General features: G+C 39.4%; 3 protein-coding genes across 6 annotated transcripts; all 3 read right to left on the bottom strand.

Moving 5' to 3' along the window:
- Positions 1 to 10960: 10960 nt before the first annotated feature.
- On the bottom strand, positions 10961 to 13836 carry neurod6b (neuronal differentiation 6b). Its single transcript, XM_039814766.1, has 2 exons — positions 13679 to 13836; positions 10961 to 13299 (listed from the first exon to the last, which is right to left on the bottom strand). Exon 2 carries the CDS (start codon positions 13292 to 13294, stop codon positions 12293 to 12295), a length of 1002 nt encoding a protein of 333 aa, XP_039670700.1. The 5' UTR covers positions 13295 to 13299; positions 13679 to 13836; the 3' UTR covers positions 10961 to 12292.
- A 17655-nt stretch (positions 13837 to 31491) lies between these two features.
- Positions 31492 to 134706, bottom strand: pde1cb (phosphodiesterase 1C, calmodulin-dependent b). Of its 4 annotated transcripts, none has more exons than XM_039816539.1 (18): positions 134166 to 134706; positions 114755 to 114805; positions 113900 to 114065; positions 55323 to 55436; positions 53350 to 53532; positions 51345 to 51411; positions 51016 to 51132; positions 50318 to 50458; positions 47539 to 47639; positions 46732 to 46860; positions 46122 to 46223; positions 42610 to 42730; positions 41213 to 41294; positions 39286 to 39406; positions 37392 to 37561; positions 35748 to 35972; positions 35198 to 35257; positions 31492 to 33154 (listed from the first exon to the last, which is right to left on the bottom strand). In XM_039816539.1, exons 1-18 carry the CDS (start codon positions 134419 to 134421, stop codon positions 33135 to 33137), a joined length of 2226 nt encoding a protein of 741 aa, XP_039672473.1. In that variant the 5' UTR covers positions 134422 to 134706; the 3' UTR covers positions 31492 to 33134. The 4 variants fall into 4 exon arrangements, with proteins under 4 accessions (XP_039672473.1, XP_039672474.1, XP_039672475.1 ...); XM_039816540.1 differs by having other exon boundaries at positions 31492 to 33151; positions 134166 to 134705; XM_039816541.1 differs by lacking the exon at positions 134166 to 134706 and adding an exon at positions 124121 to 124217.
- A 1894-nt stretch (positions 134707 to 136600) lies between these two features.
- LOC120568742 (vimentin A2-like) lies at positions 136601 to 143617 on the bottom strand. Its single transcript, XM_039816422.1, has 9 exons — positions 143020 to 143617; positions 142587 to 142647; positions 140521 to 140616; positions 140049 to 140213; positions 138070 to 138195; positions 137579 to 137799; positions 137423 to 137466; positions 137241 to 137326; positions 136601 to 137133 (listed from the first exon to the last, which is right to left on the bottom strand). The coding sequence occupies exons 1-9, from the start codon at positions 143532 to 143534 to the stop codon at positions 137092 to 137094; spliced, it is 1356 nt and encodes a 451-aa protein (XP_039672356.1). The 5' UTR covers positions 143535 to 143617; the 3' UTR covers positions 136601 to 137091.
- Positions 143618 to 143990: the final 373 nt, after the last annotated feature.

The following is a 143990-nucleotide window of genomic DNA, read 5'->3' as shown; positions in this document are numbered from 1 at the left end:
ATGTATCATCACATAACAGAACGTTTTAGTCCAAGTACTATGAATGAAAACATTTTTAAGCTTGGATGGTCCCGATGAGAACTGGACTTCCAGACCTGGCACTGACTCTTCAATGCTCTACCCACTGAGCTAATATCCTAACAGACCATGCGTTTTGGCTTACCCATCCTTATCCTCAGGCTGCACCAGCTGCTGTCTACCTCCGCACACACTCCACGCCCCTGATATGGTGTCCTCTACCTGCTTCGTCCCTCCTCCTCCTCATTTGTAGGTGTTCTATCCCCCTTTTTGGCCGCAACTTTCCAAAAGGTGAACAGAAGTGATTTTCAATAGCACCGTGCATGACTAATGGTGGAAACATGTTAAAATCATCGCAGAAATGTCCTTGGGAAGACAAATGAATTTTCAGCAGAATAATTAACTTAATTAACAAATTTGCATGCATATTCATCAGGGCCATTGAAGTCTTTCCAGCTCAGCTTGATGAACGTTGCTGTGTAATAACCAGCTCATTTACATTCTGCCATCCACTGCCATTTGTGTGGATTACTGAGAAAAGGCAAAGTGTGTGTGTGTGTGTGTGTGTGTGTGTGTGTGTGTGTGTGTGTGTGTGTGATGCTAGGGCTACATTGTATCTTCACACACTTTTCTCTGTCCCCTAACATGTCACAGAGAAAGCTTGATGAATTGATTTGAGATACTGTTTTGTTGAATATAAACCCCATTATTGGACCCAGCTGCCTCTTCTTACACGCACACACTGATATAGAGGAAGCATTCATATATGCACATATTCATGGACACATACCTTGCGAGTGTGTGCTTTACACCCATATCTCCTTGCATCCTCCTCCCCCCCTCTCTCCCCTCATCCCCCTTCTCTCTGGTGGGCAGTTCTTGGCACAGATCCTGAGTCGTAAACCCTCCTGGGTTGCCAGACTGTGCGTTGTTAAAAACGTGAGGCCCTCCGTACCCCCTCCCCGTCTCTGCAGGGCAATCTTTAAAGGCAGCAAGGTGTGACGGCACAGACTGGCAGCTTGGCAACTATGCCCGAGGACACCAACGCTCCGTCAGCCGTGAACGGGCACCATCACATGGGCTCGCCTAACTAATACGCTCGCCATACATGTGCCTTTCTCATGCCTCATCTGTGCCAGTGACAGACAAAGGAATTCATTAAGAAATTTCACGTGGTGTTGTTTTGTGATTTTGCCGTGATATAGTTAATTGGGAATTTCACACAAGCTAAGGTAACTGAGGGAGAGATTATCCAAATGAGTTTGGAAAAAGTTAATTACACTCATTTGACTGTATGTGCCCTTGATCTGGTTGGGCAGGGAACAACAGGAAAACTAGAAAAAGATTTTGTTTCTCATTTTCATCATAGAGTTTTCCTCCAATTTAGGTGACACTCAACAGCGTTAGAAAGAAACACTTCCCAGAAGGTTACTTACCAGCCTGTCATAAAACTGCTGCACCAGTAACATTATCATACGAGCATATAAAAAAGAAGGCATAGCAAATGCTTTTGCATCTTTAACATAACCAATATGGTGCACTGCCCTGAGATTTTGCAGGAGTAATTATCACATCTTTTCAAGAAGAAAAATACAGGCATTTAAAAATTAAAAATAAAAACAGCATAACCTGACACATAAAAACTTGTCATATTCAGCATACTTTCTTCCCTTTGCCTCTGTGATACTTTCTCCTACGCTTTTTCTGCAGACATATGTTTGACACTTGAAGCTGTTATCATAGCTGGAAGTGTGAAAGAGAATTGTTGCAGTAATATGCCGCTCTTCTTGAGTGTTGTGACAGAAAAATGCTTTTCCGATACAGAATTGGCATTTTCAAGTCTTGTCTGACGCAACAGTGTTTGTCTTCCATACTGATAACAGTGAAGCCAAGTTTGCAAATTAATTTCTCCAGCAATGCTTTGATAGATTATTTGGATAAGTTCTGCGATAAAATAGTTTCCACACTTATTGGAAGACTTATTACATTTTTTAATGACATGTTTTACTCATATAAAAATATCTCATTTATTGCGTTGTCTGACCCTGTTTGTTTTGAAGCTTCCACTGAAGCAAGACGAATACAAAACACAAATGGACCATTAAACTGACCTTCAAACTGGGCCCTATGAAAATCAAATGGCTGTCACCACACTGATGGGTAAATTCACAGAACTACAGCCTGTTTCCCTCCAGTGACAAATATGAAAAATACACATCAGATGCTCGTTTTCATGAACCTCCTTTTTGAAGTAACAACAACGCTCACAGCTCGAGTGAATAAATATGAAAGCTTCGATGACAGAACATGAAAGGAGGGTTTACATGGATGGAAACAGCCTCTCCCCTGCAGACTTGCTTTGTTGGCCCACTGATCTGATTGTTGCTTTTCTGTAATAGCTGTAGTACATTTTAACTGATCCCCTACTGAGCCACACACACACAAACACAGACAGCCCTGTTTTACTAGAAACATGTATGAAGATAAAACGACACCTGCGTTTGCCACGACAGGTTGAGGATCGTGCCTACGAGGTGGATCTTCTGTCTGTCAGTTCCACAAACATGAACAGAAAAGTGTATTTTCGACATTAGCTGCAGAATTTGGCCAAGTCTTGTAACTTCTTTGTATCCCTTCTTTTGATGTGTGTGTGTGTGTGTGTGTGTGTGTGGGGGGGGGTGTATTTGACGATGGTACTGTTTGATGGTGCAATTGATGAGAAAGTTCTGAAGAAAGTCCCAAAGCCTCAGAGGAATTTGATTACCTCCATCCATTATCTGCACAGTGAGCAATCGCGAGGCTTACCATCTGTCATCCGTTTCATTTGCATCGTCAACACCTGCCCTGCCTGTTTATGCCTTCACATTTTTTATAAGCTGTCTTTCATAGCAGGAACACATTTTGACTTTTCCTTCTAAATACATTAATTCCACAAGTTCAAAGAACATATTGAATGCAAACAATTTGGTTTATATCTGATAGAATATGGGAACTGTCCTTTTTTATTGCTGCAGATTAAAAAAACCATTCAAGCTGCTTTCACAGCTTGGTGAACAATAAAGTGTTTCATTTCACTGATAAATTTATAATGATAGATAGATAGATAGATAGACAGATAGATAGATAGATAGTTTAGATAGATAGATAGATAGATAGATAGATGGATAGATAGATAGATAGATAGATAGATAGATAGATAGATAGATAGATAGATAGATAGATAGATAGATAGATAGATCAATTTCCACATCATACATACACACACAACATCCTCCTGTTTGTTACGAACACATTGTGCTGCATACACTCCATTTTCTCTCCCCCTCTCCCTCCCTCCGTCCTCAATCCTCCCCCATCCATCCATCCCGTCTCCCATATCCCCAGGTGGTGCCGACGGCTGCGGGGCCCATTAGCGACAGAATTCCTGCCTCCAGCAGGCCATGCGTGTCCCGAGTGACACATTTTTGGACCGGCACCAAGAATCCAACCCTCCGCAGACAGCTCACTTCCCTATGCAGTCACCACAGTATGTGCATGTGTGTGTGTGTGTGTGTGTGTGTGTGAGGGGGAGAGAAAGAGAGAGATAGAGAGAGAGAGAGAGAGAGAGAGAGAGAGAGAGAGAGAGAGAGAGAGAGGCCTTGCAAACACAGCATGAGTCCCACAGGAAATGCTTGAAAGGCAGTATGGGACAGATTGGTGATGGCGCAGAATGGACTAGAATACTAAAAAGAAACGCAAAGATATTCAGAGGGATCATACACCGATAAGATGACTCTTCTGCCAAGTTGGGGCATTTGTTACAGTTGTAACCTCCACAATAATGTGCATCTGCATGTCTTACAATGTAAACTGCATAGAAGTACGTTCTTCTGTAAAAAAAAAAAAAAAAAAAAAAAAACTTTAATTGGATTTTGCTGATGCACGTTGTTGTTTGTTGATGTTCTTTGCCAGCTGATGCTTGCGTACCAAATTTTATTTGACAAACAAATCCTGCTCAGGGAAGAGAACTACTTCAAATGAGATTTTTTATTAAACTTTGCATTCATTGCATATAGTGAAAGGTAACACTGCAGTGGTTGCCTCATCTGAATCGAGTGATATTTGATGGTCGATCAAGATTCTTATTAATCATAAGGAGGAGTGATTATGAAACAATACGTTATGAGTTAAGAAAGAGCAGTAAGTCCTATTAGTATAGATATTATGAATGGATTCTTTCTCCATACTAATAGATAGTTAATTATGTACCTAATGACTCCTCACAAAGCGCTATATAATTAGTCTCGATGAGCCAAGAAAGTTCCTACTTGTTCTTACATGTTTAATGTTGGTGATTTCTCATTTCCAAATGGGAATATGGGTGATGGTGGTATAATATTAGTGTCAGTGGAGCTTCAGAAATGTCTCTGTCTGTCTGTCTGTCTGTCCATCCATCTCCAACACCCAATATGCAGAAAAGTATTGAAGTTGTAATCCTCCTCTTTGCCACAGACTTGGACTTGTAGATTTGATAAATATGAATATGAAAATATTTATAAAGCAATTTAAAGACAAAAAAGTAGGCTATGGTATCCTACAAAGTGACGTTACTCATGTTTGGGCACAGTTAGACCCCAGAGAGGTACAACTAGTTTAACCTCTTATGAACAAGCTTTGTATGTATCCATATTTTACAAGCTGGGGGGACCTTGTTGTTGTTTATAAGCAATTCTTATAAAATGAGTCATGGTCATGAAGTATCAATGTGATAAATCTGCATTCTATCTAATTTCCAGCAAAGGGTGACTCCACTGGTTGCAAAAAGAATAGAAGTCTACGTTTCAATTGGAGTCTATTGGATAACGACCCTACTTCTCACTTGATTTATTGCCTCAGTAAACATTTTCTTAACGCATTTATGGCCTTCTTCAATACAGCATGATGTTCATTTAGTAAATTATGGTCCCATTTATTTAAAAAAGAATATAAAGCTGATGTTTAGGGAGTGGTTACACACCGAGCTGTCAATCAGGACAGAGGGTAAGCAATGCATAGCTACCACTAGTTAAATGGTAACTTAAGGGAAAGTTTGCAAATTTTCTGTGTACTGCCATATATGCAGATGAATGGCGCCAATACCTGGAAGTCCGCGTTTTCCTGCTGGTAAATCTTCACTGGATGACTCGCTTCAAGGTGAGAAAATCTAGAGTTTTCCCTCTTTAGCGTTTCGCTTAGCGCAACGTCATTGTAACCATGAGCAACACTGGCTTGGCCGTGTCCTCCTATCCCAGCTCCACCCTCTCACCAAAAATCGCCACGTCCGGTTTCAAAAAACCAAGATGGCGACAGCCAAATTGCCAAACTCAAGGCTTCAAAACGGCTGTCCACAAACCAATGGGTGACGCCACTTCTGCTACGTTCACCATCTTACAGTTTATGACTATAAACCAAGTTATGTTCTTACAACTTGTGAAATAACAGTAAGAACTTGACATAAAAATTACACTGTTTGTCTCTCTAGCTTAGCTCCATCTATCTTGCATCAACTTATCTATAAAATGTATCTTTTATTGCTCAATCCTTTAATGTATGTAAGGAAATATAAGGAAATATAAGGAAATATAAGGAAATATAAGGAAATATAAGGAAAAGTCTATCTATCTATCTATCTATCTATCTATCTATCTATCTATCTATCTATGTGTTGTACTTTCTGGCACTGTATTAAACTGGTTTGAATCCTACTTAAAGAACAGGGACTAATTTGTGTCTATAGGTAATTACACATCTGAGCGGACAAATATGACATGCAGAGTTCTCCAAGGCTCCATTCTGGGGCCTCTTCTTTTTAACATCTACATACTTCCACTGGCTCAGATTATACAACAACATTCGTTACCATAATTATGCAGAGGACACAAATTTACATAACCTTATCAGCACGGGACTATCGTCCAATACAAACAGTGAGTAAGTGCATTGCACAAATCAACAATTAGATGTGCCAGAACCTTCTTCAGTTAAACAAAGACAAAACTGAGATATTTGTTTTTGGTGCTTATAAATGGGTACCGAAACTAAACGGTAGTAACGAGACCAAATAAGAACGAAAATTTCGGTGCCTGACTGCACGGGACGCTACGTTACCGTTAGCTAGTAGCTGGATTAAACACAATGGTTAAAATGCTGAAATAAGTCATTGTTATAAGTTATTGTTATTACATTATTAATCATTATAATAACTAAATAATCATTTAATTTTTGTCATATGGCCATAGCAATAAGCCGTTCTTTAATGTCGCAAACTGCCATTTGGTGCTCCTTTTTTATACTTTATATTGTATACATTATAAATATATTATATATATTTCGGTTCAGGCACCGTTTCAGGCACTGTATAGGCACCGGCACCATTTTAAAAGTATCGTTTTAGCACCGGTATCGACAAAAAACAAAAACGATACCCAACCCTACTTATAAAGCACTGAAAGGTTTAGGGCAAAAATATATGTCTGATCTGCTGCTACATTATGTACCATCCAGACCTCTCAGGGCATCTGGGACAGGTCTGCTTTCTGTCCGCAGAGTCAGAACTAAACATGGAGAAGCATGCGTTCAGTTTTTATGCACCACATAACTGGAACAAACTCCAGGAAAACTGCAGGTCCGCTGCAGCTCTCATTTCTTTTAAATTACGGATGCAGATCTTTCTTTTTGATGCTGCCTTTTTTAAATCAAATAATTGTTTATTTCTTCACACTGCACTGTAACTTTTATTCTTGTATTCTGTATGAATGTTTTTAATGTTTAATGTTAAGCACTTTGAACTGCCTTGTTATTGAAATATGCTATATAAATAAAGCTGCCTTGCCTTTGTCTATCTATCCATCTATCTATCTGTTATATAGTCATGATTACAACACGCTCATGTTCACAGTCGAGGGAATCGATAACACTTCACCCAGCAGCACCCTCAGTGTGCCCTGAAATAGGGTGTTGCTGGGGTGTCAAAGGATCACACTCCTGTATGCTTCCCACTTGCTCCAAAACCCACCCTATAGCCTACTCTCTCATATTGTAGACACACACACTTTCTCAGACACATGCATGCATACACCCAGTCAGAGTACCCCTAGACAAAGACCACAAAGCACAAAGGTGATGCAGTGACAGATGCTCCTGTCACATACTTAGCATATCTCCACCTCCAAAATAGTGCAACTGCACGAGCTGGTCTGACTCTCTCACTCCACGGAAATCAGCACTCCTATTCATAACTCATTAATTTCACTGAAAAGCAGCTCTTAAACCACAATCCTTCACCCAATATTTATCTAATCTGACCAAATATTATAATTAATGCCCCTGTCTCTTCTCTCTACTTCAGGCCAATATATTCCCCTCATCTTCCTCCCTCCCACCCTCTCTAACCTCTCGGTGCCAAGTTCACAGATAGAGAGAAAGTACTTCCTGTGAGAGGCCGGGCCGGCTGCCAGAGAGACTGATCCACCAATCTGACACGTTAATGAGCTCCTGGCCCATAGAACTGGGGTGTCAGGCCTCCTCTGCTGCAGCATCAGCCCTGCCATGACCTGCAACACACACACACACACACACACACACACACACACACACACACACACACACACACACACACACACACACACACACACACACACACACACACACACACACTTTACTCATATGTGTAATCTTTTCACACATGCACCCACACACACAAAAATATAAGAATACATGTATCTGAGTACTACTTTCCACACACACACACACACACACACACACACAAACGCGCACGTGCTCACACACGCATACACACACACACACACACACACACACACACACACACACACACACACACACACACACACACACTTTGAGAGGGGGGTTCAGCTCCTTAAATCTGTCTAATTAAAACACCAAATCCCTCTACTCCCCTCACCCACCAACCCAATCCTCACTTCCCAGCCACACACACTCACACCCCACCCTCCTCCATCCCCACTGCCACCACCCCCGATTCCACAGGAGAAATGATTATTAGGAATTTAATGGGGGAACGTTTCCCATCCCACACCATCTGGGGCTTGGGAATGGCACAAAATTTGAGGATGCTTGCCGACGTGGCGGGGAACATTATTTTCATTTTGTTTTTGACTGGTGCTCAGATTTTCAGACATTGCAGGAAAAAGGCTCCTGATTACAATAAATTACCATAATATATTACAAAAGAAATACATATAAAGAAGCATTTGTGTTTATTTTTCTGTTAAAGGTGATTGCACAAAACTTTTCTCAACTTTTCTCAACTTATTGTTGTCTTTCTGCAATGCATTCCTATAGAAACACAATGTTTCTTTTGCACTAATTATGACACCACATCTCAGATTGCGAATTCACCTCTATACAATATATCCCCCAGTCCTGTCCTTAACCTCCCACACAGAGCCGGGCCATATGCTCCCTCTCTCTCACTATACTTCCTTCTCCCCCTCTCTCCCTCACTCTCTCTTTGCAGCTTAATGAGCTGCATGAGTGTAGGGGTACGTGTACACGTTTGACCCTGTGCTAAACTGCTGTACGGCGCCTCGTGGACCCTGTGGGCGTGAAACACCCCCCATCCACCCCCACCCGCCCCCTCCCTCAACTCCTCCTCACCTTCTTCAGCCTCTCTGCGAGGCCCCAAGAGGGATTTGAATCCCCTCCGACAAACACACACCTGCATACATATATTCACATGCACACTGACACACACAAACACACACAAACACACACTACTGACACGGGGAAGGCTAAAGAGGTGATTTTAGGGCCCTATAGGGACCTTCAGTAGCCCGGTCTTCCAGTTTTATGGTGATACAGAGGGAAAGAAGGATGAGCGAGGGAATGAAGACGGTATTTCTAAATCAACAGGATACATTCTAACACAATTTGAAATTTTCTGCAGTTGCATCCACAGAACAGGAAAATGATATGTGGTGAAATGTACGTGGTATTCTAGTTTGTGATCTCTAAATCTGATTCATTCATTCATTAGGGTTACTTTGTGTTTCCTGATTTTCATTTTGTTGTTGCTCTTTTAACTCTCCACAATTAAATTAGTTCAAATGTTTGCAAAGCTTTTATATTAATGTTGTGTTCACCTATAAAAGCAAATGTGATTATGTGATTTAACATTAGATACCAGTAGGCTATGGCCCTTCAATTTCACTCTACAAAAAAGTAAAGAGAACAAGGATATCATGATGATTTGCAATGATGTGCTGTCTCATTAGTTCAACTTCGACAGAATAGAACACATGCTGAAATAGGTTCACTGCTCTTAATGCATGCATGCTTAGTACACAAGTTTCTTCTTCTTCATAAGTGGCTTGACAGCAACTGAAAAAAAAACCAATATGTGTGTCAATGGTAAATAGTGTCATAGGCGTCATTTGTTTGTATCTCTCCTCTCTCTAAAGTAAATACAGTCAAATATGCATGCCTCTTCTCAAACTCAGTTATCTGGTTTCCCTAGATCACACATATATCATCTCCTTGAAAGTCACAGTTATCCAAATACAAAAAAGACAGTCATTTAATCATTTAATTAATGACAGGTTCTATAAGATTTGTTTTTTATGTCCTTAGAGGTTTTTTGCTGCTGTTAACTTTAATTTCATTTTCATACAAGTGGTTATATCAACTGTCAGAATTTCAGTAACAGCTTAAGCCTGTTTCTTTAAGCATTGCTTCACATAAAAATGAGCTTTGCTGCTGCTGTGTTGTTTTAGAATTAATTAATTAATTAGGGATAAATTAGACTTGGATACAAGTTTGGTACCTAAGCCAAATGTTTAACAGCGTTTTTCCCATGTGTCGCCGCAGTGAACAAGGTGAGCTTTGCGCACTTAGGCCTCAACGTTTTCAATGATCGGGACTCTGGATCAAAGATCATTTAGTGGTTTTCACCAGGTTTTAATGATGATACATGTAGAAGAAATTCATGTTTTTAAAAGTGAAAGAGAAACACAATGAAATCAGTGAAAGTATAAACCAGTTCATTCAGCCGGTGATTATAAACACCGATATAAACAGAAACTAATTACTTTATCCACATAATTTCATTAACGTCGGCTTGATCCTTTCTTCCACTGATTATATGAAATTATAGTCCTGTATAATAACGGTTTGTAAAACCGCGAGTAAAATTAATAAAATATAGGTGCGTACAACTGGCTGACATCCAACACGTTGTGGGCATATTTGTCACAAATCAGTAATCTGATCGACTGGAATTTAAATAAGCCTCTCATATAAAGAATTTCAAAACTCTTTTTGCGTTAGATTTGCGTAACTTCACAGATTTATATTTTAACTTTAACTGTTTAATTAAAACCCTCCAATTTAAGGGAAGTTAAAACATTTGTATCGTTATAGAAAATAATTGATTCAAAGCATTCTTACGGTTTGAAACTTAACATATTGTAAAAATAAAAATGATATACGCATCTATGTTGCTATTATACAAAAGGCCTTACTGTGTCATCAAAAACTCATGAGGGTATGCAAGATGAGAAAAAAAATAGGCTAAATAAAATTACGCTTGGAGCGTTTTTATTTCAATTTATTAATCAAACAGTTTTTTTTTTATTCGCCGTTCCTGCCTTCCTGCTGTCGATCATTTTCACAGAAAGCTGAAAAGCTTCAAAAGCCTCTCACAGCCTCTTCATTTTATTGGGACGAACACATCACAAAACATTAACACATTACTTCACGAATATTTCGATCCATAACGAGTTTCCAGTGTGTGTGTGTGTGTGTGTGTGTGTGTGTGTGTGTGTGTGTGTGTGTGTGTGTGTTTATGTGTGTTGTTTTTTTTTTTTTTTTTTTTTTGTGTGTGTGTTTTTAGAGAGAGATAGAGATAAAAATGAAGAACACCATCCAATAATCATTCATCATTCGGTTAAAGTTACAAAAGCAACAGAATTTATGAGTACAGTCACCAACATTGTGCAGAAATACATGAAGTGCATTACAGCTGCTCTTCAGCAGGAACAAGGAAGTGTAAAAAGTTCACATCAAACTATCCAAAACTGTCATTTCGTTGCATATTGATGGTCATCATCTCTTTTTTAAGGCATGTTCGCATTTATATAATTTTGAAACATTGTGTTCACCTCACACAAAATGATTTTCCTTTCAGCTGCAGTGAAATATACAACAATGCAACATAAACAAACTGTTAATGTATGGGAATTCACATAAAAAGGTAACACCATTGATTTTTACAATATTTCTTAATGATATATTATCCACATTAAAATTGACGGAATTATAATAAATAAGCTTAAATAAATAAATACAATAATAATTTATATTCACCTCGTTACCACACTATTTACTCCAACTACAAATGCATTTAGTTTCCCCAAAACTTCCTGTATGACATCATCATCATCAGGCTCCTAAACACGTGCACAATTCCAAACTGGCTTTTTTCTTTAACCAATTTTGTGTAATTGTCATCATTTTAATTAGATATTAGATTATGAGAAACGCCTTGTGGGAGGAAATAGACACGTTTTTTTATAAGCAAAGATTGCATTTGGCTGCCTTGCATAGCTCAATTGACCTTTATTGCTAACAGACTGAATCTCTGAACTCCAATCATAGCTCAGCAAACTTCCCTGATGAGGTGAAATGCTTTAGATTCTTCTTCCCCGGTTGTTTCATTTAGCTGATTTTATTTCGACAGGTAAATCATTTTACTGACTACTGTGATCTAATTAAATAAGCAGAAAATTCAATCATATTAATATCAGCTTTAAATAACCCATATCACGACCGACATCTGCAGTACAGCCATTAACAAACAAATATCATATCATATATGTCATTTACTCGAACCCTGCATCTTTATCGAATTAGGCCTACTCTACATTTGTGGTTTTCCAATGGAAACAAATATGTGGCAGTAAGCCATTCAATCTTAGTTTTCTTTAAATGAATCAGAGAATCTGCCTTCAGATTGAAATCATTTCAAAGCAAAAGCGTTCTTGTGTCTTTTTTCTGCCTTATATCGACACAAGACTTGAGATCAAGTGAAATCCTCATATCTCATTTGCAGACTTTTACCATGTTTCAAAGAAAAACAAGACTGAACATTCAACAGATAATGCTGAAATTGGCATTTTTGCTTTGCATCAGCGTGTCTGGAGTACATTTCGTTCCACTCTCGACATCTGCGGGGGAAATTGCATTGCTTCTGAAACTTGAACTTTGTCCAGCTGATTGATTAATTGTGGAAAGAGCCATTAACTTCCCCTTGTGCTTGGAAGGACTGGCTGCGGACGTGCAGATCGTAGGGGAAACGGCCCTCTGGGGAGACCCGGTACATGGAATTGTGCGCAAGAGCCGTGCGCCCTGGCGCACTGCAGTAGCGCATGCCATAGTGGCTGCTTTTGCCGTAGTCTGGCGGATCGTCGTGTTTTAGAGAGAAAATCCCGTTGAAGTTCATCGGGGGGCTCAGCTGGCCGTCGAAATGCGGACTCCCGCCCTCTGGGGACGGGTTCTCGTAGTAGGGCTCATACGCGCCGCTGTAGCTGTAGTGTCTGAACGGCTTGGCGCTGCTGTCCAGGTTGCTCCCGCTGTGACCTGGGGGCGTGTTCATGTCTGTGCCGGGGTACGAGTACATGGCATCGTAGGGCGATCTGCCAGAGAACATGACCTCCCCGTTGTGGTCTGTAAGGAAATTTCTCGCGTTCAGCTGCAAACAACCGGCCACCAAGTTGGTTGTTGGCTGAGATAATCCTTTGCACAAAGTCTGTACGAAAGCGAGGAGGTCCGGTCTCTTCCCAGCGCTCAGAGTCTCTGACAGGGCCCAGATGTAATTTTTAGCCAGTCTAAGGGTCTCAATCTTGGACAGTTTTTGTGTTTTTGAGTAGCACGGCACAACTTTGCGCAGGCTCTCCAACGCGTCGTTCAAGCTGTGCATCCGGGTGCGCTCTCGGGCGTTGGCTTCATGGCGCCGTACTTTGGACCGGTCCATCTCCTTACCGGGCCTCTTTTTTCGCGGGCCGCGCTTTTTAGGAAGCCCGTTGTCATCGTGATCGCCCTCCCTTTCGTCCTCATCTCTGTCGGAGATGTCGTCCTCGGCCTCCCTCATGTCTGAATTGGACCTGTCTGGATCGTGTTGTCGCTCCTTCTCCAGGCTCTCAGGTAAGTTTTCACGGGGATAATTGGCACCAAACCGCGGCTCACACATCATATGAGGTTCCTCAAATGGCAGTGTCAACATATTTCCTGGAAAATCAAAGCCAAACTATGAGGACAGAATACAACACTGAAGTCTTTTGAAGGTTGTCAGTTAATTACCTTGTGATTGGGCCCCCCAAAGAGGAAGAGGAACAAATTGGCAACCAAGGCCAATGTCACAGCTGGCTACCTTTTCAAAGACACTCAACTTCATTGTCTTTGGACTTGTGGAAAAATAACCTTAATTGTTTCAAGCCTTTTATAACTTGATATTTGCTGATAATAGGCTACACGTGATAAAAGCCTATTGTGTTTTTTTTAGCCAAAGCGCAGCACAAAACATAACAAAAACAAACATTTAAAATCAATAATCGCAAACTCTCAAAGTCAAAACATTAATAAGTCATATAATACTAATAATACTAACCTCTGATCAGCGTGCACCTTGCATGTTCCCAAATAGCTCTTCTGAATCTGCGCTGCAGCTTCTTCTCTTGCAAACCACAAATTAAAGGAAAAAGCTTAAACCGTGCACACTCTTTTCTCTGCCTTGCTGTGTTGTGCTCTTCCTCCTTTCTCCTCCTCTCTCTCTCTCTCTCTCTCTCTCTCTTCCCCCTCCCTCTCTCTTTGAGGAATGACACTCATGCCAACAGCGGGTACCCATGCCATCTGCCGCTGACGTCTTGTGGCAGCCGAGACCACGTGTTCAGTGTCCCATGGGACCTCCATTCCTACCGATCATCTGGCAGCTCCGGTAATGGGCACCGGGAGGCCCGCGTTTACCGTCAAAAACACAGACCGGAGAGGGATAACAATATAATATCTGCATCTCCCCTTGTAAGAAAGATGAATTAATGTCTTTTTATGTGGAAAATAACGAGGAACGTGCGAGTTTGCAGGCATCCTCAACAGGTGAGATAGATAGATAGATAGATAGATAGATAGATAGATAGATAGATAGATAGATAGATAGATAGATAGATAGATAGATAGATAGATAGATAGATGGATTAAACAGGAGAATAGAAATGTCAGTTTTAAACAATCCCAGATTTATTCAATTTAGTGAAAGGCAATGGGAAACAGGGAAGTTAAAACCCTTAATTAAAAAAAAAAACATGAGAGATGGAGCAAACCTCAAGTTTTTTTGTGGAATTAGCTACTGCTATAAAAACGGAATGCTGCTTTGTTCAGTTTTGACTCTGTTTGTATTTTGGTCCTAAACCATGGTCCTGAATTGTATTTATTCAAGAATTTGCACATACATACAAATCTAGGAATGTAGAAGTGTAAGACATACGCAGTTAAACACACACACACAGTATAAAACCTGTGAAGGTCTTGTACAAAGACCTGCCCTAAAGCTCAAAGCATGATAATTTAATTACATTTAATGAAACCAATTATAAATGCATTTCTGACCGGAAGCTGCAAATAAGAAAAAAAACGGTGTGACCAACACTATTTAAATTATACAGCTGTACTATATATAGATCGTCTGTCTGTTAACTCTAATGTTCTGATTTGGTTCCTCTTAAACAGCTCAAAAAACACACCTAACACTATTTAATCATCTGGAAACCTTTATGAGAATTTCTCAAAAACATGATTTTTTTAATTGACACATTTCTTTCAGTTTGAGGTCATTGTAGCATCTATTCCCTCAGTCCCCTTTCCCCCCCCCCAGTCCGACGCCCCTGGATGCCACCAGAAAATCCGTCGGATGTCACTCATTTAGGCTAGATATCCATTGCCTTAGGCTTCCTTCGTGTTGGCATTTTAAACTCCGGTCAATGAGTTAACGACTATGGTTAACCTTTTCTCAGATCTCTGCAGGGTAAATCCAGACAGCTAGCTAGACTATCTGTCAAATCTGAGTTTTCTGTTGCACGACTAAAACAACTTTTAAACGTACACATGTTCAACCAAAACAAGTTCCTTCAGAGCCTATTCTGTAGCGGCACTGCAGCTTTTCTCCTGTGCTTAGCACCGCCCAAGATGATTGTGATTGGTTTAAAGAAATGCCAATAAACTAGAGCACGTTTTTCCTCCCATCCCCGAATGCTATGTGGAGTAGCCAGACTCTCTTCCAGCGCGCTTTGGAGGAGGGTCTGGCAATGCGACACTATGCTGCACCAACCTCTCACCAAATTCCAAATTAGTAAATTAGTTTGTTCATAAGAGGTCAAACAGGGAGTTAAACCTCTCTGGGCTGCAGCTGTCTAAAAAAAATGTTCTAACCTTAACTAAGTAGGCTACTTGTTTTAACCCAAACCATGATATTTCCCAAACCCTAACTAAGTCTTAGTGGTGCTTAACCTCAACCAAACTTTAAACATAGGGTTGTCACATCATAAAGCTGGGTTCATTTTCAACAATGATTTGTTACCTTTTGAAAGGCACAAAGAAGATTGTCAGATCAGAAAACATTTCTATGTGTCGTTCTGGAGGCGGTTACAAACAACATATTTTGTTATTTAATTTGAAGGACTGTGGTTTATTGAGGTCAGAAGAAAAGTTTTTTTTTTTAAATGGTTGATTTAGCAATAATTATTATACAGCTGTTGGATTTGTGGGACCTCAAACTAATGATTCAATTTATTATTGATTAATCTGCAGACAAATTTCTCGATCAATCGTTTCGTCTATAAAATGTCAGAATATAGTGAAAAATGCCCGTCACATTTTCCCAAACTTCTGTTGACGTCATTAAATGTCAAAACATTCCATTTAAAAGAGAGGAAATCCGCTTCTTCACATTGGAAAAGCTACAACTAGAGAACTTTCGGCATTTATGCGCAAAAAGCTGATACAAATGATTAATCGATTATCGAAATAGTTGCATACAAATTTTCTAACCGATCGTCTAATCGACTAATCGTTGCAGCACTATATTAAAAATTCCAGCAGGCACCTCACATGCAGAGGATGGTGTGATACCAGGGGGGCGTGCACAATGTTGGTACCTCAGGACTGTAGACATTAAGTACACCCCGTGGAAAAGGCCCAGTGGCACGCTGCCAAATCCATACTGGGGCACAGCTGGCACTCGATATGGGTACATGCACTCCTCAGTTATGTGAAACACACACACAAGCGCACACAAATGTATCCCTGTGAATGACCTTGCTGCAAGGAGAATCAATTAAAGTGAAATATCAATCTCTCTGTATTGGACATTATAAGACATTGATCAGCAGTAAGGGCCCGGCAGCAGAGTGCTACAGCATGTTTACAACGCCTGACGGTGTGAGCTCAGAGCATGAAAAATGAACGGCAAAGGTAAAGATTGCAGGTGACAACGATAGCATCATCTCACACACTGGTGACTGTGCATACACTTAACCCTAATGTGTGTGAGACAGAGCACCAAACGTGTTCACACAAATACAGGCAAGTGTGTGTAAGCGTGCATGTGGACGAATACATACTGTACATGAGCACACCCCCCCCCCCCAAAAAAAGAGAATCAAAAAAAAAAAACAGTCCCCTCATCACTGCCTTCCCCCTAAAATGCCTCAGCTGGTCTGCTGATCGTTCTGGTCCAGCACACACACACACAAGCATCTGATGAGTCAAACTCCCCATCTCAGACTAATCAGTTGACTGCACTAATTGCAAATGCAAATATGCAAATTTATATTAATTAATTACTCCACTAATTAGTTCTCTTGTCTTTTCAGGTAATAAATCATGGTGTGGTTGAGAGGGAAAGAGAGAGACATGGCAGTGATCTTTTGTCTGCTAGAAATCCTCCTTTCAGGCCTGAATCTAATCTTGTTCTGATGTTTTAAGGCCGGTTTTCATTTAAAACTGTTAGACTTAAGCAGACCTTACCTAGTTCATTATTTCAATTGATATTTTAAGTGTCATACTTCAAAGGTGGAAGCATTGTAATTTGAGAGGTATAACAAATAGCAGAGGTTGGTATAGCAGGGTGTCTCGCTGACAGTTCTTGCCTGTCAGCTCTTTTAATTATCACATTATCAGCTTTTATAGGCACGGTGCGTGGTGTTGAGCTGCAAATGAAGGCGCCACTGATCGCACGCTGAGTTGCAAGCGTTTCTCAATTGATGTCAGCAGTTAAAGCGAGTTCGTGTCTGGATGATGAGTGCGAGGTGAAGTGGTTGAGCATACGGACTTCAGACATAACACAGGCAACTGTCAACTTCTAGTAGTTCTCTGATGATACAGCCATCATTAGATGTGCATCAGAAGGGAACAAACTGGAATACAGGAAGGTCATCAAGGACTTCAACCACCTTCACCTAAATGCCAAAGACAAAGGAGATGGTCATAGACTTTCGCAAGACGACACCCCAGACTTCACCGGTGAACATCCAGGGATGGTATATAGAGACAGTGGGAGCGCACCAATACCTGGGTGTTCACCTCAACAATAAACTGGACTGGTCAGACAACACTGATGTCCTGTATGAAAAGGGCTGAGGTCCCACAGAGGTCTTTTGGAGGTTGCAGGACACTGTTAAGAACATTTTAGGACACTGAGAGGTGGCATGTGGCATCTGCAATCGTCTATGCAGTGGTCTACTGGGGAGGTGGAAGCACGGAGAGGGACGGAAAAAAGACTCAAAGTGGTTAAGAGGGCTAGCTCTGTTTTGATCTGACTTCCCTCTTGATTCCATAGAGGTGGTGGGTGAGAGGAGAATGTCAGCCAAGCTGACGTCAATCATGGACAACACCACTCGCATGGGACTGCGTGGGCCTTGAGCAGCTCCTTCAGTAACAGACTGCGACACCCACAGTATAAGAAGGAGCGCTACCGCAGGTCCTCCGTTCCGACAGCAGTTAGACTTTTTAGCACGAGCATAACGTAACACTGTTGTTGTCTGTCACCATCACCCACCACTTACAACATGACAGACTATCCTGTGCAATTTCCTGCTTGTATCCTGTACAATTATATTTATACTGTAGATATTGTTTTATTTTCTAGTATAATGCTATGTACAACGCCATGTGTGTATTACAATGGGAAATTATCTTGTGCAATTATCCATTATGTACATATCTATAATAGTTAAAGGTGTATATAGATTTTATATTATTTGATTTCATTTGTATTTTTGTCTTGTTTTTTTCTCATTTCATTTTTGATCATCACTCAATCACTTTGCTTTTTGACTCCTGAGCTGCAGTAACAAATACATTTCGTGGGATCAGAAAAGTTCTCTTTATTCTTTAGTGAAGATGTGGTGATACAACGTGTTACTGTCCAAAATCAAATTCCTTGCATTTTTCTTTATAGTTAATTTCTTTAGTTCAACCCTGTGAGGCAGAATAACGCTCCCCCAAATTAACTTCAAATGCAAAGCATGTATTTTTTTAATCCTGACACTGACTCCGTAATGAGCCTGCTGTGAATTTTCAGTTCCTCAACAATCTAACAACTCTCACTATTTATTTTGCATTGCTTTACGCTGAGGTGCATGTACAAATAACTAAAGCTAAATAAGGAAGTGCTTAAGCAGTCCCAAATACAAGTGCAAGTCATTTATTTTGAGCACCTAATACACAGATGAATACCTTGGTTGTTGCTATTAAATCATTCATTCATATTGTTTCAGATTTTTGTTCTCACACCGAAAACCTTATGTCGGCAGATTTATGTCTTTATTTATTAGAAAATGTTTCCAAACCTGACATTTTGCTCTTTTGTAACACTAGTTTATTTAAGTTTAAATGTATTTGTTCCTTTCTTTTCTCCCCCTTCTTTTCTTTAACCAGGTTGAAGTCTCATTTCAAGAGAGTTCTGGTTTAAAAGGGCAGATTAAACTGTGTTACAATAATAAAGCACACAATATTACCTGTCTCCTCGAAATGACATATACTGCTAATTTGTTTGTTTTTTCAAACAAAACATGACTGCTGCCTGGATTATGTTCAAGTACACGCTGTGTTGTTGTACTGTGCAGGACTCCCAGTCGGTCGGGGTGGATTTTGGACATAAAAACTGAAGGACTTCGTGGCCGGGTTAGCTCAGTTGGTAGAGCAGGCGCACATTTATAGAGGTGTATGCCTCGACGCAGAAGGTCCAGCGTTAGAGTCCGACCTGTGATGATTTCCTGCATGTCATCCTCCTCTCTCTCCCTTTTCATATCTAGCTGTTCCCCAAAACATATATTAAAAAAATATAAAACTAAAGGACTTTTACACTGGATGCCTCACCTCCTGAGTTACACATTCTGTCAACAAAAGACTTGGTTTAGGTGGAGCAAGTGGGGTTTGGTTTGGTTAAATGTTAATAAACTGAACATGTGCTTTAAGTCTTAACTACCTAAACTCTTCAACCTTAGTCATTTGAATGTCTAAACATGAAAAATAAAAAGCAGTATCACCAAACCTTTAGTTGCTAAAAGTAGATATTGTATTGCTGTGAGCAAATATAGTAATGTATTTAGTAATAAAAGGGACATCGTGACACGCTCCACAGTGACACTCTTTACAAAATGTGTACAGAATCATTCAGCATAATTAAGACAAATTGCATTACACATTACATTTCAGTCATTCTGCAAATGATTTTGTCCAAAGCAACTTGCAATAAGTGCATTCAAACCCAAAAGGAACGAGCACTAAATGTCCAAAATTGGATGTTCAGGCTGACAAGTCACGATTTAAAAACAACCTTGATTCAAAAGGGAAAACATGTTGTTAAACACTCTTAGTGGACAAGTTTCATCTTGGTTTCAGCAGTGGAACACATTCAATAAATCCCACCCACCCACCCATGGCGCACATGAAGCACAGTGGATGTGTAGAGGAGGGCTGAGGATTGTGGGACTGATTACCAGAGGCCAGGTCCTGGACTGGTGTCCTCCAGCTGTGCTGTTCTACCCAATTAGAAACTCCATATGCTGCCCCACTCAGCTGCTGAGTGGCCACACCTCCCACCCACACAGGTGTGTCTGTGTGTGTGTGTGTGTGTGTGTGTGTGTGTGTGTGTGTGTGTGTGTGTTCGTCTATGCAATCAACACAAACACTTTGGTGAGAGGTAAAAACAGAGCTTCTCCTGTGCCCAGTTGTGTTTGTATCCAATATTTTATAGCGTACAAAAATAAACTCACAACTCAGAGATCTGATTTCATTTTGTGTGATGGTCCACAATACTTTCTTAATCCCAACCCATTTCTTTACACCCAAACAAAGTAACTCTTACTGTCACTCCTCCTTTGATAAGAAACACAGGTATTTAGGTGGGTGGCATAGAAGTGCTAATAGTATTAAAATATGGGGATATGAATAATGGATATGTTTTTGAAGATGTATAATGTAAAGATGTTAGTCCCGTTTTCAGACAGAGATGGGATGCAGACGTGAAATGTTGCCGGAGGCGCTCGTTTCTTTTTCAAAGCACAATCTGTTCGCGTACGTTCAAAGTGGCTGTGACAATCTGTTGTGGTAGATTGCAACACTTCCATACCCAGAAAGTGATAAGATAAAAAAAAATAAAAAATGTGTCAGATATCAAAAGTCACATCTTTAGTTTAATGTAAGTATTGTATGAAATGTATGATAAACTCACAGCGGAGATGGTGTCTGACAACAGTGACCTACAGGAACTATATATGTGAAGAAAAACATTCATATTCTCTGACATGAGGAACACTGTTGAAGGAATTTCTCACTAGTATGTAATAAAAGTTTTAAAAAGTGTTTTTGCCATGCACTACTGACTTGCCAATTTCTACGCATTTTTCTTAATTGCACCTCTGCTTTTTTCCAAGCATGAAGCCAAGATGATTGACAGGGTTGTAATGTCGTTTTCTCACCTAATCGACGCTCTAAGTGTTGATATGATGTCTTTCTCAACTGTCCTCAACTCCCCATCGTCTCGCTGCGTTTGAAACTACTTCTCATTCTTACCAAAGTGTGGCACAGATAGAGCTTTAGTATGCAGTGCAAATACATTTGAAAGTTGGTTTAGACTAGTTTTTGCTGACTGTAATGCTGCTGTGTGCCATGCTGCCAGTGTCATCAGCCACATACAGTAGAAGACATTAGTTTGGTTGGTACCACAAGGACTACAAATATGAGTATTGTTTGAAATGCTTCTTTCCGCTTATAAGCTGTAAGTATAGAAGAGCCTTTGATTGCCTTGCATTACTTTTCTTGTAGGAGAAGTTTAACATTTTGGGAAATACACTTATTTGCTTTTTTGCTGAGAGGAAGATGAGAAGATCGATACCACTCTCATATCCATTAAAATGAAGCTACAGCCAGGAGATGGTTAGCTTAGCTTTGCAATGTATTCTCATCCACGGGTTGGCATGCTATCTGACGGAATATTGAAGTTCTATTTAGCGTTGTGTCGCCGGTTAAGTTTAGGCAGTAAAACTACCGTTAAGTGAACAGTTTAGTTTAATATGACCATTCTATTTAATGCTGTGAAACAACAGTGACGGTCCAAAACGACTCGGTTAAGATAATAAAAAAGTTTGTGGTTTGAGTTAAAATAAGTACTTTTGGGACACGAGCACTGGTCCCCCGAGTGAATGTCCTGTGTTTGGTAAGAATATTACTCTTTAAATCGTGTTTCTGAGAAGAAATATCTGCAAAGTCATATTGTAAGGTGAAGAAGTGCATTCTTCCATATTGTGTCCAAGAGTCCTAAAGAGGAAGAAGAACAAGGACCTCACAGTGACTTTACTAAACATGCTGCTAGTTAGCAGCAAGTGGGTTTGTTCAGTCTTTTTGTGTCTGACCTATATTTAATCTTTTGCTCAGACAGCTTATTCTGTGAAAGGAACAAATTCCTAGAACTCGCTGCCTGATCACTTGAAATTTGCTGCACCACTTTTAAGAGAGCTACCCAATCCTGGTTAATTCAGCAACAAACCTGTACTCATGTCAAGTTTTAAATGTGATGTGTCATTGTGTGCTTTATTGTATCTTGCTGTATCCAGTTGACCTTTTTAGCTCACAGTTCTAATCTCTTAGTTTCAAAGCCTTTCTATTAGGGTGTTGCAAACTAGCTATAAACACGATATACTTGCATCGGATAGCTGTTTTCAGTTTTTCTATGCATACTGTATCTGTCCCTTTAAAATAAACTATCAATAATGATAAATAAATCTGCATCATAGCCTGTTAGGTCACCAGTCAGTTTATAAAATTCATAGGCCCAATCCCAATGTCCAAACTCACAGACACAGACTTTGAGGCACGTTGTCTTTTGCAGACATTTTAAGCCCTTTATGCGCACTTCCAATAAGTTTGCATTTCTTCAGACTTTACCTGAGGGATTTACATACAATTCATAGAACTGTGACGTTAAACACAGGGTTTCCAGGGGAAGCCAGAAGGCCTTAACAAAAAAACAGTAAACAAGGAGGACTGGGAGAAACGCCTGAACTTAAACACTTACGTGGACTTTAGGTTTCACACAGGACACAAATCACAGTCCTGTATCAGACCCATTCATTCACCACAACCCTCAAACATTTACCAGTCACTTACAGTAAGTCCCTGAGGGTTCAGGGTTTAGGATTTAGGGTTGATTTGGGATTGGGCCATAACCCCTTTCATTATTGTTCTTGACAGTTAATCCAAATCAGCCACCCCAGTCCTTTTTTCCTGTCATCGCTTCAGACTCCTATTTCAAATGGGTGCCAGTGCTTTACCTTCAATTCTTTATTCAGTCCAAGGACAGGAATAGTTGAACATTTTGATAAATATACTTATTCACTTACTTGCTGAGAGTTAAGCCCCTTTCACACAGCCTCAAGGCAGGACTGATGCGCCCGTAAGCCGCATTGCCATCTGTGTGAAAGTTATGAAGACGCAATGGGGGGACAGAGTTGTTGCGCCTTTAACACGAATCACACATTGGGAAGGCGTTAGTGGCGCCGGAAGCCGTAACTCTGTACGCACTGTGCATACATTTGTTTTTTATGTAGGCTATCTCTTGTTGTTGTTGTTGTTGTTGTTGTTGTTGTTGTGACCGGGGTTGGATTACCGAGGAGTAAGAGTGCTGTTTTCTGTGAGACAACATATCTGTAAGTTTTCTCTGCACTGTTTTTCCTTTGCTTTCCTTTATTTGGATCCCCACTAGCTGCTAAAAATGTAGCAGCTACTCTTCCTGGGGTCCACATCACACACACAGTCACAACATATACGTAAAAATACCAAACATAGAATTGTACATACATTTAAAACAAGACATATAGTTCAAGTAAAAGAATAGCACTGTGTGTACGTAAATTAGTGTCAAATAAAATAACATCACATTCCGACAATACAGTCCATATTTGTTGGATCAATTAATGTTTAGTTATTGTTGAAATGTTTTCTAAGTAGTCTTTTAAAACTGGCCTTATAGCGCCTTCACTATGATAGTTGGCAAGCTATTCCACATTGTGATGGCTCTAAACATTAAGTGGTTTAATAAACCGGTTAATGTGAGAACTTTCCTCGTCTCTGAATCGTAGTGAATACTTACAGTGAGCATGTGTATACAGAACTGTGAATAAATGGATCTCCGAATCCAAAGTTACACAAAGTTTTTGCCCAGAAAACGCATTTGAAACAAGTTGAGGGGCAAAAGTGTGAACTTGCCAATACAGATATGATTACATTAGTTTGACCATGTGTGAAAGTATTATTGAGTGAGAATGTGTGAGTGTGTTTCTGTGTGTGGTATATTTGGCCTTCTGGGTGATTGTTCTGCAAATATGAGCTACGGTATGAGAGGCTATTGTGCGTACTATGAAATAGAATCCTGCCAGCGCCACTGCTGCATTATGCCGCCTTTGCTTGTTGCTTGTTTTTTTGTAAATAAACAAAGCCGGCAAAACAGCGGACTTTCACTGCGGCATTATTAAGAAATCTCTGTGTGAAAGGAGCCCAAAGGTGTTTAGCTTAGCTTAGCATTAATACTGGAAACAATCTGGCACATCTAAAGCTCACAAATTTGGCACACAGTCTGAAAACAGCCCTGCGCTGAAAAGGAAAGATGAAGAACTCATAATTCATAACGAGTAAATTCACCTCTGGCTGTTCAGAATATCTCCACCTACTTCTCCACTCTATTACACTCCATTGTAAGGTTGCTGGAAATATCTCAACATGACATCACGCCATCTGTGTTTAACCAGTTTTAGCAAGAACGAGCAACATGGTGTTGCAGTGTTAAATTGGCTCGAGTTTGATTTAAAGGGAAAGTGCTGCTGATGAACAGCAGCTCAAAATAGAGTCAACATAAGTATAATCAATGATAAATTTGCAAGTGGTAGTAGTAATGTTGTTAGTACCTCCTCAGCAGCCAATTAGAGGATTTTTTTTTCCTGTTGATTTCTTGTCATTATAGTTAGTTAAGTTACCAAAAGGTGGAAGAAGTATTCAGATCCAGATAAGGGGCAAACAGTATTACAGCAATGTAGCAATACTCCACTACAAGTAAAAGTCCTGCATTCAAAATCTCACTTGCATTGGCACTTGTACAGGGGAACTCCACTTATTTTACACATCAAACTGTTTACAGGTGTTGGAGAGTATTACTGCATATGTGGAAAAAGCTTTGTATAGTTTTTTGTGGCTCCAGAGAGTGCTCAGTGAAATCGAATGAATTAATAGCATTGGTTGGGCTGAAAACTACAAGTTCGAAAATTAAACAAATCTGTTGTTGTGGAGTTAAAAATTAGTGAACCTACTAGACCTCTGTAGCCTGCTCCTCATCTCTGCTTTAGGTAGCGGCTCAAGGCTACATTATAGTAGAAGTACAAAGTAATGGAAATACTCAAGCAAAGTAAGTCAAAACTACACTACAGTACAGGACTTGAGTAAATGTAGGCTATTTTCCACCACTGGGAGTTAATGATTAAAGTGAAACACATTCAGTCACACATTTTCATTATTCTAAATTAACTCCTCACAATTTTGTAGTTAAAATAGTTCTGTATTTTGCATAATGCATCACTGCTGTGGAGTCTACTGGAGTGATTACCACTTTCACAGCAGATCGTTGTCTCGAGACAGGGAGCTCAATGCCCTCTGCAACTTGCATCATCATCTGCGGTGTGTCACAATGCTGGAGCCGTGATGGGGGTCTGCCCTGCCTCTTGTGCCCACCTGAGGGGGGGTTACAGTTGGCAGCCTTGCTCCTCACCTGTCAGGCTTCCAGAAAGGAACCTCTTGGCTGCCAGCAGAAATAGCTTCTTCCTATTTGGGGGTCTGCCCCAGTCAAGATGAGGGAAGCTTGGCTCTTTAAGAGTTGGGCCAATTCCCAGACACATAGCAGCTAGTGCCACAGGGCCCTTTGATTCTGGGCTCTCGATCAGTCACTCTAAATAGAGCTCTGTGCTCTTTCTAGTGGATAGACAGGGTTTAATTTTTATTAAAGAGCTTAATATGTGTGGCAAGAACATGTAGTTCTGTTAAGGTTAGAGGATGGATTCCAAAAAGGCCAGTCATACTGGAGTCTTGCTGTGACAGCAGCAGATTTTATTTACAGTGATAGTCATTTTATAAGCAAAAATGACTAATTAAAGTTAGTTTTACCTTGTTAAATGTGAGGATTTGTTGCTTTTCTTTGTCCTAAATGGCAAAATACTAAAAATACATTGCAATGAAGATGTTTACTTTTTAGAGAACAACGAAATTGATTAATCGAGTAATGAAAGTAATCTTTAGTTTCATCCCTACTTTTCTTAATGTTATCCACCTTGTGTGTGTGTGTGTGTGTGTGTGTGTGTGTGTGTGTGTGTGTGTGTGTGTGTGTGTGTGTGTGAGAGAGAGAGAGAGAGAGAGAGAGAGAAAGAGAGAGAGAGAGAGAGAGAGAGAGAGAGAGAGAGAGAGGAGGACAATAAATAAGAGTTATTTGTGTTTGGGTGCCTCCACATTTCCATGTGTGCATATATTTTACATACATAATGTGCAGTTGAGCTCATCCTGCCCACAAATGTGGCTGTTTTCTTTTAGATGAAGGAAAAGCAAACTTATTAGCAGGTCCAGGTAACATCAGAGCAGCAGTTCCCGCCAGTGGCCATGTGATTAAATCACACAGAGTGAGTCTCAGGGAGCTGGGTAATGAAGGGACAGGCTGTCGGATGCCTTTTCACACCCCTCCCTCCTCCTCCTCCTCTCCTACTCTTCCTCCACCATGTCATACTGGAGCTCAGCCCGAGCCCGGGACAGGAGGTGGGGTGGAGCACAAATACCAACGCTCACATAAATGCATGGACAAACTTCATTTCCATGTATGAGAGCAATTGAAGACCAAAACATGCATGTTGTCTTTTTTGTTAATACACAAAGGCATGAGCATGAATTCACAAGAAGACACACAAATACAAACATGCACAAACACAAAGAAATAATAAAAGAGTTTATGTATTTGTAAATTAGCTTTCACGTAATAAAACGATGAAACCGGGACACACACACTCGTGTTTATCCAACCACCCTTGACTGGAGTTAATACCAGAAAAGGAAACTCATTTGCACATTTTACTTCCAAGCAAATTGACTATTTAAAAGAATAATGACCAAAAACAAAAGCTCCGTAAATCAACAGTGAGCCAAAAAAAACCATAAATCTTACTTTGCAGCCTCACCAAATTCCTCAATTGTGCCAAAAATAAGCATTAAAAGCTCTTTAAAATACGGTTGATGGCTTTTGGTTACAGGCAGTCCCCATTTTCATGCCTGGCAATGGTATTTTATGGCGAGGGACCTAATACAAGATTTCTGTTCTAGTGCAAACACAGTGGCCATGGGCACCAAGGAACAGCTGCCGTATAATTGAATTAACATTCGCCTTCTGCTTCGGCACTCAACGCTGTGCTGAGAACTCATACACATCTCTCCACAAGCTCCATCAACCGGCCCATGAATATGCATGCTGCTTGTGATAAATATGCGTTCTGTGTGTAATGTTTGTGGAGCTGCCTATATGGGGGATAAAGAGCTATATACTGACTATCTTGGGAGTGTGACACAGTGTACATCAAGTCCGTTGATCATTTTTAGTGATGCAGCCCCTCTGAGGCTGAGAGAGGTGGTGTTGGTGTGATTTGAAGTCTAATAGAGACATCTAGTGGATTACTGACTGTGAGACATGTACATGTTATATCTAATGCGCAATACAGTTCATAGGCTTTGTTCACTAAATGTAATCCTATGTTCTTATTTCAATCTAATGAGGTTTAAATATCCTTATATAGTGAGCTATTACTACAGTAAAAGCAGTGTTATCTTTCATATAATTTGTCACAAGTCCGTGACAAAAAAAAGCATTATTAGACTACATCAGTTATACTACATCAATTAAATAACCTGACACGTCTTCTCTTTTAGAATCATCAGGAAAATAAAACATCACCAAAGCAGACAACAAAGAGATTATAACAATATTAACTCCACAGCCCATATCTAAGCTAAAAAGAAAAAAGCTGCACAGTTTTTACACATGTAACGTTAGTGAACACACATGCACAACGTTAGGCGTCGTCTAGCAATGTTGACCTTCTCCTCTGGAGAAAGTTAAAACCATCACAGAAAGTTTGTTGTTGTACTTGCCTGTCTGAATGGCTTTATGGGAGTCTTGAGCACTGCAAAGTCCTCCACTATCTGCTCCATGTTCCACTTCTCAGCTCATTCACTCTCAGTCAGAGCATAATATAACCAGTCCACTCAGTCTCTCATTCACACTGAGCTCCTCAGACTTTTCAACATTTCATGCTGAATGACATTCTGTAGTCACAACTGTGACAGAGGTTAATAGTCACAAGCAGCATAAAGGCCTCACACACCTCACTGAATCTAAAAGATCAGTGAGCAAACGCAGAAGTCACCGCTGGAGGATCCACCATGAGCATTTTAGCATTATGCATGTTAGCCATATCCGGCATGCACCTGTACATTGTGTGTGTGTTTCATTTGGGTCACTGCTGGCCGGGTGGTGTGTTAAACCAGTGATTCATTTAGGTAGATGAAACCTTTTTTTTATTTCACCTATGCCGAGATTAAATATTGCAACCCATAATTGTTGTACTGTACTGTACTGAAACCGTCCTTAGCAATCCCCATCAATTGGTCCCAAAACGTCCCAGTTAGATAATGAATGCCGTAAACATATTCTGTGTAAATCTTTACAATCATTCCCCGAAAGAGCCAAGCAGGCCTGCCTTATTGCACGATCCAAGTTTTCTGCCATTTTCAGCGTGTAGCTTTCTAGCTCAAAGTTTTTTGTTGTTTCCCGAAGAGAACGGTTTGAGAACAGCAAATTTTGTAGACAATTAATTGATGAATCGAAAAAATAGTTGCCCCCGGAGATCTTACACTTCTCAAAATACAACCCTGACACTCCACTGAGCTTCCATGTGTAAAATCAGCAGAGTGTCCTTTAAATATGTAATATAATACTGTGGTGGTGTTGTAGAAAATGAAGACAGGCAGACATGATCTGAGCCCTTTGAGTCCAAATTTATTGATACAGCTGTGCAGTCACAGAGCATGGTGGCACACACGGCCGCCTGGCCGGCATGGGACAGTGACACACACATGCATGCACATACATGCACACACACCCATACACACTCTCTTAGTCCCTCTGTCTATTCATAGATGCAGTGGAGGTTAAACCTAAGGCAGTGTTCTTTTGTTAACTAGTTTGACTTCTCACCTTTGTTTTTTAAGTTTACCCACCATTTAGCCCAACATCATTTTATCATTTCATCTTTATAATATGTCTACTTCTGTTTTATATATGTGAACATATACAGTGGAATCGGCCTGATATGGTAGTCCATATGCAAAATATGAGCACTGGATCTTTAATGTGGAAAAAATTGCTGACATCTATTTGTTGATTATGCTTTTAGGGGTGAGAATTGTATACCAGCTTTAACAGTCCACTGCATCACTTTTTGTTTCTCTCACTCACTCACTCACTCACTCACACACACACACGCACACACACAATTTAAGTCACTTTTGGGGACATACAAAGACATACATCCATTTCCTGGAGACTTACCCTTACCCTAACCACTGACCCAAAAATCGTCTTTTTCACCAATTGGAGAGACCGTCCCCAATGAACTAGCCTTTAGCCTAAATGTGTCCCCGAAAGTAGCCAAGTCATGAACACACTTACACACACACTCACACACTCTCATCACACTCTCATCAATAGAGCAGGTCACAGTGAGGAGATCAAAAATGCACATTAAGTATTTTTCGGCAGTTTCACACACGCACATACACACACACACACACACACACACACACACACACATGTACATACATACACGCACAAACACACGCTTTACATCCATTTAACCTCAGTCACTAGAACAGTTTAAGATCCGTCATTATAGAGTGATTCAGACTAAACAAGGAAACAAAGCATTAAACAAACAACAAAAAATCTTTTCATAGTGAAACACCATGTTATGAAGTCTTTACCTGTCATAAATACAGCTATGTTTCTGATTATGGTTGGTATAAATTCTTGTTAAATATTCATACAGTAGGTTATCACAGTAGCAAGTGAAAGATGGAGAAAACTACAAGACTATACATGTGTTGGTCCCTGGATACAGAAAGCATATTCCACTTTACCAAGTGTCAGGCAGGCTATTTTGAGCACACAATGAGCTTTGTACTTGTTCTATTTATGAATTACATTCTTATATGATTGTTACACTTAAGATTTACAGTTATGAGTTTTGAGCCACTTGTATTTTGTTGACTTCAGAGCTGGTGGAATACAACATATCTAACAGACACACACAGGGACAAATAAAACCAGAGAGGAGAGACAAAATGACAACAGAAAAATGTCATTAAATGTTGACGACGTACTTTTTGACAACCCAGCGAACATTACAGTAAAACCAAACAAAAAGATATACAGCTATAAAATAGATTTTTCTAAATGAAAAAGAGCAAAATATATCACTATAAATATTACACATCTGCAGCATCAAACTTCTGACTTTACAGACAGACTTCCCAACAGTGTCTTAAATAAAAGTCTTTTCTCAAGACTCTTTAGAGCGAGTAATTGTAGTAGGATATGATCTGTTTTGTTCGACTGTACCTGGATCAGCACAGATTCAAATGACATCACAATATCAGTTTTCCTACAGGTGAAAGATGTCAAAAGGAAAGTACATATATATATATATATATATATATATATATATATATACATACATATATACATATATATATATATATATATATATATATATACACACACATATATATATATATATACACATATACACATATATACAGTACAGGCCAAAAGTTTGGACACACCTTCTCATTCAATGTGTTTCTTTATTTTCATGACTATTTACATTGTAGATTCACACTGAAGGCATCAAAACTATGAATGAACACATATGGAATTTGTATTTAACAAAAAGTGTGAAATAACTGAAAACATGTCTTATATTTTAGATTCCTCAAAGTAGCCACCCTTTGCTTTTTGATAACTCTGCAAACCCTTGGTGTTCTCTCAATGAGCTTCATGAGGTAGTCACCTGAAATGGTTTTACCTTCACAGGTGTGCTTTGTCAGGGTTAATTAGTGGAAGTTTTTTCCCTTATTAATAAAAAAGCAAAAGGTGGCTACTTTGAAGAATCTAAAATATAAGACATGTTCTCAGTTATTTCACACTTTTTTGTTAAATACATAATTCCATATGTGTTCATTCATAGTTTTGATGCCTTCAGTGAGAATCTAAAATGTAAATAGTCATAAAAAAATAAAAGGAAACGCATTGAATGAGAAAGTGTGTCCAAACTTTTGGCCCGTACTGTGTATATATATATATATATATATATATATATATATATATATATATATATAGGCACACATTCAGGCAGTTAACTGACTTTTTTTTTTTTTTTAGGTAGAAAGTAGCATGTGGTTACATTACATGATAAACTGCTTTATATCTCAACACGATACTAAAGTTCTGTTTATAATATAAAAATGAGGAGTGTGTATTAAAACAAAGAGGCTAAAAAATAATTCCAACAGTTTTATATAAATGTATAGGTGTTAAATTATGTAACCCTTTTGAACCCCTGTTAAAGTATACATAACAGTATACACATCTACAGTATACTTTAAAATAACATGCCAAGAACTTGATCTTGGCACAATCAATTTTAGGATTTCCATACCAAAAGAATTTAAAACATAAGGAAAAACAAAATAAAAGCGCACAATTTTCAGGAAAGAAACTCATCAATATGCAAATACTGCCAAAATGCTTCTTTTCTTCCAATTACACATATTAATTACGTATATATTATAAAAGCTGCATTGCAGAGGTACAATATTTTACATATGCACAGTAAGCAATATTTGCATCTTCTATACACAACATTACAAGCCTTAAAAACCTGGCAAACAACCAAGAAGCAGATACAGTTTGGACTAATAGCTTCAGATGCATCACAGAAGCATGATGGATTCAACTGACTAGGTGTACGAGCACACTGTAAACACATCGATAAAAACATTACACCAACAACCTCGTAGGCGAAGCTGCTCTAACATAACTGTACTGCAAAAAAAATACATATACGATTTTTTCTAATTCAGCAACAATGTTGACTTTTTGCTACAGCTTAAATACATATAAGAAGGCATTGAGAAGAAGTCTTTTGATGAAGAAATGACATACAATGTGAGGATATTAGACACACCTAGTGCATGATTCATATAGGACACAACAAGTGCAAAACAAATATGAATGTTACAAAAAAAGTAAAGAAAAAGATTGTATATATAACAAAAACTTGAATGTGTGATATGTTTGAAATGCAAAAGTTGCATTCTAATTTTTGGACATTTCTCACTACAATATCTTACATTATATCACAAAAAAAATATCTGTTGTGGTGTATTGTATTGTGTATTTTATACTCTTCCTCAGATCCATACATATACAAATTTCAATATATACAGTAAAGAAAAACAGAAATACCAAAAATAATATATAAACCTGGCTACAAGGAACACAAAGGCATGTAATTGCACAATGTCTGAGGAAACGTGAAAGAGAAAAAATGAGCCACAACTGGTGGAAGAAAAACTTGCCTCAGCAAACATTGGAGACTCCCAACAGGAGCTCCTAAAGCACAGGGAAAAGTTCAGTTTTCTACATAGAATGGAAGTGTTTAAGAAGTATTTTCTAGTAAAATAGTAGTGCTATAAACCTGTGAATTCAACCTAAGTGTACTGTACACATACTCATATGCTGTACATACTGTGTAGCAGCTATAGAAGTCCTTCTATTCTGCATTTTCCACAAATCCGCACTTGTGTATTATTCAGTAAGTACCAAAATAAATGACTGTGACGCAAAACCTAATGTCTCTAAATAACCTTATTTTACCAGGCGATACTTGTGATGTCAAAATCTAATAAAGAGATAGTCCGGGATGCATAACACAGCAGTGAGATGTGGGACTTGTACAATGGCTACATGTCTGTGGCTGAGTTGAACACACAACTTAGAGCAAAGTAAAAGATTGGATAACTTAAAAAAGTCAGTTTTTCAAAGGCTCAAAGTCAGGTTCAAAGGTCATTCCCTATCAGGTCTAACCCTATCAATAAGCAGGTAGGTAGGAATAATGCACGTGGGTAGAGTTGCAAGCTCTGTATGTAAGAGCCTAGGAGTATAAACATGGTAAAAGTAAAAACAGTTGATCACAGAGACAAAAAAGGAAGTGAAAGTATCAGTTTCTTGGTGTCCTGTAGAGGGCGACACAGTCGAACAAATGGCATTCCCTCTGGTGTGAGTTTGAGTCCCCCCTTTACAGGTGAAAGCAGTTTCAGGTCGGCAGCAACACACCAAAGATGCAACAGTATGGCCGCGATTCTCTACAGCTCGCTTATTCCATCGCCACCTCTGCTTTGGGAAAAGAAACATTACATTAATAATTTAGGTGAGAATACATATCAACAAACTGATCATCTATTACAGGGAAATATCCCTGGAGGATGACTAATTCCCATGGATTACAATTTTTTTTTAATCTTTTGATCAGATCACAATAAAATCTGGTCAAATGTTCCACATGATGAATGAGCTGTCTTCAACTGATTCAAAATATTGTTTAAATTGCAGGTAAAAAACTGTCTTTGAATCAACATTTACACACTGCGACCTCTATAAATCTTCATGTAGGTACACATACAGGGCCCTATTTTAACGATCTGAAACGCAAGTATGAAACGCAAAACGCAAGTAGCTTTGTGGGCGGATCTCTGGCGCTGTTGCTATTATACCGGCGGGATAAATGACTCTTGCGCCCGACGCAAATCTTAAATGGGTTGGTCTGAAGTAGCTAGGTGTGGTTTGGGCGTAACGTGAAAATAACCAATCAGAGCGTCATCTCACATTCCCTTTAAGAGCAGGCGTGCTTGTTCCATGGCGGACTGCTATTATGACGGCGGATTTGCCTGGTGCACGCCCGCGGGAGCTGTCCGAGATGCGGCAAAGTAATAAATGCCCGTCTTGTCCGGGTGGCGATGTTGCTGCGGCCTCTCTGGCACATCTCCTCAAGTCTGGAGAGGATTGCTGCAGCCATGCAGCGTGGGCCTCCAAACGCACCACCTGCACCTGTTGTGCCCCTTCCTCCTGCCCCCACTCCATCTCCGTCCACCCGCTCCACCAGGAGCACATCGCGCATTGCCACTCCAGGAACAAATTCCGCCGGAGTGTCCAATCCCACCGTAGTTCAACATCACGTCTCCTTAAGTCCTCTAATATTTCCTCATTTATGTCATCAACACATCCATGATTCATGGAAATGTTGTGTAAAACACAACAAGCCGCAAAGAATGCTGCGACTTTTTGAGGACTGTACTGTAAAGTGCCTCCTGATCTATCCAAACACATTGGGAAAACAGGTCCTCTCCGAGCTCTGCAGAGCTTGTACATGATGCTGATTTCTTGGATGTGAATAAACCTTTATAATCAAGAAACAGTGTCGGCGGATTCCTCTCCACATAGCATTACAGCATCGCTACAAATTACACCACATGCATTTTCAGTAATATATTTCTTTGTAATTATGTACGGTTTTCAAAAATGTGAACTGCTGTAGATGAGAGAAGTCTATGCGCGTTGTGCAGACGCTACATTATGGCCAAGTGTATAGATACCAGTCCTAAATGTTCAGATAAAGCTCAAATACATGTTATATAGAATGATCAGATAAAATAGGATGAAAATACACCTTACAAGCATTCGTCCCTAAAATAGCATCTGAATAACGCGCTGCTGACTTTAGACTAGCGCCACTGACTTTAGACCAGGTTTTTCCTGGTCAGTGGCGGAATTGTTTTCTGAAACTGCAAAATTGCACCACGTAACGTTTGCGCCTGAACACGCCTCCTCTTTTCGCTGAACCGCCCCCGGGAGCGCAAATACATTCCCTAATTTACCGACGTGCGTCTGTGGAGGGAAAAGTCCGCTGTGCGTCGGGTGCAAAATAGGAATGATACATGCGTCGGTGTACAAAGGCAATTGCGCTGAGTGCAAGATAGGGCCCATAGTGTTTTCCTCCTAACGCAGAGTTGTATTTCAGTGCAGATGTTATCTCTCCACAGCCTAACGAAGATTCAGGGAGAGTGAATTGAAATACTGGTTGAAACTTTTTTTCATAATGTCATGAAGTACATGCCAGTTTATTAGGTACATACAAGTGTTTCTATTATTCTGTCGACCCCATTTATATCAAGGAGGTTAGGCTGAATGACAGAAAAACCTTTGTATAATATAGCAATAGCCTAGAGTTTCAAAGTAAATTACAAATTACCTTAATGAAGGTAGGATTTATTGCAGGGCTGTTCTGATCTTTAGCTGGGTGTACCTAATAAACTAGCATCTCAGTGTAGACACTTTAGTTTATTTTTTGTCAGTAGTCGTGGGCTGCAGGAATAAACTCACCATGGTCACTTTTGTTCTTTTCTTCATCCTCTGGAGATTCAGTCCCTTCAGACAACTCTCCTAAAAAGTCAGAATAGTCGTCTTATTTGTCACACTCACACACATTTATTTTTGGTAAACATGTACTCAATCCATACAAGAAATGAAATCCTCAAAGCATCCTCTTTCCTTTATAAACTTTGTAAGAACATGTTCAACCTTACTGACCTGCCAGTCAGTCACTACAAACTTGTGGTGGCGTGCAGCAAAACATAGTTCAAACCCACAGAACTTTATTCAAATTCTAGTGGACATATTCTTGCATAGATTCAAAACATTAAAAAGGAAATGTCTAATAAATATTGTACTATGTTAATACACATATCTCCTACAAACATAACAATAATATACGAAGCCCCATAAATACAAGGGACACAGTGGGAATTCCTTTCTGAAGTTCTTTTACATTCTCTTGCAACACACTAAATGTTCCAATGGATCATATAGCACATTTAGAGAAATTGCCATAGGTCACCTCATGCTGTGGGATTTCACCGTTAAAGGGACGTACCGTTCTGCAGTGGAGGATTCTTGTGTGTGGCGCTCCCAGGCTGCGCTCCTGGCTCTGTTTCCCCCATGTTACCATCTTGTTCGCTGACCTCTGCTGACTCCTCTCCCTCCAATTCGTCCTCCTTTGGTTCAGGCTGTTCTGGTTCTGTGTGGACCTCCTGGGGCTCCCTAGCCTCTTCCTGCTGGGCTTGCTCCTCCACTTCCCTTTTAGCTCTTTCCTCTGCCTCTGAGGTCACATGGAGGTTGGAGGCAGGTTAGCACATGTATTCAACAATATTTGAAATTATACCAGTATTGAGCGAGAGCCCTGCAGCCGGCAGCCGCGTAACAGGCTGCAATGTAATCGCTTGGGGCAATTACACACCGTCAATTTACGTCCACTAATATAGCTTGTTTTTACCTCTGAAAGGCTCAGCTTGTTATCAGAAGTTTCTGACAGCATTATAGAAAAGGACCCTAGAGACATTTTTATTTACCTTTCACTTGATCCGGTCGGTTTGTTATTGTGTCTAATTAAGTCTCACTCAAGTCTTATCCTGAAATCTCACAAGAGTTGACTTGTTACCGTAAGACAGCAATGGAAACAGTGAGTGAGAGTTGGAGAGAGGAGGGTTGCAGGTTGTGAGAAAAAAATCTCTTTGGTAGGTGTTGATAATAAATATTGGTAATCAACTAATAAATGCACATTAATATCTCATTTATAGGCCAACAAGACTGTAGTCAGAAATGTCAATTATTCATGAATAAATTCTTCTTACAATAATTGTAAATGATAATAAACTGTTAATAAATTGATTTAAAAGTTATTTGAAAGGATAAAACAAGTATCATGCAGGAGGAGGATAAATACGAATGACAGAAATTCTATATAACCTGGCAACCTAAAAGCTGTGCTTATTTATTATTAAAAGTCCATTTCCATTGACAGCATTTACTATCTAACTGGGACATTTTTGGACCGATTGGCAGGATTGCTATGGACGAAGTACACACGGTGATGCAGTGTTAAGAGCAAACTATGTATTCAGCACATTTAAATAACTCTCGTTACTGTATTGTGTGAACAATATTTTATGTGCCGTTTTCTTTTGTGGGGTGCAAATGTTTCCCCCAAACAAGTTCGTTTTCAAGATTATTTTGCAGAGCCACCGTTGCTGCATCTGGAATACAGCAACGCCAGATGATTGTGATTGTTTTAAAGGGGTGATAGAATGCAAAACCGAGTTTACCTTGTCATAGTTGAATAACAACAGTTCGGTGGGTAAAATGGGCATACAGAGAACCTCAAAGTCCCATTGACACCTCTTTCCTATGCAAATCTCACAATTTGAAACTGCCGCTGAAAATGGGCGAATCCCAACGAAGCTAATAGTTGACGTCAACTCTGTAGCTGTACCTTAATTGGCTCTGGTCTGTACCTTTGTCACGCCCAAAAATGTACATACAGACCACTGGTCGTATGTGTGTATCCCACAATAATACAGGTCAGTCAAAATCCAGTAAAAAGAGCTTTGCAGACGTTAACGGCATTGCAGCTTTATGAAACAAATTACCCCATTCAGACAGATCAGTTTTACCAGGACATTGATGTTCCCTAAGTCCTCAAATCACCTTAATTTGTGTGTATATTATTATTGGTTGTTACCTTTAGCAGCCTGAGCTTTCCACCTCTCTCTGTTCTGATAAACCTCTTCGTTCCACAAGGCCTTGAAGTTCTTCTGGTCCACCGTCAGCAGAGAGCTTTGTCCAGACGAGCTACTGTCGGAGCTCTTCAAACTGTGCCTCTTGGTCTCTTCTGCGCTAATACTGTTCAGACTGGACAGAAAAAATTAGAAGGAAGAAGGGAGTTAAAAGTTCAACAAGACAAAGAGTCTACAGCCATGATAGAAGCTCTGTGTGGCTCTACTGACACAGTGGTGCTTTGAGCTAAATGCTAATGTCAGCATGCTAACATGCTCACAAAGACAATGCTGTCAGATGTTTAGTAAGTATAATGTTTACCTTTTTCACCATCTTAGTTTAGCATGTTAGCATGCTAACATTTGCTAAACACAAAGTACTGAGAATGATGGGAATTTCACTAATTTCGCAGGTATTTGGTAAACCAAAGTATTGGACAAATTGAAACTTTCTTTGGCCTGATGATGGAGCTAGATGAAAAGTTATAGGGGCACTCCACAATTTTAAACATAGTTCAGTTTATTCTTCATTAAGAGCCAGCGTGAAAACGTCTTTTGTTGTTCAGGAGGGAGCTTTAAAGTTTCTTAGCTTTACAAACTGAACTTAAAGAAGTGGGCATTTAAGAGGCAGGGGTCTGATAAAAGATGCTGTCAAGTTGCATTATGGGAAATGTAGAATCCTTGATTTATTGAGCTTAACTCATACTAGGGACTAAAAGTCAGAATACCTCACCCTCTGCTGCTTTAATCTGACCATGTTTTTTTCAAATATGTCTCTTGGGAGTCCCACAACCATGGAAATGCAATACTAAATTGCTAGAGTGCTGCTTTTAGGGATTAGTTTTTCCTATTCATCATGTGGGACACATGGACCCCTGTTTAGACATTTCAGTCTGGACCAAAGTGGTGGACCAACGAACCGACATTGCCATCCCTAGCTTGGCAAAAAAAAAAATTTTCAGAGGCACAATGAGAAAGAAAGAGAGAAAGACAGGTGGATAATCAGAGAGCAGACATAGTTACAGAAGATTGAAAGCAGCTATAAATGCTTGGAAGAAAAGTCCATGGAACCCCATTAGCACCCAGGTGTGTACGAAGACAAGGATACTGCACAAGTGAAAATACTATCTGAGATTTCCACTCGGTTAACTTTGACTGGAGGCCCACTGAGTGATGCTAATGACTGCTGTTGAGGAGAACGGGGAGGCTGATATTGATGTGCAGGTGCAACGGAAGATGCAGAGCCAGACTCCCCAAGTACTGCTGTATTTTCTGATAAGCTCACTTTAAAAGACACAAATAACAGACTAAATTGTTTAAAATGATCTTTCTCTGGATAGTTTGATTATTAGTAACGCAAGAGCAAGTGGAATTTACTTTCTTATCTGGATGGTTTCAAAGTACTGCGCCGATTAATTAAGCCAGCAGAGATAAAATCTCTTTGTTTTGTATCTCGAGAGGCTATTGTGTATGCCAATCCAGCACTGAAGCCCACTCTTGATCAGTGACTATGAGTTTAGCATCTCTAAAATATCAATTTCAAGGTGTGTGGCTCTGCCCGATGAAAGGTGGAGACATTTCCACGTGCAGAAATGGATTACTCATGGGAGACTCATTTGCTGTTCTCAACACATCCATTTGATATGCTGTTACTGCAGGGGAGCTGCTGAGGTTTAATCACGTCATTGAGCGAGCAGTTACTGGAATAGCAGGTGAAGGGAAGAAAACAGTGGATTTTCCAGTCTTGATTAAGCAGGCAGGTTGATTAAAATTTGCTCAGATGTACATACAGTCACCCACTTCCATCTACTGAAGAAGAATCCAAAGTTTTAATTTCCAAATGAAAGTGGTGCAGCTCACCTTGAGCGTCTAAAGCCGGCAAAACCTGAATGGGATGCCTCGTCGATAAGCGGTTTGACGATACGTTCCATCATGTCCGTCAGCACAGTAAAGGTGGGCACCACAATGAAGTCGATAAACCCTGGTGACAAAGATATCAGCAATAATAAAATAATATCAGTGCATATTTTCACATTCATTATTTAAGTGATTGAATTGTTTAATGCAGACCGGGGTGAAAAAAAAACACTAAATAAAGCTGGAATTTATGAAATTAAGATGGGAAAATAAGGCCACACATATTTCCAGAATGTTTTAAAGTAATTATCAACTCTGAGATACAAATAAAAATAAGTCTATAGGTGTCATTAGACTGTCCACCTGCCAGAATTAAGATGGGAGAAGCTCTGAGCTAATAAAAACATAAATATGCTCATCTAGCCTTTAATTATTACTGTGCTATTAAAGGGTTAGGTTCAAATGGTTAAAGTCTATCTTAAACAATACTCACATGCCTATCTGTACATTTAAACTGTTAGTCATGCTTCCATCTAATTGTCAAGCGAATTTTAAGTAAACTTTTCAAATGTCGCGTTTCCATCAACTGCTTTAGAGCGAATAAACTAGACTACGCAAAGCGTAGTTTCGTCACAAGTTGATGTTACGCATAGTTGTAGATTGCAAACTGGCTTGCTAAAGAGTTTAGAAGCTAAGTTCTTTGGCTACAAGGAGAGAGGTAGCATTGTACAAGTTGGGCACCTGTGCAGAATACAGGGTTGTGGCAGAGACATGTTTGTAGACTGGTTGGAAGAGGATTAAATGCCTCTTGAGTGGAAAATACCCGGGAGGAAGGGAGAGAGGGAATCCTCCAGGGAGTCAACGTCTCCCATTGAATGGACCATCATGTGCCGAGAGGCTGGGACCAGCCTGTGCACCAACAAGGAAGCGCCAAGTCTAAACCATGGTTGCCTCCCACCTTAGTATTAGCCAATCATAATAGCTTGCACATTTCTATATAATCTCATGTAACCAGTATTCTTTTTGGAGCGTGAAGAGACAGAGTAACAGGGGCTGGCTGACTGTGGACTCACAAACAGAAAAGATCCTTGTACAAGTTTTTTATTATTATTGCAGCTTTAATAAACCACCTTAAAACAAGAGAAGTAGTTTGTTGTCTGTCCTGACTGACCAATTGGACCGCGTAAGGACCCATATCCCGATCCTTCCCCCATCCGATGGATACTGAGACTATAGTTAAAGCTGTTTCCATCTCTCATTTTGCGCATTAACTCTTTTTCGAAAAAGGCAAAACCAACTCAAGCGAGCGTAAAAACTTTTTTGCGAATTTGAGGAAGTGTTTTTGAATTTTGTCGTTTGCATCAACATTTTCTAATGCGCATAAAAATACGTTGATGGAAACCCCACTATTGGTTGCTGTATTTGCTCCTCTTTGTGGCGGCAAAGAGATCTCTTCCTAATGCTATTTTGATGTAAGAGATGAGGGACAATTATGCACAGTCCTAACTCTGTGCAAGGATGCAGTCTAAACATGAGAATGTGAGTGTTTAAGAAGGATAAAACCTTCAAGATGTCCTTTATTAAGATTTACAAGCAACGAGCGAGTGCTTTGCAGCCTTGTTCCCTGGATTTGACCTTTCAGCCATAAAAAGGCTGCCTTATCTTCTTGGTGGAAGTTGTTTTCATTTTGTTATTTATCATATATCAGTTCTCTATCAAGAAAATTGTCATACTATCATTATCAAGGGAAGTACAAGAACCAATTTAATTGTAATTTGTTATTTGAGAGACTAATATAAATATACAGAAATAAAGAAACTACCTTGACAAAAGAAAAAGAAAATAAACGCATGCTGGAGCAGAACTTGTATACCTACACAGACCACAGCATTATCTAGCTGGTGTACATAGAGATAGAGAAACCACTCACCAATCTGGGACTGGGCCACCATTGTGGACTTTCGGTCGCAGAGCGGAGAGAACGGCAGGCCGAGCTCAGATTCTTTGTCCCCCTGGAAATATAGCAGCTTTCTCAGTCCAAATCGTTCTCAGTCTTTGGTTTCTATAAAACATTTACCCCACCCTCCAGAAATGCACACACAACTGACTGACACGCACAGTACACAAACACAACGCCATAATATGCTCACACTTCTATCAACAGGCTTGTCTGGCCCCCGCCCCCACGCTGTTTTTGGGCCACAAATGTGTTTCATTTTCTCTTCTGATTTGTCACAAACAGATGAGATGTGGAGTTAGGAGGCAATATTCTTTGGAGATGCTATTTATCGGCAAGATAAAGGCCTCATGAAAGCAGCCACAATAACAATAGCACTGATAATGAGAACAATGTGGATTAATAATGGAAGAGACGAAAGCAATGTAGCACCAGTTAAACGCCTGTCCTTCTTGTTGACGTTAACAAATCCACAATTCATTATTTATAGACAGATGCATTGTCAAAGAGGTAATGTTGTGCATATTAATCTGCTATGGCGCTTTGTCATGGCATCATTTTTTTTAAATGACAAGAAGCAGAGTGTCTGCAATTAAATTTATGAATATGACTGCATATTGTACTAATGTAAAGTGCTTTGGGAGGTAGAGTTGTGCCAAAGCACCATATTAAAACAATCATTCACTAATATTGTCATTATTTTATTCCTGGTGTGAAAGAAAATTAACACACTTGGGACTAAATTGGAAAAATAGATAGCTTTTGTTACAACCAGTACAATCCTAAACACCAGTACCAAAGGAGCAGCTAAAAACAATTTAAGTTTACTATTTTCAGAAAAGATAAATCAACTCTACTTCAAATCTAGTGTTTTTTCATCTTTTGGCAATCCTAAGAAATCCTAGCACAATAGTTCCTCCCAGACTCCGCAGCTGGTCCAACATAGCATCAACTGTTACATAGCAGGAAGAGCACAGGGCTATTTGAAGGTTATGAATAAACTTTACATCTCAACTTTCCAGTTCAAGGACCCTAGAAGTTTGCATGCTTGCTTAATGTCATTGTTGACTGGGGCACTCAAATGGAGTGGTGCCATCATTTACCTTTTTGGTTCACCTGTACTCCTGTTTCTGTCTGAAACAGTTATTCAGAGGTGATGTTTCAACTATATGGTCATTTTAGAGGCCGTAGATTATATAGCAATATATTATAAAGATGTTTCTAATATTTAGCTCTGTGTATGTGACCAGCTGGAAAGCATGCTATGTTCTCTCATCATGCATCTGAACCTCACATCTTGAAACCACTGAAGCATACACTGGATTCATGCATTACTCTGTGACCTGTCTGGGTACTGTACACCCACTCACCTGTCTGAAGAACTCCTCCAGCAGGGAGGTGGTCCAGCGATGGTGGAGGTCCCAACTTTTGGCTGGGTGGCTGATGTCTGCTGTGTGCAGCAGCAGTGACAGGGCTTTGGGCTTGTCAATGCTGCAAAAGAGAGCGGATACAAAACTGAAGTCGGCCAGAGAGTATCTTCAGTTGTTTTTTTTAAATGGTCCTGTACACTGGCTTTTTAAGTGTGGAATGTTGTTTTTAAGTGAGGTAACAGATCTCTACAAATTGATCAACTGAAGTTGTATGTATTTTGCCCTTGAATAAGATGCCTAAATCATTACAGGTGAAGCCAAATGGTTTTGGAGGTAACATAATAACTTGAAATGAGATCACCTTTATGTAATGAAGGGATTTTTAGCTTAAATACACTAGGTTATTGGAAATCTACCAATCGGGGAAAGGATACAAGAGCATTTCAAAAGCACCGAGTGTCCCTGAAGACAGTATGGTCAATCATAAAAAGAAAAATGGAAAAAATGTGGCACAGCTGCAAATGTTTCTATAGCAATCTGTCCACAAAAATTGACCATCTGTGCAAGAACAGATAAAATATTAAAAAGTCCAAGAGGATAGGAACCTTTTTTATATAAACATTGGCCTGTATACAGTATACTCCTTACGGTGCCTAGTTTAGGGGGTTTCACCATGGTAAAGCCAAAAACTATGTCAATGTGCGGGTAAGTGCAACATGTGCACAAACAATTTCATCTGGATCACATGTATGTAGTGCAAACAAGATGTAGTGCTTTGCAGCAGATAAAACTCACCATTGGAGGTTGCATAATTGCAAAAGATGCATATAATTCAAATGAGCAAGATATAAGAACCCTTAAAACATATGCTATTTCAATGGCTGACTGCAAAAGGGTTTGGGAGTCTGTAGGTCAGGGAGTATTTCTACTTTAAGGATAAAGCTGTTGATATTGTCAACAAATCCCATAAATAGTCTAAATCAACCAATGTATTAGTCTCTTGATTATATTTCTCTACCCTGTCTGTGCCACTCAGCCCAAGGTGCATTCCCATTGAAGACTTAAATCTTTATTTTCTTTAAAGGCTTGGTGATTTCTTTGAAACTAACGTTACTTAAACAGGAATAACCAGTGCTTTGTTAGGGACTATTTTCAGTGGTGGATTAATACACATTTGGTAGTGCTTATTTCTAAAAGCATATGTCAATTGACCCAAAATAAACTACAGTTTGTGTTCATGGTAATAAGGAAACACGTCAACTGGTACAACAGTGTTGCTCATTTACATGTTTTATTAGGAATGAAGCTGTAGGACAATGCTTATTATTTATTATTAGGATCAATTGTTGGTGTTATCATGGGATTTGTTGCCAATAAGACATCCTTTAAGTGTTGTGATGGCACTGATCTAATAGAGGCACTCCCAAGCTGTCAAACTAGTGACAGACAAGAAAATGCTTTTAGGTTTCTCTGCTAATGCTTATTAAAAAGATGCTGAAATATACATATATTGGCATGGGCATAAAAACACACACGTACTCAGCTACCTTAAAAACAGAGAAATACCTCCATCCAAAAAGAGTAAAAAAATAAATAAAATACTGCCTTGATTAGGCAAATCAGTTTTCTACGCTGGAACACAGTGTGAAGACCTCATCAGACATCAGCGGTGTCTGAGATATCATCTGATAACCATATAAAAATGTGATGTTTAATGAACTGATGCATGAATGAACAGATACAGTTCAATATGGAAAATAGGCACACAAATGAAAACACACACACACACACACACACACACACACACACACACACACACACACACAGCACAAGGTTAAACAGAGGTGAGAAAGACTGGCTCAAATTTCCCCTCATTCCATTTGTGGCAGATTGGGTCTTGAAGTACCCTCAAAGCAGCCCTGGAGCAGACTGGTTTGAATTACTTCCCATTAGAGTCTATTCAGCATTACAGCTTCCTGCAGACTGCAATCTCGTATCTGTGCATGTATGTGTGTGTGTGTGTGTGTGTGTGTGTGTGTGTGTGTGTGTGTGTGTGTGTGTGTGTGTGTGTGTGTGTGTGTGTGTGTATGTGTACTCTATACTGTGGCTTGATGATTGCTTTCCAGTCAGCACTCTTTGAATTCCGAGATATACAGTAGTCACAAGTATAGGCAGCAGAATATTGTTGATTCCTACATATGTTCTCAGGAAGCTGCTTATCTCCACATCACTGCTTTCTGAGCAGTTTTTTAATTGTGCCGAGCGCTGGGCATTATCACAGTGAAGAGAATATCCAGAGATCAACGAGTTTCTTACAGCCGTCTCTCGTCAGCGTTGCAGCTACATCAGTAGTGATGACTCATCACGTCATATGATAGTTTGCTTGATAGCTGTCTTTTATTTCTGTTTGCAAATGACAGCGCTTTGTCTGCATGTACATTAGTCCCGGCTATCAATCACTGTAGAGGGTGCTGTGCTCAAAATGTGTGAAAAGGAAGTTCTTCCTGCAGTCTGGTGACCTCTGGTGCAGCAAAAACAATCCATTCATTTGAAACATATTTACTTCCTGTTGCGAATACAACTGGCTTTGTCTTCTTCGCACAGACTTCAACCTAACTGAACTTTGGCTTGCTAAATTTTAGAAAATTTTTCTAGATCTTCATGTGAGAGACGGAGACAGTGAGGAAGACGTAAGTAGCCTATTTTTTGGTAGTATTGCTAGCTTGTCTACTGTGACTGGAAGAAGTGGATAACACAACTGTTCCTGAGAAATGCTTACAAACATATACAGCAAAGAGAAACTTATACTACTGTGCAGAGGACTTCTGATTTTCGCAATAAAATAAATCTGCCAACACTAAGTGGTGAGGACGCATTTATAGCTGATATTTCTATTTGTATGCACGGATTGCAGAATACAAGCAGCAGAACATAAGTGCTGGTAAAGACAATATTACATAGGTTGTGGGAGGCGAATGTTTATTAGATGGTCATCTTAGCTGAAGCAGCCTACAGTGTTCCAGCAAACCTGCCAGCAATATTTCTGCCACCAGCTTTTTTTCACCGCAGTGTGCAAATAAATTTCACCATGTCAAATCTGGTGTGACTGCACCATAACTCTGCTGGAGACTTCCAGCTCAGAAGCACAAATTATACTATTTGTGTCTTAGATGGCCTGTAGCAATACCCTACTCTACCCTACCCTTCCTGTATACCTGGACTGCATAATGCATAACATTTGGTACTATTTGGCTATAAAATACCCATTCCATTTCTAATATTAATTCAGAGTAAACAGCAGGTAATATCTGTCTGTTTGCTTAGAGTCCATTGTATAGCAACATTAATGTTTGTTGTGTTGTGAATGTTTGCGTGTACCCCAGGGCAGGGTTAATTGGGTTGTAAACAGCTGGAGGTTAGTACACAGTAGCTGATGGCAGGGTTAATGAGGATGTAGATTGCTGGGACGAGGGCAGGGAGTGTAAACAGCAGTGAAGGACAAGTCAACTGACCCCTCAGGTTGCTGTAGGAAGTTCTTCATGGTCTTAACTTGCTGGAAGTGGCAGGACATATCTGTGGCCAGCACCATCTCCACCACCAGAGCCCGCAGCTCTCTGTATGACAACAAAACAGAGGGAAACATGAGCCATGTGCTGTATAATTAACTGTCAATCTCACAGGTAATAAAAACAGACTTATTTCGGAAGTCACTAAAAGTAAATGTAGCCAGCCGGCATAGTTTTTTAAGAGCTATTTATAATATCTGCTTTGACAAGTCCCAGCTTATGCCGTGAGAAATTGGATTGCAGCTGTCTCTTTTAATGTATTATCACACAACAGTTCCATTTAGTACAAAGTTGTTGGACCTTGAAGGTAATCCAACTTTTCAGATTTTTGCTCCACCGAGCATAATGTTGAAAAATAAGCGATAAGGTTCACTTTGGGCTTTGAAGAGGTGATATGTTCATTGTCAAAGTGTTCTGGTTGACCTGATTGGTTTCCACCCATCATGTCTACCTCTCTATCTGTCTCTAGCTACAACATCTCTGAGTTTGATAACATTTTGCTGTCACTCAGCTCTCTCAGTCTCTTATTGTCTGTCGAAGCATGGGTATCACTGACCTCCAGTCATCCTTGGAGAGGTTGTAGAGGATGTTCATCTCATCGTCGTCCTGCAGCAGGCGGTAGGCTGCGCTGACATGGTGACTCTCCAACACTGCACGGTCATTGTACAGGATAGCGGTGTCTGACCTGTCAAAGAGAAAGCAAGGCAATAGTTTGGTCTATATTGGAAAGAACATCTTATAGAGAAATAATGGACCCCTGGATGATGCTACGTCTTCAATGTATATGTAAAATGTGTCATTTAGGGGAGACTCTTGAGGGACAAATTCAAACACAGAACAAACAACACAAAGCCAGAGAATGATTTATGCATTACCTCTACTGCACCAATAATATATATAAAACACAATTCATAATGTCAAAGATATACAGGTTGTACACAATACAAAAACGATTAAACTGCTAACGAATGGAATGAAATAATCTGAAAGGCTTCCCTCTCTGAAATGTATCATTTATAGAAAAATTATTTTTCGGACAACATTATTTATATGAAGTTTCAGTTTAATTCACTGTAGAAAATGGACTAAAATGAAAATAAGGATACATTTGAGATTAATAAAGGGTATCAACAAAATTAGTAAATGTAATTGTAATTATAAGAAAAGATTTTGTTACAATGTGTTCTCTCCAACTCCAGTTCTCAAGGGCAAAGAGTTTGGAGTTCATTTGGACTCCCGTATGCCCCAGTGTTATTACTGCACTGCAGGCGATCTCAGTGTGATTGTAAAGCCCCCTCGGTGCAAATGAAAACATTGATCGGGTGAGTCAGTGCCATGCATTTTTGATTTTATGATCCATTACCTTGTCTGAATGTGGAAGTTGTTTGTGGTCCCTGTGTGCTCGTAGTCGTGCACCGCCGCCGCAAAGATCATGGCAAAGATCTCAAGCTCAGTCAACCAATGCTGCAGGCAAAAGAGAAGGAGAAGAAGAGGAGGAGGGGAGAGGAAGGAAGAGGTGGGTTGTGAGGTGAAGATAATGAAGAGGAGGGGGATATTGAGAGAAGTATATAGAAGAGGGGGTTTGTTGAGGACGGGAAGCATCAAGATGGAAAAGACAGCGACATCGACATCGACAGGAAGGAAGGAGGAGAAAGTAATGAACAGAAGAGGAAAGAATGGACAGAAATTAGAGAAGAGAAATGAGAAGCCAGCGAATGGAAAAAAGGGCAATGCAGCAAATGGTACATCACAACAGAAAGATTTAGAGGAGAAAGGTGATATTAAGGATGCCAAGAGAAGCATTTGGCATGAGGAATATATTACCGTCAGGGATAAAAAGAAACAAATGGAGAGGAGAAGATAGGGGAAAGGTCAGAAAAGCAGAGGAAGCTTTAGATAAGACAAGCTCTATTGAAAATCACTACTTTAAACTGTCACTTCAACACTCCATCGTTTCCTCTCAGAGTCTCAGTCTATAAATGAAAAAGCCATCCGTCATAGGTGAGGATACACATAATGCTTTTCTATTTGTGTTTTTAAACCTTTGCGTTTATACGTTTAAACCTTTTAAGTCACGATTCATGAAAGAAGAGGATGATGTGAAAATAGCAGAAACTCTTAAGGAATAGCTCGACGTTTTGGGAAATGCACTTTGATAGTTAGATCAGAAGATCGATACCACTCTCATGTCTGTATGGTGAATATGTAGCCACAGCTAGTTAGCTTAGCACAAAGACTGGAAGCCGGGGGAAAATCTAACCTGGCTAGCTGCACCCAGGAAATAACCCACCGTAACACGATAACGTCATTCTGCACTTCAGTTTATACGGATTAAACAAGCGAGATATAATGTGGTAATTAGTGAGCTTAAGAGGTGCCGGTAGGTGGATTTAGTTATCTTCAGAGCTAGGCCCCCTGTTCCCAGTCTTTATGCTAAGCTACCCGGTGGCTGGTGATAACTTCACATTTACTGTACAAACCAGTATTCATTTTGTAAGCAATTTTTAGATTTTTGTTTTAGTCCTGAGCTCAAAAATAGCCGACTAAATTATTACTAAATTACTAAATTGATTCTGCAATTTGGTTAGGCCTTAGATGTACTGTCGTACTAGACTGGGTTAAAATCATTAGTGTTTATAATAGTTTGTAGTCTATTTGCATAAATTTAAAGATAGGATAAATTGAACTTTTTTAATCCCCAGACGGGAAATTCGGTAATAAAGGGAGCTTTTTCTGACCAGGAATCAAACTTGAGTTGCAGCGGTGATAGCGCCAAATCCCACTAGGGAAAGAAAGAGATTTTGATAGGTGATTGTTTTGATTTCTTTTTAGCTAATGTTTTAAATTTTCATTGTTTTACATTTTAGTCACAAATTGTTTGTCAACAGATTTCCTCTTTTTCATTTGAGTTAGCAAAATGAACACTGCAAAGTCATGAGAGTGGTATTGATCTCCTCATCTAATTCTCGCAAAGTAAGTCAATAAGCATATTTCCCAAAATGTCAAACTTTTCCTTTAACTACCAGAAAAACAATAATTGTAAAAATTGAGTTCCATCATATGAGCAACACCCACATTAATCTAAAGATAAGGACTAAGTAGTAGGACTGTACCTTTAAGTTTGTGCTTTTATTTATGGCCGTTAATTTTTAATCTATGAGCGTTTGCTGCAACCACACACCTGTGAGTGGAAATTTTTCTTGGAGATGCATCTGAGTGCACTCACAACACAGAGTGGGGATTTAGTTTAGGAAGCCCAGTTGATATTGGTGACTAATCAACAGTGGGGGATGGGGGAGTCATTAAGAACAGAGGGTGGGGGTTGGGAGGTGGGTGGGGGCAAGATGGCCGCTCCATCCCTCAGTATATTTCCTTATTGAGCTGGGTTTATGAATGAACTGTTGTTGATTTAATGGCGTCTGGAGGGCCTGTGAAATGATAGATGCTGTTATCCGGCTCTCTCAGGAGCCTGTGGTAGTAGCAGTAATGTGGTTTTACTCCGCAAGGCAATGCCCAAAGAAACACACCATGTCGACAGCTGTCGCAGCCACCTTATTAAGTTGATTAAATAAAAACACTGGAAGCGGGGGCGGCCGGCTGGTTGGACTTTAAACTTGGCTTTACTGAGGCTAGTGCTTTATTTTGGAGTGAATGCAGCATCAGAAATGCCCTAAAGTCACTCCAGGGGAAAGGAGTGAATAGGTCACCAGATGGAAAAAAAAAAAACACAAAAGCAATAGTAGAAATTAAACAATGTTTGGGCAAGAAGTCAGAAAACATTTGACCTCAAATGTTGAGACAATGACCATTAATACGTGTCACATTTTGACAGATATTCTTAGAAATGTGGGTTGTTGTATCTCAAACCTGCCCTGTGGAAGACTGGGGTGTCTTGTTTTTTTTAATGAAAGATTGGCTTATGGATTATCCAATGAAAAAATAAGCCATATTTAGAAGATGACATGTCAGACAAAGCTGCAATTAGGCTGGCAGCTGACAAGAATTCTGAATACCATGTGGATAAAATTATTTCATTATTCATTATTTCAAGCTTTCCTACTGGGAACCAAACCAACTCTTATATGTTCAACTGGTTTCTGTAGGTTTCTTAACATGTAGGTGTGCAGTCAAATCCTTCTCACCACCATGCCAGTCTTGAGTAGCAAGTAGTGTACAGTCTGCGTGACATCAGCAGCATGCATCAGGTTGTGGTAGGGGTTTTTATGTTTACTGTATCCCACTTCTAGGGCCTCCACGAATGACACAACCGCAGAGATTGGGATCTGAAGGCAGACAAATCAACAGCAAATGACTGCAAGCTAAAAACAAACAAACAGTAAAACAACAGACAGTAAAAACTTCTTCAGGCTATTTGGTAAATAATGAACACATACAATTGCAATGCATGCACAATCTCCTCAGTATCTGAAATTGATATCATAAAATCATGGATCGTGAATCATTTAGACTACTGCACACCACGATTACATATTCATGCCGGCTTCGTTGCCCGTGTCATTTGCTCCAAGATGCTGTCACTTTAAGTGGAGTGTCCTCAGTTATAAGATGCTGTGGAAAATGAGCTCCACCAGTGTCAGATGTCCAACCCCCTTCATAATATGGTCATTGTTGAAATACAACAACACAATCTAACACTTAAGAGACAGAGAAGTGAGTGTGCTGACTTCCATCAATTCAGGCATGGTGAAGGGGAATTGTGAAGGCTCTTGTGATCTGAATTGAATATTTTAAGCTTCTCCTTGTTTTAATGACACAAAGGTATAGCAGTGAACAGTGGTACAGTATATAGGCTAGGTACTGTATATCCTTGTGGCGTTACCTTGAAACGGCTAATGAGGTCGTATCTTGTGAGCAACTCGTAGAATATGAATTTAAGTGCGTGATCCCCGCTGGCCTCATTCAGAGCGAACACGTCAAACGACCACTTGTCAACATGCTGTAAAAAATAAATTAAAAAAAAAGTAAAATAATGAAATCCTTCTCCTTAAACAACATATTGATCTTCATCTTGTCAACAAATTGTTAGGATGCATTGTACTGCAAGTCAAATTTGTGTTAGGCTATGTAGTTTTGATTTTGGCACATGAGTGTACAAAGTTATTTCGCATCTGTGTGCTTCTGCTTGGATGTGTGTGCAAGTGTTAATACCTTAAGCACAGATATGACAGAAGAGGGGTAGCTGAGTCCCACCATATTAGAGGTACGCCGGTACATCCTGTTTGGATGAGATAAAAACATCAAATGAAGCGTACCGCTGAGTTTAAACAGCAGAGGTTACCATACTGGCCCTAAACCACAGCCTGGAAGCTTCCCCACTAAGACTCACGATAAACCCTAAAATCAACACAACTCAGTATGAAACTGTGTTGAAAAGGTTAAGTTGGGAAAAGGCAACAGCACCTGCAAGTCTGCAGTCTTTTATCACATGCAAAAGGTTTAAGGCTTTGTCGAATATGATGGATAGATTAATTTAATCATAAAATCAAAACAAGCTGTGTCTCCATGAGATTAGTGGAGGCAGTTGGAAGGCAGCAACGTTGGTGTACATTGCTCAGCCTTTCAAAAACACATAACAGTGGTATACAAGAAAATGTGTAATTATTTTAATAGTAGGTGTCTTACAATAGCTTCCATAAATGCAACTGAGTTAAGCTGGCCATTTTGTCATAACAGGTCATTTTTTCAAATGTATTCCACCTTTTTATTTTCATCCTCTCTTTTCCCAATCTTTCTTTATTGTAAATGTCTGAAAAACAGACGGCCCTCTGCAAAAACAGATTAAGAAAGATTACAGCTTACATGTTTGAGGCTTAATGATTTGAACAAATGCATGTTGTATGTTAGTGTGTGACGAAGCACAGCCTTGGAGCTGTTTGAACTGAATGATTGTACTTAGCTGAGCTTGCAAAGGCTGTGGTGATGTATGGTCGACTCAGGTGAGTGAGTCACTGTGCAGATGATACACGCATATTACCAACAGATTGAAATGTTAAAGGACCATACCAGTTTTCAAACCCAGTTGTAGCGCTTTAGAGGTTTGAATTGTCTTCTCCACCTTTTCTGCTGACACCAGTACTAAGTACACATACAAGTTCAGAGAGATTTGAGAATTATGCACTAAATTACCAATTATCTAGCCAAGACAACAAAAACATTTAGCAATTTCCTGTATCCATAATCAATCCCCCTTTCACTTACAGCATTCACTACTCCCTGGATCACTCAATAATTGACTCTGAAGTGAGCAATACATTGAGGTTTCATATAGTTATAATTCATTGTTGTTTTGCGCCATCATTGAGTGTTTTGTTGTCGGTTTGGCATCTATAATGTAGTAATGTAAATGCCATGGACGCTATTTTTTTTGTTCCACTGTAGACATTTCACACAACTCGGACACTCAAAAAAATGGCGGAGAATAAATACAGTGCACTATGTTAGGTCTGCAACTAACAATTAATTTCATTATCGATTAATCTGCCGATTGTTTTCTCTATTAATTGATTAATTGTTTTGTTTATAAAACATCAGAAAACAGTGAACCCACATGTCCATCACACTATCCACTATCCCAGAGTGCATGGTGTCATTAAATGTCTTGTTTTGTTCCATCAACAGTCCAAAACTCCAAAAAATAATTCACTTTAGTATGAGAACAAGAAAAGCAGTATATCCTCTCATTAGAGAACTGAGAAAAAAACTGGAAAAATCAAAGTAACAGCTGAATTATTTAATTTTAAGCAACAGTTGCAGCACTACACTATATAGTAAATATAATATGATTTGGGACATTGTGTTCACTTTACTGGATCACCTACGAAAAGTAAGTTTCTACATTTTTATATCCAACTGAAAAAGGTTAGAAAATCTGAAACAATCTCTGAAACACAAGGCTTTGCAAAATGTCAGTATTGTAAATGTATGTGCAGAAAACACACTGAAACATGTAAAAACGTCATTGTTGTCCATTGATAAATCAAGGCTAAACTAAAGATGTTGATAGAACTGCTTTAAGTTGGTCTGGGCCATGACAGATTTGCGACTTCAGTAGGAGAAAGATAAAGGTAACAATCCATATTAAATATTTAACATCGATGACTACTTGCCAATATGTGAATGTGGCTGTGTGCTTGTGCATCACAAACACGTTTACCTCTCAACAAATATGCCAGCCTGGACAGCGTGGACAATACTGCGGAAGCGGGGTTTCTCTTCATTGCGCCGCAGCATCAGGCCCATCTGGCGAGTGAAGGTGGAGGCCAGCCAATCCCGCACTTCTGAGGGCACCGACTCTGACTGGATGTCACTGAGCTCATCCTCTGTGTCCACCAAACGCCTGAAAGAAGGGACAAGGGAGGGATGTAAGGTAAAAGACAGAAGAAACCAAAGAAGGGGAAAACAGACAGATGCAGAGACTAAAAACATACGAAAATATGTTTGCATTTATCGCAGCTCTACCTTTACAGGGGATCAAACTCAAAATCCCAGCGCTGTCCATCAAATAATATCACCTCTTATGTAATATCCAACATCCCAGGCCTCTTGAAACACCATGATGGGAAGTATTCAAATCCAATTGAATTGGCATTGTCATAATTCTCTACAACTACCCTGTTGTGTTGACATGTACAGGGGATCAAGAGCAAAGCCTGTTGGTCTCCACCCTCTGAACTGAATACATGTTCTTATGGCAAAGAGAAAGCATTGACATCACACTGATAATCATGGTGCTACATGGATTTTGCACTGGATAGTTCAACATCCTTCATCCTGGAGTGGTCGTGCCCTCGCTGGCCCTAATCTGGTGAGATCTAGATGACGAAAGGCTTACATAATTCCATAAGCCTGGTCATATCTCAGATTCTGGACCTGCAATATGCTATTGACATACATTGACCTTGTGTATTCCCTAATCTTAACCATACAGTACCTTAGCAATTTTTTGCCATAACAATGATCTTTTCATGGCCTCAGCCAAGTAGTTTTTGTTTTCTAAACCTAACCAAAGGGGGTGGCAGATCAGGAAACGCTCAATCTGTTTTGTTATTTTGTCTATCTGCCGACATTTGCCACATAAACATCAAATTCAGCGGGGAAAGAAGTATTTAGATAATTTATGGAAGCAATAACAATGTCAAAAATACTCTTAAGTCTTGCATTCAAGCACAGAAGTTAATAAGTCATTATTATATAATTAAATCATTATTATTGATGCACTGACATGTAAGCAGTATTTAGATGTTGTAGTTGGTCAAGGTGGAGTTCATGTTTACTGCTCCATATGCTTTTGGCTAACCTGTAACAATGCATACTTCATCTGAAAAGTAACTAGGTATACTGGAGTAAAAAGTATAATATTTCTTAGATAGAGTAGTTGTCACGGTTTCAGCAGGAGGACCCAAATGCAAGACTCAGGCAGATGTGCAGCACCAACACACTTTATTTTGACTCTACAACTTAAAAACTCACAACTACAAACGAACAGGACTCACAGGAACAAACAGAGAGAGACGAACCGACAAGAGAAAAAGGAACAGAGGGGTGTAGAAATACACAGACCAATGAACAGAAAGACAGAGGATTGGACAAGACAGTAATAAGCAACAGGTGAGAGCAGAAACGGAGGGAAACTAACGAGACAATTGGGAACAGGTGAGAGCAGAACTGGAGGGAAACTAACAAGACAATTGGGAACAGGTGAGAGCAGAACTGGAGGGAAACTAACAAGACAGGAAGTGTAGACCAAATAAGGGGATGGGTGGAGACAAAGACACATGACAGACAGGTAACCACAGAACACATGGAACACAGCAACAAGCACAAATCACAACACAATACACAAAATGTCCACAAGAGTGGCACAAAGGCAGTCAGTCACAGCCGGATCCTGACAGTAGTACTTTAGAGTTAGGTTAGGATAGGGTTTGCAATTTGCCTGTTACACATTTACATGTAACCAAGCAGGGAGACATAATGGTTAAAAGGAAACCTAGAATTCCAGTGCAGGTAAATTGCTATACTAATCATCTTTATCCATTTTCTAAAGTCTGGCTGTTGTCAGTGCTGTTCTCAATAAATGAACCATGTCAATAGTTGTTCCACTGTAAAAAGCTACTGTTTTCTTACCTCGTCTCCTCGATGTAAACGGATTCCAGCACCAACGCTGCATACTCAAGGTTTTTCTTGAGGTCAATGAGGGAAGCCTCTCCTCTCTCCAGTTGCTTCACCAGACATCGTAATCTAAAACAGAGATGCAACAGTCATTTAACAAATGGGATTACTCCCCCTGCCATCTTGACATGAGAAATTAATTGCAACTGATTGAATTAGATTAATCTGGTCTGGGTTGCTGGTGCACTAGACAATGTTTTTGTTTTCTTTTGTGAAAATAAACCTGTCCTCTTGGTTTAAATCACAAAGTGGGACAGCAACAGACAGCAAACATAATACTATCTGACCAATATGATTAATTTAATTGTGATATTGAGTGCACCCTTCTCCATCCATATAAAACTGGTCAGCAGGGAGCCAACAAAACCAGAGAAAACTGTTATTTTCTATTTTTAATATATTTAATTTACTCTCCCTTGAAATCCGTGGCCCATTGCTGCATTTCATACCCCCCTCTCTCTCTCTCTCTCTCTCTGTCCCCCCCCCTTTTTTCCTGTCATTCTCCAGCTATCATAAAGGCAATAAAAGCCCTAAAAAAAAATAATCATCTTTAAAAAAACAAAAGCATCAACAAAGTGAAATGAGTCACTACATGGACCAAAAAGTTGGGTTAGGATGGGACATATACACTTTGTTTTCATACTGTTCTCCTTTAAGTTCATGGGAGTCTTTTTCTAAAAAAAAAAAAAAAAAATCCTTAAATTACTTGATTTGCATAAGTGTAACATTGTCTTATAAGAGACATTCTGACTTGTCAAACACAGGTGTAATTAATACCATTAATAATAACTGCATGTGTCAGGTAGCTCCAGAGCTCTGGTATCGTGCACGCTGGCTCACTACTGGGACACTTAATTGGAATGAAGCCATCGTTAATGTTATTAGTTCCACCTGTGCTGTTCCTGCTATGACGAAGTAAAAATGTCCGCGGGCTCTGTTTGGACTCATTTGCATGCATTAGCTATTTAAAATTAAAATAGCTTTAATATTGCAGTTCTATGTGCTCCTTTGTGGCTTTTGACACCATCGACAACTCAATTTTATAAGATTGCCTGCAATACTAGGTCAGTGTCACTTGCTTTGCCCTTGACTGGTTCAGATAGTATTTTTGTAATCTTGAGCACTCCAACAGTAATTTATGAAGACTTATTTTCGCTTTCATGGTGGCAGACATGTGTAAGCAATTGCGGGTTTTGTGGCTGACAGTTAAATAAATTAGTTCACTGCTAATTGTCACATATACCAGTTGAGTTTATACAGTGTTATGTGTACAGTTAGGTGATTTTACATTGAAGCATAATGAGGAACGTTTCCTACACATGAAAAATGTAGGTGTAGGTTTACCTGAACATAACTGAATAAATGTAATATTTGAGAAAAAAAAAATGAAAGTGTGTTATCACTGAAACGATCAAACACGATCTTCTCTCTGTTATACTTTTCAACACCAATTCACTTGTGTACAAATATTCTCGAGCCCCGGCAAAAACTCACTTTAAATAGACACTAAAGAACAAAGCAACTTAACATCAATTTCTGCACACTGCAATCTTTTGCACTATAACACCAGCTGCTGTGCTGGAGGTTACGCGCTCACTTTCACAGTGAATGCCTGCAGAGGCTACGCTTGTTGTTGAATTATTAAGCAGAAAGGTGGAGAAGGAAAAGAGGTTTTAGATGCATTCATTGATTGTATTCCCTGGCAGCGGTTGTAATTATTGTGAAGGCTCTAAAATATTCCTGTGAAGAAGCTTGAATAAAAATGCCTTAATCTAAATATTCATAAATGTATTTTCCATTCATTAAAATTGTTATGGCCAAAGTTGGGGTTGGGGCCTAAATGTATTGTGTGCACAGCAGTGAAACACCCTCTACACCAGATCATTTTCAACACTCAGTCGACTTTCTTTTGAATGTTAAAAGAAGCCCTCAAAAATAGAGGTATAGCATGCAATTTGTGTCTATAGATCTGCACGGCTTCAATGTGAACCACTGACATACTATCTGCTGTGCAATATCAGGTAGGAAATGCTGAAAATAACCTGGGTATTTCACCAAGTACACCTCTGTAAAAGAGCCACACAGTTATAATTTCCATATTCATGCAGCGTTGACCCTACACTTTCATGGCATAGTTGTCCAGACATTTCACTCTGAATCCAAACTATCGACCTGCAGGGGATCACCAAACACATTCTCTGGGGAACCATGAATGTCTGTACACATTTCCATGGCAATCCATTTGTTGAGACATTTCAGCCTGGACCAATGTGTTGGACCGACCAACCAACAGACAAACTGACATAGAGCCGTGCCTCTAGTGTTGCCAAGAAGAAGAAAGATTGCATGAACAAGATCTGTTCCTTGAAAGGGGCCAAGTGGAGTTTTCTTGTAAACAAACAAAAGGTATGTTCACTTGCAGGGCGAAAAAAGGTTCCAGAGTAGCACACTGATAGGCTTGCAGTCTGACTGACGGTTCACATTCAGTGTTTTTTTGTTGTTGTTTTTTTTGTTTTTTGGTGTTACTCACCAAAATGCATTGTGTGTATCATTGAGGTCCAACAAACATTTTAAATCCAGCCTTCTTAAAGCAACACTAAAGAACTTCTCCCACTTCAGTCCCCCTATAGGTTGGAAGCGGAATTGTCCATTACATTTCATCATGCAAGTATGCCAGATCGGGTAGCGGATCTGTAGTTCGAATGAACTGGACAATGTAATGTAATGGACAATTCCGCTTCCAACCTGTAGGGGAACCGAAGAGGGAAAAGTTCTCTAGTGTTGCTTTAAAGGAGAACTCCGGCCAATTTTTAGGTGAATAAACTTCAAGTTTTTCTCGCAAAGGCATGATCTGTCCTCTGGAGGACATAGCCAGACCACCGGGCACTCGTGGATTGTTGTCGGCAGCGGCTGGCAACGAAGGCGGGGACGGGAGAGAAAGCAGAAGCAAGGATGCCGGTCGGGCCTGCTAGCCCAGCTAAGGGAACTACCACACAGTCCGCCACTGCCAAGCCTCCTACTCGCCAACGGATCGAGACAGGGTAGGTGAATTTAAACAATGTCTGAGTTGAAAAAGCATCTTGATGTCACATAAGGGCCCTGTTCATGTTGCACAGACATTTTAATTGCATTTTGTGTCTGTTAAGAGACACAAAGGCATTCTTTAGAACATGCCCCCACAACTGCCGTTTTAGCTAACTGGGAGCTCTAGACGTAGCTGCAGCAACTCCAGCTTGCTAGAACCGATTTTTTTCTATCGACAGTACTCACATAAAAATTGGCCGGAGTTCTCCTTTAACAGCCATATTTGCTAGCTTGCAGTCTTCGTCTTCCCTGCCTTGGCTGGCACATTGCAGCAAATCTTGGCGTGTTACCGCCACCTGTTGGTTACTGGAATAGTGTGACCGGATTGGTAGGACTGCATTGCATTAGATAAACAAAAAAAAACACTCATAAAAAACTGGTCCATGGAGCAACTAGAAATCGTAAGCCTATAGAGAACCTTCAGCTATGACAACACCTCATTCACATGCTGAAATATCTCTCTTAACTTCCCATGGAGCACTTAAATCGAGAGTAAGAAGTGGATAATGAAAGGAATAAGAAAATGAGTTCACTGCCACACCATTACATTTTAAGCCATAGAAAATAACATGGTTGTTGCTCCTCCACCCTATCTTTTTCCCCAGCTTTTTCTCTGGCCTAATCCTGAATTTCCCAAATTGGCTCTGTGCCCAGGAGTTACTTTGCTGCCCGCCTGACCTGAACTATTAACCCAGCGTGTTGCCTCCTGACAGCAGGTGAAATGAGCCAATTTTATTTTGGTTGGCAGACACATGGATTTATTGTACATTTTGGCACTGGGCTCTTCATCCCAAGTCTTTGTTTTTAGTTTTAAAAAGAAGCCTAAGTGGCTCAATGCCATACAGCCTCGATAAAGTTTATTTTTGAACGGTTGTATCAGATTTTCACTTCTGTCCTGCATCCTGCAATGCACAAAGAGATGTGAGGAAAAAAGTGTTTCTTTCTCTTAATTGTTTCTTTCAACATTTTAACCTAATTCTCACTAAAGCCCTCCTGGATACTCTACATCTGGTTAATCTTTTGACTAAACAACGAAAATTGATTGGCCTTTTAGTTTGTCTATTGTTAGCCAAACAAAAGTCAACAAGCCTGTTTCAAAGCCTTTTTTTACAGAAGCAGTCACCAGAAGAGACATTTTGTCAGTACATGTGCTAATGTCATTCAACAAGGGCTTTCCAAGTAAGCACAGCATGCCAGCACCAATGCAATTCAGGAAGTAACATCAAAGAAAAATACCAACTGAACACATTTCAACATTTATGCTGAATTATAGTCTGACAAGCAGCTTTGTTGAAGGAGGTATGGTATTTTTCTATTCTTAGCAGGGAAGCTCACATGGCACACAGCCGTTCTTAATAACCATCTTTAGTGCCAACCAAATGACATATGCTGTGATTCTAGAGTTGAGCTTACCCTTCATCCATTCACTTCCTTATGATTCTTAAAATAGCTGTCAGCAGCTTAAAGGGAATCTACTTTATGTAAGCTAATAGTTTTACAAAGCCATACAAGTTGAATCACATGGATTAAAATAGTTATAAACAATAAAAAAGTGTAAAAGGATAAGTAACCAATAAAAAACAGTCTGATGGGAATAGGACATACTGGACATAAACTTTATAGAGTTCAAATTCCTCCAGCCTAATGTGAGGAATTTGGTGTTACCTTCGCATAATAGTTTCAGATCTAGATGCTTTCAATTTTAAGTGCTAATGAAGCAGATAAAGGTATGCAGCCGTAACACTGTAGAGCAGCACAATACAGGTATTGTAAATAATAATAATAATAATAATAATAATAATAATAATAATAATAATAATAATACATGTAAATACTGGCACTTGTGTGTGTAAAAATATAAACAGGTTATTAAGTGTATATAGAGAATATTGCCTTGAAATAAATTTTTTCTCAAACTGAATATTGCTAATACATATACGTGAGATACAGATGACAGTAGTGATAAATATGGTGAAGGCACTGGAAGGAGTTGCTTCTGTATGTGACTTCCAACATTTATACAGCACACACGTTATGAGCTGAGCTCAACACCAGAGTGCGGAACTTTTACATATAAATGAAGGTCTGTTACATTCAAGCCTGTGCTAAACAAGTTCACTCAATGCTGATTAAACTAATCGCCGCCAGGGAAAGCTCTCTGTATTTCTCAGTGTACCAGAGTTGTGGTGTCTGGTGTCTGGTGTCTGTGGCGACATTCCTGCGCTGGCACACAGGAAGTATGCTGATACAGCTTATTTGTGCTCAGAACGAATAGTTTCCACAACAATGTCGTTACATGAGCAGTAGACAAAGTGCCTTCGAACCAACCTTGCTCATGCTCACTTATAGTTTTTCACAGCATAACTGTTTCTTCTGGCTGTCTGATTGGTTACACAGTATGTCATCTGTATTACCCAATACCTTCAAAGTCAAGAAGTGTGTAGAGACCACAGCTACATGGCATTATTATGAATCTCACTTCTTTCCTTAAGCACGTTGACAGTGTTTTTGTAATTACTTTCACTGCCAGAGGGGGAAAAAAATGCTGCACTCCAGCTTTAGCATAAGCAAAATGTGAATGGTTGAAACACACTGAGCATACAGAAGGAGAGCAGAAAAGTGGTTTGAAATGACCAGACATGTTGAGGTCACCATTCTCTCTGAAAGTTTAAAAAACAAAAGCTGCTGTTTTCAATAAAAGATTAAAATAAAATAAATGTTTGATATGCCAACGATTACAGCAATGATTTTGGGTGAAGTATCAATTAAAGGTTAAGCATGGAGACTGTGGTCTTCTACTGAAATATACAATCATCACTACACACTAATTCATACGAATATAGAGTCTAAATATAAAGACATATCATATGTTCTGTATAGATTGTAAAGCCCTCTAAGACAAAGTTGTGAGTTATAAATGTATAAATAAACTTGTCATGGCTGTATCAGAATACACGCAGCTCAAACTGCTTTCTCGTTTCAGTCTGAACAATGCAGTGTCATCTGCAAACTTGTGTAGTTTTACAGAGAGCTTTTATTAGAGCTGCAGGAGGAAACAGCCCACAGCAGACCAGCTCCATTACTGGAGGTCAGTGTCTTTTATGTGTGCTTCTCAAACTTATTATGTGATATCTCCTGTGACAGTTCAATATTTCACTGACAGGCAGGGTCAGCTGGTAAAGCTTGACCTGTAGGAGCTCTGATATCATGGTGTTGAAATCCACCTAAACAATTCTGGCATGTGTCATGATGGGAGAAATTAAGGTGCCATGCCACATTGGGAAGTGGATAATGGCAATTTTATCAAAGCTGTTTGAACTGCAAAGGTCAGAGCAACATTGCTTTTTAGGTAGGAATAAGGCATTTATGATCGGAAAAGTAGTATTTTGCTTTCAGCAGAATATACAGCAGAATACAAGCTCTTGTTTGCTTTTTATTCCAAGTCATATAACTTCAGGACTTTTAAACAGAATTGCAAACAGACTTTCAATATCAATTTCCAGCCAGACAGTGGGACATTGAACATAAAGTCAACACACTGACCACTGATAGTGCACGCAACATGATTGCAGCTGCCAGGCAACTCCCATTCCAGCATAGCGTCGCACATAGCCTCCACCGAGCCATCAGTTTCTCTCACACTTTATTTAGTGTTTGTTTTAATTTACTTTTGTATCACCCTGTTTTGATCCCACTATGAAGAAGGGGGTTGTTTTTTGTGAGCCTTAATTTTCCCACGAGGTTAAACACAATTACATTGATATATTAAGCTGACCAATGCACATTTGTACTTGCACAATGTGTCTGTTTCTGTAATGCATGAAGTCCATTGTTTTGTGTTGAGCTGCTTAAAAAAATGGGTTTATAAGAGCATTAAAGTACATAAATGTGTGATTAATTTGCAATTAATCTGGAGTTAACTATGGACAATCATACATCGCGATAAATTATTTAAGCGATTGACAGCCCTAAACTTAACTCATAAAATCTATAATATTGTCTCACGGTTATTTTTCCGCCAAAATTCCAGTGGCCACTAGATGAAACAGGTCAGTGACAGAGCGAGGCAAAGACATGAGCCTCCAGCTGTCTGCCTCTGTATCTGAAGATGAGAGATTTATTTGTTTTCCCTCAGAGAGGCTGAGCAGAGTGCAAAGAGAGCATCTTCTTCATCTATTCTCATTGCCTCCAGTTCTTTGGCCTCAACTGACCTGCTCAGAGAGAAGAATGGAAATAAAACAAGAAAGGACTGGTTTCAAACTGGAGCCACCCAACAGTATACAGTGGGGCTCCACAATGCTCAACCTCTTGACAGCTGTTGTGACAGCCAGAAGTGAACATGAAAAAAAGATAAATTAAACAGCAGAGGGTAACGTAGCAACAGCTTTTTTCCTTCCTCTAACAATTGCTTTGTCACTCAAGCAAAAAACATATTTTGCACAACCACAGGGCCAAACCTTTAAAAAAATTAAATATATCCCATTCTGACCTTACTCATAATAAAAACCATTTCTGCTATGAGAAGCCACAACAACAGTCAGAACCTATTTTGTTCTGCACACAACAGAAAGCAGGGGAGAGGATAAATGGTGTTGGTTGAGCAGAGAGTGCTGCCAAGATGCAAAAATTGGTCACCGCCTGTGTTCCAATGACATTCCAGCCTAGACGGTGTGTAATCAATGGCCTGGGGTCAATGTAATCACCCGGGGAGATTAGCGTACTTTCAGGGAACACACACAGGTTTTCAGGCTGATAAGCGGAACAAGGCCTGTATTAACATGATAACTTAGTTAAGCCACGGTTACACATATTCTGCAGCCTCCACCGTGATTTGTGACTGTAGAGGAGAAGAGGTTAGTCAATAAAATACTAGAGTACTAGAGATTTTAAAGATTTAAATTTGAATTAGAGTTGAAAAGATAAAGTCAAACATTATCTGGTTCCAGATTCTCAGGGGGGGTGAGATGCTGCTTCATTTTGTCTCATGTGATTGTAAACTGAGTCACTTTGGAGGTTTCAACTGTTGGTTTAAAGAAACAAGACATTTCTAGATGTCAGCTTGGCCTCAGGGAAATTGTGATGGTTAATTTTGACTATTTTCTGACATTTTATAGAGCAAATGATTATTATTATTATTATTATTATTATTATTATTATTAATAATAATAATAATAATAATAATAGTAATGGAAATAATTGATAGTTTCAGCCTAATTTCAATGGAACCTGTTTCTACTTAAGTAGATGGCATTATGGAAAGAATAGGGGTTTTCACAGATGTCACTCTTTGAATTTAAATTAAAATTAAAAAAGATTTTAGCTTGAAATGAATAAAAATAATTCAGCAGTAATGTGAAGAATAAGTGAAGAATACTTACTTATGTGGGGGAAACTGTCTAGTTTTACAGAAAAGCAAGCTCAAAGAGATGTTCTTTATCAATATGTTACCTTTTGATACTTCTGCACAAATTTGGAAAGAAAAAATATAAAAAATGAAATACATTATTGTACAATGCCAATTATTGTCTTCGGATTCAGAAACATGTATATTACAGAGCCAGTGCGTCCTGTTAAAATATCCTCTCTCATTGAGTGTTGCTGTGGAGCATGAGCTAAATGTCTAAATGGTATGTAAATACAAATGTTAATGTGACACCCACACTGAGCATTGGTGGCCACTCAGTTTTGGGTGAAAACAGCAACAGCAGGCTCTGGCTGAATGTTTCTGCTGCTGCTGATGGCTCTTATTAAAATTACAAATACTGTTACAGTGCAAGCCAGCTGCACTCTCTGAACAATATTGGTAACTCCTTCAAAAAGTTCCTATATCTGTTCTAAACAAAGCCTTTCCCGTGGGAGGTTGTACATGACAGATGTGACAAGAATGGCGGGGGACAGAAGAAACCTTAAAAGAGATCAGTGGTTGGCTGAATGCAGCCCACTTATGTCAGTGTCTGCCAATCAAATCCACACGACAAAGTAAAAAAGAAAACTTAAATAACACTATGAGAACAAAAAAGGATTAAAATACAGTGTTAATATTGGAGAATAATAATAATAATAATAATAATAATAATAGTTTAATACAACAAGGATACAAAGGAAGACTATACATTCAGTGATTAGACCCTGTAATTCTGTCCATTCATTGTTACATATCCACCTTTAATGCAAGACACCAAACAGAAACCATGAGCTATTTTGAGTCTTTTTTGTGTTATCACTGAAAATGAACACAATTAGCAATTATGTAATACACAAGTCACTCAAAACTTGACAAATACTGTATAGCACCGACACAATGGGTTAACTCTACCCACTGGGTTATTTTTGACCCAATGTTTGAAACACTGCTCATTTAACCCTTGTGTTGTCAACCAAACAAGGGTTAATACAGCACCTTAGTGCTTGTTTGTACAGCATTTTTGGTCAGCTTAAACTGTGTTTAAATGTGCTCTAGAAATAAACTTACTTACTTACTTACTTTACAAGAGACAGGGTTTAGAGAGCAATTCTCAACAAAGTAAACAAAAGTACATAACCCTTGTTTTGTCCTTTGCGTCACTGGGACCCGAAGGACAACACAAGGGATAAACTGTCACAAATCTGTTAGTTGTACAAAACAATGTGCATTCAAACCTGCAAAGAAGTTATAATTAACAATACTGTAAGTAGCAATTACATGTAAGAAGAGCTAGAGTAGATTATAACAGGTAAATAACCCAACAGTAATATAAAGAATATAACACAAACAACCACCCAACATCGTTTGGCAATTCTGACCTAATATTTTTAGTGTGCAGATACAAATAATCAACGTACCAGTACATATTACTGTAATAATGTGCCGAGATATTGCATAAACACCAAATTGTGCAGCATGTAAATAAAACAGAGACAACATGCCAGTATTACACAAGTTACCACTTGACCTAAACCTTGCATAACACCACCTTCAGTCGTCAGCTCCATGTAATGCTATAAAGGTTTTTTTTTAGTACCTTTAATGCAGCTGTGCAGCATTTGAACTTCGGTTCAAAGCTTCTCCAGCCAGGACGTTTGTGTATAAAAGGCAGTCTTATCTAAAGTGGATTGTGAAGGGCAAAGACAGTTGGTTCAGATGCTTTGAATTCTCCATTTTCAACTCCCTCCCTCTCCACTCAAATGAACTTCAGGTGTCTGGTTTGACCCACTGGATAGAAGTCTTTTGACTGACAGGTAGGTTAGTAAATATAAACGGACTGTGTGGAGTTTGCTTACATTGTACTGTGATATTTCTGGCTATGGAGTTCAAACATCCTTCAACCATTTGCTTCTTGCTGCCATTTGGAGCCCAGAGTGTAAAAGATTGCTGTTGGCAACGTTACATTGGCCTATACTATAATGTATGTAAGCACAGCATTTAGTGTGTGAAAGTGAAATGTGAATTTTCTGCACATTCACTATATTAACAATATGACCCATTTTAACAAAATATAAAGAATAATATTACAGAGCATTTGAAACAGGACAACAATCATGTTTTTATGCGTCCATGGTCACACCAATATGGACATAAAGATATGAGCCGTAAAAAAAAAAAAACTGATTCAGCAATTCAGCCTGCACATAGTGACTCAATGAGAAGCAATGGACCATTTGGCAACAGCAAAAGGAGGGTGTTTGATTTAAAAGCAGCCAAGTCATCATTGTAAAAGGTTGCACATTCATCTGCCATATGGGCTTTTATCATCCAGCTTAACTCTGAAATAAAGCACCATGAATTCATATTGCAGCTCAAGAATCTTAATTTAAGTGCAATCGCTGATATCGAGAAAAGCTTTACTTCAAGCAGATCATAAAAGTGGAGACTGCCCTCAGCCAAAAGAAAAATGACATAAATGTTTTGATTAGAATTCAGTTCCTTGGGTCTTATTTTTGTCTTATTAGTTGTGATAACATAACAATGAAGTCTGATGGAGCAAAAGCCACAAGCAATCAGACAATCAGACACTTATTATCTAAACCACTGTTTTTTTAATAGTAGTGATGGCCAAAACTATGGAAATAAGATTCAAGTTGTAATAAACTAGAGTTTGAAACTTTCTGACTTTGGCAATCCCCAATAAAAAAGGAACACTTCTACACCTCTACTTCCACTTCTAAAGGTACATTCCTGCACTTCTGCCTTCCCTTAAAATCAAGACTTTTTTCCTATAACTTATCTCATTCGTTTACATTTTCAATTAATCCTTTGCTGTGCTATGTCCTAACCCATCATCCTGTTTCAACATCATGTGGAAAGTAATGACACCATTTAATGGCACCCTCATCCATTGAGTTGGCGGGTCAGAAATTGTTGAGAATTTTTTGGAAGAAGACCAAAACCTCTTAGAATGACAAAAAAAATTATTATGATGTCCTCATTATCAAAATTCAAATTTCCACACCATCTTTAAAAAGATGGCTTCTTAATGGAGAGTATGGCACCATATCTGTCACACAGAATGGCAAAAGAGGGAGAGCACTAGGTTTTGAGAGGGTAATAAATATAATATGTATGTGGTTATGAGTGCATGAGTGGTTGTACTGTTGTATGTGTGTTAATGAGCAAGTGCGTATGTATTTGCGTTGTGTCTGCAAGAATCAAATGCCTTTCTAAATCCAAACTACATTTTCTTTAATCCCAGTAAGCAATTTGTGACTTCTTGGAAGTCATTTGTTCTGCAGGGAAATAAAACAAAGCCAACAGCTTAATGGAGCGCATTGAGTCTGCACACAAGCAGCATTACAGCACCACGACACAGCAGTGTGTCACAGAAACTTCAAGCTGTGTGTACCTGTATGTGTGTGAGTGTGTACTGTATGTGTGTTCTACAGTATGTGTGGGTGTCAGCATGTGACAGAGTTATAGTAGGTAACACCCACTGGAGCACATAAGAGCATGGCCAGCGGCCAGAGGAAGGTCTGAGAGCTGACTAATCATATGGAGTAACACAGTGCTGGCATAACTGAAGGAACATTTTCCACCTGCTTGGAAAATACTTAAAGGCAGGATATTTAACAATTACCTGGTGCATAAGGAATACACATTACATTCCAGGTAATTTAAAACAGTGTCAGTGGAGTCAGCATAAGTAGGAAAATTGCCATTTTTAAAAAGAACAAATGGTTCAATTAACAAGTTTGTTCATGGTGTTCAAAACCTATAATTCGAACACATGCAGGTGGTTCACTCAATACACATGGATATCTTGTGTCTGGATTTGGGTTAATCTAACGGTTAAATTAGAATAATTATGAAATTAAAGTTGCAGTTAAAAAACGTTACTTATACTCTATTATCTCTGACTCAAAGAAATTATGTTATATATTACTAATTAATATTACCAGATGTGTATTGTTGGAAATGTTGTTTTTTTTTCGAGTGAAGGAACAATCATTGCACGCAAATCGTAGGAAGGTGATTAGGTTCAGGGCGACTGTGAATAACACAAACACCAAACATGCATGAAACCTGAAAAAGCAGACATGGCCAATTAAGACTGTGACTCGCACCATTAATTAGCAGAAGTTGGTAAAATGGGTAGAGAGGAGAAGAGGTCAAATTGAAGCAAACAAACTTGCAGTAAAAAATGCGAGCGCACTGGAACGTAGACACCACTGCAGGATCGCATAATTAAGGATTTAATGGGCACACTAATGACTGTACTATTATCTGCCTTTCGTTTTAAGGGGGTTTGAGCAACACATTGGGAAAGTGTTTTTGAAATCTAGTGTAACAAAAGTATTGTTTCACATCACAGTCACAGAGAGCTTGTGCTGCCAGAGACACAAATGTTTGACATGCTTACAGGTACACAATGATAGCTTTGACATAAATACATTATTACATAATGATTATTAATAATCATCTATCTCAAACAAGTTTTAAGTCTCTGCAGTCAAACCTGTGGTTGCCTGCAAGGTTAGAAATCACCTACAAATTTGTGGTATACTTTAGAAATTAGTCAGCAGTGATTTAAAGTACAGTATACCAAATGTGTAATATAAGTATAAGAAATAAAAAAAAAAACATTGGTCTTTTGATAAACACAACATGTATAAATACATTTATCTGTATAATAAAATAATCACAAAACGCTGAAACTTTTGTTCGTAGGAAGTTTAGGGAGTACATTATCTAAAATCAGCAACATGTAGTTCAAATTTGCATAAATAGCTGGAAATGCTACTGCAGCGTACAGATAATATGCCTGGTATTCTCTCTGCTACTTGATTAGCAAAGCCAACAGAGTGAAGCACAACATTCAACACGTGACCTCACAGCAACTCAAGTCTGTTAAAATGCAACAGACAGACATTTGCAATTACAGAAACCTTGGTGTGTAATCAAGGTTCAGTGGCCTGGCACAAAACAACCCAACTGCACTAATTGACCTCACCGAGCTAAACCTCCTGTCACTCCAACATTTCACACATGGAAATGATAAACATATACAGTTATGGAACATATGCCTCTCTTCAGTGTATTCAATATATCTACAGTATGACACCTTTGTCGTTGTACCATATGTGTGTGTAGCAGGGACATGCACAGACATTTGGAGGGGCTATTGCTCTAATTGCCCCTAATGCTATATGATTTGGCACCATAAATAATATTTATGTTTATATACAGTATATATATATATATATATATATATATATATATATATATATATATATATATTGATGCAACCGAAATGAAAATTCTTGGCCGAAACCGAAAACCGAAAAGAAGAAAAAACCAAGACCGAAACCCGAAACCGAAACACCGAAAGAAATTAAGCCAATTATTAGTACCATTGCATTTATGGCTATGACTGTGTACTAACTTTACTAAAATCAAGGCATTGCAATTGTATAAATTAATATTAAAGTTTAATTAAAAAATATCTAGCAGAAATATGGCTACAATCTGATAGTCACATACAGTATACAGTAGCCTAAGAACAGAATAGCTTACCTATTGTTATTATTATTATTATTATTATTATTATTATTATTAATTGAGGCACTTTCTTGCAGGATTTCACTGAACATATCAGACAACGAGGGTGCATGCCCCTCATCTGGTGCAGCGAGACAAGTCTTTTTCTGCGCTCTGATCTCCTGCGCTGGGCGCTGCTCCGTCTCCGTCTCCACGCGGGTTCTCCGCATCCATCGCGGCCTGGATCATTTCGTGCGCCCTGCTTTATTTCCGCATCCAAGTAATGGTCTTTATAACGCGGATCAAGTACAGTCGCGATGAAGTGCAGAGGACCGAACAGATCTCACGAAACGCGTGCTGACAGACTGTAAGAGCGTACTTTTCATTGTTTTCCACTCGTGGTCCGTCTCAACCTCTTTGCTTAGGAGACGCTTTGCAGGTGGAACGGATCGGGTACTGACACACGTGCAGGTCGCGTTTTCTGTTTGCGTCATCACAACATTTTCGGCCGTATTGTTTCGGTGATAAAGGTATTTCGGCCGAAAACCGAAAATGCCCTTTTGGGCCATTTTCGGCCGAAAATTTTCGGTGGCCGAATATTCGGTGCATCCCTAATATATATATATTATAAAGAACAATTACAACATGACTACAGCTAGTAAAAGTATTGTACTCGATCCCCAGGTTCTCAAATGCTCTGGGAACTGGAGCTCTTGATATACATAAAATAATAACTAATTCACAATGCCATATACGGCACAGACACAATTGGCCGTGCATTTATTATTAATGAAACATTTGTTTTTAATGAGTTATTAGCCTACTCCAACTTAAAGAAAATGCACCTGATAAAATAGGCATACTTCATATTAAATGAATAATGTAGGATGGTTGTTTGACATTATCAAATGCTTCTCTCACAGTTGGCCTGCTGGCAGTTTTAATCCAGCTCTGCAAAGCTGCAGATCTTTTAGCTGCTTCTTTGAGCTCTTTGACGTTGTGAAGGCATACTTAAGCACACAAAACTAACATTAGGCTATACAAACTTTTTAAATGCAAAGTTTATTACATTAACCATTTGGGACATTCATTTATCATCTCATAACAAAGTAAGGCGACTTTCACTTTCACTAATGTCACGTCTGATTGTTGGTTGAAAACTCATGTAACATTGACTGTAAACAACGTATAACCTAGCATGATTCAAGAGCCTAAACCATCACATCTCTGAGCCTCTCTCTTCTCTACAGAACGCACACTAATGTAACGGACGTAACGTAGCTACGTTAGCCTGCTGCTGCAACATAATTTAAGTGATGATGGGCGTATTATCGTATTAATGCAGCAACAACAGCAAAAAAAAGAAGAAAAAGAAAGGAAGAAAGAAAAGTTTATTTAGTCTCTTTCACCAAAGGGGCAGGTAACCAATCAGGGCAAACAGGCCGTTGTCCGGGCAACAATAGCCTGTATGCGTGCACGTCCCTGGTGTGTAGTACAATGTCCACTCTGAATAGGCTACACTGCCGTGTTTCTAAAAACCAAACACCATAAAACAAAAAAAACACCACTGTGTCTGTAATCTCACATACAAATCTGCTCCTTGATTTCTCTCCAGTGACCAAACCTCCAGTATAGCTGTCCTGTCAAACATGCTCTCTCCCATGACATGTGCCAGCGCTGGAAATTTAATCCCTTACACTCTGTGTTGCACATAAGTTACATAACCCGAGAGATTAAAATATGCATCCCATGGCCAGCGTAGGTCTATAGGAGACAGGCAGAGGCAGAGAGAAATTGTATGTGGACATGAGTGTCACTAAGTAAACTTGGGGCTGTCAGTTTGTTACCTTAAAATGACACTGAGTGCCAAGTTTGAAACAGTAAATGTTTTATGACTCCTACGATTTAACATAAATATTTCTTTCCCCCTAAATGGTGCTGTCTACCTTATCGAATTACTGACAAAAACTGAGTTGTGGCTGATTGTTCAGAGTTGTGAACCATATTAGACTTTAAAGACAAAGTAAAATGGTGTGAAGTATTTTCGGGTGAAATAAAATATATGAGCATAGTTTACGTTTGTAGGTAGTTAGCCAAGCTAATGTAACATTACATCTTCTGTTATAACAGACAAAAACTCCAGAGTACTCAAGAGTACCTGTAATTATTGAAAATAGTTCTTTCAAATGTTTTCTGTTTTAACTGGGTCTCATATGTGACTGCCTTGGTCAATTATTTTTGGTCATGTTTTGTCGCTTCATTCAGTGTTGCCCACTATGTCTCCAGCTCGTAACAAATCATTAAATGCCAGAAATTCACTTACAACAATCTAATATGGTAAAACCAGATTTGAATTCCCATGTCAGACGAGTCATGCAGGGCAGGCTAGAGATTAAAAAAACTTTCTGTCTGTCTGCCTCTGTCAGCCACAAAGACACAAAGAGACACACACACACACACACACACACACACAAACACACACAAGCATACGTTTCACTGCTTCAAATCCCGACACATTGAGTCACAGAGTGGAAATGGGGTTCTTCAAACCCAAACTGACACCAGAGTGCCCTTTGAGTACTCAACCATTAACTCCCAGCTAAAAATTAAATATAAAAAAAATAAATTTTTTTTTTTTTTTTTTTTTTTTTTTTTTATATTTTTATATTATAATATGGTTTTTTTTTTTTTTTTGCTGGCTCACCAAAAAAAAAAAAAAAAGAAAAAAAATGGGGCCACACCCACCAACGTGTATTTTTTTTAATTTAATTTTTAGTTTTTTTTTTTTTAAAAAAAATTTTTTTTTTTTCAAACCTTTTTTTTTTTTTTTTTTTTTTTTTTTTTTTTTTTTTTTTTTTTTTTTTTGAATAAAAAAAAACAACCAACCCTCTCCTTTTTTCTTTTTTTTTTTTTTTTTTTTCCCCCTTTTTTTTTAAAACCCCCCTTTTTGCCCGCAGGGGGTTTTTTTTTTTTTTTTTTTTAGTATTTTTATTTTGGTTTTGATTTCTCCAACCAGACAGGCCCATGTGAGCACAGCAAACCTCTGAACAACAATCACAACAACGACAACCAATCTGCTGTAACTGAAGGGTGGGAAAAACTTCCCTTGTGCTGTGGAAAGTGAAGATGACTTTGAGAGCAAAAAAAAAAAAACACAATTACACTTGAAGACTTGGCACAATATGAACAAAACTATCACATGCAGACAGAGGATGGTGGGTCACAGTTGTAGCAGACAACACAGAAGAGAGGACGTTCTCTTATACGTATTTGTGCATATGAAGTCATTTCTTCAGTTGATCATAGATTAGATTAAATTAAAGACTTTCAGAATTTTAGATTTGCTTTCTCATCCCTTATTAAGCTTTCCTCGCTGCATTGCTCTGTGAGGTCATCTTGTTCTGTGATGATACCTCCTTGCTGAGCTCTTCCTTGAGCAGATCATCAAAGCCTTTGAGCAGTTGAACTTTCTTTAGCTCATGGCAAAGCTTCTCCTTCATCTCAGAGACCTGGATATACAAATCCTTATTCAGGTGCCTTTCTGCTTCAAGCATTTCTTTTAACTCCTGAACATCTTGTTGTACGTCTTCAGGCTCTATTTCTCCTGATGCAAGGTCTTCTTCTCCTTCACCTGCCAAAACTTGAGAGACTTAAGGAAACCCTTTCTCCTTTGCTGCTCTCCAATGTTGTATATCATTTCACACGGGGGCAGCAAGCACCACCTAAACCTTATACTTGTTGGCAAAATCACTGCAACTCACGACCTGCCCTTTTCTAAGGCTGTCCATGACCTGGAGCTGTGTCTCTTCTTCCTCCCAGGCCTTTAGTTTCATGCTAAATTCCTGGGCTACAATATGTTTCTCTTCCAGGAGGACTTTGTCCACCATTTCAACAGACATTTGATTATATTGTAAAGGTCAGCATTCTCCAAGTCGTATGCCCAAGCCATGGGTTGTCACAGGATGCTCTGAAAGAGCCAACATTATGGTGGAGGTCACTGATCTGTTACAGAAGTGTCTCTGTGGAGGGCATTATTGATGTACGAAGGTTTCATTGTGGGTTAAGCATTCCAGTGTTTCTATTGAGTGTTGAGGAAGGAGTTGTTGACTTGACAGAGGGACTCAAAAGCCTTAAGGGTCACTCTGATCTGCCTTAAGGGTGATAGTCTGCTCTTGTCAACTAATTTTTGTTGCCAGTAAAAAGGCCTTTTTCTGTCATTAATGAATCCTGTGTATCTTTCTTTTTTCCGCCTCTACACTAAAATGATTATTGTATTTCATAATAAAAAACATCTGAATAAGATAGTACCACTTCATCTAAGAAATATTCTTCAGTATTCCCCTCACTTTTTCTCTCTTCTTCCTCAGTCCTCTCCTCATCCTTTGCACCACCCTAATAGCAAATTATTAGCAAATTGGGTAGCAAATTGTGTAAATTGTATATTACAAACAAGCTTAAATGGTATTACACCTACTGTATAATAAACAATAAAAGATACATTACTAGGTCAATTTTAATAATGCTCTTATCATGTCAAGTGTCTCGTATCGTAAAATCCAGATGAGATTTAAGACACATTAACGTCACATATATGTGTCTCCGTTGGCCAGATGAATCTGATTGCAATCTGCCTTTGTTCCCCATGCTTCGTGCCAACTCCAAGCCAGAAGAAAAATACCTTCTGTACATTTTAGTTACAGCAGTAATACTGTAGATAAGATACCGTTAGCTACATAACAACAACCCATAAACACAATACTGTAGATAAGATACCGTTAGCTACATAACAACAACCCATAAACACATGAATGAATCATATGAATCGTAGTTTTAACCTTAAATACCCCATGTTTTATGATTTCTAGTCATGTTTTAATGTGCAGAAAGTCAGGATTGCAGCTTGAAACTTACTTAGTACAAACATTTTGATCACTTTGAAATATGAATAAAGCTACACCTGGTAACTTTGAATGTATTGGCTCCAAAAAGCAACTGCTTGACAAATTTGGTGCGTTTAATAAACTCCACACAATATAATTATGTCTAGCAATTTTGTCAATCTGTGATACTATCGAAGGGCAGGGTTAATGACTCTCATTTCTCAGAGCACTTTCTGAAATAGGCTGACTTGAAATAGTATGTGTATAATTATGAGAAAGCTTTTTTATTTGGACATGTTGATTAGAAATGTATGATTAGAAATGAACACAATGAATGCATTCCAGCTTTAACAGGATGTACACACTAGCAACAATAATACGGCTGAGGAATATATGAGCCATAAAACAATGTAAGAAGGTTCAACGTTTATAGTGGGACTCCTGGGGTCTCATTTATAAAACTGTGCGTAGATTCTATTCTGAAAGATTTTGTGCGCAAAAAAGTCAGAATTTTTGTACGCAAAACAATATTCTGATTTATAACACCTTGCGGCGCACACCGGTACGCACTCTTCTCGTTATAAATACGGACGTGCGTTACCTTATGCGGTCGTGCACGAGCCTCACACTCCTCAATCAATGAATATTCCAGCCCTGAAAGGAGCCCTTGATCACCAATCATGAAACGGAAAAATGGGGAAAAAACACGATTCAGTGATTGTGAGATCGATGTTCTCCTAACAGAGGTAGAACATCGAAACAAAATCCTGTTTGGAAGCCGGAACCCTTGTGTAGTGTTCATACTGTTGTTACACAGCCTTAATACTTAACAGATTTAGCTCAATTACCAATGATATACATCATTTATTGTTCATATTTGCCATTTACCCCTGTGAGATCACATTTATGATCATATGATCATTTTCGTTTTTTGTGAGAAAGGAAATTCAATTATTAAAAAGGTAAAAAATAGAAACAAGATTTTGGATCATTATTGGTGCAAAACAGGTGAAAGTGCTTGAAATGTGACAATTTGGTAACTTGTATGGTAACTGTGTGGGAATAGCAGGTGCAGAATGACAACATTCCCACACACAGACAACTACAATCAGACACTACCACATAAAGACACACAGACACACAGACACAGACACAGACACAGACACACACACACACACACACACACACACACACACACACACACACACACAGATACACATCAAACTCTATCTGAACTCCTTGAACATGTCTTTACATAATTAAAACATGTTAATGTCAATGTCAAATGCTTTCAAAAAATTAAGTGAAGGAGAAAAAAACAAATCAGTCACAGGGGTGAATCGAGATCGCGATGTTATAACGATTTATCATGCAAGCCTACGGGGGAACTATTGTAAAAATGTAGCATCACAATCGACTTTGACTGTCCTTTCATGGGTGATTTATGTGTATTTAAGTGTAAATGAAGAACAGTGAAGGTTATTGATAGATACAGAGGTGGGTTGGGCTGATATAACCTTATACTGTACTTACTGTAAAGGTAATCACATCCCTGAAGCAAAAAATAATGGCATAGGTGGACACACACACACACACACATACATACACACACACACACACACACACACACACACACACACACACACAAAGGTCAGTCAGCTAACTCAATGAAATAGAAAAGGTAAAAAGTGCTTTTAATCCAATTCTCTGTTTGACTCACAGCCAGAACATAATAACGTTATAAGGTTAAAATCCAGACATAGTGATAACCAACTATGGCTGCATCTTCGTTACTCTAATGATGAGATCAACACAGAGACAGTGTGGCATATCCTCTTAAGCTGAATTACCTTGATGGTGTCATTAGAGGAACAGATATGCTCATGTGGAGATAATGCTGGTTAATTCTAAAACACAAAGAGGAAGAGATCATGAGATATTAAGAGAGAAGGAGGGGACCTGATAACGCAGCAGTTTTCTGTCCTTTTCCTGGTCACACACACACACACACACACACACACACACACACAGATGGATCAATACAAGCTGAAAAGTGGTACACTGTAGTGAGAGAGGTCATCCTTGGTCTGTCCTTCAACCCCTGGACAAACAAGGACATCAGAGTGCACTTTATTTGGCAATGGGCCACATCGCACAACACAGCAAAGACCTTGCAACCGCAGCCTTTATTCCCGATGAACCATTATTCAGTCCAGCTGAAGTGCCTCACATATGGGCATTCAGCATTTCAACATCTTGTAAATGTCACTGGTAAAATATGAATCATACCAAATGTATGCTGAGCTTTTGTACAAAATTCATTGAATAAAAATGTAAAAAGATACCTCTTGAATTAAGACTTTGTTGTGTATGTGTCCTTGGGTATTATGTACGCAGCTAAACATTCACCACTGCACCCTACATGCAGGAAAGTACAATCCCATTATGAGCTCTCAACAAAATGGCCAGCTCCGTAAATAGGGAAATGTAACCGAGGTAAAACATATAGTTTTTTGTTAATAAAGTTTCAATATTCTCTTTCCTACAAATTAATAGATAAATAATTAATAGAGTAGCCCTAGTTCAATAATTTAAATAGGTTGTAAAAATAAAGCATTCATTTACTTTTTTCCCATTTATCATTTCATAATGACATTTACTCCAACTTTTTTGTCCTAACATTTATTAAATCATTCATCTTTTCATTTCCCATTTTCCCTAAAACAACATATTTCTCTTCACTTAATGAGAAAAAACACCTGAGCAGTAACAGCTCATGTGAAGTTTAAGTTTTCACTCCATCATTCTTGTTCTTACATCAGTTATTTGTTGATTATATTTTTTTATTATTATTGAATCTGCCAGGTATTAAATTAAGATAGTGGAGTAAAAATTACAACATTTGCCTCTAAAATGTAGTAAAGAAGATGTAAGAAGCAGAAAATGTAACCATCAAGTAAAGTACAAGTTACTCCAAATTGTATTTAAGTACACTTTTGGAAAATTTAATTAGTTGTTTTCCACTATAATCAGGTGTGCATGAGAGTAAACTGTATATTCTCTTTAGATTCCACCGTCATTTATAATCATACAGGAAGATATCCGTCACTATAATGTCCACAAAGTAGCCACAATACACGTTGTGCTTTGAGTGAAGTACTTTTTCTTGCTCTTGTACCTAGAAAAAAGGCATTCCACCAACACCAAACTATCCCTTAAGGCATCTAGAGACACCAAATGTCTCCATCAAATACCACACTTTCTAAATTAGCATTTCTTTTATGACTCAATTAAGCTTCATTATGTTCAGCAGAAACAAACAGTAGTGTGGAGATGAGAGGGCTGTTGAGCTCGCTGGCCACTTATCTACTTTAGATTGTCGGACTGGGAAATGAGGTCTCAGTTAGACACCAGTTTGATGAGAGGCACTGCTAATGAAGAGTGTGCTATGGTAGACCCTCCTGAACTTCTATGCACATAAACCGTTTACATCTTTAACATTAACTTAATGTTAAATGCTTTAAAAACATCTGTTAGTCGTGTATTTTCCTATATCTGGGTCTGCAATGGGACGGCAAAAAAAAAAAATAGTTAGGACAATTGAATAGTACATCAGATTGTACATTGGTCCCATGGTCTGTGTGTCCATTTGCTCAGGTGGGTACAAATAGGGAAAATACATAATGACTCATTCTACACCATAGTATTTGTCACAGTACAATAATTTGTATTGGCCTAGTCTGACTGAAGAACTCCCTATGGTACTAGTACTGTCAAACTACTCGTCTTCTTGGTGACATTTTATTCTAACCCCCACTATTTAGCATTTATAGGCATACAAGATTGTTTGGTTGTGTTATGTGTTTATGTTAAAAAGAAACATTTCTATCGGTTATTGGATTTTTTTTAACTCCCAGATTGCGATGTTAGTATCTGCCTATAAAATCCAGTATTGGTTAGGCTATAATGGTAAGCCTGTATAGCGAGATTTTAAGTGTTTATTTATTTCTAAGATAAGATACAAGATGTGGCTTAAAGGTCCAATGTGTAGGAATTTCTCCCATCTAGCGTTGAGATCATATATCGCAATCAACTCTCTCGCACCACCCAGTTCAAAGAACGTATTACAGCTACGGTAGCCTTCATGCTTCAAAAAGCCGGGCTCTTGCTCTTTTCAATATCCTTTTACTTTTTCTGGGTGAAGAAGAAGACTCCTGTTCCTAAAATTTTAATTTTGAATACGTGTGGTCCTCTATGTTTCCTTCTTCAAACTTACCGGAGCTGGGACGCTTAGCAGCATTAGCAGCACCTGAATATGGAGCATCTACCCCAGTTCATCTGAATGCAAATGTAAAATTTCAAGCCAAAAGGAATACTTGGAATTGATGGTGGTGGTAAATATTCATGAAAAAAGTTTGTGAACGGGCAACACAGATTTTGATAATGAAAAACTAAACACGTTACACACTGGGCCTTTAAGGTTCTTTTTTTGTCAAACTACTATTTCCAAGGTCACCCCTTTAAAATGAACTTTTAAAGGGGTGATAGAATGAAAAAAAGATTTTACCTTGTCATAGTTGAATAACGACAGTTTGGTGGGTAAATAGGACATAGAACCTCAAAATCCCATTGACACCTCTTTCCTCTGCAAATCTCACAATTTTAAACTGCTTCTGAACCTGAACCCCAAACTTCCCTTTCCCGGACCACATTAACCAGCTCCGACTGGGGGATCCCGAGGCGTTCCCAGGCCAGGTTGGAGATATAATCCCTCCACCTAGTCCTGGGTCTTCCCTGGTTTTTGAACTATTTGTCTGGCCCCTCACTTGAGACCACTTTGCCATGGGAGACCCTACCAGGAGCACAAAGCTCCAGACAACACAGCCCTCAGGTTCATAGGGACACACAAACCTCTCCACCATGATAAGGTGATGGTTCCTGGAGAAGCTGAGCTTCATACTATTATAAAACTGTAAATACTGTGCCGGTAGTTGGTTTATATTTTAATAATTCTGCATTTTTTTAGTAATAGATTGATCCAAAAGTTGCACAGCAATTCTTTATCTGAATATGGTATAATGCATTTATTGTATTTCATTATTATCATTCATTCAAAAGTAACAGCCTCCAGCATGAAATATCTAATCATATCAATATCATCTTGTGACGCAGCATAATGTAACTCTCCTGTTTTCTTTGTTCAATAATTCAAGAGAAGAAGAATTAAAAACTCTCCAAGACCTACTGTGTTAACACGTGTGTCTGTCATACCATATGTGTCAGGATAAATAAACATGACTGAGGAAGTGTGCAATATGTGTGAGGCATACAGTGTGAAGTCCCCATGAATTGAACTGTGTAAAAGTGAACTACTGTGCTGAATTTTAGCACAGTTTATTTTTTGGAAAGGATGTTTAGTCCAGCGTGTCCAAAAAAAGAATTTAAACCAGTGTGACAGAAAGCAGAGACCTAACTGCGTCACAGCTGTGATTCACAGCATTCCTCCTAAATTACCATCAAAGCAAACACCAGTCATGCATTTATACGAAGCAATTTACACAGAAAAGCAGGTGTGATGAATGTTTGCAAACATGTCATTCTCGCTTACACACATAAACAATATAACTGAAGTAACTTTCAATCTTTTCATATTCGACAAAAGAGTTTTCTACCAAATGACAAACGACATGTTTCACTTTACTATGCCAAATCCTTCAAATGTCCTCCGTTTACATAACAGCTAAGCAGCAAAACACCACATCACTAATCAAGCCATTATCTACTTGGCTCCCATCCAACAGTGGCTCCATGATTTCATGATTTTTAATTTTTAATTTTTTTAAGTGTCTGAAAACAACACTATGACAGCTGTGAGAGTGAAATAAAGAGCTGGTGAGCTGAAACTCTGGAGCTATAAAGCTCTGTAAAGCCAAGCGGAGCTGATTTAGGAGATCATTATCTGTGGGTTCATCACTACCTTTCCCATTTCTTTCACATTTTATTTGATACATAGAAATATTGATTATAGCCAGTTTAAAGTAGAAGATAACAAACCCTGCAATAAATAATAATGTTTAGTTTAATCGTGTAAATGCTGATTCAGCAGCATTCACAGTAGTGTTATCCGATTCTTTATTCTTTCTTTTTTTCTGCTATTTGTACTTTTTAAAATATTAAGCCTATTTTTACAAATTTTACATTAAAGTAAATGGAACAATCTTCAAATTCTCTTCAGGCTTCTTCCTTTTTGAAATGCTGCTCCTCCAACATACTTTTACAGACATCATTCAAACTTCAAACTGTTCAAAAAACCTTTAAGTATTATGGTTGAATTCAGCTTTCCTGATATATTTTACAGTTTTTGTGGTATCACTGTTTAAGTTTAGTGTTTCATTCAGGCTTTTTCTTTGCTTATAATGGAGTGAGTATTGCATGACTTAGTGGGTGGTGACATCACTAGAGTGGGAAGCAATCTAGTTTAGCATTAGCAATTTAGCTTTTTCAGCATTCACAGGCATTTTCTGCAGGAAATGCTATTTCTAGTTGGGAATTAATAATTCAGTTTTATTACACTTCGCCCCACCATTTCTATGTCCCTGCAACGAATTCCCCCAAATGATGTCCATACACATAAACCAGGGCTTCACATCCAGTGATATACATAAAACATGTTTAACTGCAACCCTATCTACTGGAATGGAAACTACATGTATATGAGGGGGTTTAAAAAATTTATTTTCTATGCAAATTGACTTTCATTTGAATGATCCAAAATCGATTTAAAAAATCTATAATCAATCTGTATGTATAAACTAAGAAAGATCTAAGAAATCCATTGGTACCAACTATGCCATGCTAGCTTGTGAAGGGAAGGGGGTATAACGCTCCAAAGATAGGCTACATTTTGGTGAGGGAAAAACTGGCACTGCCATTTTGAAAGGGGGCCCTTGGACTCTCAACTTAATATACATAATAAATGAAATGTCACTCAATGCTCAATGTCTGTAAAGTCTGTAGAGTTGAACTTTATTATGTTGTGACTGCTGTAGTGTCTTCATGTTAAATAAAAAGTGCATTAATGAAACTGCCTTTAGGTCAATTCTAAATGTTAACATTAATAATTTTAATAATGCAGCAGGTTAGAGGGAATCCAAGCAAAATTGGTTTTCCCTAATCGAATTGTTCTTGAATCAGAATCAAATGCAAAAATGTTGATACTAAATGTGTCATGTTCATTGACAATGTTTCATTTTTTTTCTGCAAAGATATCCAATCTTGCAATCCAGTATCCGCTTGTGGTGACTATAGCTTTATAAAGCGGTTACATGGTTAGTTAAGGCGCCTGCAGCAATGGAATAAAAAGTGTGCTCGATGGTGTTTTAAGCCTCCAACGTCGCCTTCCAGGCAGCTAACCCTCACCTTAATCCTAACTATAACCATTGTCGCGCTGCCTGGAAGGCGACGTTGGGGGCTAAAAACACCAAACACCAAAAAGTGTGCAGTGAGTTGAGACACGTTTATTAGCATTTAACCCAAACTATGATCTTTCCCTAACCTTGACTACTTTTGTTACCTAAACATAACCACAGTCGGGACTCAGGATGCGAACCTTCGTCTTTTCTGGTGTCAAAGTCCTGCTGTTTCTACGTACACCCTACATCTATACCCACTACCTCCAGCCCCAATGAGGTACATAAATGTAGTACTCGATTCACTCAAAAAATGTTGCCTCCAAACACAATCAAGGTTATCACCACAACATAAGTTTTACTGTATCTAACTTCTTCCAAGTTCTGGTCATGCAAGATCCCTCAGAGCTCATTCCCATACTCCACCAGCCTCCTTTGATAGCACAAGGAAGCTCATTATACATAAATATTACCTAGATCCATCTCATGCATTCTTTCTGCCTTTATCCATCTCCTGCTTTAGCAAGGAAAGCCCATTTTGCAGATATAGTCTTTCACATTGGTTATGACAGAGGCTGTGGGCCACAGAAGGTATGTGAATAAACTATATGTAAGGTCTGCGACTCCCACTAGGACCAAAATGACTGGCTTAGCTGAAGATGAATGAGGTGAGATGATAGATAGCTGAATGGAAAGAAAAGCACACGCAGTACTCACACAAACACACACACCGATGGCTGTTAGTCATCACACATGAGTACACACATTCAGCATACAAAACACCACAGAATGATGTCTATTTTTTTGCATTCTCACACAGCGTGAACAAATATTTCCCCTCACTCTAAAATACACAAACCGACACTAAGAAATAGTCACACATTACTGCTCTATCTCTTTGTATACTTGGGGTAATACCCTTTGGACAAACAGTAAGCAGGGACCAGTGTAGTGATGGGATGAAGCGGCAGGGGGGTTGGAGGAAGGATGGATATAAACAACCAGATTAAGGAGACAATCTGCACCATAAATCTGCAATATTATCTGCTGCAGGCAGCAGGAAGGGTAAGCCTTGTGTGACGTTTCTGTTCTCATCTCCGCCATAGACTCAACTTAGGATAAAAGCTAATCATTTAGGTCTTCGTTATCAATCTTCAGACTAGCAATACACTTAGCTCAATAATGTCCTTCTGAGGTATTCAAGCGAGTAAACAATCAGTGTAGAAGCCCTTTGCTGCATAATGAAAATGCAGCACTTCTGCATACACTCTTTTAAAGTCATAAGCAAAGAAAAATAATTTTTTTAAGTGATTTGGCCCATTGTGTGCAGCTATTGAGGGGTATTGTTTGGCATGAATGGGAAATTCATCACACTTCAGTATATCCACGCAGTGTTTTTTCTACGTTGCATATGTCTGTGAAATAGCTGCATCTTGTATATCAGAGAATGTGTATATTCTATGCTTTTAGTTTGTGCATGTGTTCCGATGCACAAACTGAAGGGTGTCTTTTAGCACCTGCATGGTTTAGAAAACTGTGAATCATGCTAACTGAGGCGGTTACCTTAGAAAAGAAAGGAGCACCTGATGTGGAGCAGAGGGGAAGGAAAAGGGAAAAAGAAAAAGAAAGAAAAAGAAAAAAGATCGGTTGACAAGAATGTAATTAGCCCAAGCTTGAAGATCCATTTGAGCCGGGCAATTAACCCCTCTAATCATCAGGTAGTAGGAGAGAGGAGGAGATGGGGTGAAGGGAGGAAGAAGGAGGAGAAGAGAGATCGGAGGGAAAAAAGAAACAGCGAGAGGCATAATCATTAGTGTATCTGTTCTGTAAACCACAGCAAGACAATGAAACACAAAATCACAGCCACAATAGGTTTACTGCTGCATTAGGTTAAATTACACACAAAATGTTCACTCAAACAAAGAAACAAAAAAAAAACAGCCACAATTCATCAAAACAATTACAAAAGAAACAGTGAGTCATCAATGGCTGAAATTGAGGTCTTGAGCTCGCTCAGCTGGACTGCTGTCTGTTGAAACACCCACAGACTTAAACGAAGAAACAAACGCCTCAGCTTTATATTATAAAAGGTCTACTGACCAAGCTGGTGCTCAGTCTGGCTAGTCCTTAGACGTATAAGAGATTGTGGCCACCATAGACTGTACAAAGGTGGCCAATCATGAGATAGCTACAGCCACAGTACGATGAAATAACTGAATATTTCTATTTAACTACCCCTAACTGGTCATTATACCACTTAACAGCTTTTCTTTCTCCACTCCACGCAATACTTTTTTTAGTGAGATAAAAACAGCAATTGATTTTTAAACATGGATGATGAACGAACACTGAACAATGAACACAAAACATTTAAATTATCCAGTTGAACGAATGCTAATTGAACTGTTAGCTATAGAAACAAAACAAAAACTTCATCAAAATAACATTTTATAAAGTATTTCTTTTCTTTCCTCTGCTATTTGGTTTAGAGTTTGTGCACATAAACATATGTCATTGCTTCTAATTATTATTTAAAATTGATTAACATTGTGCATCATCTTTTATTTTTTAATTAATTATCTGAGCATATCATATTATTTACTGACACTGTAATATCTGGCCTTTATTGTTCAAGAGACAATTATTTGTTTGTTTTATGAGATGTGATTTGCATTTGTTCCGTAGCCAGCTAATCCAAAAGTGAGACCAATAGCAGTATTGCATTGTTGGCCCCAAATGAATCATCTTCAATAAATAGCCCAATAGCTGTGGTGACAAATGTCCCCGAACCACAGTAAAAGAGAGTCAGAGAGACTGAGATAATGGCAACTAATGGGCCGTTCTTGAAAGGCAGCCAATGCCTGGGAGATTTTCTCCCTGATTGCTGGCATTAAGCAAAGAGTTCAATTTCCCTGACAATATCTGTCATCCTCTATTAATTTTGCTCTTTTTTCCCTCTGTCAATGTGGGGATTTTTTTCATTCACTGTTTCCTCTATTGTTATTTTTATGCAAATGATATGCCATACTATGTGGACCAAGAGCTACCTATATACATATTACTTGTTTCAGTAATTTAACTTGCACTTGGCACTTTGAGAAGAGATCTTGAGAAGAGAAAAACAGTCCATTTACATCTGCCAATTATTTCTTTTTTGTTGTTTATTAAAACTGTTTTTGATAATAAATGGTCACAGTTGAATTTTCCAGATCGATAGCCAGGATTTCAGAAATACTGAGGTCATTATTCCAAGTCCTCCCAACACATTCCCACCCATCACCCAACCAGCCCAGAAGCAAAGTCTTACAGTGTTTGTATTGATTTTGAATACATTTTATATACAGAAATAATGAATCTTTATTCTTTTTTATGCCCTTTTTTCATAAGTAACATATATAGTCTATAAAATACAAGTGTTAGCATATAAAATACTTCAAATGTGTATGTTTTTAAACTGTAGAATGTATATTCTCCCCAGGTTGCTAAAACACCTGAAATTCCCCCCTTAAAATAAACCCTAAATGGTAACTAACGCCCTGTTGTTTTCCACTGTACTGCACATACAGACATGTTTATCTCTTTTCATTTGTTTATCAAGTTTGGGTTTCTGTAGGTGGCACTTTTTTATACAAAGGGGAAATAAAGAAATCTGCCTCCTACTTGGCATTTAGATCATCAAATGTCAGTTAGTATTACAGTACATGATGGAGAGAAACCAGAAGAAAATAAAAAATGAAATTTTTTTGAAATCTCTTGCAAACCTGTACTTTAAATGCAATTAAGTAGAGATGTAGAGCTGTAGACTTGAGACTAACCTGAGATTTGACTTATCTCAGCTACCTTGAGACTTGGACTGGCCCAAAAAAAAGACTCAAAAGCAGCTCTGAAATAAGCACGACAGGGTTAAGCATTAAGACACTGAACAGAGACACTGCCCTTAATCACAAAACGTCTGTCTTGCACAAACACATAAACTTAGCACAAAAAGTAAGGAAATTTGTGTTTGGTAGATTATTTCTCTGTGGTAACAATGCTTTTTGGCAATAGATCTTATACTGTTGCAAACCCTGTTTAGTTCCCTTTCAAACGGTGCCCCATTTGTAAGGAACATGCATTTGTGGGATGAGCAACAGCGCTGCGAGTATGTGGGTTGCGCCCATGAAAGGTTTGCCAATGCCAAACAGCTTATTCTGCCATTGACGTGTTTGGTGGATTGGATGATTGAAGTTTGAAGAAACAAGACATATTGGCAATTTAACATTTTATTCATTTCATAAAGAGGAGCCTCAGTAGTGTGTGGAAGAACCATACACAGCCACAACATCCTGGCACCTCCTCCTCATGCTGGTCACCAGCCTGGTCACACACTGCTGTGGGATGGCATCCCATTCTTCAATCAGCATTTGTCGCAAGTCAGCCAACGTGGTTGTGTTGGTCCCTCTGGCACGAACTGCACGCCAAAGCTGATCCCACAAGTGTTCAATGGGGTTGAGGTCAGGACTGCTGGCAGGCCATTCCATCCTCTCCACTCCCACATTCTGGAGGTAGTCTCTGATAAACCCCGCCCTGTGGGGGTGAGCGTTGTCATCTTAGATGATAGAGTTCGGTCCCAGACTGTCGAGATATGGGATTGCCACTGGTTGTAGAATCTCATCTCTATATCTCTCTGCATTGAGATTGCTTCCAATGATGACAAGCCTTGTTTTTCCAGTGAGGGAGATGCCGACCCACACCATCATACTGCCTCCACCAAAAGGTGTTACTCTATCGGTGCAGCAATCAGCATAGCGTTCTCCGCGTCTTCTCCACACTTTGACCCTATGATCCAACTGCCGTAGGCAGAATCATCCAATCCACCAAACACCAAACGAGTCAATGGCAGAATAAGCTGTTTGGCATTGGCAGAGAAGATTTGGCAAATTTTTCATGGGCGCAACCCACATTCTCAGCGCTGCTGCTCATCCAACAAATGCATGCTCCTTACAAATGGGGCACCATTTAAAAGAGAACTAAACAGGCTTTCCAACAGTATAAGATGTATTGCCAAAAAGCATTGTTATCACAGAGAAATAATCTACCAAACACAAATTTCCTTACTTTTTGTGCTCAGTGTATTTACTAGAGCAAAGTGGAGGAGACCAGGCTGTAGACGCCTGAGTCAATACTGACACTTAAAACATGTACTGTACTGTAATGTAGTCATGCAAAGCTTCCAACACTTCATTAAGAAACAAACACAGGAGCACTGTTAGGGAGAAAGGAGACACAAAAACTCTCACATAAACACACAGACACACACTCTTAACAGAGTTGGCAACTGGGTAGGCTGACCATTTAAGGCTGGAGGCTTGCCTGGATCAGATGGCAAAACACTTAAAGTCTTTAAAAGCTGGGCAACAAGGAGTGACTGTAGCATATGTAGCATATTTACAGGCTTAAGTAAAAGCCTGTTTCATTCAGTGCAGTATTCAGGCAGCGCCTGTCAGGGAATACAAAGAGACACACAAACCATCTGCATGCTGCTTTGTTGATGAACAATAACTGTAAGTGGTGGTGCTTGGATGATCAATGCCTTTTTTGTAAACTTAAGAGAAGGTTGTGGGCTCTTTTTTATTTGCAAGTGGATTGAATCAATTTGCTCTGGCACATTCAGAAGCATGAGATTAAGCAAAGATATGTCAAAGACGTGACACATTTTGAATCGATAGTTAACCAAACCCAACTCCTGAACAATTGCCCAATCACAGCTTAGCAACCGTAACTAGGCATGGCAAGCTTGTTCAGCTTTGATTTCTTCATGTCATAGCTTTGCGCATGGGGCTGTGGCAAGAGCAGGTTTGGAAGGTAATGTCTTTTTTCAGCCTTTTTCAGCCAAAAACTAAAGCAAAAGTGCAAGGAATGGATTTAAAGAATGTGTTTGTCTGCTCCAACCCAATGTAAACTGCAAATGTTAGCATGTCTGGCTAACGAGCTTACTATCTACCATAGCAACCTAACCCAGCGTTACCAAAGGTCCTCTATACTAAAGATAGCGCATTTCAAGCAGCGCCAATGGTATGAAACGGTACACACTTCCTGACTCCTAAATGGGTGTGGCCTCGTTTGAAAGTGTAGTAAACGTGTGAATAGATGAAATGTTTTTGTATAATTTATTAATATTTTCTTTTGCTAACATTAGATATTTACACAGCTAAGTTTGTCCCTGAGACAGAAACAGGTCTTGAATAAAGTTAATTTTCTCCTGATGTGTCCGTCTGAAAAATGCCATTTTAGTGTCAGAATGTTCAGAAGATATGTGACTTGTGAAGAACAATTTTTACGTTGGGGACTATGGGGCGAAATAATCGGTCATAATCTGTGTTCACGTTTACTTTCCCTATTTGGAATCAATACAGGACCTGCCACTAGTCTCCTAAAGAGGTCACCGATACAGGAAACTACTCTGGGTAGAGAGGTGCCTCGGTTCTAAACTGTCTCTGGCGTTACTTCCAAGGCCAAGAGTTAGCATATCATTAGCATTCCCATCAGGTATCAGTAAAAAAATAAACCTACATGTAACCTTAGTCTTGTTTGTGCAAGTATGTAAAGTAAGGATCCAAACAGGGATATGTTAGAATTAGTCTCGCATTGCCAGATCTACCTGGCAATGCAAGACTAATTCTGGCAAGTCTACACAGCATTCCGGGATGGGAGAAAAACATGCTCTGGTTTATTGGCATTTCTTTAAACCAATCACAAACGTCATGGGCGGTGCTAAGCGCCGGCAGCAGGTCCGGTGCCGCTGCAAAATAGCCTCGGGAAGGAACTTGTTTCGGTGGAGCATGTGTACGTTCAAAGGTCGTTTTAGTCGGGCAACAGAAAACTCAAATTGAACAGATAGTCTAGCTAGCTGTCTACATTTACCCTGCAGAGTTCTGAGGAGCAGTTAACCATATCGACGGGAGTTTAGAATGCCAACACAAAGAGAGCAGAAGGTAATGGACATCCGGCCGAAAAGAAGGACATCTGGCGGAATTTCTGGCGGTACCGGAGCAATACCAAAAGTGGAACGTCATGGATATAGACTATGTTACAATTGAAACATAGTCTGCTATATTTTTTATGTTTTTTTTTTATCATCTTTTATCATGATATCATGTATGTAGCCATGTAGTGCATATTTAATACATTCTTGTAAAGTATTCTCATTTTAAAAGAAGTCATCCAGAGGCAGCAGTTTCAAATTATTCATAGAACTGATGTTAGCATACTTAGTTAGCTAGCTACAGCTGATAAAATCTTCCAGCAACAGATGCCATTTCAAAGTCGACGTTCACAGGCTAGAATCAAGAAGCCTGCTTTTGTCTTCCTCTGTCTGAAATCAAGGACTCGTGGTTGTAAAAAGTTACTGAGAATTTTGAGGGGTAGCCTAAATCTGCCACCGTTATGTGTTGTCGCGAGGTTTGACAGGCATAGCAACAGTTACCAAAGGGGGCAGAGCTTAGACAACTGGAAATTGTTGAAAAAGCACAATAGTGACCATGTGATTAAAAACGATAACCAAAATAGTAACAGGCAAACTGTTTCCAAACCCACATAAAACACACAAACAAAGACCTAAACATACCATTTTTCCTTTCTTTACAGCCTTTCTTCCATCTCTCTTTACTCCCTTTCCACACAAATACTCCTCTCCCCATCCCTCCATCTGCATGTGTGAGGGTTTGTACTGGTGTGTCAGTAATGACAATGTCCCAGTGTTCCTCTCTGCCAATTAGCCCGGCCGTAATTACACAGACACATATGGAGCTGTCATTCACCCATCTCCTCCACACAGGAACTCACCCACCCAGCAGAAAGAGTGAGAGAGACCGAGAGAATGAGAGTTTCCAGCAGCTAGCTCTATACCAATCCAAATGACCACACACTGTGCCAATAAGTAGCATGAGAAGAGTTTCACTCAATTATTCCAACTGTGCGGCAATCCCACAGTTCACAGGAAACCGCATTAGAGCGGCGCTACGGCAACCTATTTTTATTATGAGATTCATTCGTGGAGTACCTACAATTTCCTATTCACTGAGTTCACACAAAGAGAAGAGAAGGGGTGTATTGTATGTAGAAATAAACATGTATTTTGTGTTAATTAGTCCAAAATGCTCACATTTGAAAATTATAAAGAAAAATGGTTGGAGGATATGTTAATTTAACCAAAACTAAGAACATACCGTTGCATATTTACCATCCATGTCACCCTTAAAGGATGTAGCTGGTGGTATTCTGTATTGTTTTTATTATCAAAAACCCCATGACAAAGACAAGAATAAACAATGTATTGATTCTACTAGCAAGTGCCTGTATAGCAAAACAGCTTATTCCTCTGTGCCACAGAGCTCCATTGTTGTCCAAAAACTATTGAGCCAAACTGTTGTGACATGTGACTTCATTATGATGAACATGTACAGTGTTGTTTATTTTAAGTCAATCCCACATACACTGTCCTGCTGCTATAAATACGCACTAGAGCACCAAATGTGTAACAATCCAAAAATAGTCCCTGACAAATGCACTATTTACACCTGTTTGAAAAGTGTTTGCTAAAAACTACAGTGAACAGTTGTGTTAGGAAATTACTTAGTAAAGTAAACACTACGTTTGTGACCTGATTTTAAAGATTTACATTCTTTAATAGGACAAATGGTCTTGGGGTTGCCACAGACAAGTCAGACAGTAGATACCAAATTGAATTGTTGGTCTAGGTCTTTTTATGGGATTTGGTCTTTTCTGGTCCCTGCCTTTGGTTGGGAAAACTGGATGCTTCCATTCAATCCCAGACAGAGGAGAGCAAATTGAAACTGTTTAATGTAGATGAGCATAACAATTAAATGCATTTCACACTACTATTCATTTCAAAACATTAAAAAAAACTTGTAAAAACTAAGCTTTGAGACAGAGAGAAATAATGTAGAGAAGATACAAAAAGTGAAGGTTTTGGCAAGAGTTGCACATCCACTAAATATGAATGATCTTAGAGCTAGGAGGTTTAACCACTTACCACAAATGGACCTGGCTAGTTTGATTTCCACTTCAGACTATACACAAAATATTGAAATAAAAATATCTTCATCATTTTTCCTGATGGGACATTTTACACTTTTACAAGGTCTGTTGGGTAAAGCATTACAATATGTCCTTTGCATCAGAAAAAAATCATCACAGGGGAAGATGAAACGAATGATGAAGGACACTGATAGCATGTGTCAGATCAATACAAAATTTTTGCTCTACATTACCCACACATCCAGTGGCATCAATGAATCCTTGCCTTTGTGCTTGTAAATAAATGCATACAAGTCCCAGTTAATAGAGAGGGCCTGATTTCCCCTGAGCATCTCCAACAGAACTAAACAAATGAGAGTTTCATAATAGAGAAGATAACGTGCATGGCACTTGAGTTATTCGTTAAGCTGTCAAGTTCTGAGTTGTCTATGGTTCTAAAAGAACTTTGTGCCCATAATTTCTGTCCATTAGGTTGCTAGTTATCTGGTAATGACAATGAGTTGACATTTAAATCAATACAAGAAAGAATGAGCCAGATAAAGTATTTATGAATGCATATGAGTGTTGAATTTCTGGAATGCCTCTCAGGAATGATGTTGGATGCAAGGAGGGGATAATAATGATACTAATCATATAGCAATAATATTAATAACAACTTTTATTCAAATGACATTGTCATAACAGAGCTGCAAAGTGCTTTGCAAGACAAGCAACACTGACTAATATGGAAAGAAAAAAACTGGTAGAAGTAGGCCCAGCAAAAGTCCAGGGATGTAGGAAAGTGGGAGGAAATCCAGAAATCAGAGGAGAGTAGGAGAAGGAGGAGATAGAGGAGGAGATGGAGGAGGAGCAGATGGTAAGATTGAGGAGGAGGAGGAGTGGAAGGGGGAGGAGGTCCAGTGTCCCTGCAGCAAGTCTTACCTCTGGGACGTCTTCTTGTACTTGCGCCTGAGAGAAAAAAAAAAACATGAGGATAGTGAGGCATTGATTGAATTGTTACTCTTGGATTCATTCTTAGACAGAAATAACAGACACTGGGCCATATGCAAGAAGCATCCGTACGAACAGATTCACTCAAGGCACGTGCAAGTGATTTCAAAGAATTTGTTTACCAAAATGTCCTTACGTATGAATAAGTCGTGCGCATAGTCTGCCTTGCTTCACAGGAAAAAAACAAACCCTGGTTTGAATCATGAAGAATCTCAGTGCCTTAATTTGAATGAATTTGGATTTCATCTATGATACTGAAATATAAATAAATGTGATGGAATATGAAAATTTGCAACATTCATGAAATTCATACGCTCACCATATCATCATCATCATCATCATAGCTTGCCAGTTTAGTGAGAGGTTTGAGAAGTTTATTACAATATGATTGGCAATTATTAATAATAACAAAGCAATTATTACAGTTCAGTAGGTCGTAAAAAAAAGAATCTCTACGTCCAACAGCTGCCTCAGGGACGTTATGCAGGTTGCTGTCCAGTATAATGATCTGGTGCACCTGACAGTGTAACATTAGCTGCTGTATCTTGTTCCGTCACATCACTGTGACCGCCTCATATCTAGGTCATGGACCAATTTGCTTTTTAAAGACGTTTCAAACAATCTAACTCCAGGTCAAACTATTCACTCTTTATTTCTGTCATTTTACTTTTTGTTTAACACTTTTCTGTATTAAATTTCTCCACAAACGGGTGGCCTTTCTTAGGCAATGATTATTTAAATGATCAAATATCCTACTCATGCACATTGAAACAAGCAATACGTTTGGCGAATCTGATTTGGAACACTCATATGACCAATTCTCACAGAAAAAAATAAGAGATGTTTGAGGTAAGAATACAAAAATGTTCTTGCATGAGAGCCAATGTGCCCTCAACACCAGACCATGTCCCAAAAAATAAAAATAAGTAACCAGGAAAACTATACTGGACCAAATGTGTAGATTTATGGTACTTATATGTAAATAAGTAAAGTTGCCTTAATTGCACTGGTTGTTTCCTTTCCTCATGCTTACAATCACTTATGCAGATGAGGCATTTAAGAGAAGCATAATGATATGCAAAACACATGCAGCCACACACCACCCCTGACATCCTACCTACTACTTGACTACACACACACACACACACACACACACACACACAGGGAACCTACAAACACATTAAATATTAAAACACACCTACTTTCACTTACCCCAACATTTGGCCTAAAACACACCCACACCTCTATGAAGAGATAAAAGCATGGCTCTAAAAGCTGAATACATACATACACACACATGCACACTGAAGGCACTCATAATAGCGAAGGGGAGGGAAGGGTGGACCCACTGTCGGTCGACAACAGAAATGGATTTAAATTCCAGTCAGGCCGAATTCACAACACTTAGCTTGATTTGTTTCACAATCATTTTCTGTATCAATCTTTGCTGAAGCTCAATGTGAAACTGCAAGCTAAGAAAGTTTTTCTCTGTAAATATATGTTATAAGAGCTCCCTCAAGACTACTGGGAAAACAAGATTAAATCAATCACTTGGGGTCCATCAAGCAATTAAAATTAAAGAGACACAGTCAGATGGGTGTCTTAGAGCGTGTTGGGAGTTTCAAACAGAGTTAATTACACAAAAAAGAGGAGTTTTACTGTAAGAGAAGGACAAAGATAACAAAAGCACACAAGAGGCAGATAAATAAGGATAAGAAAAAGGTCAGGGAGGAAAAGACATTTCCTACTCACTTCACCTCCCCTTTTGTCCTTTATCCCAGACACTCACCCCCACTGAGCTTGCTGTACGCCTAAATGTGTGTGTGTGTGTGTGTGTGTGTGTGTGTGTGTGTGTGTGTGTGTGTGTGTGTGTGTGTGTGTGTGTGTGTGTGTGTGTGTGTGTGTGTGTGTGTGTGTGTGTGTGTGTGTGTGTGTGTGTGTGTGTGTGAACAACATAGAGCTTCTCCTAATTAGAAGGCTTTAATGCAATGTCCTCGGCATAATGATGATGTGGGTTGAAAGGGGTCATGGAAATTCCAGGATTTATTGTAATTATAAAGGGCACAGAGAACCAAAATTTTACCCTGTTAAAGTAAATGTTTGGAGTGTTTTCAAGTAGCTGGCTGAATGGCTAACAGCAGCTTGTTTGTTTTGGATTATTTTATTTTATTTTAGTCAGTGCACCACAAATCAGAGTGTGTCATAAAGCGGTCATCTGGCCACCTTGATCCACCTTGGACCAAATCTCAGTTGCCCATCCCTTAAGAGCTCTCAGGGATGAACTGTTGATCAAGTGATTAATAATTCATTGATCAGTAGGTGACAGAGAGGTCGGGTGCGTCGCAGAGCTCTAATTTATCAATGGAAATTCAATGGAATTCATTCACTGATGGAAAAACATAAATGGGGCCATTTGTCAGAGGGAAGTAATTATACACAACACGCTGTTCCTGCCTTGATCAGTGGATGCCACCAGGCTTTATTCAAGGTTGAGCTGCAGGAAAACTGTCCAAAGCAAATGTTCTCTCTGTCTATGCATGATGATTGGTGTACTCTGTGGAGTACACGGTGCCAGAGAGAGTGCTGTGATGGCCATCCAGCGCACACACACTGCCTGCACAGACACAAATCATACAGCTGCTAAATAAATCGCCTAGGATAAGCTGGCAGCACATACAGTAAATGTCACCAAGCCGCCAAATACACTTCCAATCTATACCATCCACACGAGCACATGCAGAGTCAACCTTTCCCAATTACACAAACACAGTCATATGCTGCATATTGTCAATCCCTCCCTATAAAACACACAACATACACTCTGACGCTTTAACATCTGTGGTGGATGCCTGTCAGTTGGAGCTCCCTCTCTTCTGATGGAGGCTCTTTGTGAGATTAAAGGCTAATGTGATCTCTGACACGCAACAGGAGCCCTCAAAGCACCCAGTAGACTGCAGCATAGTCGTGATGAGAAAAAAAGAAAAAAGGTCCAGGCCACCGTTACATTCATCTGACTCACTACCCATCAAATATCTAAAAAGACAGATGGTTATGATAGGGGATTTACGACGGTGACCAAATGGAAGAGACAATGAAGTCAGCCGAGGAAACTAAATGTGGCAGAGGATGATGGTGGAGGGACCCACACATCGAGCTTCTGACTTGGGAGAAAGAGAAACAATGAATAATCATGGAACAATAGAAATATCATGACATGAAAATAACTTTAAAAAAGCAAATAAAATAGAGTGATGTGCGAGGAGAGGGAAGTAAGGCTGACAGATTGACTGCAGCCCCATGAAACGGTTCATTTAGTCCTCGTCTGTGATAAAGGGGGAAACTGCATTTCATTCAGAGTTCCAGCAGTAACATTAAAGACTATTTTATAAACACAACCGTCCTAGCAATACGACCATCCCCTCCCCATTGCTGAGTAAGAAAGAACTGAAATTGGAAAAGAGAAAACCTCAACTTCAACCTGCAGATATGATGCGTGGGGCTCTCTTTACAGGGCGAAAGGTCATAGAGGTGTTGATTGTTCTATCGGCCTGACGGAGAGAAAGCAGCAGACAGTACAGCAGGTAAGAGGCTGCCTTTTGTGACTAGCTAATATTACATTAGCTGTTATGTGCTGGCATGCATGAGTAGTTAAATTGATACCATGGCAACTTGCAGACCAGAACACAGGCAGTGTCAAGTCATTTAGGGCGCAATATGCTCTGATAAATAAAAAAAAATCAGCGTCCTGCAATTGTCTGGGGTCTGTCAGGAGATGCTGTTTGCGAACAGTTAGGACCATCTGATTGGGCTAACGTAACTTAACCTGCATCTGATTCAGTTCTGTGTCATGACTCATGGCAGTGTGTTAAAGGTCCCATAACATGCTGCTCTTTGGATGCTTTTATAAAGACCTTAGTTGTCCCCTAATACTGGATCTGAATTCTCTTTCCCGAAATTCAGCCTTGGTGCAGAATTACAGCCACTAGAGCCAGTCCCACAATGAGCTTTCCTTAGTATGTGCCATTTCTGTGTCTGTAGCTATGGAGGAGGAGAGAGGGGGGGCAAGGTGAAAGGTGGGGGTGTGGAATTGACCAACTGCAACTTTGCTCGTTTGAAAGCAAAGTGACCTCATAAGGAGCAAGATTCCAGATCGGCCCATCTGAGCAGGATACCCAGGGCTCGGTTTACACCTATCGCCATTTCTAACCACTGGGGGACCAAAGGCAGGCTGGGGGAACGCATATTAATGTTAAAAAACCTCTTAAAGTGAAATTTTCATGCCATGGGACCTTTAAGATTACCTGTTTGGCTTCCATCATTAATGTTTGTTTGATGCAAGCATTATAGCTGCTCTTAAGATATACCCAAAACACTTTAATCAAATAATAAATAATCACTGAGACTGATGTAATTTTTTTTTTTTTTTTAAAAATTTTTTCCCTTTATACAACCTGGACTAAAGTGATTCTGTAACCACTGAATCAATGACATGACTAGACTCAGGATCTTTTACTTCTCTAACACCTTTATTGGTTTTACTTTATTTTAGTCTTGTTTTTTTTTTTTTTTTTTTTTTTTTTTTTTTTTTTTTTTTTTTTTTTTTTTTTTTTTTTTTTTTTTTTTTTTTTTTTTTTTTTGGGGAGAAATTTTTTCTTATTTTAACCCAAATTTACACTTTTACTTCAGTTATGATTATGTAGTTAAACATTTACTCTGTGGAAGAATCTGAATTTGTTGAGACAGCAAAAGTGATGTGTATTTGTATTTCAATAAAAGTGAAAATAGCCGTAACAATTCTGTTTTGTTTTGTTCATTACGCTTCAAATTGTAATAAAATGTTAAAATAAGTGTTCTTTAATAAACTATTGTTATAATGAAAGGTTCCGTCTTGAAATCTGGTCTCCCAGACAACGGTCATCTTTGCTAACTACTCAACCAAACATGACTCAGCTCCATCATAACACACAGATCTTTATTGATGTCACCTCACTACGAGTCCTGAACTGTGAACTTTTATTTCATGAGACAAGTTTAACTTTCATCCAAGACAATGTATTATTTTTTTCTCTTTTTGAGAAGCACAGTATAATATGGAGCATGCAACAGTATTGTTATAAAATGAAAATTACAGATCCACGGTAAATATAAGCAGCGATACTGTGGAAGTTGTGGAAATGAGAGACGAGCAGTTTCTTTCTGACTATACTTCATGCTTCTGACTATAAATTCATTTCTGAATTTCAAAGCAATGCTCCTTTTTAGTCCTGGTGATTTTGGGTGTGCGGTCACATGAGCAGGCATGTAAGAACATTTTTACCATCAAGTTGAAGCCATTGTTTTATAAATAACAGTCCTGCCTACAACCCTCCCTCAACTTGCTCCGTTGTCGCTGTTTTCAGGTTGCAGACAGTGTACTGCCCAACAGTCAGCTCCCCCTGCTGACCCTAAGATGTCTTAGCACCCGTTCCGTTTCAGACCCTCCCACCAGCCTTTGGGCCACACCTCCTCATTTACATACGCTTTTGAAATGCCAAATGCTAAATCGAAATGGAAAACGTGAATCTTAAAATGTCAAAGGGCAATTGCCAAATGTAAAATTCAAAATCTAAAATTGAAAATTAAAAATGATAAAGTGCAAAGGCTTAAATAAAATTATTAGTTATTTCTATTTGAAATTTTAATCTAAGTATTTCCATTTAAGCTTTTGCATTTCACATTTTGAGTTTCATATTTGATGTTTCTCTTTTCTTATTTCCATTGCGATTTTCAATTTCATCTTTCAATTTAAGATTTCAGTTCGGGCATTTATATTTAAGCGTTATTATCATTTTACATTTCCACTTTGCTTTTTCAGTTTCCTTTTGCTTTTTTGAATTGAATTATGGCATGATTATTCCTAGTAGCATAGTAAAATAATAATATTTTTAATTTGATCTCTTTTCGTTTTCTCTTTGGACTTTCAATTTGAATTATGAATAGATATATCCTCCATATTAGTCAGCAGACAAAGAAAAAAAAATAAAAAATCAGAATTAACCTCAATACCTTAACCAAAAAATGAACATTCAGTCATTCAAGTCTTGTTGAATCATACTTTTACATGGACAACAGGTGTTAAAAGGGCATCTGGCATGTGGAGACCACCAAAACATCATCATTCCTTGTCTCTTTAAAAGATTCTTGTGCATGGGAGCTAAAAAAAAGTACTTCAATTGACTTAAATAAACATGCAATACGGGTGCAAGTGTGAGAAACCCTCCCTCAGTTAACACTTCAGCTGTACAATAAGTTCAAACAACACATTCAAAATAGTTCAAAGGAAGTAGCTCAGAGCTGTTTGGTTTGAGTAATTCCAACCTCTCTCTCTTTTTTTAGGGTTTCACTCAGTCTATCCTTGGTTCTTTCTCATTGATAGAAACACACATACACACACACACACACACATGCACACACACACACAGATGATGCAACTTATACATGCTGTAAACAAAAGAGATGTAGCATTTATTATGACCCCCAAGCTTTTTCCTGAGTCCTGTTTGTATGTTTATATTAGAATGTCTCTGTGATAAAGCTATGACAGATAAATACACTTGTAAATATTAAAAGCCTAGCTTAAGCACAAACAGACACGCACGCACACACACACACACACCCTTGTTGAAAACAATAAAAGTGGATATACTCACAGTCCCCGGAGCCTGAGCCAAATCTTTTCAATCTGTTCCGGCTGCAGGTACTTCAGGGCCGTGCTTTCAAACTCCTCGATCTCTTTGGTGGGAGACTCCATGTCAGAGACTCAAAGAGTTCTGGATGTGCAACAAGAGGTAAAAAAAACTAACTAAAAAGTTTAATCCCTCTTAAGTGTGAGTAGTGAGGAAGACGCAGCAGCGAGCAGAGAGAGGTTGCGATGTGGTGGAACCCAGTGACTGAGGTTTCCTCTTTCTTCATTCACATTTGCACCAACAGCTGCGACAAACTGGCCGTCATCCTTCCTTTTTCTCTCGTTTCTCCCTTGTTAATGTGAGAGAGTGTGCAGTGCTGTGCTCAAGCAGCTGTGACAGCCCAACTGTACCTCTTTCCTTTCTCCCTCTCTTGCCTCTCTCTCTCTCTCTCTCTCTCATTCGTTCACTTCTCTCCTGTGTGAGCACAGGGGTCCTGGAGTCGTGCCATGGCCACCCCACAACAACGGGATGTAGACGGCAGGGCAGCGCAATCCGGGATTAACGCACACTGCCGAGCTCTCCACACAAGAGGGAGGGAGGAGTAACACCACCAGTCAAAGAGAGGGAGGAGTCTGGCTGATAATGAGAAACCATGTTCTGTTTCACATCCACTGGAAGAAAAAACACAGAGGTAGAGAGGGAGGAAAACGAGTGGGGATGGAGAGGATCAGGAGGGAGAGACCTTTAGGGGAAGAGATGATGAAGGTGTGAGTGCCTTGGATTACTTTAAGCAAATATCTGGTTAAAGAAAGATTTTACTGTTAATGGGACTTTTTCAATTCAGACAGTGCAACGACAACATATCATTTTCTTATCTTTTTTACCATATGATTCATAGAGACTTTTACACTTTTACGCTTATTTCATCAGGAATATGAAGGTAAATGTCATGAAGCAAATACAGACTTCATCAGCAGCGTGGATCAACTTTCAAAATTATGAAAACATTCACTGCAAATGCGACAGCTTTAGATCTGTAATGTATTCATCTTAAAATGTAGATAATACATTTGCTGTACAACATGTTAAATGTCATGCCAGAGAGGATTAAATAGCGTGCAGACACATTGACTCTGATTTGACTGAGATTACTCTGATCCATTGAGCGCATTCAGGAACATTTCAATCCCCCCAGATATAATATTCTTTCCGTCTCGTTTTCTTGATCTCTCTTACACACAACCCACTACAGCACATCCTCATTTTCATAGAAAATGTCCTTTCTACTTCATTTGGTTAGACTTACCAGGCCAGTTTCAAATGTAAGACTGTTTTATGATACCCGCAGCCATATAAACCATTACAACGCAACGGGTCCTGCATATATTATGTGTTATATTGCATCCACTATGAAAGCTGCATCAGTGATTGCATTCTGAATACAGAAGGTGCTGTGTACTCTAGTTTCTGCATTTTTCTAGTCTGGACAATTTCTTCTATAATGTTCTCTTTTATTATTTCTACTTTCTTATTAACTCAGCCTGTAAAGCACTTTAAATTGAAAAAAAACACTATGAAAGGATTTTATGCAAATAAATCAAAGGTTTGAGTGATCTGATTGCTATAATAAGCCATTACATGTTTCCACATTTTTAATGAGATAGAGTGTATGTTAGAAATATATTGTGTGCAAACATCTATATCTTTTTGAGCCATTTCTCTTTTTCTGTTCTTCTTCTCCTCTTTAGCTACCTTCTTGCTCTCTGAACATTTAGTAAAAAACAATTCCAAACCAAGTCTTCTCACTTTCTGCAAGTCCAAAACTTGCAAGGATGACTCAGCCCAGACGCCCCTTTCTTCGAGCCCGTACCATACTCTTAGGTCTTTCAATTACTTGATGCAGGATGCAGGGATAATGCCAGGGCGCCACCTCAAAGAGGCTCTTGCTTTCATCTGCTGAGATGGGTCCTCTGTGAGTATGGAGGAGAGGTCTGCCTGAGTGCCATGAAGCCTGCTGATGTTCTCTTCAAAGGCGCACTTATCTATGTCGCATTCTCCCTGTATCTTTGGCTTTTAGTTTATTTCTCTTTCTATCTGTCTGTCTTAAGTCCTTTTCATCTGTGTGTTTTTCTCCCTTTTTTGGAGGTATGCCGGCCCCCAGGAGATCTCAAGCCACAGACAGAGTTGACAGGTCAACTGCGGCCTGTTCTATTGAACTGGTTTGTGTGATAAGATAGACGAAAATGTATGCACAACAATTCGTATAACATCTTATGAAATTACAGCAACCGGTCACGTCACAATTAAGTTTAGCCAAGAAAACGTGACTGTGAGCCTGGTAATGGTCACCGTAAAGTGACGTTCGTGACAGCGGCCATAACAGTTGATACTTTTCCTAGCTATATGTACGAATGGTTTTATGAGAACAGCCTGCGACAGTAGCTTCATATTTCACAGCTTGCGGTTCACATGTATACACCCCAGGGAATTGATGTCCCGTGTAAACTGTATGTGTAAATGTGACACAGAACAAGGTTGAGCCTGGTGAGAATGGTGCTGTCAAAAGCACTGCAAGGACTAGGAAGGTCAATTTAAGCTGCATAGCACTCAGAATCGAGAGTTTACACGGAAAACGAAAAATAAACAGTAAGTGCTGACTGAAGAAGTAGTTAGAAGTTTACAGGAGATGACTCTTGATTGGAAGACTGCAAGAATCAGATGGTACAATCTGTGTGTGGGAAGAGAAGAAGAAATGTGGTCTCCTCACTAAAGGCAGATTTTCCAATTACCCCCAAACTCCAACACCTCCACACAAGAATGTCAGTATTGAATGATTCAGCATTACAATTTTTTTTTTTTTTTTTTTTTTTTTTTTGTTTACTTCTAATGCCAAAACCTTAAAAATTCACATCGTACCTCATCTTCTCATATGCAAATGGCAACTACAATATGGCTACGGTTAGGAAAAGATTGTTGTTATGGCAAATAACTTATGGGAAATTAATAGTTAAGATGTAATTATGCTTCAAATGAAGTGTGTCGGATGGTTGACCAGCATCTGTAACCCCCACCCCAAAGCCTTTCGGACAAGGGCGTAGGTTTCGTTTCAACATTGGTGGGGGGGACACATACTGTATTAAGTGGGGTCTTAGGCTCCTCCCCTATAAAATTAATTTGTTTATAAACCCCTGGACATTAATAGGTAATACGTGTTTCAGCAAGATATCTGCTCATTTTGAAAACATATCCCACATATCTGGGTTCTCTAAGATTTTGAGAATAAAGTCGAAATTTTATGAGAATAAAGTCATAATATTTCAAGAAAAAAATCTACCTGCCCTATAGACTACTGTGCATTGATATGCTAAAATCCCCTTCAGACTAACTATGGTCTCCTGCATAAAGGTCAGAAATGCTACACGCCGAAATCCTCACCTTTACTTTTCCGCCTCACAACATACAGGGCACACAACTCTCTGCACTGACACTGAATATAGGCATTGGACATAAAGTGTGAGGTGCATTTTCCTATCTTTACTTTACAATTAGAGAACTTAATAACAATAGGTACTTATCACTCATTGCTTCTGATGTGGATCTCTCAGTCACATTTAACAACTTTCTTTGCAGAACAATAAGCTTTAATATTGTTAAAGAGTTAAAGAGAAGATACTATTTATAGCATCCCACATTCACTAGAAAAAAGCTCTTTGATGCATGAAATAGCATGATCAAGAATGCCTTTGCACACAAAGAATCTCAGAGAATACTTTGCCAACTGATGACTGAAACACCTTGCAGACTGTGAAAATGTGGCTAGTTTGGACCACTGGATGGTGAGAGGGACAATACAACAATGTTGAGCATGCGATGAAATATTACGAATATGTGGAGGTCTTTTGCATGTTCTTTTCTAAATGAAACAGTATGTCTTTGTTGCTGAAGAATCTGAGTAATTAGCGGTCTGAAGGACATATTCTAACAGATACACACCCATACAAAGCACGCAAAATGTATTACATAGTCAGATGTTTAAACCAAGTTCAAAGGATGAGAAGCAATTATAGCAGAATGTGAATAAAGGCTTGCCTGTCTGAATGGGTTTCACACATATAGCCAACATTTCATTCAATTTCAAGACTGATGAACCAACACAAGAGTCAAAACATTCATTCGTTCATTTCACAAACAGGAGCCTCAGTAGCGTGTGGAAGAACCATACACAGCCACAACCTCCTCATGCTGGTCACCAGCCTGGTCACACACAGCTGTGGGATGGAATCCCATTCTTCAACCAGCAGTCCTGAACTCAACCCCATTTAACACTTGTGGGATCAGCTTGGGTGTGCTGTTCGTGCCAGAGTAACCAACACAACCACGTTGGCTGACTTGCGACAAATGCTGGTTGAAGAATGGAATGCCATCCCACAGCAGTGTGTGACCAGGCTGGTGACCAGCATGAGGAGGAGGTGCCAGGATGTTGTGGCTGTGTATGGTTCTTCCACACACTACTAAGGCTCCTGTTTGTGAAATGAATAAATTGTTCAATTGCCAATATGTCTTGTTCATACTTCAATCATCCAATCCACAAAACACCAAACGAGTCAATGGCAGAATAAGCTGTTTGGCATTGGCAGAGAAGATTTGGGAAAATTTGGGCGCAAACCACATACTCAGCGCTGCTGCTCATCCCACAAATGCATCCATCCATCCATCCATCTTCGTCCGCTTATCCGGTGTCGGGTCGCGGGGGGAGCAGCTCCAGCAGGGGACCCCAAACTTCCCTTTCCCGAGCCACATTAACCAGCTCTGACTGGGGGATCCCGAGGCGTTCCCAGGCCAGGTTGGAGATATAATCCCTCCACCTAGTCCTGGGTCTTCCCCGAGGCTTCCTTCCAGCTGGACGTGCCTGGAACACCTCCCTAGGGAGGCGCCCAGGGGGCATCCGTACCAGATGCCCGAACCACCTCAACTGGCTCCTTTCGACGCGAAGGAGCAGCGGCTCTACTCCGAGCTCCTCACGGATGACTGAGCTTCTCACCCTATCTCTAAGGGAGACGCCAGCCACCCTCCTGAGGAAATCCATTTCGACCGCTTGTACCCTGGATCTCGTTCTTTCGGTCATGACCCAGCCTTCATGACCATAGGTGAGGGTAGGAACGAAAACTGACCGGTAGATCGAGAGCTTTGCCTTCTGGCTCAGCTTTCGTCACAACGGTGCGATAAATTGAATGTAATACCGCACCCGCTGCGCCGATTCTCCGACCAATCTCCTGCTCCATTGTCCCCTCGCTCGCAAACAAAACGCCAAGGTACTTGAACTCCTTCACTTGGGGTAAGGACTCATTCCCTACCTGGAGTAGGCACTCCATCGGTTTCCTGCTGAGAACCATGGCCTCAGATTTAGAGGTGCTGATCCTCATCCCAACCGCTTCACTCTCAGCTGCGAACCGATCCAGTGAGTGCTGAAGGTCGCAGGCCGATGATGCCATCAGGACCACATCATCTGCAAAGAGCAGCGATGAGATCCCCAGCCCACCGAACCGCAACCTCCCCACTGCCCGATATCCTGTCCATAAATGTTACAAACAGGATTGGTGACAAAGCGCGCCCTGGCGGAGGCCAACCCTCACCTGAAACGAGTCCGACTTACTGCCGAGAACCCGGACACAGCTCTCACTTTGGTCGTATAGAGATTGGATGGCCCAGAGAAGAGACCCCTCACCCCATACTCCCGCAGCACCTCCCACAGTATCTCCGGGGCACCCGGTCATACTCCTTTCCAGATCCACAAAACACATGTAGACCGGGTGGGCTGCGGCTCCCTCCAGGATCCTTCGAGAGTGAAGAGCTGGTCCGTTGTTCCACGACCAGGACGGAATCCGCATTGTTCCTCTTCAAACTATCGGCCGAACCCTCCTTTCCAGCACCTTGGAGTAGACTTTACCAGGGAGGCTGAGAAGTGTGATACCCCTGTAATTGGCACACACCCTCTGGTCCCCCTTTTTAAAAAGGGGAACCACCACCCTGGTCTGCCACTCCTTTGGCACTGTCCCAGACTTCCACGCAATGTTGAAGAGGCATGTCAACCAGGACAGCCCCTCCACACCCAGAGCCTTGAGCATTTCTGGACGGATCTCATCAATCCCAGGGGCTTTGCCACTGTGGAGTTGTTTGACTACATCAGTGACTTCCGCCTGGGAAATTGACAATGATCCCCCATCATCCTCCAGCTCTGCCTCTACCATAGAGGGCGTATTAGTCGGATTCAGGAGTTCCTCAAAGTGCTCCTTCCACCGCCCTATTACCTCCTCAGTTGAGGTCAACAGTGTCCCATCCTTACTGTACACAGCTTGGATGGTTCCCCGCTTCCCCCTCCTGAGGTAGCGAACAGTTTTCCAGAAGCACCTTGGTGCCGACCGAAAGTCTTTCTCCATGTCTTCTCCAAACTTCTCCCACACCTGCTGCTTTGCCTCTTTCACGGCAGAGGCTGCAGCCCTTCGGGCCCTTCGGTACCCTGCAACTGCCTCCGGAGTCCTCTGGGATAACATATCCCGGAAAGACTCCTTCTTCAGTCGGACGGCTTCCCTGACCACCGGTCTCCACCACGGTGTTCGTGGGTTACCGCCCCTTGAGGCACCTAAGACCCTAAGACCACAGCTCCTCGCTGCAGCTTCAGCAATGGAAACTTTGAACATTGTCCACTTGGGTTCAATGCTCCCAGCATCCACAGGGATGCACGAAAATGAAAGTCTGTCGGACAGGGGGCCTCCTCCGCACTACCCGTTTGGGCTTACCAGGTCTGTCCAGAGTCTTCCCCCACCCCCTGACCCAACTCACCACCAGATGGTGATCAGTTGACAGCTCCGCCCCTCTCTTCACCCGAGTGTCCAAAACATACGGCCTCAGATCAGATGAAACAATTATAAAATCAATGATTGACCTTTGGCCTAGGGTGCTCTGGTACCAAGTACACTTATGAGCATCCCTATGTTCGAACATGGTGTTTGTTATAGACAATCCATGACTAGCACAGAAGTCCAACAACAAACAACCACTCTGGTTTAGATTCGGGAGGCCGTTCCTCCCAATCACACCTCTCCATGTGTCTCCATCATTGCCCACGTGCGCGTTGAAGTCCCCCAGCAGAACAATGGAGTCCCCCACTGGAGCCCCATGCAGGACTCCAGTCAAGGTCTCCAAGAAGGCCGAATACTCCGAACTCTTGTTTGGTGCATATGCACAAACAAGAGTCAGAGTTTTCCCCCCCACAACCCGCAGGCGTAGGTAGGCGACCCTCTCGTCCACCGGGGTAAACTCCAACGCAGCGGTGCTCAGCTGGGGGCTTGTGAGTATCCCCACACCCGCCCGGCGCCTCACACCCTGGGCAACTCCGGAGAAGAAAAGAGTCCAACCCCTATCCAGGAGTATGGTTCCAGAACCAAGACTGTGCGTAGAGGTAAGCCCCACCAGATCTAACCGGTAGCGCTCCACCTCCCGCACCATTTCCAGCTCCTTCCCCCACAGAGAGGTGACGTTCCACGTCCCCAGAGCCAGCGTCTGCTGCCCGGGTCTGGTCCGTCGAGGCCCCTGACCTTCACTGCCACCCGTGTAGCAGCGCACCCGACCCCAGCGGTTCCTCCCACAGGTGGTGGGCCCATGGGATGGAGAGGGAGTTGCCACGTTGCTTCTTCGGGCTGTGCCCGACCGGGCTCCGTGGCAAACCCGGCCACCAGGCGCTCGCTGACGAGCCCGCCATCTGGGCCTGGCTCCAGACGGGGGCCCCGGGCTTCCTCCGGGCAGGGTAACTTCACCTCTTCTACGTTGTTTCATAGGGTTTTTGAACCATTCTTTGTCTGGCCCCTCACCTGAGACCACATTGCCTTGGGAGACCCTACCAGGAGCACACAGCTCCAGACAACACAGCCCTCAGGTTCATAGGGACACACAAACCTCTCCACCAAGATAAGGTGATGGTTCCCGGAGAGGCCACAAATGCATGCTCCTTACAAATGGGGCACCATTTGAAAGGGAACTAAACAGGCTTTCCAACGGTATAAGATTTATTGCAAAAAAGCATTGTTACCAGAGAGAAATAATCTACCAAACACGAATTTCCTTACTTTTCGTGCTAAGTTTATCTATTTTGTGCACGTTATATAGGTTTACAAAGTGAAAAAGCCCAAAGTCCACCCCGAAGGCACTTACCATCTCCAACAGAAAACACTGTTCATATACTGCTCCAAACAGCTCTGTTCTAGTCCAGCCTTTACTTCCGTGACGAACATGCGTCACTTTGTAACACGTTATAATGCTCGCCTAGCTGCTAGCATGGCACACCCTCATACTCTGCTTCTGACTGGGTAGTAGTCCTTACCTAGTTACTGTGCATGTGTGACTCCTAACAAAGATGGAACAGAAGTGTGATGCCTCACTCGGTAGCTAAAACAGAGAGCTCAACACACAGGGTAAAAAGAGGAGCTGCAGCAATGTGCAGTACAACAAAAATATGGTGTTTTTCGAAAATTAAACCATGTAACCCTATTCTGATATAACCTCTAAATACAACTATGAACCTGAAAATTAGCATAAAATGAGCACTTTAATGAATCAAATCTTGGGAGAATGAATTATTCGTCTGACTACGACAGAGGGACTTGCTGGAAATTACGCTCTAAGGTATTCTTGTCACTGTGCTCGGGCTCCCTCAAAGCTCACACATTGAAATCAAGACATTAAGAGCCCAGGCCATTTGGCGGTACATGAAAAATTCAAATCTCATTTAAATTTCGCAGGCAAGTCGATAAGGAGATCTATGCATCAAAATAGCAGTCGCCTTTGCAGTAATGACCACATTTTGGTGAAGATAATCTATCACAAAATACAGTATGTTTTCCCATCTATACTTAATTTTACCTTCTGTATTGGAAGTAGTGGGGATGGAAGGATTGGTGGGAGAAAATGAGGGTACCTGGCCATCAAGCTATATTTATCTGCAGAGGGATGAAAGTGGGAAGAAACTTCATATAACTTCATTTAGATTCGTAAGTCAAATGTGATACATAGAACAGCTGAGGTGAGGAGGGAAACAATCACACTCAAGCATTTGAGTAGCACGGAGGCAGTAAACAGAAAAATGAAAACAGGCCTTCTCGTTTGCACCTGTATTTACAAAGGTACAAACAGTTACCACAGCACACATTGTTTTGTAACTCCAATATGATTATTTTCATGCACTTTCAAATATGTGGCATGTAAACAAGAGAAAGGAAACTTTCCGCCTAAACAGTATTTGTATTGATTTTTCTGTGGCGTTAAAGTATTAGGTGATTTTTAGCCACGGTAGCTGCGAGACTCTATGGATGGTCTGTCAGTCTGAAGACATGCATTGTTTAATAAAAATCGGAAACATTCCGGTCAGGGAACGTTTCAGCCAAGCTAGCAAGAAGTTTAACGACAATCTATCCAATGATTGTGACATTTGCTACATATATTCAAAGCCCCTGCAGGATAAATTATAATGACTTTGATGATCCCTTGATTTTTATCCTAGCACCAACAGCAGGTCAACATTTTTTTACTAATTCAGTGAAATATCTCAACACCTATGATGTGTTGCATTTAGCATTGAGCTGTGCTTGAGTACAGCCTCACAGCTGTAGCAGCCTAATCTGTTGTTGACCTGACAGCAATCTCACAGGAACAGAAGTCTGATATACTAATGGCTTAAGTGCGTATTAATGGCCAACATGTTAGCAAACAATTGCCTACTTATATAACTACTACTTCAGTAGGCACAGAGCAACATTAGTATCCCATTGGAGCCATTCTTTTTGGCCATCTCATAAATAACATGTCACATTTGCATTTTAGCTTTGATTTGGTCCACAAATTCTGTCACTTTGGCTTACTTTATACTCAACTGTCTGTTGCTGATTTGCAAATACTATCTATCATTCACACTGGACAGGTAGTACAGTAGGCTGTCTGAGCTAGTTGGAAATACCACCTACACTTCCAGATGGGGTTAACTGTGGGTGTTATTGAGAGCCATTGGGAGGCAACCGCACAGTCTAAATACAGACTGAATCACCCAAACAAAGTGCTAAAAGCAGCTTACAGCTTATAGCTCCGGTGTGGGGTGTTGCATTTCACTGACATTGGCAGTAGCCTACAAGAGTCCCTTTCACAAAAGATGGAGTTATTTTTGTCATTGTCAATATCTTTATAGATTGTTGTTTATATATTTATAGAAGTATTAATGTATTGAATACTAATTCTAGTTTGTCATTAACAGTATTTTTATTTCTTCCTATCTATTGTGTGTGTATTTGTTTATCTGGGTGACTAGCTTCTGCATATAATTGCCCTTACAGAGATAAATAAATTTGTATTCAATTTAATTGAATATTAAAGATGTCACTTGATTTAGTGTTATCTTTAACTCTACTGTCAAGAATTATTTATATTATTGAGTTAAAAAATAAAAAAAACATAGAGGACAATGTGATCCTTAAACTAACTAACTAACTAACTATTGTGAAGAAAATAAAAATGATTGTCACTTTGCATGTAATGTTTTCAAAAGCTTTTCAAAAACCAGTGTTTGTGGACACAAGTGTTCATTTCTATATCATGAAATCTGATTTGACCTTGTGTCTCTGTCACCAGCGATAATAATAATAATAATAATAATAATAATAATAATAATAATAATAATAATAATAATAATAATTAAGATGGTGATTTTCTGTCCAAGAGTTCACTTCAGGATCAAGGTTTAGGAAACGCCACACTCACTGTATCTTACACAGCTCAAAGTGAAAAACATCACAGCAAATGTATGCCATGCAGACAAAATACTCTCCTGCCCCCCTAAGTGCCTAAAGCCTGTAACTGCTCTGATCCTATTACTATATTAACCCAACAACAAGATGTGTGCAAAGCCTAAAAAGAAGGAACTGTTCACGTCATGGGTGAACGATTTGCAATTCATATAGTGTATTTAAAAACTGTAATGTGGGCAAAGTGAATAGGCTGTTAGAGAGTGAGGTCAGGAGGTATGAGGTAAGGGTGAGGTCAGATTCAAAGAAATCCCTTTAATGTATTTTTAGCCTATTTGTGAATGCATTTAAAGAAAATGGACTGATCTTATCACAGCAGATGGCAATGCTTTAACCCTTCTTCTGGGAAAAACACAAAAACTATATTTATAAGTAGATTTTATTTTTAAAATAAAATGTGTTTTAATTTCATTCACCTTTACACATGTAAATAATAATAAATTACAAACGTATGTATGATTAAACCAAGCTGACCCTCAACCCTCAAGAGCCTCTATTGATCTATACTTTAATCAATAACCAGTGTACATGCTGCACACAAGGGAATAAACATATTGACCAAAGCAAAGGTTTATATGACCCCAAGCATCATTAATATACTGGATATATTGCTAACATAAGTTCATACTCTGGGCAACTCTGGATTTGGTCATTAGAGGTTTAGCACAGTTGCAATTTTTATTTTATTTCCTGTTGTTGAAAACAATTCTTATATAGTTATAGCAAACTGTATAAAAGCCCGATCCAGAAATATGTGGCGTAATTTGGCAGACAGCAGTGATCTAGCTCTTTAACATCAGAACTATGAGGTCATGCCTCAATCATTTTGATGAATAGCTCTGCCATTTGCCCATGTGCTTCCAGTCACACTGGCCAGCGGAGACTCATTAGCTGGCTATTGAGGCTAGTGAGAGGGAGTTTGTTGCTGCACAGGGGATGTCAGTGGGGGTCTCTGAACCTGCGGGTCAGCCTCCAAAACTGTGGGCTGCCGCGATGGAGATAGCAGCCTTAATCAACTGTAAAGTTCACAGCGGCACAAAGCATCCAATTAACCAGTAAATAAATCACACAGATGACCACAGAAGAATGTCTGAGTTTCAGCAGCATGTGTGCATGTGTAAATTGCACTTACTGAATGATACCTGTACTGGCTGTTTTGTACTCAAAACGCACTGGAAATTTGCAACAAATATTTTTTTGTCACTAGTCACCATTTGATAACCTGTAGTTACCTTTGTATTCTTACATGGTTTATTAGGCTTTAGCTCTCTTTAGTTATTGGTTATGAATTTTATTTACAAGAGATTTAAAAGATTGTTATTTTCGATAGTCAAGTCAAGAAGACATTAGCCAAGTTTCCATCCCAAAATCCCAATTTTAACCGAATTATCAGAAAGTCTGCAAAAGAAAATGTTAATTAATGCATGTTTCCATCCACTACTGTTTAGGAGTTGGGGGTATCAAGAGCCATTTAACAATTTCAGAAAAAGGCACAATGTGATGATGTCATTAAAAGAGCACCAGTTAAACACTAAATGAATGAAAATACATGCTTGCATCATGATTTATCCACTAGGTCTGTTTGAATTTCCAGCATTTCCAGTTAGGTTCTTTTAATGCACAAATTAAAAATGTGCATAAAACTATTATTCTTGCTGGCAAAATATCTATTTTTAAATCAAATTTTACCAGGTGTCACATAATAATAATATCATTAATAATAATGTCTTTTTTATCTGTCTCCGGATGGACAACACCGGATGTTGTCAGGCTTTATCCCAGCAATGTACATCCGTTGAGCCAGACTACACTAGTCCTAATAACATACATTATGTGTGAAATACAACAGCAATTAGTCTCTAATAAAAAGGTAATTTTGACTAATGAGTAATAACTTATCCTTTGACCAAAACCTTTCACTTCCCCTTCTCCTGGGACCAGAATGGAATTAACCTTAATGGCTTTTTGTACTTTTTGCATTTTACCCCTTTAAAGGTTTGGCTGCGACAGCAGAGCTGCAATTTTAAATGGAAACAAAAATCAATCACTCAAACCAGTCGAACCGGATGAGAAACACTGCTGATGGAAATGATGGTGAAGATACTGTATTCAAATCACACAGTGATATCTAAATGACAACCATTAAGATGTTTGTCTGATTCATTAGCAAGCAGAATGGAGACAATTTTAAACAGCATCTACATGCTATCGCACCTAATGGAAAGTGTCAAGAAGAAGTTAGCCACTGTTAATATCACATACAAATTGTAATTGGTGAAGTGAGGTGATGGGTAAACACATTATATTAAGAAAGCAGTAAAACATTAGAGTTATAACTTGTATCTACAGCAAAGTAACTAGTACATTTACAATAGCAACATAAACAACATGTGTGTGGCAAATTGTGAGTGACTTTGGAGTAAACGATGACACAACAGTATTCATACACAATGCCATTCAAAAATATCTCTGGTTTGATCTTCTGCATGAAAACCCTATACAGCCCATTCAGTAGCTAGCAAGTGCTTTAAAATGCATAAGGAATTCCTAATGAGCAGAAACAACAGCATGGCATCAGCTACACAGATGAGTCAGCGTGTGTTTATACACTAATGGCTCCATATTGTTTTCTGTCTCACTGTGTGACTAGGCATGCACTCTATTGTGTTGTAGCAGCAGCTCTAATCATGAACAATTCCAGCAGCTGCTATGTAGCTGGAGTGTTAGGCAGCTATTCAGCTGATCTGAAAATAGGTGGAGAAAAAAGGTAAAAAGATAATAAGGTAGCTTTGTAAAGTGGAAAACTGCAGCCAACAAAGCACATAAATGAGCTATTAGGATACTTGCAGGGAAATGGACTGTTGAGCTTAATTAAAATGGTGCAAGGGATATAAGGAAAAAAAAGCCCAGTTAATGACTTCTGTCCTTTAAATCACTCACTCTCATCCTGCCTTCTACACTTAACATTGTCCCTCTCAGTTCTCCAATAAAATCTAATTATCATCACCTGGAGGATAACAGCCAGCTCTGGCCTCAGAGGTGACATGCTGTTTGCATCATTTTATGGATTAGGCCTACTGCTAGTTCCTTGGTCATTTACTCATTGTGTGCCATAATCTTGCAGTCTGTCATTCAGGTGTAGATCCCCACTACTCCCTGTGGGTGCGCCCTCTACACTGTATCGATCTGGAGATATTAAACAGGACATCTAATGTTCGTGGTTTCGTGTCGTATGCGACACAGACGGAAATTGGCAGCAAGGGTATTTTTGGGCGTATTGTACTTTTATCTGAATTGTTAGTGCTACTTAAATTAATCATTCCCTTGCAGGCCAGAAGACAAACGCAAATTGTTCGGTCTCAGCCAAAAATTTAGCAGCCTTTGGCTTGTGCTTTGCATTTGTTTCCCAGAGCGATTAAAGCTAAAGCTATGTTTTAATAGCGTATGACACTGAAATAAGTCACTGTCTCTATGGACAAATGAACTGTTTCCTCTATGGAAAGTGAGAGTGCTTTTAGCTGCCCTGCGCTGACTATGTTTTTATTTAAAAAACTAGGCTGTAGCTTTTAAATGAAGGAACAGGCCAGTCAAGTGGAAAATCACTTTATCCTTGTCACCACCCTACTCTGGAGAAAAGGGCCTGCATTCTTGGGGAAGACTATGGCAAAGAACAACAGTGCTTTAATTTTAAATAGCATGGAGAAGTACCAGAGAAAAAGCATGTGTTACTGCAGTGAGACTTTGCAGGAAAGTAGAGTAAAAAATGAGACAATAGTCAAATGGAATTTCCACAATATCATACCAAACACTTCATCAATTATAAATATCTGTGAATGTTTGCACATTGGGGGGAAAAAGCTGTCCCTTCAAATCAGCTTGCCATAACTCTTTGTCTATTTTGTATACATTAAAAGCTTGTTATCACGCACTAGGTGTATTTTTAGGATCCTCTTACAAATGCTCACTTCTCGCCACCTGCGGCATTTGTAACGGTCTCCAGAGCCATCAAGGTTAATTGGAATCAGGCGTTAAAAGACGTTCAATATTCTAAAAGTGACAACAAATTATGTTAATCGTGGTTTGAAGTCCTTGTTGTCAAGGTGGAATCAATCTTGCCCACGTCCCTTGAGGTCAGCAGCCAAACACAGCAATTAGCACTGTGTGTGTGTGTGTGTGTGTGTGTGTGTGTGTGTGTGTGTGTGTGTGTGTGTGTGTGTGTGTGTGTGTGTGTGTGTGTGTGTGTGTGTGTGCGGCGTGTGTGTGTGTGCGTGCGTGTGTGTGTGTGTGTGTGTGTGTGTGTGTGTGTGTGTGCCGTGTGCGTGTGTGTGTGTGCGTGTGTGTTAAAGAATGAAGAAGAATGTTAAATGTCAAAAGGAAGATTATCCAGCAACTACTTCAAATCTTGCCAACTTAATAATCAAGTTTACATTAATCAAAGTACAAAAATACCAAATGAATACACAATGCAGAATGATGCCTGATGGTATACATTGCCTTGTGTCCTCCCTATATTTTAAAAGGAATAACGACAGTATGCAAATTACACCAAAATAATGAGCTGGACATAGCTGTCGATGTCCCACCCGCAGCCTGTCACAGGATTTAATCCATGATAATTAACAAATAATTAAAAATAAAAAAAAATCTAAAGCAGCCTGGCAAAAGCAAACCTGATGGCTGTTTTCTCTGTGACATCTGGTTCATCTGCTGTAGGAAGATCATCAGCCAGAATCTCTTCAGGACTCCGTGTGTCATTCGGGGGGGCTTTTTGCTCTTTGCCTTTGATCCCCATCCCTGCCGTGATGGCGTTCCACAAAGCACTCTGGGACTTTGAGCCTGCAAAAAAAATAAAATAAAATAAAAGCCTTAGTGGTGTTTCAGTTATTTTGTATAGTGCCATGAACCAAGCTTATATTTGGTTACCAGGTGGTAGTTTGTATACATTATGTAACAAAAAGCAGATTGTTAAATCTCCACTGAATGGCTTTCAGGATCTCACAGAGTAAGAGAATTCTATGCCTTTGTAATCCTGCCCCCATGTGGATGTATGTTGCCAATGGTAGTTTATCTTAAGTATCACATTTACTACACCGTGGACAAGTAGTAGTTCTACTACAAGTAGTAGACTATATATATTAGAGAGCACCACCTGGAATATACTGAAAAGATGATAATTAATGATTTCAACACATTTGATCTTGTAAAACAGTATGGTTTGCCCCTCTTTCTTTCTTCTTCTTTACTTCTTGTAGAAAACAGTTCCCAATAAAACAATAATAAAATCAGACAGAAAATTAGATAATTGTTAGAAACAGCAAAATTATTTATGGGAAATATTGTTATTGACTTTTAAAATATTTTTTTCTTGCTTCAATAACACTCAATATCACTGATGTGGTCACAAGTCTCAGCAGCTAATCTCATTAACCCTTGTATTCTTTAATCTGAAAGGTGTGATGAATTGAAATAACTGAATTTAGTGAACTGACTAATAATTAAGTCTGACTAATAGAGAGAACACTTACGTGCAAAACTGGCCTGTGGTCTGGTGGAGCTCTCCCCATCTTCATTCGCCACTGGAAGAAAACAGATGAAGAGAATCTAATGATGCCAGAAAATGTGGGTTGTGTACATACTCAACGTGTTTATGTCATACTATTTCAAAACATCAAACTCTTTGGTAATTACTAATGACTTTAAAGCTATAGTGCGTAGTTTCTGTCACCCCCATGAGGAATTTTAAGTAATTACAACAACACTGTTGGTGCAAACCTTTAGTGATCTTGCACCACCCCCACCCCTTTGTATCAACTCATTTGGCAATGGCTTGAATGTAACGGACGTTCATTAATATAAAAAAGTTGCGCACTATAGCTTTAAATATTTAGCTTTTGTTTTGTTGTTACACACACTTGTTCTGTGTTGAATACTACGGTTACTCAAAATTGTTTGCAATATCTGGAAATGCAGCATTTTCACATGTGCAACAAAGACCAGTGAGTATTCACAGTTCACATGTTAGTCTTAACTATAAAGAAAGGTGTTGTGTGCATAATCGCTCAAACATACAGTATGTATACACTACATGCTGCACAATTAATTTTAATGAGCCTCTCCACATACTGTCCTTACTGCCTTTGCTGTTTATTTATTTTGATATGTACATTATTATGTCTAAATATTGATATATATTTGCTTATTGAGGATCAACAAAATAGCTGGGGAATCTTGTGCAGATGTGTAATACACACAGTCATGAAGGTAACCCTAGAATTGCCGTGACGTGTGATTTCAGTGATTGGGAAAAGCCCTATAATTGTTGCTGTTACTCCAAAGACATGGTGCTCTGCTGGAGTCTCTGCCATAAATTAGTCTCGCTTTGCCAGACCTTCCTCTACAGCGCTGCGGAGGATGGTCTGGCTTGTCCACACAGCATTCCGGGATGGGAGAAAAACATGCTGTGGTTTATTGGCATTTCTTTAAACCAATCACAATCATCTTGGGCAGCTCTAAGCACCAGACAGAGCCATGGTGACGCTGCAAAATAGCCTCGGGAAGGTAACTTGTTTTGGTGGAATATGTGTACGTTCAAAAGTTGTTTTAGTCATGCAACAGAAAACTCCGATTGGACAGATAGTCTAGCTAGCTGTCTCGGTCTACCCTGCAGAGATCTGAGGAGCAGTTAACCATAGTCCTCATAAATCGACCAGAGTTTAAAATTACAACACAAAGAAAGCGGAAGGTAACGGACATCCAGCCGAAAAGAGTGAGCAAAAGAGCTGCTTCAGGCTTGCTTTCACTGCTGCACATAAGGCTTGTGATTGTGATCCACATTTCAGTGGTTATTGAGGCCAAAGTGCCTTAAGATGCAGTTCCTCTATCAGCCACTATATGCTGGCTCCATAAAACTCAGACATTACAGTAAGGAAGTCAAGACAGAAGCTTTCCTCTAACAACAGAATGTCGACAAATGTTTTCAACAGGTAGAAACTCTAAAGGTTAATATGTGTCATAGTGGTAATTAATAATTAATATACAAATACAAATTACTGTATAATTAAGAGCAAGTTTAAAAATGAAAGAAAAGTGTGTTTGACTGCTCAGTCAATCTTTGGGTTTGATTCCAGTTTTGGGACCTTTGTTGCATGTCTTACCACCCTCTCTCTCTCTCTCTCCTCCCCCATTTTCAGCCTGCCACTACACTGTTCTGTCAAATAAAAGAGACATAAAAAAAATCTTGTATGTATGTTTATGTAGTGAGAGGGTGGTGAGACAACAATTATAACATCATGCTTTGATGTGTGTCTTGATTAGATATTTGTACAACATTCAAGTAATAAATTAAGATGATATGCGTTTTTCTTTTTGGGGCCATGGAAGTTTGTACCTAAGCACAAAGTTCTCCCCACCGTCTTTACAGTTAAATTTAGCTGACAAAAGGTGGGTTAGGTGAGATTACAAAAAAGAAGCTGAGATCATTCCGGCCAGCTGGAGAGATCTTCTGCAGAACAAAGGCCTTCGGAGGTCCTCGCCACCCCAGAGATTTTTTAGTAACGTTACAACAAACCCCTTTCGCCCCGGTGTTAAAAACATCAAAAAGGTGACATTGACAAGTGACATATGTGATATTGTGACAATGTTAGCTTGCTTGCTCACTAACTGGTCAGCTACCAATACAAATCAAATCAAGAAAAACGTAATTATGTTGGGAAAACTGCAGCTATTGTATTAGAATGACATGAATAAACATTAAGAAGAGGAAGAAGAAGAAGAATGCCTTTATTTATCCTGAAAGGGGAAAATCACAATTACTTTATTGCAATTACTAAACGTAACGTGAATAAACATTCAATGGGTAAACTCGTCCTTGAACAGATGCATTTTAATTGGCGATGGTGTTTAACAATAAAAACTACAGCTCCCATAATTCCACGCAACTTCACAACGTCATCAAACGTCTGTGTTTACCATCCTTTGTTTTAGACCGCTAGCGGCAGAAAATTACATATTGTATGTTTAGACAAGAATTCCAAAGAGGTCATAGTTTTCCAGTGTAAATGAGAAATGATTCTAGGTGAAGGACATTCTGGCTTGATCAGTTAATTATATTTCAGGGATTCCCAGTGTAATTGGCTGTGCTCACAAAACCCGCATACCCATCAAAGTAAATCAAGGTGAATGTGTAAAAAGGGAAGTAATTCTACAGCATTAATATGCAGGAAAAGACAGAGCTGGTTATCATCTTCTTATAAAAAGCTTCACTTCACAATAGACTGCACGTAATTACTACGACTCAAGTGGCCAGGCTCCAATTCACAGATGTATTGTAAATCTACAATGAGGAACAGCTGCACAGGATGAGTCCAATTGTGTAGGTATTTTTGTAAATCTTAAGTATCAAAACTTAACTGTAGCCCTTAGAGCCCTAGATTCCAGGAGTTTGATGGTTTCCTTGGTGACAGAGAGCACTGCTACCGATCTCGCTGAGGCACTGACTCTGACCGTCAGCCTGGCCCACAGTAGGACTGAATCCAGGATTGAGATGAACATCTGCATGCTCAAAGCTTAGTTCCACAACCTGTGGATGTTCAGGCTTAACCCTGATGGCTCGAGAGACATTAGTCAGGCCTTTGTTGACCATGAAAGTGACGCCAACCCTGAGGATCATAAGAAAGAAAAATACTCTTCCACCCTACCCTACAGATCTCTGAGATAAAAAGCTGTCTGAGTCATAATTTCCCAAAAAACATTTTGAATTGGCCTACCACAAACTACCACAAAGGTCTTTTTCATTTCTGAAAATTCAGTGACAAACTGCTTTAATATTCTGTTACTGTAATAACGTAATCTACACTCTCCCACCCACCTTCAATTTGTGTATCAGTATCTGTATTTCTAGTTTTGTCTAATGTGTTTCGCGTGGAAATTGCATTTTCCCATTTGTGTCAGTGTCAGAACCTTTACAGGCAGCATAGAAGCAGAAAAGACTGACCTCGAGGTTGTTCTATAGTACTTTCTGTATCATGTCGGTCTGCAGTTCTACAGTTATAATTCTAGTCTTACAGTGGACATCTTAGTGTGCTAAATTGTGCCGTGGAGGTGGGTTGACATTTATCCTCATGATAATGGATAGCCATGCTCTGTTAGAGGGCATGCAAATTTTAATGTGGGATAAAAGACGTAGAAAAGAAGAAAAGGCCATTGGCGATATTAAAGATGCATGTGTATGTTTGTGGTCCTCATTAAATCTCTCCCACTGGCAGAGCATATAGCCTCTTCATCACCTCCCTGTGAGGGATATAAGCAATATTGTTTGATTTAGGCTTATAACAATATTCAGATTGTCCACGGATCTTCCATGTACAGTTAATTAACAATATGCAACTGTTAGAGGATGAAGGAGGTTAGATGCCAAAGGTTTTGTCAAAGGCACAAAATACTGGCAAAAAAAAAAAAAAAGATGCAATTTAATTGTACTACTTTTTCTCTTGGCTCTGATAAAGATGGCTTCAAATAGTTTTGACCGTGGCTCAGCTCTTTATAGTGCATTCCATTTGTACTCGGAAGTCGGATTTTCGGAGGTCAAAGTCAGAAACACGCCCCCTGACCTCGGATTTCTGAGCTCGGAACTCGGGCAACACTGAGTACCCTGAGCTAAAAATCCAATATGGATGCCCCGTGCATCAACTGTTGTGAAAGCTGTAGTAACATACAGTTATAAGTACTTCTTTGTTATTTGTGTTTATCAGTGTTTTTTGCCCCCAACAGTGCCTTCCAGGCAGCGCTGCCTGGAAGGCACCGTTGGGAGGCACTAGTTATGGTTAGGGTTAGGGTTAAGGTTAGGGTTAGGGTTAGGTGCCTTGAAGGCAGCGGTCGCAGCGCTGCCTGGAAGGAGCAGTTTTGGGCAAAAAACACCATTGAATGTTATTTGTGTCTCACTTATCAGTCATACACACAGTCCTGTCCATTTTCTATCTGTGGACATGTTGCTACACTGGTTTTTGTGAAAACAAATAGCGTAATGTGTTGTTATAAACTGACATTGCTAACAATGGCTAACCTGGCTAGAGCTAATGAAAACAATGAAAATCCGACTTGTAAATGGAACGCATTCAACTCCGGTGTGAAGTCATTACCAGCATCGGCTTCCGAGTTCTGAGGTAAATGGAATGCACTATATGCCTCTGTGAGAGGTGGCATTGGGGGTCCCTACCTGTGTTTTATCATCAATGTTTTGGAATCCATCATCTGGTAAATGTTGACAGAGTGGACTAGGATGTATATAATTAGTGTTGTCAGCATTGTCTTTTTCACACAACATTCACTCGCTTTCTCTGATGCTGATGTGCTACCATTTTCCAAAAGGTATCTCTGTAGTCTGAATACACAGTCTTTAATATTTGTTGCTCCACTGGAGTGGAATAGGAAGTTCTGCAATATTTTTTTTTTAAATGGAAAATGATGAATTTAATGAGCGCTCAACTGACAACGTTTCTTTTACGCTCACAGTGAATGAGCTTTAATCAGAATGAACCCGTTTAGATATGGTTGAACAAATTCTTGTTTGGAAACTAAAAACTTGTCTAGTTTGATCATCCCAGAGTTTAGGATTTATGGTTTGTTACACCACCAACCTAGAATACCTTGGGTTCACTGCTGTAGACAATATTGATAATGACAAACCTGCAGCAGCATCCAAAAACATCAATTACAATTGTTGCCTAATTTAAGTCTGTAAACTAAAGGTGCACTCCACCAATTTTACACGGAAAGGTCAGTTTACTGCAAGGATCATCACTCAGCCTGTTATGTGTTTTAACAATAGACATTATACAACAGAATTTTTACGAGTTTGAAAGATGTGGGCATTTACCAGACAGGGGAGGTTTACTAAAAGATGCTGTTGGGTGGATTATGGGAAATGTAGGATTCAGCAAGAACAACAAAAATGTTTTGAACACAGAAAAATACCACCATGATCTCACCATGGAAATATACATACATTCCCTTTGATTAGAATAAAGTCTGTGTGTGAATCTGAACTTCACCACTGTGCCCACAGAAGTATGACTCTCCTTCTGCTTTTAGCTGATTTTTCACCCATGCCCAACAAGAGAGAGAAGGCATGAAACAGACAGAGTGAGAGTTGGAATTACAAACGTTGATGGAACTAACCTGTCTAAGGTTTAATATACAGTACCCTTACTTTTGCCCTGCATGGCGCTAGTACTAATTATAGTAACATAAATTCATTAATTTCACAATATACAATAATATTTAGGGAAGAGGAGGATGAGACAAAACAAGACTGTCAATGACAGACAGTTGTTTTGTTGTTGTGAAATCTAGACACACTGTGTGCTTTCAACAGACTATCAACTGACTGTGGCTACTGATGGTGCTGTAAGTTTTAATTATATTATTGTTTTATTGGGAATTTCAATCTTTTGTCACATAAACTTCCCGGTAAGTAGTAGCCTATTGACAATGTGTGGATTATCCTGGGGAAATCAAAAAGGGTTTGAATTGATTGTACATACAGTAAATCCCAGCTCAGTTTGCAATATTAAATCAACCAGCAAAATGCTAGTTACTAAAAACAAAATTGCAAGTAGAGAATGTATCAACTTTCAGCACATAAAAAAATTGAGGAAAAGGTCAGTGATGATTGGTGTGATGTTTAGGTAGTGTTAACACCTTATCAACAACTTATGGTAAAAGTGAAATGTATATTCCTATACGGTATATAAAATCCCTAAAATCTACATGCAGTATAGCCATACTGGGTCTGTTTTATGAGAAAAGGGGCAGTGGGTATTCCTGATTCCTGATAATTATGTGGTTGTTTTAGATGCCCTGATACTATTGATAATAGCCTATCAACAAGAATTTTTTTAAGATTGCTTTTTATACAGTGTTATATGATAGTGTTAGAGACATTAAAGGTTTACATTTACATTTAAAAGTTAGATAGATTTTTAGGATAAAATATACAAGAATGTTTAGTCAATCTATGTTTTAGACTTATTTCAGTAGTGTAGAAAGACGTGCCAGGAAAAATATATACAAGTGTATAATAATAATAATAATAATAATAATAATAATAATATTGTATAATCTTACACTTCAGAAGTTTACAGAGATCTGTATGGAAAATAGTTCTCAAGATCAAGAATCAATAATCATGTGTCAAGCATGGAGTCTGTACTACAAGATATTAAGAAAAGAAAAACAGACAAAAATGCTTTTTAGTACTAACAACATTCATTCCCAATAGAGCCTCACTTTGTTCAAAACTGCCACCAAGCCAAACCTGTATTTGCCATGGCAAGGACACAAATTAAGAATACACAATCTTCTTCAGTAGTTTGCTAGAGTAAAAGATAAAAAAAAAAAACTATACGTAAAAAAAACTAAAGCATGAATGCTCCATACCCCCGCAGATGAGCTGAAAAGTAAAAATATGTTTTCTCCACATGAGTTCACAACATCAACAAAAACATAACAAAGCTAACAAGCGTAACACACCACTAAACACCTCAGTTGGAATGGCGCAGCCTCAGAGGTTAATAGAGGAGTGAACACAAGGTGTCCAGCCAGGCAATGAGCTAGCAGCGCTTAGGAGTCACGCTTCAGAGGAGGTGATTAGAAAAATGCTGTGCAGACTGAATCTTAGGCCCAGTGAGCTATTGATTGTGACACTTGTGGGTTACCATGACAACTGCCATGCTTGTGGGTAGTATGAAATAGGCCATGTGTGATCGAGGCAGGTTTTGAAAGGCAACAGGATGTGTCCAAGCGAGCGGAAAATCCAAAGTCTATTTTCTGTGGGATCATAAATATCATAAAATCCTTTAGGGTTGCTTTTAATGCTTTTAAAAAGATATCCGGAAATTATTGAAGGCATCTCTCTTCCTGTTTTTGTGTCTTCATGCCCATAACACTAATACTTTCCCCTTCATATCAGTACATCCATATCATGCAGATAAGTTAAGGTGGGCAGTGTGTGCAATAGACCAAGTATTTCTTGTGTCTCATGCTACGCAATAACAACAGCACTGAGCTCGTGGCCCAGAGTTCAACCTAGGTGAAATTTAATATAAAGCACTAAGACAACACTTTGATCACCCAGTAGTAAGAAGGAACTGACCAGACCAATATGGAGACATTGGTTTTGGCTGTCTTAAGTCCTTGACTTGACATAAATATCAAGAGGAGAATGTGTACAGTACCTGGTGAGCATGGAAATAAAAAAACACATGTCTCTCACAAAAACAAATATTGTCAACATTAAAGCAGGGTTAAATAATTGTTTTGCCACTTTGGGGCACATATTATCATCGTATAAAGTTGTTGCAGTGTAAGTAAACAGTTGCTTATTTACACATCCAGCAGATATAGACATTTGTTTGAAGTCATGTTTCTGACCATAGGGATGGGTATTATATTGATATTATATCAATATCGTCATATGAGACTAGATATTTTCTTAGATTTTGGATATGGTAATATCGTAATAAGGCATAAGCGTTGTATTTCCTGATTTTAAAAGCTCCATTACCATAAAACGATGCAATTTTCTGAACTTACCAGACTGTTCTAGCTGTTCTATGATTTGCCTTTACCCACTTAGTCATTATATCCCCCTAACAAATTTGAACTCCAAAACCATTTCTTTTAGCTCTGTTTCTTACCAACTCCTGAGGGAATTGTCTGGCTCTTTAACTTCTAAATGCCCCACTATCTTCACCATTACATAATTCTATGCTCACTGCTGTTTGGGCTAGGTGGGTTGCGTGGGTTTATCAGAGTTTATTTGCTGAAAACAGCAGCTACATCTGAAAACAAGATGAGTCAAGTTGGAAGCTCTAAAACCAAAACAATGACCTGAAAGAAACACTGTGTAAAGCTGAGGCAAGGTACCAGGTTTGGTGATAACTCCCTCTGCATTTGACCGCTTTTACACTACAACTAGTCATCTCAAAAGTTGTTGACGTTGACACGTCTCTCTGTGGGTTGAGACTTACAAGCTTGTTGGATATCTCGACCCAGTGACGTCGCAGCAGCTGTTTACTATCAGCTCTGGCAAACCCCTGCTGTGACAACACTGACTGGGGCGTGGCAAAAGGTGCAACGACAGTTTTCTGCCTTATGTGATTCAGTGTTGAATTACCCCTAAAAGCCTATGTCCAAAAGCAAAATGCACATGATCAGTTTAAACAACTTAAACTTCTCTGTAAAGAAAGACAGCTTTAAGATAAAGGTTTTATCTTACTATATTAACCAAAACGAGACTGAGAAAAACTACACATGTTGTTTATCATCACACTTGTGACATTAGCTCTGCTGTGTACACAACAAACGCAACAAATCTGTCAAACTATTTCTAATAACCTACCAACAGATTTGGGGACACAGTCTCCAGCACAGAACATCTTCACATTGCTCTATTTTCGACATTGTCAGCACTCACTCCTGTGAGAGTTTTCTCAAGCACTCAAAATACATAAATAAATTAATTTTAAAAAAGGCACATAAGTGTCACATAAGTTCCTCAACACTCTGGTTGTCAAGACAATTGAATGAATTCATGGTGACGTCAGCAGCACACAGCTTAAGTCTGAAGCCCCCTTGTTTCCATGGTGTACTTGAATTGCAGAGGTACGCATCAACTTCAGTAGAATGGACTAAACATAGCGAGTTTTGCACAGGGACTGGAATGTGATGTGTTTAACAATGTCACTGTGTTGGAGCCAAACGCCTCATTGCTCTGCCTCACACTCTCTCACCCACATGTATTCTGCTCCTGTCACACACACTTCCATGCATCTTGCTAACATGCAAACACACTTTACCTTTCCTCCTGCTCTGCCTACCCTACAATGTCTTACCTATGGTGATGTTGAAGCCGTCAATGCTGAAGGTGGCACTCCGACCCTTCCTAAATCGATGCTTCTTGGAGTTAGCTTCCATCGCTTTGGCAACCTCCGGTCACCTGTGCACCTTTGAATCTGTTCAGTGCCTCTTGTCAGTTGCACTATCTTGTTTCAGTTTTGTTTGGGTAACTCTCCTCCTGGAGAGAAAAAAAAATGTAGTCCTCTGACTCGCGCTGGAGGAGAACTGTCAAAGACTCACCACTTCTCAGTAAAGGCACCGAGCTGGAGTATTTCTCTCAAGTCCTTCTCCCTCCCCTTGTCTTTGTTATACACATCTTTTCTCTTCCTCTCTCCATTTCTTACACCTCAACTAGCTAATTTCAAGAAGCTTTCGGCTCTCGATTTGTTTTTCTCCTCTCGATCTCCCTCCACCCCTCCCTCCACGCTCTCTCTCCTCGTCTCTCTTCCCCAGGAGGTACAGTAGGTGTGAGTGGTGGGTGGCGTGGTAGTGGTGGTGGTGGTGGTGGTAGTGGTGGTGGTGGAGGTTGGGAGGACAGGACATCTCTAGAGGTCTTCAAATGAACGTGACTCCTCCTACTGTCAAGAATTCATAGCAAAAGCACTGAAAAGCTCAGAGTTGGTTTGACACAGGCCTATTGTAGTCTATTCTTGTTTTGCTCACACACACTCAAACATACAAAATCGTGAATCAAACAAATGAAATCGTGTTGAGCCACAAAATGGTTGGGTGCATGAGCGCTGAGAGGAAAGGAAGAGGTGGAGGGAAAGATAGCGACAGAGTGATTATGTGTTTTGAGTCAAAACTAGTCATTAAATCAATGCCACTGCTTTTCATTTTGCAGGAGTTACTCAGCCACAGAAAGCTGGAGCCCATTAACAGGGTACATAGTATACTCTTCTTCTGAAGGAAAAAAAAACAAGCTCTACATTACCCAATAGAGTAGTTACATTTGTAAGAGCGCACATACTGCCTCGAAATTATTTATTTTAAACTGGAAATGACACTGGAGCAAGGACACTGCTTTCCTCATCATTTTACCCTGCAAAGATTGTCCCTTTATACTTATTACAACTACATTTCCTTTACCCAATACACATCTCCTCATCTATGCACACATCAGATCAACAAAGGATAAAAAGTTCCCCTTATTAGCACCATCTGACATTTAGCTCTAGAATTTTTTTCGTGTTTCATTTTCCCTGCTGATTAGTGTCTGTGAGTGCTCCTGGCTTCTGGCTTGTTTGCACATCTTTTTCTAAATTCAATAGATATAATAGCCTAAAATAGCAGGCACATGGGTAAGAAGACATAATGTATTTTTATTGTAATTTACCTATAAATCACTAGTGATTACTTTATACTGCTCACTCCTAAACCATTTTTCCTCTTTAACTTAATGCAGAATAATTTAAGCCAATATTGGCCTACGATGTGTTCTTTGTGTTTGGTCTTCTCTGTTCTTCCCTTGAGCCACTTTATAATAACAGCCACGATAAAAATTATGTAATTTACTTCAGTGGCATGGTAATATAATCTAAGCAATGTGACAACAAAGACAAGGGATTTAGAAGCATTAACACGTCCCCACATTAATGAACAGTTATGATTTCAGTGTGGCTGCAAATGTCAGTGGCAACACCTACTTTAAAAACCTGCACTACAATCACACACTGAAGAGTGATCAAACATTGAAATGAGTGTGGTCTAAAAGGGTGAGTGTTCACCAGTTGTTAAATAATCTGTCAAACAAGGACATAGTCAAACATACATACAACGTATACATAACAATGGTACTATAAACAGTAAATATTGCACAATTTCTAAGTAATGTAGCAGTTAAGGTGTCTGAGGAAAAGAAAATCGATCACAATCAGGAGATCTATTGCAACAGAGCCAGTTTGAGTCACTCAGTGCAGTTCCAGCAGACACATTATGCACTTGTTAGATAATTACAATCCATCTCATTTTGTTTGCTAGCTAAGCTACAGTAAGAGCTCTTTATCCTCTCTTTCTCTTCTGTGACCATGCTCTTTACGACCTGCAATGATACTATATGTAGCAATAAGTGAGGATCCTAATTTTGCAACACTCTCACTTTGCAACATCAAGCACACGCCTGTTTCAGGGCTATTGTGACTTTTTTAGTATTTACTTTTGTCACCAGGTAACCATTTGTTTGACATGCCTAAACTGGTCACTATGTGATCTAATTTGACTTTACAATTAAAAATGATTAGCTTGTTAGGCCACAGTTGTGTCAATATGATTAATGATATTATCATATTGCTGCAGTCCTGTCACCAAAAATAATGAGTCTAAAAGAATGTGTGCAATTGATGAAATAATTACAAATGTGCCAAAGACCAATGCGTTCTTAAGGGGTTTATTCCATGAGAGTGGGTGTCTGTTTATCATAGTCAAAGTTTGCTGCAGTATATTCAAAGCTTCCCGTTTAATGCATTTGGGGTTATGGAAGATAGAGAGGAGATTGCGTAATACACTTAACTGAAGGAGTGTGCTTCTGCGTTTATGATGCTTTAGAGGGCTATGTGGTGCTCTACAGATTTATATATTACCCTATTAACTGTGCCAATGAAAACTTTTCACAAAACATTCTGTTAAAAGCCTCAATATGTGCTAATGTAAGGATGGTGGAGGCGTTCAGCCAACAAGTTCTCCAAACCATACGACGATAGGTTGTTCATTCCTACTAAACCCTGTTTATTTTACAGAATGACCCCACAGCCTTTTTCTAATGCAATCTTGAAATCTTGAAAAATGTAAGTATAGTAAGTCAAACAAGTTATTTTTTTACAGATGAATATAGAATGAATATAATGCCTTTTATTGTCATTATACACATGTACAATGAGACTGAAGCAACTCCTTTTCCAGTGTCAACATGTACGTTGACCATGACCATTGTATAAAAGCAATAAGCCACTTTAGGCCAGCATCGTGCCAAACACCCCTTAGCTGTTGTTAAATCCCTGTAAACCATGCACGGCCTCTCAGGGCTTATTGCTTTTTTACACTACTACTACTTATAATTGCATTACGCCTTTTTAATAAGAAAGACGTGACTCACGGCTGCTGATACAACTTGACAACACAGATACCAAGTATGTGCCAAGAATTTGTGTTCGCACCTGTCAAGCAAAATACACAATAAATAATCTGATGTATGTTGGTTATAATGCCAGAGCACATTTCAAAAGGATCATGTGGTTTGTAGTACAACAGCGGCTCTAAGTGGTATATTCTATACCTATACATCTGTTGGGTCATTGTCAAGATCCATTTTGTTCAAGGGTCAATTCCAGGGCTACGTCACTGTCACTAGGCAACGGGAAATCCTTTCAGACATATTGCATAGATTACACTGAGGATGATGAACGGGCTGATATGGCAAATAGCACGCTAGTGTGGTTTTTACTGTATAGTAGTAGTATATATACTGAAGTTATTTTACTGTGTTATTTTTTGTGTCTTCCACACCTACATTTTTTAACATGTTTATTTGACATGAACCAGGTAGAATAAACATACATTTTAATACTTAAGATGATGTATTTTACAGAGATATAAATAAAATCATCACCAGTTCCCAGGCAGGGGAATCTATCATCTGTGCAGACAGTGATCATTGGAACAATGCAAAAAAGACAGAACAGAAGTTTTGATGGGATGATGGCAAAAGTTACAACTTTTATGTGAATTTCTTCTTTTTTTTACTGTTTTACACATAAACTTTAGTTGTTTTTTATAACAAACCGATGCTACAGTAGATTGCTCATACAAAAACACACCTGCTGGCTTTTTCTATGTCCATTGAAGGTGAAACATTGCTCAACCTTTGATCTGGCCATCAAACACCAGGACAGGCCATCACCACTAGATACTAATTGGTCGTGAAGATAAAGGGGAGGTGAGGGCTAATTTGGGGGATTAGAAATGGCCTCTTGCACCAAATGTATCCCAAACAGTCCTATTGACTCCTATATACTATTGAGTATATGTTGACTCTCAAATAAATAAAATATGTTATAAATGACAATCACTACAATTCCTAACTGGATTATAATCCTACATGTTCCTTGTTATCTGATAAACTGACACATCACTGTCATTTTTTTTATTGTGTAATTGATTCAAACATAACGTCAGTTTTGGGCCTTTTTGATTGTGTAATCTGTCCCAGTAATACATCGCGATTCAAGACAACAACTATATGCAATCATACAGAAAAACAAGCTCATTAGAGGTCTCCCCCAGACTGTGGAACAACCTGCTCTTTGTCAGTCCTCACACCACTGTCGCCACAGTGACACAGTCACGTAATTAGGACACACAGGGTGTCAGGGAGCTTGCCTTTTCCCCTGCTAAATACTCATTAGAGGCACCTTCAAGGATAATGTTAGCCTGTGTTGCAAACCCGAGGGAAATGAGCTGACAAAACAGAGAGCTACATGAACTGTCATCTCCTGCTGCACAAAGACCCTAAAGAAAACCAGAGGAAAAAAATATTGAACTATAAAGTGCACACGTTTAGCTAATGATTTTTGCACCAGCATGGTTCCAGGTCAAAGAAGCTAAACCAGTTAAGTGGGTAAGTGTCATGTCAGCACGGTAAACAAATGTAAACCTTTTGATTAGAACCAGGCATCTTACACATCCCAGACATACTCCCACAACAGACCAAAGCAACTAATCAGTGTTATGTGGACAGCGTCAAAACTACACTTCGGCTCTTTTCATGACAATGTCACACATGAAGTGTTGACGACCCTGCACACTGTGCAAATTATTAAACTGGTCACAGAGGCCACACAGCTCATACACCAGAGCTAAATGCGTGCAGGTGTTGATTGTAAAAAATAACACCTAATTCAGTAAATCACATGCTCCGTTGCAAATGATTATTTTTCCATAGTTAAATGCATATAAAAAGACAGTACTTAACTGTATACAGCCTCTATGGTAAAGTAGCATCATCTCTTACAAATGAACCTTATCCCAAGGAATGTTTATATGAAGCTATTCTGCAAAAACGCAGAAATGTAATTAACATTCATGTCAAAAAACTCTGCAACATGTTCTCTGACTGCATATTTATAAACATATTTCCTAGTGCTGCCCCACCAAATTCCCCCGAAATGTATCTGTAAAATGTAAAAAGACCAGTGTTTTTAAATTGCCTATTCCTAACATAACTACATTGTAACTGTAATATAAGGTATAGTTAGGACTTGGCAACAAAGCAACTCAGTTAAAAGGGCCCTTTAGAGTTTTCTTGTGAGCAGAAAAAGTTGACACCAAAACGCATTGTGTGTATCCTTGACAAACAAAAGTATTAAATGCATTTCCCTTATAAAACTTGCATTATCTATATCCATGTTTACTAGCTGGCAGTTCTTTTCTGCCTTTACTGGCAAATTGCTGCATTTCTTGGTGCATTCCCGCCACCTGTAAATCATTGTAACCTGTAAATCAACCCTACAGGTTGTCTCACTGGAACTACAACTTGGTTGCGTTGGGTAGCGCGAGTTGTAGTTCCAATGAGACAACCTGTAGGGCTAAAAGTTACATAGTGTTGCTTTAAAGCGTAACTCTCACCAAAATGCAACCTAGGGTCTTTTTGTGAATCTATCCGAATCAAACTTTCGTTTATAAGCATAATTAGGACGGAAACGGCACTTTTAAGATTTACCGTATTCTTGTTTTCGGTCAAATGGCCTTTTGAGTGGGAGTGCTAGGGGCACTACTATGATAGCATCAAAATCGCTATTTTTAAAACACTAAGAAGGCTCAATACAACATGAAACTTTGCTCGAAGTATCACCAGGGCTCTAAACATGAACTCCAGCATTGACAAAACATTGTTTGTATACACAGAGTTTACAACGACTCACTTTAGTTTACGCTATCCGCCATCTTGTCAGTCAAAAAGTGTCCATCTCCGAATGCGAATGAACGGACTCCATAGGATGAAGTCATTCTTATATGAGGCTCCCTTTTTCAACTAAAAGGTCAATCTTTTTTTTCACTAATGACAAAACAACAAATTATCCAAGCATTTATATGGAACTAAGCTTTAGGAGTTTTCCACCTTTACTCTCCTCCCTGTTACGTTGCATTCGGAGATCGACTATTTTTGACTGGCTAGATGAACGGCGATCAGAAAAACCAACAGCTACAGTGAGTTGATAAAACCTTTCTTTTTAGTAAACTCTGTGTACACAAAAAATGTTTTGTCAATGCTCGAGTTCATGTGTAAATCCCCTGGTGATACTTCGAGCAAAGTTTCATGTTGTGTCGAGCCTTCTTAGTGTTTTAAAAATAATGATTTTGATGCTATCATAGAAGTGCCCCTAGCACTCACACTCAAAAGGCCATTTGACCGAAAACGAGAATACGGTAAATCTTAAAAGTTGTGTTTCCGTCCTAATTATGGTTTTAAATGAAAGTTTGACTCAGGTATATTCACAAAAAGATCCTAGGTTGCATTTTGGCGAGAGTTACGCTTTAAAAATTGTGAATATAACAAATGTCAACACTGACTAGATGAATGATAGCACCAGGTTGAAGGAGGAACATTTAGTTAATTAAATTACTTTTCACTGTGCTACATGAACATCACACTACTTCTTGTACTGACACAAAATGCAAATGCAATTCAATTACACATGAACATAAATCGCATGCCACTGGGCTTGTAATGGATTATTAGCATTGTTCTGTTATATTAAAGCTTGTTTTTGTTTATTGGTTCTGATAACTAAAGTGTTTTTGTATTAACATGAAATTTGTTTTCTTACAGACAAGATACATTGTAAAAAGATTAAGCAGTTTATCCATTTAAATTGAAGAGTTTAATCTGCAATGTCCCACTGAAGACTATTCATCAAGGACTTTGTGAATAAAGATCATTCAAACATTGATTGAATTTGTAACTGCATTTTACACACTCAATGTTTAGCCAGCTCTAAACCAGATGACAGCCATTGAATCACAGACTTTTCAATAAGCTTGGTGTATTATTAAAATTTGAACACATTCATCTTTCACTGATTTGTGTTGCCTCTATACTGCATGCATTTATGAAGGGTTGTTAACACATTTGTTCGTTCAGTGCCTGGTGCAAATTTATACATGCTGCCTTCATGCGATGCTAATGAAGATTTACTGAAGATTAATAACTTAATCATGTTCTGCAAATGTTGGTAACATTTCACTTTACGTCCCCCTATTTAGCATTTATTAGCATAAGTAGATACACATTAAACAAATGGTACAATCTTTCCCCTCAAAAATGTGTGACACTACAGTCTCAAACACAACTATACTCCACCGCTTCTTATCCAAATGTGCTATCTAATAAAATACCATTCAGTATGACTAACATATGCTATGAGAGGGACTCCAGCTCCTTGTACGCCACAGGAAACTGTCGGAATATGACCCAGTTCTTGTGCCAGTAAGGCAAGCAACAGGAGGGTAATTGCTGCTCTTCAACATCCCTGTTGTACAGTCTCTCCAGTACGTTATATTTACACCTGAATGTATGACATTTCCCATAAAGCGCCTGCTACACTGGTCATGTATTATGGGCAGCTGAAATAGACTTGACACTATTTAAAAATGATTCATTCATCTTAATTGAAGGGGCGTGTGGTCTCATTTGGCATGGCAGCTCAGATAAGAGCCATGGTCTAAAGTTGTTAGAGCTGATGTCAAACTGTTGTAGTCCCCTAACTTCCCAACTACGCAGTAGTTGAGATCTCTACACCGCTGGGACTATCTAACACTGAAGGGACCCGACCAGATGAGCAGATTGGGAGGTAGGCCTAGGTGTCTGTGTTTTGTCCCTCAGGTGAAAGCAGATGAGTGTACAGTCAGCTGAGACTCCTCAACACACATGACCATCATTTGGGACCAGGGAGGGAGCTCAACGGGAGTCTACACTGTCATAAGATCATGGAAACACCACAGTACAGGTGGTATTTTAGAATTATTTTCCTCTGGGACAGATTTGCAGGGTGTTGGAACTAGAAGTGGCAGCAGTGGGACAGCGGAAGATAAACAAGATGAACTGAAGGAAACACTGACTAACACAAAGGTAAAAGTGTAAAAAAAAAAAAAACATGAAATAAGTTTAAGGAATATGTATAACAGTAGTTAAAGGGTACACATATACTGGTACCATACAGAGATTCACTGAACTGTCAACTGCTGGTATAACTTTGTACCACGTACCTCCCATAAAAATAAAAATGACAACTTAACTTCAATTTTACATGTTAATCCATCTCAACTTACTTTGAAAAAGTCCAAATGTAGTCTAACTTGGTGATGCAATTAAATGATTGGAGCTTAGTGTGTGCAGCCAGTCTCTTTACAGATATGTCATTACCATGACAAGCACCTAATTTCTGGTGTACATTCACCAGACAACTCATGCTGATTCAGTTAACGTTTGTACCATATATTTCCAATAAAGAAAACACAACACATCTCTGCAATATTGCAGTTTCACAATCATGTGAATTTGTTAAAATGAATAGGACTGTAATTTGGTTTATTTCAGTCCGTGGGACACATCAAAGAGATGCTTTGGTATAGTGGAGATATGTTGCATTGAGGCTGGCCATCAAAGAGCTTCGCATTCATTCAGTGAATACCTTTTTTTTCCACTAGCATATTCACAGTAATCCTCTGAAGTGACCAGTTGCTCTCATCTACAGATAGATCCATGAACGGAACCACAGAGATGTGCAGTATAAAGACACACAACAGCTGTATTTGAGGCAAGGATGCTCCCAAAAAAATGAGAGAAATGTTTAATGAGCGAATAACGGAAAACATTTACTAAATTTGCTAATTTCACAAACTGAGTGGCCATTTATCACTATGATAGCCAACTACTATAATTCACTGACTCCTACATCATTGAGTGAAGGAGTGTGCTCTATACATATAACCTTTAGTTGGTGATCAATTAAAAAAAGTACAAAGCCAAACATAGATTAACTGCATGGTTAAACTGCATGTCAGTGGTGTAAAGTATGTACTGAGAAACAGTACTTAAGTACAATTTTCAGATACTTTACTAAAAGTTTACTTGCAGTACAGAATCATTACAAGCAAAACGTACTTCTCAACCAAAGTTAAACCATTAGGCAGCAAAATGCCCCCAAGTGTTTAATTACTTGTAGCTGATCTAAGGTATAAAGCATTAGTAAATTATTTAATAATTATGAATAGTTATAGAATTAGTTATAACTAAGAACGTTTTTGTGGAGGAGCCTTTATAGAAAGTGGTAGTGTACACTTTTGAAATTAAGAGTACTGCTGTCCCTGGTAAAAGAAAAAACTGTTTTCACAGCAGACATGTTGACATTTCACAGCAGGAAAAGCACAAGTGTAATCAATAACATAAATAAGAACTGCATCCCATTTAAATAAGCTTTCTCAGGGCCCTGCTGCTGGTTCACTGGAATGGTTTACAGGGATCGTTAATCTTACTAGTTTCACCTGTGCTTTTTCCTGACAAGTCAAAATGTCCGCTATGAATAGCCTAATGTATATTTGCCATTAGTGGTGGAAGAAGCATTCAAATCATTTACTTGAGTAAAAGTAAAGGATGCAAAAAAAAACTGCAAATACGCCATTACAAGTAAAACGTCTTGCAACTAAAATTGTATAAGTAAAAGTATAAGTATTAGCAACAAAAAGTATCAAACGTATAGTTCCTTGAGGTGGAGCGTTTAGGCTTCATGTACAGTAGGCTACTGTTTGGTAGTTATAGAACAATGCATCATCTTTTATAAACTGATCATGTGTTTTGTATGAAAAATTGGTCTGAAATGTAGTGAAGTAGAAGTACAAAATAGCATAAAAATCAAATACCCAAGTAAAGTACAAGTAGGCTCTACTTAAAAAAAGCACGGTATATTAGGATTTCTTTGCAACAAATGCACATTAAACCAACAGGTGGGTAGCTTCTTACGTTACAAGCTCAGTAACTGTTAAACTTACTGCTTTGATGGCCGTCAGAAGTGTTTTTCTTCAAAGTGCGTTTAGCTCCGACGGAGTCTTGTCTGCTCAGCACCTCGGACAGCGCCTGGCGGGAACTCTGCCGTCCTGTTTGGCTCGAGACGTTGAACCGCGTGCTCTTCTTCTTGGCCCGGTCCGACTGCGGAGCGGACTGGCTTCTGTCCGGGTCCTCCGGCTCTGAACCCACTTTCACCAACGCGTTTCTTGTCCGTGTTAGAGCAGAAGTCACCGAGCCCATCCCCAAACAAAGGTTAAAAAGCTTCAGTCGGAATCGGTTACTCTGAGGTTACCTCTCGTGCCACTCAAAACCGGTTGAAACTTGACACAATAAAACAAAACAAAATGTTGTATATCTATGCTTGACACCATGTTTGTTTAACTCTGCGAAACCAACGAACAAACCCCACGTCTGTCATCCACAACCTGTTAGCTTGTCATTTTTAGATAAATTCACCGACAGAAAGATATCAAATTGATTAAAGAACCGAAAAACAGAGTTTAACCGGAGAATGTCGGCATGTCTCCCTCGGTTTGTGTCTCCTCAGACTGACGTCACAGAAGTAAGTTGCTCTGCCTACAGACACGCGGATCTCTCGGGGCAGACCCGCGAAACTAGCGACATTAATTAACTGCCAAGTATCCCGGATTATTAAAATGGGCAGAAAGACACATGCACTGACTTAAAGAGGCCTAATATTGTTTATGATAATTATAAGAATACCGGTAGATTTTCCTTAACATCACGTTTTTAACGTATCTGGGATAAATGTGATTTTATCAAGCATCTTGCTACTTCTGACAAAACATAGCCTGCTGGAAATGACCCACCACTGAAGGTAGTTCAATTGAAATTAATCACCGACAGATGGCAGTCAAATAAAGTATCTTATTTTCCACACATTAACATTAGATGTTATCATTGGGCAGCATCAATTATCATGATATTATTTTGAACAATTATTTTGCCCCGTGACTAAATAAGCATAACTTTGTAATGATAAAATGTCATTTTGTCAAACTGTAGCAATGCAATAATGTAAAATAACTCCATTACAGAGGCCTGCATTCAAAATCTTATTTGAATAAAATCATAGCAGTAAGATATTATCTGCAAAATGCACAAGCATCAAAACTAAAAGTACTCAGTATGCCGCAGAATGGCCTATTGTTGTGTTATAGTACTGTATTGGATACATGTGTGCAAAGTAATGTAAGCTGGTTGAGGTGGAGCTAATTTTAACAACTGTATATACTGTTGGGTAGTTTAATGAAATATTGCATCATTATTTATGAACAAATCATGATTTATGTGAAATGTAATCTGAAAACTAACTATGGCTGTCAGATAAATGTAGTGGGAGTAAAAAGTAGAATATTGTACTTCCGAGTGCAATATTCTACTTTTGAAGTGGAGTAGAAGTATAAAGAAGCAAACATGCTCATGTAAACTATCTCAAATTGTGCTTAAGTACAGTACTTTATTAAATGTACTTGGTAATATCATAACACAGCACAGTCTATCTTAGAATGCAATGTCAGCGTCCATACATTTTGAAAGCATTTTGAACAAATGACCTGTGACAGATCATCATTTTTAAAGCCTTTTACAATTGATAAACAATCTTACCTAGTAGCCGTCCTGGAGCAGCATCATTCAATGGAGTTTGCCCAGTTGTCTTGGAATTGTAGATTTTCAAATTTCGTTTTTTTATGAACAATTAGTCGTCTGTGTTGGCCTAAAAGTTGAGTTTCAAAGTTCACTCTTAAAACCACAGTTGGCAAAACGATCTCGCCTCGAGGTACATTTAGCAGTTGTAACTATGCCTTAATTAAGTTTGTTCTTAATTACACTAATGTTACTTCTGTCTACTCTGTAAGACCCAACTCCTCCTTTCAGTAAGACAGTCCCTGTAGTATTCGGCTGTAAATGTTCCTGGGACGTGATGGATCCACCAAGACAAAGCCATCAATAAACTATGAACACCAAAAGTGTGACACTGCACACTGAGTGAACAGTTCATTAAGTCCACATGAACAATCTAATGTCCAATACAACAGCCCTGCAAATTTCTCAACAAAAACTGCAATATTTAGTTTTTGTTGAGAGATGTTGATTTAAAGCGGTGGCATGGTGAAAACCAGGAGACACCAACCAGAGGACCCTGCTGAAGCTCCTGAATAAGAAAGTCGTTTTATTCTGTGTATTCTATAAATGTTTATTCTGGTCTGTAGTGTCTTATATCTGCTTTCAAAAACATAAAAATCATGATGATTATGTTAATACACCTGGACAATTTTGTAACAGCTGATGCATGTACAGTTTTTACCTCATTAAGAATAAATTAAGCTAAATAAAGCTTTTAAGTTGCACAATTTAGTTACTTGCAAATGTGGATGTTGTTGTTACTTAAAATATGACAATTTAACCTTTTATTCACATGAGGAATTGTTTTACTACTTCTACTTCATCACCATAAACCTATTATCAGCACTACCAGCAAATACCAAATACCAGCAAAGTATTACACCTTGTGTGCACAGTATTGAGATACAGTCCTACTGGTTTATTGCTGCATACAGGCAATTGTGACATATTTAGCATACAGATTTCCTGGAGTGTGCATGCTGTATTGATCAAAAAATACTACTTTGGTTACAAAGAAAGATTTTTGTAGACCTCAATAAGGATTTCTATGTTGTGCTGATTTCATTATTGTGTCTAAACAAATGTGACAACAGCAGAGGAGGAAGCAAAATACAGTCTGTGTCAACTAACAGGCTTACTTGTTCAACACATATAAAAGGCACTTTTCGAAGCTGTTTGCTTTTTGTGTTGTTTGCTTGCTTGTAGCCCCGGTGAAATGTATTTCTTAGTATTGCTTTTGTTGATTGTTTGGCAAAGACATTATTACTCCATGTCATCGTGGTTCTGGGTTGACTCGTTGATCACCTGAACCAGGATGTAAGGACAAAGAAAAGGTTAGCAAGGTTGTCTGAGCTTAAATTATCATCAGAAAACTACTTCATTGATTGAAAATCACTTGAAGTGGATTCTACCTGACCATCCCTGGTCTCAATTGTCTTGATGAGAACCTTCTTAGTTTTTGTAGCTTCAAAATGAGGTTTTAAATCACTCATTGTTTCTAAAAAAAAAAAAAACAAACAGAGGTGTGTTTATTATTATTATAACCAATTCTAACACTCCTGCTGTGAAATCAACATGCAGAATGTGATTCTACCTCTCAGGTTTAGAGATGAGAAGTTTGGCAGAGGGGTGGAGATTCTGAAAAGAGAGAAATACAGTCCACGAATCAACATCTGTGTCCTTGTTTTATGTCATGAATGTTAATAAGCATCTCTGTCAGCTAGATATTTTGAAGATCTTCATCCTTCACCTGTTCTCCTCTCCTTCCAGCAGCTTCCTGTAGGTGGCAATCTCTATGTCCAGGGCCATCTTGACATTTAGGAGGTCCTGGTACTCCCGGAGGTGACGGGCCATCTCGTCTTTCATGTTCTGAATGTCCTCCTCCAGGCGGCCGACGGTGTCCTGGTAACCGCTCGACTCCAGTGAGAAGTTCTCCTCCATCTCTCTCATCTGGCGGTCCAAGGATTCGTTCTGGGACAGCAACCAAGTGGGATCAAAATAACACTTAGGGAGTGAAAATAACTTCAAATAGAAATAAAATAGAAAGGTGATTTATTAATTTTTTTTTGCTTTTGTGACCTGGATGTGTATCCATTTGCTGCATCATTATTTAATCATGCAGTTGTTTCTGTACTTTCTGTGCTCCATTTATTTGATTCCAGCTACAAAGTGATTGAAAAATGTGAGGTTTTGCATTATTATCATGTGCAGTAAAGTATAAGCCTAATGTTGCATACTCACAGTTCCTTTAAGGGCATCCACCTCACAAGTAAGTGACTGAACTTGGCGCCTATAGTCATTGGCCTCTTGCTTGGCCAGTCGCAAAGCATCATTATTCCTGGCTGCCGCTTCGGTGAGGTCAGCAAACTGGCGATCCCAGTGACAAACACAGAGAGCACAGGTTAGAACTGAGTCAACTGGTCAATAAATGATGAGTCATAGGTTGAGGGAGAGTGACTATGGCAGATAGCGTGAAGCATGTGATGAAAGATGTGGCCACAAGAGGCTTGCAGACAGACGCGTAACTATCATTAAGCAGGGTACGTGTTTCTCACGGGCCCGGACCAATCAGGGGCCTGCATCACTGGAAGATATTGATTGACAGCCGGGGCCCCCTATCGCATTTTCATTACTTGCGACAATCCCAGCAGTACCACGTGACGCCACTGACCAAGCGGGAGTGAGAACGGGTCAAATTAATTTCCTTGTTTCTGTTATGAAGAAGAGACGTGTGTGACATCTCACATTTACCAACAAAACGTACAGCGAAAGACCATGCAAAGCATTTCAGACCGATTTCACACAATCACACCTAAGAATCACACACGGTGGATGCAGGAAAAACCGCAGATGAGACGTACAGGATGACCTAAATTGAGGACAGCTACGCTCGTTATTGTAAGTGCAATGATAAGTTAAAGTCCAATAAGTACTTTATCAAACCGTATGAATGTGTGTCCCAGCCCACAATAGGAAATTAACTAACAATGTAAAGATCAACAAGCCACTGACAGTGACAGATATGTTCATATTTGATTCATTCAATAAATTGTTATTTTTTTGTCTTAAATCCACCAGCCATTTTCATATTATACCAACATTTTATACTGAGCCTTTTTGGTAAGGTTCCTAGGAAATCTCAGCCCAGAGTAATTAATTAATAGTAATAATTATTATTCTCCCCAAAACAAGTTTCCTTTTTATTTTTAGAGAACTATACAAAAAAGATTCAAACTTTATTTTCAACTTTACTGTCTTCCGCAACTTCATTGCAACAAACATACAAAAGACATCGCAATTGTATCGAAATTTTTTACTAAAGCTCCCGCGAAATCAGGAATTTTGTGCCGCAAAAATCTCAAAAAAAGGCTGCGAAATTCTGGAGGGACTGCCCTTGTGTGTTTTTTCATGTGTTATGGTGCGCATTCACCAGTGTTTTTGTTGTTGTGGTGCGCATAGGCTACTCCTGATTTTGTCAGTCATCTCATCCCCTGTGTCTCTATGATCTTGTCCTGTCCTATTCATGGTAGCCTACTCGTGGACATTGCATTGCTTTTCAGTATGTTGGCAGATGATTGAATGACTTTTTTAAGAAAAAAATTTAAAACAGCAGATTTTTGGGGAAACATGGGGCAGTGGGAACACGCTGTTAACACAACAGTGACACTATAACTTTTTAGGTTGATATGGCAAATTTGTTAGCAAACAGTCAATACCTATATACAAATCAAGCAGATGAGGAGCAACATTATCATTCATTTGGAGTTGTATTTCTGGCCACTTGGTGAATGTAAGTTCAATATTCACTCTATTTTAGCTCTGTTTTGATCTCTACTAAGTCCTGGGGGGGATATGTGTCTCCTTAGCTGCTAAATGCTCCTCAAGAGTTCACCAGTTAGTTGCTAACTTTGTCAGCCATCTGGTGCTGGGCAGATAGTGCCTACTGCAGCCAAAAACAACGCTGACGAGGGCCATGAAAAATTATCCAAAACAGTAAAGTTGGGGGTCAGAAAACCAAAACAAAAGAGCTAAAAGACAATAAAATACTTCATAGAATTAAGGGGATTAGGAGTAGTCATGTGATCAATTGCTAACAGAAAAATATTGATTATCGCCGCCTTATATTTTATAGATCTAAAATGATGTGCAGAATGTGGGATTACATGAATTTCTTGAACATTTTTAAAATTACACCACATTCTCTTGTAGAAAATCTTTACCTTGGATTTGTACCATTCCTCAGACTCATGAATGTTTTTGGAGGCCAGGTTCTCATACTGCAGACGGACGTCCCTCAGAGCAGCTGTAAGGTCAGGTTTAACCATCTCCATGTCCACCTGCACATGCTGCTGCTGCTGGATCTGGGTCTGCAGCTCCAGCATTTCCTGCAATAGAATCAATAGAACTGGCATGTACAAATACTTTTTTGCTTACTCAGAAGACATACATTGAGGACAGCATTGCGAGTATGTAGAGTTTTATTTTAATGTTCATTTATATACTTTTCCATGACTTTCCTAGCTGTATTTAATTGCACTGATGCATTCAACCCTACCGATTTGGTACTCTGACCAGATTAACAAATACCTCAAATGATTTGGCCCAGTAGTCATAAGGGTGTCTTTAGCTTATTAGGCAGTACATGCACAGTGTTTCTGCAGTCAGCTTTTGCCAGAAAAAAATGAAGCTTACCTCATCATGCAGCTTCTTGAGGAAGTTGATTTCATCCTGGAGTGACTCAACCTTTCGCTCTAGGTCTAATCTGGCGAGGGCAGCATTGTCCACATCCTGTGTAGTGACACTGACTCTTAATAAGGTGACTTGTGAAGGTAACATGAATTACGCATTATGTGTTTGCTGATATAGAAAGAAAATGCTCTCTCAAACATGCTGTACAGACACACTCACACAACAGCCACATACACACAATGACCCATTGTGTAACGAGGAAAGGTCACAAACACATGCATCCAATAGAAATCAACTGCAGGCACATGACAGATGTCACTCCCACCAAATCCTCCAAACTATACAACCATATAGGTTGTTTATTCCTATCTATCTATTTATCTATCTAATACGACCCATAGGAGCATTTCATTAACTAGTGTCCCTAACAGTGGCAGGAAGTACAACCCACAGGAGCATTTTAAACACACTGTTAAACACAAGATGTGAAATGGACGCAGGTTGGTTAGGTTTAGGCAGAAAAACTACTTGGTAAGGTTTAGAAAAACTTAGATGCCTATCCTTCCTTCTGGGAAAGAGGTTAAAAGGGAATTCAGTGAGATTGTTGCAATCCCTATATAAATGAATTTGATTTAATAAAAGGACACACTGTAGATCACCCAGAGCCACAAAGCATTATTCAAGAGGCCCTTAATCCCATTTATTCTTACCTAACTGCATTCTTGACTTGAAGGTTTCTATTGGTTCTTTTGGTAGAAATTTAGTCATTCCACTGGAAGCTCTCTTACTGTGTGCCTGTCTTTAAGATACAGTAATTACAATAATTACTGCATCTTACCATTCATAACTTCACTGAATTAAGCATGACGCAAATGTTCTCTTACTAAGAAAAATCACTATAATGTAAAACACTATTGTATTCAAAACATCCTACTATATTCTATTTCATTCTATCACTCGCACGTACACACTCGCTGTGGCACCGCACCGCTGTGCTTTGTCAGGGCGTTGGCAGGCTGGTAATTGAGGTATCAGCGAATAAAGGAGCTTTGCTCTTGCTATAATGCCACAAACAAAGTCTGCTATTCAGCAGGGTTTCCCCAAACAGGCCCAGGGCTGGAAGAGTGACTCTCTGCCTGACTGAGTGACAGCCAGCTGCAAGGCCTTGCATTGTGGCACCATGGCAGGCCACAGAGGACTTCCTTCCTGCTATTCATATAGACAAGTTTGTGATGGTGCAAAGTATTAATAACATACTGCAAGCACAAAATCACTGGAGAATTTAAGTTTACTCTTATTTATGTCTGCAGCTATGCAAATGCACCTCGTTTTTGTTGTTTTCTTTGTAGCGTGACACTGATTTGAAACTCTTTCCACGACTCATCATCTCTTCATTAATCACAATGAAACCCAGTGGTAGTGAACAATGACTGACAAACGAGTGAGATTTTAATGTGCTGATGCTCTCCCTGAATGAGACAGCCGGATCACATGGTGGCTTGTCTTCTCGCTCTGATAACCACATTGGGTCCACACTGTTTTGTCCAGCTCATTCAGTGTGACCAGTCAGACTTAAAAAGATCTCCTCATTGCAGGCCTGATTTAACTCAACAGTCACAACTTGGCCTTTTGTACCAGGACAGGGTCAGTTCTGCTCTACAGTTATTTTGGATCATGACTAGAATCTGCTGTTGTGCCATCAGAAGAGTGCATTCCTGTCTCTGCAGCTCATGAGCAATAATTAGATAGAGATCAGTTAGGGGACCAAATGGACATTTACACCACATAACTGTTAGATGTAAGCCTCATTGAGATAATTGAGGTTTTACATCACTTGATGTCAATTTAGTTTTTTTTTCAAAGCAGAATAGCAGGATAGGTGGGGCAGTGCTCAGTAGTCATCAGCATCTTCTGCTGTTGAAAACTAAGGTCATTCCCTATTATTACTCTCTTTGTGTCTGTGTGTGTGTGTGTGTGTGTGTGTGTGTGTGTGTGTGTGTGTGTGTGTGTGTGTGTGTGTGTGTGTGTGTGTGTGTGATCTATAGTTCACAACATGAATTGTACTGTACCTGTCTGAAGCTGTGCAGGCTGCCCTCAGCCTCCTCCCGCTGGCATATCTCATCCTGCAACCTGCAGAGACAAAAAGCAGGCATTTTATTTTAACAGCTGATGGGACTCTTCCCTTCCACCTTAAAAGCATGACATGACCCTTTTTTCTGCCTCCCCAGCTCTGTTTGCCTTTTCTGCCTCCACTTCTTCATGAAAACATTTCAGTGCGAGATAATCTTCACCCAGACACAGAGCTGGTATATATATATTTTACTAGTTACTAGCTATAGCCTGTAATTAAGTCTATATAACAAGGTTATGAATAAATGGGGCATGCACATAGGCCTACTGATACTAACGTATCTGATTTATAGGCCTACAACATAACAAAATCTGTATGGAGTTTCTTAAACATCACACAGGGGAGCACAGAGACGTGCCACGCCTCCATACTTCTCTCTCAGCCTGTCTATGTCGTCTGCAAGGTTATCCCGGTGAACTTCAACCCGGGCCTTCTCGTTGCTGAGCTGGTCCACCTGGCGCCTCAGCTCCCGCATCTCGTCCTCGTACAGATCTCCGACCCGGGACGTGCCTTTGCCCCGCAGCTGCTCCAGCTCCGCCAGCAGAATCTTGTTCTGCTGCTCCAAGAAGCGGACCTTATCGATGTAGTTGGCGAAGCGGTCGTTGAGCGACTGCATCTGAGCTTTCTCGTTGGTGCGGTTCGTCATGAACTCGCTGTTTATGGCGTCGGACAAGGAGAAGTCCAAGTTCTCGGAGGCCAGCCGGGGCATGGCTGCGCTGCTCCGGAGCCTTTGGGTCTTCGCGGAGGAGGAGGAGAGACCGTAGGATACCCGGGAGGAGCGCACCGGGCTGGAGTACTGGCGGCTGGAGTAGCTGATCCTGGTCGAGACTCTCTCCCCGCCAAACATCTTCTTGTAAGAAGACTGTGGAGCTGTTCTATAAGACATCTTGCTGGTATTTTTTTTCAGACAGTAGCTCGGTGTTGCTCGTGTCCCGACTGCATCAACGGAGTGCGCCTGGGAAGGCGTTTCCTAACCCATTACTTATTTATAGTCTCCTCCTCATGCAAATAACTCAACAGTGACCTGAGTGACACCTTGACGATCCAATCAGAGTAGCCTACGGAGTAGGCTACACGAAAGTTGTATTTCAGGTCCATAACAGACCCTGGATCAAACTAGGCCAAAAGGTTATTGCACACGATAAATTAAGGATATGTGAGGTCTGGCATGTTCTGTCACCTGAAAGATGTTCAACAATAAAAGTCACATTTGGGTAATTGCATTTGTTTCAACAACAGCACGTGAGTGTCAGGAGATGCAGATTGGGCTATTGATAGTTCTTGTGAGGATTTATTTTGGATGTTTTGCCAGAAACCCCTGAAGCAGTAGGATATGGGTCTG

This window comes from Perca fluviatilis, chromosome 11 (assembly GCF_010015445.1).
Source record: "Perca fluviatilis chromosome 11, GENO_Pfluv_1.0, whole genome shotgun sequence".
Lineage (NCBI taxonomy): Eukaryota > Metazoa > Chordata > Actinopteri > Perciformes > Percidae > Perca > Perca fluviatilis.
Note: the sequence above shows the minus strand (reverse complement) of the source record. Positions and strands in the feature narration are given on the sequence as shown.

Bases quoted from the DNA above. Each gene is read 5' to 3' on its own strand.
- neurod6b (XM_039814766.1), bottom strand. From the start codon at position 13,294: ATGTTGACACTGCCATTTGAGGAACCTCATATGATGTGTGAGCCGCGG.
- pde1cb (XM_039816539.1), bottom strand. From the start codon at position 134,421: ATGGGCTCGGTGACTTCTGCTCTAACACGGACAAGAAACGCGTTGGTG. The intron at 35,973-37,391 runs GTAACAACCAAT...ATGTGACCTCAG, and splicing joins GAAAGCTCAGGCTGCTAAAG to AGGCAGAGGAAAGAGCTAAA. The intron at 33,155-35,197 runs GTGAGTTTATTC...CTTTTCCCAAAG, and splicing joins AAAGAACAAAAGTGACCATG to CAGAGGTGGCGATGGAATAA.
- LOC120568742 (XM_039816422.1), bottom strand. From the start codon at position 143,534: ATGTCTTATAGAACAGCTCCACAGTCTTCTTACAAGAAGATGTTTGGC. The intron at 140,617-142,586 runs GTACAGTACAAT...GTCACTACACAG, and splicing joins GCCTGCACAGCTTCAGACAG to GATGTGGACAATGCTGCCCT. The intron at 137,327-137,422 runs GTAGAATCACAT...TTTTTTTTTTAG, and splicing joins CTCATCTCTAAACCTGAGAG to AAACAATGAGTGATTTAAAA.